This window comes from Pollicipes pollicipes, unplaced genomic scaffold, assembly GCF_011947565.3.
Source record: "Pollicipes pollicipes isolate AB1234 unplaced genomic scaffold, Ppol_2.1 Scaffold_3447;HRSCAF=4054_pilon_pilon_pilon, whole genome shotgun sequence".
Classification (NCBI taxonomy): domain Eukaryota; kingdom Metazoa; phylum Arthropoda; class Thecostraca; order Pollicipedomorpha; family Pollicipedidae; genus Pollicipes; species Pollicipes pollicipes.
The window spans coordinates 29,166,721-29,308,742 of NW_023596297.1; the positions used below are offsets into that span (position 1 = coordinate 29,166,721).

The following is a 142,022-nucleotide window of genomic DNA, read 5'->3' on the forward strand; positions in this document are numbered from 1 at the left end:
GGGTTTGGGAATGAATTGATTTGCTTTCGTATACATCATACATCTTCCATGGACTTCTTCACGGTCACTGGTTACTGACCTAAAACGATCTAGGTTAACATTTTGTTTTAAGAACACACTGCCAAGCGTGATTTTTGATGTTTATTCAAATGCAAAAATCAAAGCAGTCTTGTATGATTTTACTCACCATGACCTTCGAAATGTCACTCAAGGTCACTGACTTAAATGGGCACCGGTGATCCTTGGATGAGAAGAAGTGTCTAGGCTCAGGATGGTTGCATGGAATGTCTGAGCGCGTTTTGAACACTAATTTGGAGTCTGACCCTGTTTGACTTTATTTTACCCGAAAGTCGTTATCTAGGAACCTTAAATTTTGACACAATTGAGTTCGCGTGCAGGATAATACATCCTGTGAAGTTGGTGCCTCTACCTCTTTTAGTCTTCGAGATCTTAGGCGGTCAAATTGACCCCCAACCGAGCGAATGGTACTCTAACGGCCAAACGGGCGCGTGTTAAAGCCCAATGTCGTTTACTATCGCTAATGAGAAGCGGCACAAACGTTTTCGTTTCGCATTTCTGGCTCAATTGGGGGTCAGACAGACGTTACATATTTGGGACGTTACTGTAACATCGCATAACCAGGAGGAAGAAAGATTTTGCCCAGTGTAACCAGTGCGTAACCAGAAGGGTCAAAAACGCTAAGAATAGCGCGACGTTATTTGTAGATGGCGACAGCGGCAAACCTCCATGTTTGTATTCATTTAATCTATTAACAACATTCAACACAAATATTTCCACAAACGATTCAATGGGCGGCTGCTTAAAGCATGAATCGGACAACCAACGCCCAGGTAAGGGTTATGAAATACCATTGAGCTTACGATGAGACTTAAAGCCATTTGTTTCTAAATAACGCCCATATAATGTATGTCGAGCTTTAAAAACATCGAGAACTCGAGTCACAAACATATCACAAGCTTTATATCAAGTGGCATGGAGGGGCACAATTTTCCGCAGATTTAGAGGATTTGATATGAGCAAGAAAGCCCTTAAGCTTCTAGTTTCCGACGTTATCAGTCGCCTTGTCCTATTCCGAAAGTATGTCAGAGTAAGTAAGATCACCCAAGGATTCAGTCAAAGCTTTTTGATTGATGGGTATCTGTGATCAGCAACCACGCCATGCAGCGCTCGTTGCGTGAGACTGGACGATGCCATCCGATCGCGAATATTAGCTTTGTCAACGGCATAATTTTGCAGCAAAAGCTTACCGTGCCGCAATGCCCGGCGCGTCCCGTCGTATCCTTCCTTCCATCGCATACAGATGAGGTGGGCTGAATTCTGACGAGCTCCTCAGGAATATTGCAAGACAGAAATCATAAATCGGAACATAAAGTTTCGGGAAAAACACTTACCTGAAAACAAAGATACATTTCCATTGAGACAGCTGTTGCCATGGTTACAAGCATCAACAAAGGAATGGCTACCAAACTCAGCCATAGAGCGGCGCAAGTGGCGCACGTGCCAAATACCGCGAAGACGAACAACCCGGATAGATGGGGCTCGATGTGGTAGGGGGCTGGTGCGTGTTCAAGGAGCTGTTGTAGTTGGTGGCAACCGTTAGATAGCCTTGGTGGCAACTAAGGTACCCGCGTTACCGTCAGCAAAAGTTTTTTTGTAGCGCATGGTAAGGCGAAGTTTTACTGAAGAAATTGTTTGTGTGGCGTGAAGGACACAGACGGAACCTAGGCATACTGTCTGCCGGACCGTGAGGTTTCTGCCTGCTGGACACATTGAATCTCCATCTGCGAAATCGATTTTGTTGGGTTACGGAGCCTATTTTTGGGGTCCTTACATTGCAGAGGAAAGCAGTATAAGACTGTTCCTGCCAGGCACAAGGGAAGATGAGTGGACCAGGTAGCCAGGTGGTTACCCCAAAAGCATCAACTGGTTCAGGGATAGATTTGGATGCTTCCCACTCCTATCAGATCAGGCCCAAGTTTGAGAACAAGTTCCGCCCTCAGGCGGTGAAGGAACAGATAAGGATAACCATGAACGAGGAACTTGGAGGGAAGACTTATGGGGAAGCAGAGGCCCAAGTTTGGATCAAGAACATATCAGACCAGCTTAGAACAAAAATGAAGGAGATGGGGTTTGAAAGGTACAAGATTGTTGTCCAAAGCGTCATCGGTGAACAGCATGGTGAAGGTGTTAAGATGGGAGTCCGGTGCTTGTGGGATTCAGACACAGACAGTTATGCTTCTGATGTGTTCATTAATGAGTCCATGTTCTGTGTTACAGCTGTCTATGGGGTGTACTACTACTAACCATTGATGGCAGGACACTGGATGTGCACCAGTTTTGCCACATTGTTTTGGCTGCCAGTCATTGCACTAAGATGAGGCCCTAAGTCTTAAAACCTTACCTGTGAATTTGTCTGGCCCATGGAAGATTTGAACTTTTCAATATGCTGTATGTGTGATTTGAAGTGTATTTAAATTGTTCTGGCTATTGGCATAGCTGTTCAGAGAGCCCTGTGCATGTTTGCATTGTTTCAAGTGCAAACGCCTGCACCGTTTGCAATATTGGCATGTGTTGTTCTTTCAGTCATTATGTGCACATCATATGATCTCATTTGTGCTGCCTACCAGCTTTTTTTATCACCTTCAATTTAATTATGGTTGATTGGATAAGCATGTAATACATGGTTGCAAATAATCTGGCAGATGTGATGAACATTGTGTTAGCGGTTGTATTGGGCAGTTTGAGGCTTTCACTTCACAACAGGCCAGCAGTACCTAATGTTACTGCTCAGGAGTGTAGTTTCCTATTCAGTTGGAGGGAGGCTTCAGCCCCCCATATTGGGCTTCAGCCCCTCCCTCAACTTTGATAGAAAAGCTGGCAAACATGGGGAAAAACTTGTATGTTGGTAAATTTTGGGGATAGGATCCATAATTGTGGTTCAGCACCTTAACTCACCTTGTGGAACTGCCAGTTACTGCTGCAGTGAGTCTGCATTACCGACATAGATCTATTGGTCTTCAGGCAGTGCTTCAGGCTGCATTATGCAGAAAAGGCTGCCAACTAGCAGCATGTCCAGAGACTAACATGAGCACATTCATTGTCATGTTAGACATGGTTGGTAGACATGATTGTCCATGTACCATTCTGGCAAGGGTGAGTGAATGCACTGGATCCCTTTAAAATGGATTGTTTCCATCCTGCAGTCAAAAGATAGCTTATGCCTTTATTTTCAGCAGTCTTATTGGAGCACTACCATCGGTCATGAAATATGTTGTTCTGGAGACTAAGACTAGCGCTGATGCTATAGCACAAACCACTACACCACAATTAATTGAAGATTGAGTTATGCATTCTTTGCAATCATAACAGTACATATCTGCAACATGGTAGTACAACTATATTTTGGTATGACAGATGCTATAAGTGAGCTGATTCCGTGATCATCTGATAGATGATTACATGGCTTCAGCGACAGAAAGTACGCGGCCGCAGCACCTCGCAATATGGAACGCTATTTGTTGCGCGTGGAGCCATTTCCAGGAAAAAATCTGCTTCCTCTGGTCCCTATCCCATGTAATCCGCATAGTTCTGGAAGTGTATCGGTTTTAATGTCAAGTGCGTGGTTCTCCAAGACGAGCCCCAGCAGGGATGGCGCCACTGTGCCAGCTCAGCGGACCGATGCCAGCATATCGACGCCATAGGGGTGGTGAATTCCAAGGTCATTGGAGACGTGCCCGGCGCTGTCCGGCGTTATCAAACGCCGCACGAGTTCGGTGCTGCATTCGCCCCGTCAAGCTTAAAAGAGATGATGTGCGTATTGACAATGCTTTCACGCGTTGATTACTCTGCGAATGGTTAACCGCAACGGAGCACACGGACTGTTGAGATGAGGCTCATCGATGTTTTACTCCCTCGCCGCCTTGTTTTGCCTGTCAATATGCTGCGCTGTTCAGTGTGATGAGCAGCCGGATGGCGCAGCGGGCGGGGCCGGCCGTTCCCAAGAGCCTCCGCAGAGCCAAGCGTCTCCGCCACGGGGTATCCCGCCAGGCAGCGCCGCCCGCTCCCGGCGAAAAGCCAGCGGTCCGTCACGCGACGGCCGCCGCTGGAGCGGACGCGTCTCTTTCACTCGGCACGCCCGCTCGTCCGGAGCACGGCGCGCCGGCGCCGTGCCGTGTCGCACACCACCGGCCCCGTAATGAGCATTGTTTATTCCTTCCTCCGACGGACCTACGGTTCACCGGGCGCCCGACACAGCGCTGGGAGACTCCGCTCGGCCGCCGGGACATCCCGGCGGCGCCGGCGCCCCGCAGGTCTCACAGACGCGGGCGCGCTCTGTCATCGCAGGCCCTCACAACTACGAGCACTCTCATACCCGCACATCACACGCGCCATGGATACGCTGAACATCGACCAACGAAGACAGATATGTCCCACGAGCGGGAACGCGACCGGGACACCGTACGAGACAATACAGTACCGCGCGTTTCACGCAATCACGCCGCGACAGCACCACGTAGAAAAGCCGACGACAGGAAGATTGATGCCGGCGAGCGGGGGCGCGTCCGGCGTCGGTCGATCCGCCACGCGGAAGCATTCGCAAAAGGCAGCGCAACGATCGAGTCAACTCCCTGCAAGGGTTCCACGCCGGGGATATGTTCGACAGCGCGTCGTCGGAGGCATTCGTCGCATGATAAATACGCAGATCTGTCCTTGAAATTCGACAGGCATAATCGTTGCCCTCTATTCGACACAACAACGTTCTAGTTTGTGAAAGATATTGTCTTCCATGCACACAACATGGTGCCAGCGCAACGAACGACAAGCCAGCTGGCGAACAGGGACGTCCGTCCCCAGATGCCGTGAATGCCATCAGCGACGGCCCGCCCGACCCCAACCCCGGCCAGTATCACAGGCGCGGCGGCGGCGGCGGCGCTCACAGCTCGGTGCCCATCCACGAGACGATCTGCAGCTTGACCTTGTGGCGGGCCTGCTTGAGCAGGCTGACGGCCTCGGCGTGCCGCACGCCCTCCAGCGTGTGGCCGTCCACGGCCAACAGCCGGTCACCGCAGCGCAGCTTCCCTGCGGGTGCCACAGACACGGCCCGTCAGGCAGACGGTGGCGCCGCCGGCGGACGGCGCCAGCACCAGGCGGCGGCGGACCGAGCGGGCAGGCATCAATTTCATAAAACACGAAGAAGCGGACTAAACCCACCAGTCAGCAACAGAACACAGCAGCTGAACAGTACCTCGCTATTTTAGACCTGGCTCGTACAGCGCGCCTGGGGCGGGACAATCACGTATCTTGTGACCTATCCAATGATGATATCTGGCAACTGACGGTTTGCCTTGCAGCATAGGTCAGAGAGCAAAGATTTCCACCAGAAAGCCATTGTGAACGCTCGCCCCAATTCAAGATCAAAGCGCTGTTCTCAATCCCGGGCGAAACGCAGCGAAACTTTAATTTGATTTCAACAATTACACGGCTTCTGCAGGCAGGAAATCTCCGGCGGCCGCTCAAAGGCGTGCGGCCGCCAAAAATACGACAGGCACAAATCCGCTGCCGCGTTACCAGCGCGGCCCGCGCCGGACCGGGCATGCAGCCTACCCCAGCGGCACGGCCGCCCCGCACCAGTCCATCACCGCCCCTTCAGCCGGCGCGGCTCGAGCTCGCTGCGGGGGCCGCTCGGTATTCGCGCGGCGCGCGCCCGCCGCTGAGTTATTTCCCACCGGCCGCCACCAACTCACCGTCAAGCGCGGCCGGCGAGTTCTGCACCACGAACAGCACGTGGATGGGATCGCGCGTGCCGCCGTCGCAGCCGCCCACGATGCTGAAGCCCAGCGAGCCGGTGGCGCTGCGCGACAGCTCGATGCCGCGCGGGTAGCACAAGCACCTGCAAACGGGCACGGCGTCGCTCAGAGAGGCAGCGCCACACGGCACTGCACGCTCACTCACTCGCAAGGCGTATTCCGTCAGCTGCTCGTTGCACCTGGGATGACTATACCTCCCTATCTATCGGAGTACATTCCGCCCCCTCCCGCCCGCCACCTGTCGACGCGCATGACATTTCGCCGCCGGCAGACTGCTGAGCCGCCGCTCGGCTCCTCCCTCGCCGGGAGTTCGCCTCCGGCCGACGGCGCCACAGCGTCCCAGGCGGCCGGCCGCCGTCTCCACCCCATCTGCCGGCAGCCAACACCTCCCCCGGGCGGGCGAGCGCCGCTCAGACGGCGCCGGCACGTGCCCGTCCCCCGGGCGCCATCCGTTCGGCACGTCGCGTCTGGCCAACGTCGCGGCAGCTATGGCACCCGTACTGGACCGGACGCCGCCGTCGGCACCGCGTCGTCGCGTACACGGCGTCCGTTTTACCGGTAAGTGCGTTCGGATGTAGCCGCCGGCTGGCCGTCCGTTCCGGCGGACAGCTCTGGGGCCGTCAGGCGCACCGGTGGCGCGTGCGAACGCCACAGAGGAAACACACCTCGGGAGCGAAACGCGCGTGCCGCCGAACACCAACCACGGACCGACGAGCAGCACTGCGCGCTTGGCAGAGGACCCACACACGGGCCGCGTCCCCTGACGGCAGCACGCCCCGCACAGGCTCGTTAAACAGCACACTTATGCGGCGCACGCCGGCCGTCTGGCAGCCGATGCTGAAGCTGCGCCGGCTGGCCGCTCACCTGGGCAGCGTCTGCCAGTAGATCCAGCTGGGGATGAACTTGGCCGGGCCGCGCGATGTCTCGGGCCCCTCCAGGATGCTGAGCGTGACGCCCGGCAGCTCGGCCGTCGACTTGAGCGCGGCCACCGCCTGCGCGTGCGTCAGCCCCACCAGACTGCGTCCGTTCACCGACAGCAGGATATCGCCCTTCTGCGGGCACGGGGCGCGGATGTCAGGCAGCGCAGGCCGCCGGGCACGTGCGGCAGGTCAAGGGCAGAGGGGCGCGGCCGCCGGGCAGCGGGACAAATGTGATCAGCGTCCAGCAGTCGGTACAACCAACCAGCAGGCGCGGAACACCGGCTATAGGCTAGAGGAGCATCGCCCCTCGGCGGAGCGTCCCATCCTCAGTCCTCAGGTATTCGTCCTCAGTCTCTCCCAAGCCACCCGGCTGTAGCTCACAAGCCGACCCGACGCCCCGACTCCGCAGACGCGGAGGCGCCGCCGGTTCGTGCGGCTGCCTCCTCAGCCGCCGCCGTCCGACCAACACTGCGCAGCCGGCGGTCGGTCAGACACCGAGCCGCGGCGAGACGCCGCCGCCATCGGCGTCATCCTCGGCCGGCTGGCGCCATTGATCGCCGCCGCCGCGCCGCACTCGCAGTCGCTAATTGTGGTCGGGGCGGGGCGGCACAGCGCTGGTGGCGCCAGTTCATCACGGCGGAAGCTGGCACCGCCTGCAACGGCGCGCGCCCGAGCGGCGGCGGAGGCGACGGCCCCGGCGCGTCACACCGCGCTGCATCCCGGGGTGCCCGCGAGACGCGAGCACCGGCCGGCGCGCCTCGCCGACGCCCACCGATCGCCGGTCCAAGCACACCGGATCGTGGCCTCACGGCGACTAGTTCGCCGCTCACGGCGGCTGTTTCGTGGAACGGAGACGTCCCTCGACACACACAAGCACACAAACACACAAACACGCGGGCAATACGTCGGGACAAACCGCGGGCGCGGCGCACGGCAGGGGAGGACCACCCGGCGCCGGAGCCCGCCCCCACCACGTACCTTGATCTGCTTCGACTTCCCGACGGGGCCCTGGTGGTTGATGTTGGCAATGTAGATGGGCGTGTCGCCCTCGTTGCAGTGGATGCCGCCGCCGATGCGCAAGCCCAGGCTCTCTTTGGCGACCTGCGGCGAAGGACGGCAGCGGTGAGTCGCTGGGGGACGCGCGGCGTCGCGCGGCGTCACGTGACCGCACGGCACGGTCCAGTCCGGACGCGCCAGCCCCCCCCCCCTTCCCCCCTCCCCTCCCACCGGACGTCCGGCCGCGCTCTCCACCGGCTCGCGGGCCCGGCGGCCGTCCTTGGTCCGGCGGCGGCCGCCGACCAGACCGAGTTACCCGCGGCGGCGCACGCCCCGCGATAGGGGCACGACAATGGCGGTATTATACGGCCACTCTGTATTCATGGCCGCCCATCGTGGCCCGATGCCGGACTGATGGGACAGGAGGCTGGCCGCTTCTTATGCCGCGGCGCACATCGTGGCCCGATGCCGGACTGCTGGGACAGGAGGCCGGCCGCTTCTTATGCCGCGGCGCCCATTGTGACCCGATGCCGGACTGATGGGACAGGAGGCCGGCCGCTTCTTATGCCGCGGCGCCCATCGTGGCCCGATGCCGGACTGATGGGACAGGAGGCCGGCCGCTTCTTATGCCGCGGCGCCCATCGTGGCCCGATGCCGGACTGATGGGACAGGAGGCCGGCCGCTTCTTATGCCGCGGCGCCCATTGTGACCCGATGCCGGACTGATGAGACAGGAGGCCGGCCGCTTCTTATCCCGCGCCAGCCAGAACAACGGCATGTCGGCGCATGCCCCCGAGCCGCGGAGCCGGCTCGGTCGACGCGGGGTGTGTCTAGATTGTGAGCCCGTGCGCCGCGCGGAAGCGCGGCAAATAATGACGGCATGTCAGTCATGTGCACGTCCTCGTCTTCACACGTCCAAATGCCGGCGACTGGACGCTGATGGTCGGGGCTGATAATGAATGAAAGGCAAACGTTCAGCTGTGGTCGAAACGCAATAAAACACCGAACGTATGGAAGTACGCATCGCGTGTTACATTGCTCTGATTTCCCGGATGGACGAACACAATGTGCAACAATCAGAGGAAATGCCCTTACGAGGAAATGCTAGTTGCCATTTTCCACCCACTTTTACCGATGTCTAGCGCGGATCCCGTTTGACTGCCGGCATTTGCTGCAAGGGCGGCGGGTGACGTGAGAGAGCAAGCCATCCATCCTGCACTTGCTCTATCACACTCAATGGCTCTCTTCGGTTGAAAGGTGACATTAATAAAGCGTGCCCTCCGCTCCGTACGATGAAAACAAGTGATCACCCCACAAGGCATTGGTATGGGCGATGCGCTGCAGTACTGTCCTTGTAAGTCACTACAACGGTACGTAGATGAAAAAGTGGGCCTGCAGCTGATAAAAGCTTGCGTTTACTTTCTATTTTTGGCGAGATACCTCCAGATCTCATTTCGATAACGCGGCAAATGGAAAGCTGGCATGTGCAAGCGTTTTCCTGCGCCCTGTACACAAAATTGGAAAGTGTCATTCCGTCCCAAATGTCTTTTTACCCGAGCACTGGTTTACGAAAAAGTGCGTCTCGCAAGACTCGTTTCCCAGCACGCTTCAAAATGACTGCGAAAGAACAAACAAGATCACACGGGACACTTGTACTCGAGTGTCACCCAACCAGCAATAAACCAGCCCGCAACTGTAGACCGTAGCCGGCAGGCTTCCTTTTCAATTTTCGACGAATCGCAACAAAGGCTTGTGTCTCGAGACCAGGGACCAACAAAGAGCCAAGTGACGGGTGCGCCGCAGGGGCTGAACGGAGAAAAGTGTTGCCCAGAGCGCACAGACAAGCTCTTATACCCCAGCCAATACGTGTTCGGTTTCAGAGGTTGCGAGAGCATTAGCCACGTGGCGTCCGGTGCCCAGGTCGGGCCAAGCAGCGCGGCAGCTTCCGTCGAGCTGGGAGGGGTCCACACTGCAGCTGGTCTGACCAGGGCGTCCCACGCGGCCGGATCGTGACCCCTCACATGCCGCTAACCAGGTCAGCCCTTTGCCCCGAATTCCATTAGCAAATGTCTCTGGCGCCGGATCTCCGAAAGAAATAGCGTATTTAACATATTGCACCCCAAACTGTATGATGCTGAACAATGTGCAGATCGGAAGAGCTGCACGACCACCCGGCCGCACATCATCACCCGAAGTCGCTGCTTTATCGCGGCAAATACGCTATACAAAGCTGGGGGAGTACAGAACAAACACGGCCTTTCATTCGCGCGAATACAAACAGGGCCATCCGGCCTCCCAGGTGAGCTGCCCAGGTTATGCCTCAGGAACGGTGTCTGCTGCAAATGGGACGAGACGGCCCCAGCTGACCGGTGAGACTGAGACCGATGTGACTGAGACTGACGAGACGGACCGGTGGAACTGAGACCGGTGTGACTGAGACTGACGGGACGGACCAGTGGGACTGAGACCGGCGTGACTGAGACTGACGGGACGGACCGGTGTGACTGAGACTGGTGTGACTGAGACTTATAGGACGGGCCGGTGGGAATAAGACCGGCGTGACTGAGACTGACGAGACTGGTGCGACTGAGACCGACAGGACGAACCGGTGGGACTAAGACCGGCGTGACTGAGACTGACGAGACGGACCGGTGGGACCGAGAACGACGAGACGGACCGGTGGAACTGAGACAGGTGTGACTGAGAACGACGAGACGGACCGGTGGGAATGAGGGGGCGGCCCGCAGTCAGAGCCGTTATCTTGCCGGCCGGTCTTGACTGGTCTCCCGTCCCACACTTTTCGCGGCTGCATTGGCCCTTTCCGCGACATTTCACGCGCGCCTTCTCCTCTTAACCATAACGTAATCCAGACAATCTCATCGACAACAACACCGACACAAAAGTCTCGAGGCACAATGACGCACGAGTCCCTACAAGCGAAGAGAGCTCAGGAACTGCTTGCGGACCGCACGGGCGCCGCGACGCATTTGAACCATGATAGCGTCACTTCTCTGTCTCCGGCCCGCTTTACACCATAGCACACCATACCGACAGTACTGAGCTGTCGGAACGGCACAAGGCAGCACCAACACCATCGAATCCATCAGCAAGCTCATTAACATAACCCGTGGCGCATCGATTTACGACCTGGCAGGCCTCATGATTTCAGTTGCTTGGATAATTAAACTGACAGTTCTGGTTCACGTTCAAACATCGGAGTCGACAATTATAGCCATCACCGTCGGAGTCCTCTCGCAAATAACATCAAAGTGGGAGAGCTCTCGTCAGTCACAGCGACAACAAATTACGCAATGTCACGACCCAGCGGGATGACTGAAAGGACGCCCGACAAGTCCAAATGGCGCTACAGCGACCACACCCATGCAAACACTTCCCAGCGGGACCGTAACACTGCGGCGCCATCAACTACGCCCCTGCAGCGGAAAGGTCGATCCGCGGATTACGAACAAATTGTGGACCGGCACGAACTACACGGTGAAGTTTGCGCTGCGCCAGCAGTAACTCAGATTAAAACAAAACTGGCCCGTCGGACGCTGGCGGCGGCGCCGCTCGGGCTCGGGCTCGGAACCACGCGCGGCGGGCACCGGCGTCCCCCGGTCTGAGTCCGCCCTCCGGTCTGCCAACGCCGCCATCGCCCCAGCCAGTGCGTGGATCAGCCGACCGAGAGCTGAGCCTCCTCCTCCCCCCCCCCCCCCCCTCCCACACACACACCCGGGATACCGACCGTGCCACGCGTTCGCCGAGGCCGCCGTTCGCTGGAGCGCGAGCGGCCGCCGCTCCCTCCAGCGGCTCACCTTGGCGATGGTGACCGTCTTCTGCTGCAGCACGTCGCCCTCGATGCGCAGGCTGCGGCGCAGCTCTTTGCCGCGGCGCCGGTGCTCGCCCGGCTTGGCCGGCAGCGGCGGCGCCGGCGGCGGCGGGTCCGGCGCCGACAGGTGGTCCATCGACTCGCCGCGCGCCTGCCGACAGATGGCGCGGTCCGGCTGGTCGCGGCCGGCCGCCGGCGCCGCCGCCGCCGCCGGCCCCGGCTGCGACAGTCGCTCCGGCGCCGACTTGGTGCGCGCGTGCGCCACGGCCAGGCCCGGCTCGCTGCGGAAGAGGCCGTCCACGGCGTCGTCGCCGCTCGGCGGCGGCGGCGACCGCGACACCACCAGGCTGACGGTCGAGTTGTTCTGGGGACGGACGGACGCCGGTGTCAGGGCGAGAGCCAGCGGCACGGTGATGTCGCATACACGTGTGTGGCGCCTGGCCGAAGGTCGACTGGTAACGGAAACGGCCACGTCGGAGTCGGATGGAGAGCCCGGGATGAGATGGGGAAACGGCGCAGTACCATCATGCCGATAGTGGAGTTGCTCTGTGAAATCACTGGACGAGGAGGGCGGCACGGACAAAGGCGCCGGTCAGCCTGCACCTATGCTCCAAACACGCTCTAACCGCCGTCGGAAGCTCAGCACGACAGCTGAGCCAACTCACGTTACGCCATTCGCCGACGGCACCCAACAGCGACTTGTCTACAGCGGGTGGCACCAGCCCGCCCCCAGCCAGCGTCTCAAAACGCTCCCTCCAAACTGAACTGATCACGGCTGTCCGGATGCATGGCTCCGCCACCCGGCGACAATGCCGGGGATGCAAGGCCAGCGGGCGACCGGCGTCGGCACATCGCCGGACTGGTGTCGGGAGACGCTGGCCGGGGCGTCGGCACATCGCCGGACTGGCGTCGGGAGACGCCGGCCGGGGCGTCGGCACATCGCCGGACTGGTGTCGGGAGACGCCGGCCGGGGCGTCGGCACATCGCCGGACTGGCGTCGGGAGACGCCGGCCGGGGCGTCGGCACATCCCTGGACTGGTGTCGGGAGACGCCGGCCGGGGCGTCGGCACATCGCCGGACTGGTGTCGGGAGACGCCGGCCGAGGCCGCATCGCGTCCCCTGTCGGCGCCGCCGACACCGAGCCCCCGGGCCGCGACTCGCCGCCGCACACAAAGGGCGGACGACGGAAGTTTTCTCATCAGGCGCCGCCAGGATCTCGACCGGGATCTGCGTCGGCATCTGCGATACCGGCCACCCGCGCCGCGTCCGTCCGGGCGGCGAGACGACGGAGACCGTGCACCGGTCAGGTGAGGTCAGGTGAGGTCAGGTGAGGTCAGGTGAAGTCAGGTGAGGCTGGATCCGGCCGGACCCGACCCCGCCGAACCAGGGGACCACACCAGAGAATGGCGCAGGTCACGCCAGACACGTCCACGCTGACAGGCGCCCGCCCGACCGCGCCGCCGTCGGAAATAGCCGAGGCCGGACGGGACGCGCCAGGTCGGCTGAAGCTCTCCGTGTCCAGCGGCGGCACGCCCGCCCCAGCGGAGAGCTCGCCCGCCGGGGCGGGGCGCAGAGGGCGCCGCTCGTCAGACGCCGTCATCCCGTCGCGACCGGCGCGATGACCGGCGGTGCCCAGCGGGCATGGCCGACGTTCCAGCTCTCATGCGCCACTGCCAGGCGAGAAGCCTCTCGGCAATGTCCGCAACGGGCCACCCACAGCGGGCGGCGGTCCCGCCTGTTGAGTGCTACCGCTCCGACACCTCGTGCTTGGGGATATGGTCAGACAAGGTCGACAAACACGCCAGTCGGGTGGTGTGACTTTTGCTTTCGTGGTCGTATAATTGCCAATTAGCGTCGGCGGTGCAGAGCAGAGTTTCGCGCGGCCTAATTAAGAAATGATGAAGGCAGAACCAAGGCGACACACGATTTCTGAGAACTCTCGCAACACCCGGTGAACGATGTTGACACAACCATGTGACAGCACAAAGCTACTCGAGCACGGCGAGAGCATGATAAAGAGCGCTACCGTCACTTTTTGGCTCCATAAAACAGGAGTCATGGACTCTGTCAGGTGATCCAGTACCCACTCCCCAGTGAGACACCTGCTTGGCTACCGAGCGACCCCCCCCCCCCCCCCCCCCCAACAAGAGCGCGACCCAGTGAGACTGCACGTTCCCCAACATATAACGGTACAGACGAGCTGCCGGTGCCACTCCGGGCCGCCAGCTGTCAGCATCGACCGCGCGTGCCGTCAGTGACGGCAGCCGGCCAGACGGGGCCCAGACACCGCCGCCGCGCCCGGCGCTGAGGCGACCGCGGTGCAGGTACTCGCGTGGGGGCGCCACCGGTGCCGGCGCCCACGCCACGCCGTCTGCCGGCCGCGTGCGGCGGCCCCCGACGCCGGCGCGGCGACGATGGTGTCGAGGTTCGCGGATGCCGGCCGCCGGGGAGGAACCATCCAGCCACCTGGCGTGACACGAGAGCGGGGAGGCCCCACGCCGTCTGCCGGCCGCGTGCGGCGGCCCCCGACGCCGGCGCGGCGACGGTGGTGTCAAGGTTCGCGGGCGCCGGCCGCCGGGGAGGAACCACCCGGCCACCTGGCGCGACACCAGAGCGGGGAGGCCCCACGCCGTCTGCCGGCCGCGGGCGGGCGCCGCAACGAAGTCTGCGGTCGCGGACGGTGCCGTCCCCGGCCGGCCGAGCGGGCCGCTCCGGGAGAGCCGCCGCCGGTATGCGCGGGATCGATGGCGAGCTGACTCACAGGTGGGGTCGTCACCCGGCCGCCACGCCGCCGGACGTTCCCAGGAAACGCGCCGCGCGACCGACCACAACAGGCCGGCGCCCACGGACGGCCCGGCAGCCGCCGTGGGGCAGCCGCCGGGGCCGGCCGGTCAGACCGGGCTCGGGTGCGCCAGTGGAGCGCTCGGGGAGTGGCCCGCTCCGGGCCGGCCTCCCGCGGCCGCCAGCACGGCTTCTGTGTCAACTTAGGGCCTACAAAGCCGACGCCATCACTCACCGGTCCAATTAATCCGCAATCACGGACGTCACAGTCGCTCTGGCTCTAGCCGGCTGCTTAAGCCAGTCTCTGCTGCTTGGCCGGTTCAGTCGTATATCTTGCTAAGTCAGTCAGAAGCACGCCTCTCCCCTCCCTACCCAACCCCGTCTGCCGGAACAGGAGCCACCTACGGTTCCATCTTCCGCGCCGTCCCTCCCGCCGCGGTCCGCGACTCCGGCCAGCCAGGCCGGCGTCTCCGCCGGCAACGGTACAAAGCACGGCCACCCGCGGCCGCGGCACCACACGCCCACGGGCAGCATGCCCAGTAGCCGACAGCGCCGTGTCAGCAGCACCTCCGAGAACGGCCCCGCCACGGCCATTAGGCCGCCACTGAGGAGGCGGACAGCTCCGGACTCGCTGGCGATCCTCCAGCGGCCAGCGCGCCCGGCGCTGCATGTGTCGGACCGGCGCCGGTACGGCGAGGTGGAGATCACGTATCCTCACGCCGCGGGGACGAGACCGGACGCTGGCGGCGGGCGGCAGTGAACGCCGCCGCCGACTGGCTCTAACTCGACAGCCGCAGCCGCAGCGCTACTCTTGGTCACCTTCCGGATCGCCTCTGACGCTCCCGACAAGGGCGGCAGCGGCGCGCCGGCGGCGGACGTCCAGTCCGTGAGAGGCGCGCCGCTCCCATCCTCGCCAGCGCCGACACACACACACACACACTACCGTCGCACGCCGAGCGTCGCGACTGGCACCGGTGTGACGGAGGGCCTCTCCGCGCAGCCGGCGCCGTCGCCCACAGCAGCGGCGACAGCGCCTTATCGCCGCCACTGCCGCCGTCGCCCGACCGCCGTCGCCTGTTTACGGGCCGGGCGTAACAGCCTTTCCGCGCACCGGCGACGTCCCTGATGACGAGAAAACGTCCGCCGACGACTCATAACGGCGCGTAATGACCCATTTTCGCGCGCGCGCCCCCCGGGAGTCGGCGGGACGTCCGCGGATGATTTACGAGGGCGGCGACGGCCCGCGCGCGCGGCGCGGCGGCGGACGCCGTCGGCGCGCCACCCGCCAGCCACAACCGACGCCGGACACATCTCGCTAATACCGACGGGCGCACTCGCGCCGACCTGACCGGCGCCCGGGGAGCCGCCGACAGCGGCCGCGCCATCCCGCCAGCGGTCACCGGCTGAAGGGAGGGAGAGGGGGGGGGGGGGGGATGGCGGCGGGCGGCGCACGGACCGCGGGCGCGGAGACGGGCCGCGGCGCACCTGTATGAGCTCGCAGGCCAGCTGCAGTCGGCCGTGACGCACGTCGCGGCCGTTGATGTAGAGGATGCGGTCGTCGCGGCGCAGGCGGGCGTCTTGCGAGGCGGCCGAGCCGCCGATCACCTCGGCCACGTGCACGCCGTCGCCGGCCGGGCCGCAGCGGCGCGACACCAGCTTGATGCCCAGCGTCTGGCCGGGCGCCTTCTCCAGCGTCACCGTGTGCAGCTCCGGATCTGAGGGCGACAGCACACTCCGCGTCAGGCAGCCGCTGGCGCGCGGCACCGGTCGCCGCACCGACACTGCGGACGGCAGGACGGCAGCACGGCCCGTCAGCTGACGCACACGGACCCAGGCTCTGCAGCAGGGCGTATCCACATGTGCGAGTGGTCGGTGGGCTGGCCGTCACCAACTGAAAATCTTGTTAAGAACGTGTTTATCTCACGTCCTGTGTTAAGAAGTGTTTTTAAGGTCCTCTAGCGTGTCAGACGACGAACGCGGCGTGGGTACTTGAAAGGGGAGGGGAGGGGAGGGGAGGGGGAGGGGAGGAGAGGAGAGGGGAGAGAGGAGAGAGAAGAGAAGACGAGAGGAGAAGAGAGGAGAGGAGAGGAGAGGAGAGGAGAGGAGATACGAGACGAGACGAGACGAGACGAGACGAGACGAGACGAGAAAGAGGAGAGGAGAGAGAGAAGAGAGAGGAGAGGAGGGGAGAGGAGACAAGAGGGCAGGAGATGAGAGGAGAGGGGAGGGCAGGAGAGGAGAGACGAGATGAGTGGTGAGGAGAAACGAGACGAGATGAGTGATAAGGAGAAACGAGACAAGACGAGATGAGACGAGAGACCAGGACGGCAGACAGGAAACTAAATATACGTGTTTCCCTCCGGACCGCGCACACCAATAAGCACTCTGCTCGTATGACGCGCACGATAACAATAATTACAGAAGTGTCCATTACACCACACCGCCAGCTGCTGCGCTCATCACCAACAGCAATCGGCGCCGGCGCGCGTGCTGTTTTCCACGCCCGCGCCGCGGCCCTGCTCATTACGACGCCTCTCGTTCACGCGCGCCCGCGGCTGGGGGCGCCGCCGACCGCTCTCTCCCCGAGCCGCTATTGCTCGCCGCTATCATCGACCCCGTGATGACCCCGGCGGGCTTCCGGACGCGCTGTTGGCCGAAAAAAACACGCACAGAGATTCCGGCGACAGCGACCACGCCAGGTCAGCCAGCGCCGACCTGGGCCGTTCCGGCGCTGGCAACGGTTCATTTCGGCCGGTCCCATCGAGCCCGGACGCCTTTTCCAGGTGGCCGGGGTCAGCCGAGGCGGCGGCATGCATTCCAGGACACAAACCGCTGCCACAGATCGTTTGCGTGTCGCGGAAGAAGGAAATTAATTAAGGTATTTAATTACAGAGACTACTAATGGCGCCCAGAAGAGCCGTGGATTTCATCCCAGTTCAAGCCTCAGACTGAAATGATGCAATTAATCTCGTGCAAATTGAATGCTGATGGAAGCATAAATAAAACGCCTTTTCTATGCCTATGTTCATTTTGCAAAGCCTAGTTTAAACGTTCTGATATGATCATAGCTCTACGATGGCCAAGCAACAGCCGTACTGAGGAACTTGCCACAAAAAGGTACTTAATGCACCTGTTCCGAGGAAGACAGTACTTCCCACAACATAAGTAAGGCCTTCAGGTCCTGATTTTTCGGCATTATAAGTTGGAAGTTCTTATGCTGGGTGAACGACCTTCAATATGCCGGGAGATACTGGTTGAACGACGACGTTGCAGTGCTAAATAAATACAAATAGCATACTCAACAAGCAATTTGATGTAACAGAAATCAACACAACCGTTATTTAGCATTGCAATGTCGTTTACCAAACACCGTATGGCGTACTCCAGCATGCATAGTTCGTAATCCCTCCATGCAGTCAACCATGATCGGTGGAAGCCAAAACTGGTGTCACCCCTATATCCCGATATGCGGCCATTTGCAGCCTGTCACGGCGTGTTGAGTGCCCACCGACAGCCCCGACAATCTCACGCGCGCGTGCACCCTCGCCACGCAGCGTATCGACCCAGTCACGTCCGTTGCTGCCGCAGCCGCCGCGCCGCCCAGCCGTCGGACCGGTGCGCTGGCCGCCGGCTCGGGCCCGCCCCGTCTGAGGCCGGGGTCGCCAAACGGCGCACGAGGCGGCTGACTGCGTCCCGGCACCGCCAGATAACGGGCAGCCGACGGCAGGAGCGGAAGAGCCGGAGAGTGGGCAGCGGAATTAGAAGATTGCAAAGGGAAAGCCAGAAGGGAGATGCGGACAAATGAAGCGCATTAACTAATTAGAAACGAAATGAACCGTCGAAGCAAAACTAGGATGCCGGATGACGCCTGTTGATTCGCTAACGCTAAATGAACAAGAACGAATCTATTGCAGCCAAAATGCATTGCTGCCGCTAACTTTTCCAAGCACGAGCGCGATCGACAAGCCGCAACTTCGTCCAGAAAAACGCTTACGAAATCGAAATTCGCGCGCAAAGCAACGCCCAGGAACAACACCAACACTACAAATTATTAGTGTTGCAAGTGGCCACTACTTTTTGCTTCTAAGCTTTGAGCCTTACGACTACTGACGTCAGCGCGATAGATAAAGGAGCGGAATGAACGCGGCACAAACAAATAGTATAAGATTGTCAAATCCAGCAAAGTATCCGCAGCAAGTGGCAGAGTACGAGCGCGCGGCGCGAGAGGGAGAGCGGGGGAGAGAGAGAGAGAGAGAGAGAGAGAGAGAGAGAGAGAGAGAGGAGCAGAGAGAGAGAGAGAGAGAGAGAGAGAGAGAGAGAGAGAGAGAGAGAGAGAGAGAGGAGAGAGAGAGAGAGAGTGAGAGAGAGAGAGAGAGGAGAGGAGAGAGAGAGAGAGAGAGGAGAGAGAGAGAGAGAGAGAGAGAGAGAGAGAGAGAGAGAGAGAGAGAGAGAGAGAGAGAGAGAGAGAGAGAGAGAGAGAGAGAGAGAGAGAGAGAGAGAGAGAGAGAGAGAGAGAGAGAGAGAGAGAGAGAGAGAGAGAGAGCGGAGAGAGAGAAGAGAGAGAGAGAGAGAGAGAGAGAGAGAGAGAGAGAGAGAGAGAGAGAGAGAGGAGAGAGAGAGAGAGAGAGAGAGAGAGAGAGAGAGAGAGAGAGAGAGAGAGAGAGAGAGAGAGAAGAAGAAAGAAGAAAGACAGCCAGAAAAAAGACAGCCAGAAAGAAAGACAAGCCAGAAAGAAAGACAGCCAGAAAGAAAGACAGCCAGAAAGAAAGACAGCCAGAAAGAAAGACAGCCAGAAAGAAAGACAGCCAGAAAGAAAGACAGCCAGAAAGAAAGACACCAGAAGAAAAGACAGCAGAAAGAGCAGCAAAAGAAAGACAGAAAGAAGACACAAGAAAGACCGCCAGAAAAAAGACGGAAAGAATAGCCAGAAAGAAAACAGCAGAAAGAAAGGCCAGAAAGAAAGACAGCCAGAAAGAAAGAAGCCTAGAAAGAAAGACAGAAAAAGACAGCAGGAAAGAGCAGAAAAGAAAAGAAAGAAGCACAGAAAGAAGACCAGAAAGACAGACAGAAAGACGACAGAAGCGGAAGAAGACGGAAACGAAAGAAAGAAGACGAAAAAAGGAAGACGGAAAGAAGACGGAAAGAAAGGCAGAAAGACAGGAAGCGAGAAAGAAAGAGACCCAGATAAGGGTAAGGCCAACGACCGTCGCCACAGCAGAGCGTGTCGATGCTCTCCGTCTCGCCGTCAGCTTGTGGGCGGCAGCTTCCCGAAGCTGTCAGTGGAGGCCCCCGTCTCTGCCGCCTCAAACGTCGCCGACTGATGACCGTCCTTGGTCCGACCTGTCCTTGGTCCACCCCTGTCCTTGTCCTCCCCCAAATGATATCGTCCTTGGTCTGACCTTCCCCCCTTCCCGCCGAGCAGCATTCCTCAGCGCAAACCGTAAATCAAAGCGGAACCAGGCGGCTGCGCCGGCCTGAGCTCGTCTCGCGGGCCCGACTCTGGCAGGCTGCCGGCGCCGCCAGAGCCCGTCACGGCCGCGAGCGGCGGCGGCGGCGCTCGCCCCACAGAAAAGTGGTCAGCCGTCAGCGCACGGGCCGACCGGGGCGTCCAGCAGGATAGAGTCCCGCTGCAGGCGGGTTACGTGAGCGCCATCCTGACCAGCAGCGCCGACGGCGACGGCAGGCGTGTCAGGCGCTGCAGCGGTTGCTAGCCCAGTTCGCCCCGCTGTGCGGAAACCTGAGCTGGGATCCAGAGGACAACACAGAAGTTTGCATGGGAAAGTTATGCAAGGCGCCAGCTGGGACGTTTTCGCAACAAAGCGCCGCTGCCGCCAGGTCATGAGCGGACAGGCCGCTTACATAACACACGTCCATCGATCCTCTGATCAATGCTGACAAAAGCGATTCTGTCCAACATGTGCACTCCTGGACCAGCCGGTAAATGCGCCATGCAATACAAAGACCGCGCGGTTCATTTCCAAACGCTGCCGGCAGACGCGGCACATGCCGGGGCATGCCTCTGGCTGGCGCCGTCAGCGCGGTGCGTCCCCTCCGGCGGCACGTACTGTCCATCAGCGCGGTGCGCCCCTTCCGGAGGCACGTACTGTCCGTCAGCGCGGTGTGCCCCCTCCGGCGGCACGTACTGTCCATCAGCGCGGTGCGTCCCCTCCGGAGGCACGTACTGTCCGTCAGCGCGGTGTGCCCCCCCCCCCCCCCCCCCCAGAGGCACGTTCTGTCCATCAGCGCGGTGCGTCCCCTCCGGAGGCACGTGCTGACCCATCAGCGCGGTGTGCCCCCTCCAGAGGCATGTACTGTCCGTCAGCGCGGTGCGTCCCCTCCGGAGGCACGTACCGTCAGAGGGCGGCGGCGGGTCGATCTTCTCGCGGTACACGCCCAGCTGTAGCACGGGCGTCTGCACCTTCAGGGCCTGGCAGATCTGAAACACCAGCAGGCCGGCTCCGTCATGCGGGAGCTCCGGGCAGCGGCCGGCACCGGCGCCGGCGCCAGGGTTATAGTCAATACACCTGGCAACAGATGCGCTCAGTGCGGCAAACACAGATCGCGTTGCACCTCAGCGTTCAATTAGTCTATGCTATCAAGGATCAACTATTACAGCTCCGGATGCACTGTCGTCTCCCTCGATACGCGCCGTCGCCGTCGCTCTACAGGAAAGCGAGCAGGCATACCCCCACCACCCAGCCCCCAGAGCTCATTACATCATGGCAACGGCCAGGCGGGACAGGGTCGGGCGTCCCCCGGCGCCTCCTTCCGGTTCCGGCGTGTTCGGCCCGGGCACGCGCGCGCCGCCGGGCGGCCCGCTGACATTTCGTGAGGCGACCGGCCGTCGGCCATTTGCCTAATGCACACCTCTGACGGAGGCCCGGCTCGGCAGCGAGCGCGCGGCGGCTGCGGACGGTTCTGATCACAGAGCCGTGAGCGCGCGGCGGCTGCAGACGGCTCTGATCACAGAGCTGTGAGCGCGTGGTGGCTTCAAACGGCTCTGATCACAGGGCCGTGAGCGCGTGGTGGCTTCAAACGGCTCTGATCACAGGGCCGTGAGCGCGCAGTAGCTTTAGACGGCTCTGATCACAGGGCCGTGAGCGCGTGGTGGCTTCAAACGGCTCTGATCACGGGGCCGTGAGCGCGCATTAGCTTTAGACGGCTCTGGTCATAGGGCCGTGAGCGCCACTGCACCGTCATAGTTTGAGCCATTCCTGCATATAATGCAGCGAATAAATCATTTCGTGCACGTATCCGCGACAACGCACATACAACCATCAGAGACTTAATACTAAATCAGACAATTTCATATCATATTCATTTCCTATGTATTTCCGAACACACCGAACTTCTCCACAATGCGTGCATCCACTAATAAATTCGGAAATTCCGTCAACACCCAATGCTTGCGGGTACCGGACGATTCGTGCCTGGCCGAGCTTGTTTGCAGCCTTCACAGTCAGACCGCAATGATGCCACTGCGAAGCCTCTCATTTCTACACTGCTTAAGCACTCCAGTGGGCCCCACTTGGCCCACGCTCCTGGTTTCGTCCACGGTAGCTTATAAAAAGATTGGTCTTATCTTGTGGTTAGTGTCTTGTGGTCAGTGTGTGCTTAGTATTCGTGACCATTGTAACCATTCACGACGGGAAAATCGCATGCATGCTGTCATTATCAGGAGAAATGGCCGTGACACTAATGATGACGATGGCATAAACAACAGCCAGTTGTTACGTAACAGAACGTGCCCGTCAATTTTCTGTGAATTTAACGAAGACAAATAATCCATTTAATTGGCACGAGACGCAAGTCATCATACATGCAACTCTGTGATGCTAGTAAGGGGTCGCTATGCTGGATACGTCTACAGTGAAGCCGGCAGAGAATTGTTGGCGAACTGGTAATAATGAGGCCTTGGACTTAAGATGAGAGCAAATTCCAGTGGGGCTTACTTTCGGCGTCGGCCGCTAATGAAGTCCGAAATTCCTGCATCCTTCTGCCTTCCATCAAAAACCCCAGTTTTACCAGGGATTTTCACAAATAATCCCACATCTCACCGCAGAAATGGACGTAAAATCGGATCCTGAGATTGGTAACACGTGCAGGCGGCGGACTTTACTACACCAACACCGCGGGCCAAACGCAGCCCTGAACACAGGCCTTTACTAGCCCGGCACGCGCGTCCCCCAATCGCATCACCCGACCGACAGTGACAGCGCGTGGCAACCCGCGCGCTCGGTGATGGCCACGGCCCGTCCCGCCGGCTTCCGCTGCGACACCGCACCGGCCGGCCGGCCCCGCGCGGGGCCGGCCGGCGCGTCTCGGGTGAGGCTCCTCTGCGCCGGCGGTGGGGCGCCGCCGCCGGACTGGCTCTCCCCCATCCAGTCACCGGCGGGCGGCCCGTGAGTCAGCGGCCGCCGCCGACCCACCACGGCGGACGGTGTGACCGGTCTCAAGCCTGCCGCCGTTGAGCAGCCCGCAAAAAATGCCCCGCTGTCGATCACAGAGCCAAGCCGTTTCTACGAAGCCGCGGTCGTTAACTCGCGCCAGGTGCACGCCAAGCCCACACAGTGCATGGTTTCATGCACGGTATGGAGTTAAATCCCAATAATTTGATCCATAATTTTCGCATTAGTTTTAGAAAATTATCCATAACTTTCCAACGTTCTTGGTTAACTGTGATACCGTTTCATGATTGCATGCAACTAGGATACCACTAACACGTGAAGGTAGCCTCCACCACCTGCGTCACTCAAACAGACAAGAGCACAATCTGAGCGGACAATTGCCACATCGATCGAGCTCCAGTAAAGCTGACAGCCTCCTCTCTCGCTGCCACAAAATACGGACCCGAAGACCCCACCCGCTGAGCACTCTCCAGCGAAAGCGATGAAAGAGCCAAGGTAGACGAAGAGTGACGCATGCCGAAACCCTCGCCGTCCGTGTCTCACGCCTACGGAGACACACTGGACCTCTCCACCACAGGACCTTCTGCTTCCGCCGAGCAGAATGAAGACATATCTCTCCCAGGCGCGGACCAACTTTACTCATTTCTACGAACTTCTTTCAAACAAAAACGTGGCAACGCCTCCGGGAGCCCGCACGCCGGCAACTTATGTGCGTTCCGCATGAACCAACCGAGCGCGCGAAAACTTCCCAGAAGCGCGTCGATACTCGTATGTCCTTGGTCCGCCACCGTCTCTACACCCAAGACGCTCCAACGCTCCCACCGAGTGCACATGAAGGTAGGGTTGGCCTGTAAGCTAACGAGGCAAACCTTGCCATCCAAGCTATCTGAATACGCCTAGATAGTGACATTTTCGCACCGGCACAAACAAAGCTGAAATCTTCCACAAAGTCAGGGAGCATGACACCACCACTAACGGCTTCGGATATTTTCCAGGGTACACAATGCACAGAATGCTGATATCTGTGCCCGCCGCCAGACGGCTACGTTCACATACCATCGACGTTCACAACCAGTTTGTTCGTAGAGGCGTCATACGGTGCCATGAATGCCGTAAGCTGTTCTCCGCGGTATCGTCTGAGGCCTGCAGCCGTCAGTGAGGTCACCGCCGACAGGTAAGCTGACATAGCAATGGGCACCTACGACGCTTTACGCCTTACGGTTAATGCCAAGTGATTTACACTCCACCTTGCGGACGGCTTAGCTCCGTCTACGAAGCGTCCGTCCGTGACCGTTTGCGGAAAATTACAGGATCGCACCTAGCCAGTGGCCTACAGTTTTGTTCTCTTATGATGTTCCGTCGGGGAGGTGCAGTGCTGCATCATCTCCTTTAGGCGTTTAATGTGACGTCATGCCCCCCTTCCCCCCAACACACTTCCGAAGCCATAGCAATGTTCTCTTATAATAGAATGACGGTATATAGCGATATACGGTTTTGCTATGATACACCAGCGAACCTGGGAGCCAATCCGGCTAATTTCAAACACGCCATGCACACGCTGCGGGCGCCTTTGAAGCAAAGCATGCCTGAATAAACAGAGCTTGTTTTAAACACACCGAATAATAGTTGCAGCTTGAGTTATATGAAATATTATAAACTATACATACATATATACATATATATATATATATATATATATATATATATGTCTACATAAAAAACGAGAGGCAAACAGCATTTAAACGTCCCCACAGCGGAGAACACTTCAAAGTTACCAGAGCTCCGAGCGTGATGTACGACGCCGGAGGTCGGTTATTACCATTTTGTGGGAGACGTTCGTCATGTCGACGCCGGAGGTCGGTTATTACCATTTTGTGGGAGACGTTCGTCATGTCGACGCCGGAGGTCGGTTGTTACCATTTTGTGGGAGACGTTCGTCATATCGAAGCCGGAGGTCGGTTATTACCATTCTGTGGGAAGCGTTCGTCATGTCGACGCCGGAGGTCGGTTATTACCATTTTGTGGGAGGCGTTCGTCATGTCGACACCGTTGACCTCGACGATCTGATCTCCCGGCTGGAGCCGACCGTCCTGGGCCACCAGGCTGTCGGGGAACACCTCCTGGATGACCACGCAGCGCTGCCAAAGAAAGCCCCCGGGTCAACAGAGCGTGGCAGTCTGTCGACTTCGCAGCGCTCGTCAGTGGTACGACACTCACGCCTGGACACGGCATCCACACACACACACACGGGTCAACGGCACTGCCGTCGCGTGGTATCGAGTCGTCGTCGTCGTCGAGTCGCGAGCCAAACGAGCCTGGTACCGGCATTAAGGTCAACGGTCACGCGTGACGTCACTGGCCACAAGACGCGCTAACGCGTGACGTCATTCGTCACAAGGCGCGCTCCAGGCCAGTGGACGCCTCGGCGAGCAATGATGCGCGTCGACTGAAGCCGTCCGCGCAGAGACTGCACAGTCCAGCCCATTGTCGCCGGACGGTGGGCATGCTGTGAGGACCACCGCTTACGGACACCTGCTGTCGACGATGGCAACAGGAAGCGTGCGTACATCTTACCTGCATACATACACATACATACACATGCATAAATACATGCACACATGCGTGCACAGACGCACGCAGCTATGGACTTCAAAGTTATCGATATGTCCATCGGAGTTTGCAATATGCTGCAGTATATGCATTATTCCATACAAATGCTAAATGGTGGACTGCGTGACGCTTTATGGTGACTTGGCGTGCGTGCAGCTGGCATTTGCACTTGACGCGATTGGCGCACTTCTTACCGACAAATTGCGATCGCCAGTTCCACGTTTAACTGATGTGCTGACTTGCTATGAGGTGCGCATCATGTTTAAGTGTTTTATTAATATTTACCCACGCGACGTTCGGAAAATCAACCCGGTAAGACAGTGCATGTTCAGGAACGACAAGCCAGAACGCTTTCAGCCCGCTGGGCGCTGAGCATCATAACATCGAACAAAAAACACGGACGCAGGCAGGACCTGAACAACGCACAGCGGGCAACAAACGGAGACGTCTCTGATTTCGGCGCAATCGCTTGTAGTTATTACGGCAAAGACCGTTGTCCCGCACGCTCTCCCCGAAGTGGGTCGGAATTCAGCAGCCCGAAGCCTACCACACGCCATGGCATTGTGTTCCGCACCCAAATGCCGTTCCAACTTCCACCACGGCAGGAGGCAGCTTACCAGCATCACAATGCGTCGTCGAGAGAGCCACGCAGACTCCGAAGTCTTTCATCGGAGCGAGACCTCTCAAATGGCAGCATCTCGTAACCGTTAGGGCGCTTTGCAAGCCGCCCGCATACCATTATACTTTATGCGGCGAGGGTACGCATATTTCAGTGAAACCCCAGCGAAGTCATATGAACTGCAGCACACAGCTGATAGCGGCCTGTCCAGACTCCCGTCACGTTCCGGGAACACAAGAGTGCGCGTGCAGTCCGCTCGCGTGCTGAGCACACCGGCCGGTTAGCAGAACACAGGTTTGGCAGCTGACCGCAGGACTCATGTAAAAAAGCCGGCGTGCGACTGCCGTATTTCACGAACATGCGGCTCCTTCTCCGCCATGGTCATGACATAAATCAAAAACATGAAAAATGCATCGTAACCGCTGGATATGAAAAATGGCGCCGATTTCGAGTACGTCTGATGTCCAGACTGAACGGCCGTCAGCCTTCGCTTAGAGGAGCCGCACGTCCTGCAGCTACGCGCCAAACCCGCTTCAAAAAACAGGTCCGCCGATAAGTTTTAAATTATTCGGGAAAACGCAGTCCCACATGTCAATCATGGAACGCACGGTCTCCCGCGTGGTCACGGACACATTAATCAATACCACAAATCGAACACTGCGTGGGCTGGGTCGGACCATGTCCCGCCATCGTTTGGACCAGCTTGTGACAATCACAGTCGCCCGACGGGAAAACCGGACCGGACGGGCCGACAATAACCCGCGCACATGTCCGGCTCCGCTCAAATAGCGGCACACTTCAATCGGCTTCAAATGGGTCAGCGTTAGATTGATCCACACGCCTCCACGAGCAAGAGCGGCGCATTTGGCAGAGTCAATGCCAGACAAACACGCTGACCAATGACGGGATTATCCGGGCCCAATTTCTCAAACAAGCTTCAACAGCGAAATGCTGCGCCCTGATTTGGATGAAACAATGCACCAAGCGACTTGCATGCCTAGTTTTGAGTTCAGGGTGTGTGCGAAGTATAGCCTTCTGCGCATACCCCGAATCCATCGCGAAAGTTGTGCCGTCCAGCTGAATGGACAATTTCGCGCCAGTCCTTTCGGCAGACTGCGGAGGGTTTTACGCAACGCGAAATGCTGCTACGCGCCAGCTCCGGCACAGGGTAGACCGTCCTTGGCCAGTTCTAACATTTCACGAGTACGGTCACCGACACATTTTTGGGATTTAATGGGCAGAAAGCCGACGCGTAAATTAATTTCAAACTTGAGGAACGTCGAAAAATAGATTTCAAGGAGCGAACGAGCACTTCTGCGATCAAACATGCGAGACGATCGATCCCGTGTGCCTCATTGAACTTCAAAGGGACAAGTCCGGAAGCGTGCGCCTGCAAGGTAGATATACGAGAGCGTCGCGTACATCAGACGCGTAAATACTGATCCCATTTGCCCACTTCCGAGCCCAGTTCTCTCCGCGGCGGATGCATTCATTCGCATGCCACGCCCTTCCCGAGTTCATTTCCGGCACCCGCTCGTGCAGGACGGCAGTCCACCTCAGCTTCGTCCCATTCATCGGCTGGTACCCCCTCCGCCCCCCCCCCCCCCTCACGGCGTTGTCGGTGCTGGTTCCGCCGACTCAACTGGCGTCCGTCGGGGTGCCGAGCTCGTGTCCGGCTCCGGCCGGCCGCCGACGGCTCCGCCGCGTCGGCACGGCCGACCGAGGCGGCGAGCGCGGCGGGCCAGTCTACGGCGACAGGCGGCCGGCGGAGGGCGCCGGCGCCGCGGCCGCACCCTCGGACGCATCCACGGGACGGCGCGGCAGCCCCGCCGCCTCGGCACCGCGCGCCGCACGACTCCACGGGCCGCTGCGACGCGCGCGTGTCCGGCAGCGCCCTGTCCGGAAGCCGCCGGCGGCGGGCGGCCGGCGGCGGCTGCCGTGCTGCGGCGCGGCTGGTCACCGTCAAGCAGTCTCGGTGCTGGGGCGGCGGCCCGCCGCGTGACCGGCCGGCGCGTGCGATGCCGTCCGGGCTCTGCCGCCTACTGCCGGGCGGCCCACACGCGATCTGTGGCGCCGCAGCCGCCCGCCGCCACGCGCAGCACGGCCAGATCGTTGTCACCTGTCGCCGCTCCGATAGGGCCGCGCGATAGGCGGCCGGTGGCGGCCGCACGGCGCCGCGCCGTCCCCATTATACAGCGACCACTCTCACTTGGCCGGCATCTCGGGATCGGCAGAGCTGTAGCGACGGCTGCGCGGCCGCCCGACAAAGTGGCCATCCGGGTGCTGTGACAATTCTGCCCAGCGGCCATGCCGTCACCTGTTCGGCAGCTCGGCCTGCCTTATGACTCGTCCAATCACAATGCACCCAGGCCTTTCGGTTTTTTTCTTTTGTGAGGCGGACACGCCCGCCTCCAAGCTGACGTCGCGTGAGCAGTAGCACCCGTTCGTGCTCCATTGTCTATTGATCTGTCCGCTGTTGGAGACGATGAGGCATTTCCAGACTCCGCCTTGGACACAAGATGACAGCCATGCCAAGAAGTTGCATGTTTGCCCGTGGACAGGCCGCTTTTTTAACAAGAAGTGCCCACTCACCCCGCCGACGAACGACAGCTTTCGGCAACGACAAAATAACAACTCCGGAAGTTCGCGATCAACGACAGGGAAAGAGCGGAGCGTATGCATAAGAAGCCAGCCCACATCCATTGACCCCCACCAAGGCTGATACTTTAAAACAAGAAGCGGCCTTGTCGTGGCTGTGCACTGGGGTTGGCGCACGTGCTCCGGCGTATAGTCCGTCATCATCTGTTTTTATCGGGGAGGACGGGGTCTGGGCCAGCTTTAACCTTAAAAAGCTGATACATCGTGGCTTTATTTTATGCGTTCCCAAGAACGACGGACCCTTTCTGCTCACATCGGGTGTTTTGGACAATGTGGCAACATACACGTCCGCTATCACGTAGTGTGTCCCAACCTACCGCGAGGCGTCTTACTGGTTTCGTCCCAAACTCCTGCGAGGCGTTTCACTGGTTGTAATGTCACAGATGTACAAAGTAAGAGGGCACTTTTGCTTCCTTGCTTTCCGGACCATCTTCACCTGGTCAGTGTGCGTTGTAGGAGTTCCTATGAAGCCCATCCAGTGCCAATCTGTGTTTTCGTCTTTATAAATTACAAAAAGGAGAAAACGGGGCATTTATGCTGCGCTTCGTATGCAGCTGCGCCCAAAACCACAAGTGTGACCACCGAGAAAGAAATATGGCCTTCTTGACAGGTGACTGCTGTTTGCTGCATTATCCCATGGGTTTCACATTCCTGCAATCTACCCGCACTTATGCATGCAAAGCCAACAACAACAAGTCTGGGAATGATCGGTGCAAGGCTCATTCGCTTAAGACGGACACAAACATGCGAGCTTTCACGGGCCCTTTTTACAAACACGAAGATATGCAATCCTATATCAGCCAATAGAAACCTAACAACGAAATGCACACGGGACCAATGCAGGACCAATGAGGTCGTTCCAGACATGAACCTATGGGTAAAAGTCATCAACGGAAGTGAGCCGTAGCATAGCAACGACATGTTTACTGTTCCGTACCGACGAACATTGAAATTTTCCCTCTGCACTGAACAAGTATTAACGTGAATTTCTCCGGTATTCAATATCTTCCTGTGTCGCCGAGTCCGTTGTCATATGCTATCGAAACGTCGGTGGATTCTAGCGAACCCCAGAAATTCACAACGCAGACAAATCTGAGGTGCCGAGGTGGAGCAGCACGGGAAATTCAACAAATATATCTGACCCGTTGGTCACCTGACCCACAAAAGCAGCCGTTAAAACTATTAAGGGTATTTTCTTTCAAAGCGCACCTGTCGCCATTTATTTCAGGACGATTTGAAAAACACAAACTTCTGTAAATTGATGCAAGCGGTACGAAGTCGTACACCGATGATCCCAATAACCATGTACATCGGTAGCAATTTACTCGTATCTACACGCGCGGGGATAAAATGACACCCTCCGTGTTTTTGTTTTTTTTGCAGCTGCGCCCAAAACCGTTCGTGAGTCTGAGACGTGGCGACTCACAATACAATATGTCGCGTAAGCTATCGAAAATTGACCTCCCTTCATCCTTCAGACGCGACTATAAGAATGGTTTTCGGGAGGCATGTCAGGGCACATCATGGGCTGTTAAAGGTGGGTGTGTCTTGAACGGTCGCTCGCGCAGAATTCAAAACATGCACGGCATGAAAAAAGGACTAAAGTATCTTACGCGACGAATAACGTCATCACCCACGTGACGGAGGTCCATTCACGGTTCTTGCCTGAGATTAGTTAAGATTATCGACCTCCGTTTGATATTTTCTGATACAGCTGTTAGGTCCCGAGATAGCAGGGGCTTAAAACTGATCATGTATGCGATTGCGGTCAACCAAATGCCTCCGTCGGCTCCGGGTTAACAACGTTCATCATTATAGAGTGCCTCAGAGAAAGGAGCGCAGCGGCAGTTATCAGCCGCGGCATTGTTAAGAGCCGAGCCGCGTCGACCAAGGTTCGTTTGGGCAGACGAGATGTCGTCAAGGGTCGCGCGCTGACAAAGGCGTCCTCCAGCCGACGCACACTGAAACCCAGCCAGGCAGACCGAGCGGAAACCCAGTCAGGCAGACCGAGTGGCGCGAACGGGAGGCGAAGGCGAAGGCAGGGCAGGGCAGGCAGGCAGGGCAGGGCAGGGCAGGGCAGGGCAGGGCAGGGCAGGGCAGGCAGGGCAGGGCAGGGCAGGCAGGGCAGACAGGACAGGGCAGGACAGGACAGGACAGGGCAGGACAGGCAGGGCATGACAGGCAGGGCAGGGCAAGGCAGGGCAGGGCAGGGTAATAGGCCTCCGAAGCTGGGCACATTCCGCTGAGGTTCCGTCCAGCTGCTGTTACAGTGAATGGACAAATGCCGTCACTCGGGTCGGAAATACACCAGCCAAAGCGCGTTGGATTGTTTCACGCCAGGGCACGGCAGGGCAGGACAGGACCGGGCATGGGCAGGCAAGGGCAGAGCAGGGCAGGGCAGGGCAGGGCAGGCAGGGCAGGACAGGCAGGACAGGACAGGACAGGACAGGGCAGGGCACAGACAGGACAGGACAGGCAGGGCAGGGCAGGGCAGGGCCAGGGCAGGCAGGCAATAAGCCTCCGAAGCTGGGCACATTCCGCTGAGGTTCCGTCCAGCTGCTTTTACAGTGAATGGACAGATGCCGTCACTCGGGTCGGAAAATACAGCCAAAGCGCGTTGGATTGTTTCACGCCGCACGAAACAGCGACGGTCGTCGAAGTTGGTGCCTGCCGCGCCGGATGCCGCATAAGTTTTCTCAGACATACATGGCACAGTTGTGGGCACAACAGACATGTCAACGTGACGAGCAGTTTTTACACGGGTCCGGCTGCAAGCGGACATTTTTGGCTGGTCTGCGCTACCATGAGGGGTGTCGCAGCAAGGCTAGCGCCTGTCCAAAAAAGACGGGCGTCACTGGAAAACCAGACCACACCACATCCGTGGTGGGCTCGGCCACCTTGGACGGCCAAGGCGGCCCACCAGGCAGGCAGACTGACAAACGGGTTAACAAACGGATTAACAAACGGTTTGACAAGCGGACTGACAAACGGACTGATACGCGGACAGACAGACAGATACACAGATCGACACATCAACAGACAGACAGACAGACCGGCGGACCGACCGACAGACAGACAGACAGACAGACAGACAGACAGACAGACAGACAGACAGACAGACAGACAGACAGACAGACAGACAGACAGACAGACAGACAGACAGACAGAGACAGACAGACAGACAGACAGACAGACAGACAGACAGACAGACAGACAGACAGACAGACAGACAGACAGACAGACAGACAGACGGACAGACAAACACAGACAGAAAGACACAGACAGACAGACAGACAGACACAGACAGACAGACAGGCGGACGCCTCACCAGCGGTGTGTCGGCGCCGCCCACGATCGTCATGCCGAGACTGGTGGCCGTGCGCGGGATCTCGATGTGGCTGATCTCGCCCTCGATGATCGGCAGCCGCGTGATGCCTGCAACAGAGCGCCGACGGCGTCAGCCCGACAGCATCGTCCCGAGGAATGGAGCGCGACGGGCGGCAGGTGCGGCCACAGGGCGACAGACGAGAACGGTATGCTCGGGGAGAGGGAGACGGACGAGAACAGTACGCTCGGGGAGAGGGAGCCAGACGAGAACGGTAAGCTCGGGGAGAGGGAGACAGACGAGAACGGTAAGCTCGGGGAGAGGGAGACAGACGAGAACGGTAAGCTCGGCGAGAGGAAGACAGACGAGAACGGTGCGCTCGAACTGGCTGCATCATTCGAGACTCACAATGACTCACAAGAATCACCTCACCACAGGGCGATATCACAGAGATCACTCAAAACTTCTCGGAAAATGATTAACCTGTGAAGACTGAACCTCTGTGTAGATGAGGAAATGCATGAAAAGGACTGAACACGGCGCTTAGCCATTTTCACGCAAGCAGAAAGCAGTGATTAAGGGGAACCACGCTGGTTGTTGGTGCGATCGGCGAAGAACGATGATAATGGAACCCAGGGTGCCCCTGGTCATCAGCAACGAAAGAATAAATCAAAATTAACTCGATCTGTAATTTAAATCACTTCACTCATTTCCCTCGAACTTTAAAAACCAGATTCCCAAAGTTCAAGAACATCAGGATGATGAAGTTCATGAAACATTCTCACCGGGCCTGAGTGCATCAAGAAGTTAGCAGTAAAGGAAACTTTCCGGAAATATTACAGCGTAACAGCAGCCCTGGCACGACAATCACATGCACGCCTCACAAGCAGCCTGGGGGAACCAGGAGTCGTCCCCTCCAAAACGGGCAGCATCGAATTCGACCGTAAAGGAACGGAGGGCGGGGGCACTCGTACGTCATCAACTCCCGATGGCCGCATAACCCAGTGCTCGCACCCACGCTTCACAGACAGGTGCGATCTCTCCAGCCGTGAGACTGGCGCACCGCGCGACACCCCGCCCTCCTGCTCTCTCGGCGACCAGTTCCCGGCACGGCCGTCCAGGTCTGCCGAGCCCACGCGGTCCCGTGAGCCGGGCGCCGGCAGCGGAGCGAGGACGGCCGGGGGACGGCCCGGCCGAGCGGCGGCGCCGGCCGGGTCGGCGACCTGGCGTCACGTGGGCGCGCCCACCCGGCCGGCCGGACCGGTCTGCAGCCACTGCAGTGGCCGGCCGGCGGAAGGTCGTGCGCCGGCCCGCGGTGGCGCCGCAGGCTGCGGACCGGGCCGAGTCCGGCGGCCCGACGGGCCGGCGCCAACGACCAATCAACGCGTGCAGCAGGGGTCCCTCATCCAGCGAAGGAAGCCGCAGCGATCCCCTCGCGCCTGGTCATTTCCGGGCCGCTCGCCGGTCGAAGTGGAGATTCCCAGTTCCCACGCCTACGTCGACGTAACATCGCGATCGTCCCCTCACCAACTCGAGTCGAGCTTCCCACACCCTCGCCTTAGACCATTTAAACCCCGGTCTCAACCCACTGCCGCTCCGCACAGGCCTCGCTAGGGACGGCAAGAGTGGTTTGTAGATCGATTGCTCAATGGATATAACACGGCGCTCAATGGACCCTACACTGTAGCTACGCGACGTGCGCGACACAATGTCGTGAGCTCATGCAGCCACAGCCGCTCGGTGTGACATTAAGCTACCGCGGTGGGTCAGGCGCATAACTCATCACCCCGCCACGCTGCCGCCGGACTCACGACGCCGGAAAGTCCTCCAATCCGCTCCTCAAATAGTCATCAGGCCGGCTCACCGCTGCACTCCGGCGGCCTCGCCGGCTGGGCGGGCCGCTCCCGACCCGGCCATCAGACGGACACGTGTCGTCCGACTCCGGACGCGCCGCCCCGGGAGCCGCCGTTCGCCGCGCGCGCGTCGGCCGCAAGCGGCGTCAGCGACGGCCGTGCGGCTGGCGCCAGGTCGGAGCGCATTTGTCGCCGCGGCGGGACAGACTCGGCCACGTCCGAGCCGCGACACGCCACGACCGCGCCGTCACGCGCGGACGAGCGCTGACCGATGAGAGCGCTGCCGGCGCCGCTCCGACGCACAGGGCCGTCGCTGGCGGCCGCCGACAAGCGACAGGCGCCGCGCGAGGGCCCCTCCGGAGCGGACTTGACGCCACCAGAGGCCGGCCTCGCCCCGGAGCCTGCGGCGGCCGCTCCGGCCGTCCGGCAGGACTACGCCGGCCGCATTACCCGGTGGCCGGCGGCCGGCGGCCGCTAATGCCGCGGCCGCAGCACAACACGACCGCGCCGGGCCCGCGCCGCCGAATTAACGACGGAATAAAGTTTATACTGGCGGAATATGCAAATGAGAGCGCCAGTGCGCGGCGTCGGCGGTCGTGAGACGCCCCGGGCGGAATCCAGCCCGCGTCGTTGTCGTCGTCGTCGTCGGCGGCGGCGGCGGCGGTAGCGGCGGAGAGCGAGAGCGTGCGTCCCGCTGGCGCAGAAGGGTGTGGCGACCGGCGCGACCACGGCAGGCCGGTCACCCGGGGGCGAACGGCACAGACGGCAGCGCGGCCGGCCGACGCGCAACAGGTGTCACTTCATGCTGTCGCAGCACCACGTCACAACGTCCGTCTGGCGTCCACGCCAAACAGGGTGCTGTGAGGACCACATCGACGCTTCCGGCTTGGGGCCGGCCCCGAAACGTGCTATTACACAACACACCTAACCGCGATCCCCGCGCCATGATGATCCCCGCGATCCCATAAGCCAACAAACATGCCGACCGGCACCGGCACACTGAAGCGCGCCGCAGCTGGCCATCGGTCTTCCCGGGGCGGCAGACAGAATGTCCGCCACGGAAACCCCTGTCGCGAAGCGGCGTCGCTACGACTTCATGCCCGAGTGCATGCAAGTGACGCCTGATGTATCCCGCACACGGCCGGCCGGCCGACCGGATAGGCGCGCGTCCGTCCTGTCCTGGCGTTAATCCGCCGGGGCCGGCCGATTTGCCGACAGCCACGTGCAGCCCCTGAACCCGGCAGCGTGTGCATATCCGCTGGTGGGAAGTCTCGCCACAGCTTCCCGGGCCCCGGCGCCCGTCAAGGCTAGGGGGCGATGCACCCCGCCTACGGCGGCTTAACGGACACCCCGGCCAAGGGCGGCCGATGGCTGCGCCGGCCGGCGGACCAGCAGCGCTGACCGCAGCATCCATCACGCGGGTGCAATTGGCACCAGCGGCCTGCAGTGGCAGCGATCGATAACGCCGGCCCCGGTTGGCACCGGCGCACCAAATCGCAAGCCTTCACGTGTGCGACGAAACGCGGACCGTGCGGCCTTCTTAAAAGCTTTGTGAATGACCAGCGAGACTCCTGTCGCCCTGTGCACCAGGCAGTGCCCCAACCAAACCACTAACGCGCGCCTGCTCGCACAGCCTGCGTAGCGCACACTCGTCTCAGGCGTCCGGGTGGGCCGTCCCTCCAGGCGGCCGCGATGCGTCCGGCCATCGTCCGGCCTGCACCCGTCAAATCGGACAGGAAAACTCACGCCACGCTCCGAACAAAGCCAAGTCAAGTCAGCCAGCCCGCACGGTAAGCCGGTAATGCCATTCCAAAATCGCCAACCGCTAATGCCGCATCGATTGCAGCGTGTGCGAAACGCTTGGCGAAAACAACGGAAAAGTTTTGCCGGCTTCCCAGAAGATCCGGACCGGAAAATTACACCTTCAGCCGAAAAAAAATATTCAACCTGGAAGATGGTTCAGCGGGAACGGATCATTAAGTTCAGTTGGAACCAAACAGTTCTACGAATAAGCTTCATAGCCGCTGGTATGCGGATGGTGCAAGCGTGTTTTTGGCTCAACACACCTTAAGCAAATCACATACCAAAACGACGTTCGGGACAAACAATGTTTACGGCATGTCGCTCCTTGGCAGCTTAACACGGTCACATCGCAGACACCGCTGCATCATCAATCAATGTGAAGAAAACAATCGCGACATCGCTACTCGCAATGTAGAATGACGCAGTAAATAAGCTTGTCGATGCATCCTGCCGGTTGGAGGTGTCTCAGCCTGGCTGGACGCAGCCCCGCGCTGCACCAAAACACACCACCAAAACCAGGCCGGTGGACAGGCTGCTCATCGGCGGAGCGCCGGTGTCGTGCGTCACGCTGGCGTCAGAGGCGAGCTAGGCCGGCGGCCCGGCGACGCGGCCCGCCCTCGCGGCCGGGGGCATCAGCTCTGAGCGGGTCAGGTCTGGTCGGGGGCGCCCGCGCCTTCACAGGTGACAGCCGGGGCACGTGTCGGCGGTGAAACACCGCTCACAATGCAGGGTTCTCTTTGTCAGAACGCATTCCACAATGTGTCCATTTCCAGGACAGCCTTGCCAGTGGGTTCATACAACTAATTAAAACCACTGCACGTCATCACTAGCTGAATCAAAAAATGACTGTATTGCAGACGAACGGGCGTAGGTGTAACTGTCTGGTCGTATTTTTTACTGACTGGAAATCAAGGCCGCCACAGCCGGCCTGGCGGGTTGCCTCAGATGGCGCAAGCGCGCGTCACCGGCTGAACTCAGTCAACCGGCCCCACATTATCGCTGACGTCACACTTATACCCGGCCGGTGGGAGGGGTGCCACCAATGGCGACGGATCAGGCCTACGTGTCACGCCCTGACCCGACACCAGGCACCGGGGGAGGGGGCGTGAGCATCGCCGCGGGCGGTGACGGGGATCGGAGGAGACGCGGCCGTGGCGAGCGCCGTACCCCGCGCTCCCGGGATCCCGCCGGTCCATCCAACAGTCCGTGCGTGTTACCGTCGGACCGGCGCCCGACCACTTAGCCAGGCTACGTTTTTGTACGACTCACTTCGGATGGGGTTGCATGCGTCATGAATAGGCACAATTAAGTGCCTTTTATGGGATACACATGGTCGGCCACTTAGCATGAGTGCTTATTTTGCACCTAAAACATAACTGGCGTGCACCGGTGCCATCCGCATCGTTTTTGCTTCTATTTAAAACACCAACACACTGTACTGAGTCAGTGCGAAGTACTTCTTTTCGGCGCTGTTAACGATATCCATCGGACTTCAGGAAAACTCAGATGCGATGCACATATGCCACGTTACGTGGTTAAAAATGTCTTGAAAAGGGTAATTCAATGCAAAGAGCCGTCTAATGAAAGCCGGCCACTTGTCCCAAGCAGGCACTTCCAAGCAACAGTCACATCCGCCTAACGACGTAACGGAGCACTTCGTGCCGCCCAATGACGGCACCGCTTTGGTCGGGGCGCCGCCACATGAGCCCGGGCGGCAGACACAGCGCCGAATTAGCCGGGCGCGACCCTGATCTCTCCTGCGGCCCCGGGCAGCCGCACACCACCGAGCTCGGCACCGTCAACACAATGCCGGAGCGCGCACTCAATCCCACCGGAGCCCATTACCGTCGGCTCGACCGAATGAGACCCGACCAAACACACCGGCCCACTCGGCCGCTGCCGCGCCGTTTGCCCGGCTCTGACCGGGGCGCGCCGGCCGGACCGCCGCCGGTACAGTGCGCCGGCGATCGGCGGCGGCGCGCGGCCGGTATTGGGTCGCCGGGCGGCGACACGAGCAGGCCGTCTCACCGGGCGTGCCGTAACGGGCGACATTCAGCGGGCCGAGCGGCGCGCTCAACGAAGACGGGTCTGCCGAGCCCGCCGCCCGCCGCCGCCCGGCGCCGGCGGCGGCGCTCGGCCCCGCGCCCGAGCCGGCGCGCTCCGTCTGACGGCACCGGGCCGGCCGCCGTGCCCCCAATCAGAGCGCCGTCTCCGTCAGCCGGCGCCGGCCCGTCAGCGGCGGCCCGGCGGGCTCGGCGGGCTCGCCGCTCACGTCTCCGGCCGACCCGCGGGGCGCTCGGCCGCCGCTGCCGGGTCGCGGCCGCCCGAGGGCGCGGCCGGCGGCGGCCCGACGGCCGAGACGGCCGGCCTGGTGCCGACATCAGCCGCGCCGCCGCCCTCCGATCTGATCACACCCGGCGCGGCGGCACGACGGCACGCGCCAGACGAACCCGCCGCCTTTTCTGGCTGATTAGTTTGTCCGCTGAACGTTTTTACCTGATTAATTTGGCCGATGAGCGTTTTTGCTGATTAATTTGATGGGGAGCGTTTGGGTGGGAGCGCGACGGCGGCACGTTACGCAGTGTCGCCGCGCAGCACGCGCTGGATTAGCGTCAGGCACGGCAGGCGGCGTTCATGGCGGCCGGTACACGGATGGCGTGAATTACGCCAACCAGGAGGCCGTTGACTGACGGCGTGAAGCACGTTCACATAACCATTAGCGGATTGGCGTGGCACACACGAGGTCACTCAAGGTTACCTGAAAGTATTATGTCTAAAACACGAGCGTGCTGCGTTCGCTTTTCCGTGTGACGGGCTGCTGCCGTTCCCTCCCCCGCCCCCTCCGTTTTAGTGAAAATTGCACTTATTGGATTGCATGATCGCTAGAGTCCTCCACGAACAAAACATGCGTGACGGGGACGCGGCGACCTCCGTTCGCTAGCGGAAATAGCTCAAAATAGAGATCAACATCCTCAATGGGCAAAAAATGCCGTCCAACCAGAGATGGACCAGTAATACCGGAAATACAACAACAATTTTGACACTTTTCAGTGAAAAACGAAAAGAACAAAAAATGCTGAAGCAACTGTTCTGTTCCCGAGCGGAAGCGCAGGTCCAGCGAACCTCGCTCCAGCTGCGAGCGGAATTCTGAACTTGAGCGGCCCGGCCCGGCTGGTCATCACGCTTCCTAGAAGCTAGCATCTCTGCAAACACTACTTGCAAGTTCATGGAGCTTTCGGCCACAGGAACAGCAATTTCATACGAGCTGTGCCGTACATATAAATTAGTAGCCATTGCGCTGCATAACTGCTAGCATGCAAGCAGCTTGATCAGTCAGACATTCTCTGAAACAATGAAGTATTACCGGAGCTTTATTCCCCCATACAGCTTGCACGGAAATGATAAAGCCTCCCACCAGTGAAAATATTGCAGACCATGGGTCAGAACCACCGTGCGCTGATCTCGACGACTCAGCCTTGCAGTAATAACCGATACCCAAAGCGGCCCAATGGAAGCGCTCACTGAAAGGATGGCGCCCGATCTCTTCCCAATGCCGATCATAAAATCAGTTTGACAGATGTCGTCAATAGATTAAAGAAGCTGCCAATAAGATAACCAGGTCATCTCAATCAGCATATACTAAGGAAGGATGAAAATGAGGAGGAGGATTTTACAGAAGTGAAGCTGCGGAAGTTGGGTCTGATTATGGAAGCCGGCTTTGAGCCAGCTTTTGAGACCGTTTCATGGCAACATTTCAGAGCAATGAACAGTGTTTTCGGCGAAATCTGTTCACCTGGATCTAGGAATACGAAGGTAATCCGGTTTCTGGTTGCATGTTTAATCAAGCTCGCTAACTACTTGACAATCAAGAAGCAAAGCTAAATACACTGTCTGATATTTCAACTGGCACGAACGTAGGAGGCCGTAAAGCCAAAATACTACTGACCTCACCTTGTTTGAGATGGTTCTGATTGTTCACTCAGCAGAGCCGTACCGGTGCCCATTCCATCATGGAAGCAAACTTAGAGAGAAAGCCACCACGGCGCAAGAATCGCTTTGCACGACGGAAAACCGAGGCATCACGTCATCGGAAAGAAAAACGGTGATTAAGATTTTGCTATCGTTGAAATATGTAAAGACTAGCGCACATTTCTATGGTCTCCCTCATTCCTCCTCCAGTGTGCATAAAGGGAGTTGAAAAAAATGGTTACATATCTTTGGTTTAACAAGCCAGACCCACTTACAGGAAAAAAACAGCCCACTACAGTGTATCTCATGGCCAACATGTGACTCATTTAACAGCCTATACAGACTATTCGACCCTGTCATGGTTAAAACGTTTTTAAAACGTTTGTCAAACTCACGAAGACGTTTGGGAGGAAGTTTGCGGGCGAGGAAGTAACATTACCCGCCCGGTGTAGCTGAACGTACCAGTCACAGCTCGCTGTCGGGTCTCTAAGCCATCCGACGCAGACGCGCGCCAGCAACGGACCGGCCAGCGGCCCACGTCGCCCTGTCACAAACCCGTCTCCAATGCGTGACGCTGGGCCCAGCTGAGAGAGATTGGGCCACAGAAATGACACGATGTGGGCACACGGCCACCATTACATGTATATGGGCTGCATATGGACTGCTACAAAGTCATGGTATACACTATTCACACGGCCATTCCGTTCATTATTGCATTACTCCTGGCGCATAATTTTCCTTGTCAGAAATGGTTATCACAACAATCGTTCATACCAGTCTATCGTCATAGATGGCTTGGTCGGGATTTTCACTGAGTCGCCGTGACTAACAAATCCTGGGGCTCACGCCGGTTGAAAAATTGGCAAACTGAAGACGATAACTAACTGAAATTGAAACACCATACCACATACACGGCAGGTGACCCACTTTGCCATAATGATGCATGCAGCATGCTGCACTCCCAGTTCCGAACTGTCTCGATTCTCCAAATCAGAGCCATCTTTGCTAAGCCCCTGGACCTGTAGGCTGGGAGTGGCGTCACTCCGCGGCTATCCTCGGAGGTAAAATGCGCCGGCCATAAACGTGATGCCTGATGGGGCGGTGGCTATAACAATGACGTTAATGGATATTTTCGGTCTGGGCACTTTCTGCGCTCATGACCCCTTGAGTTGGCACATCAAGAATATGTGGTAAAAATACGTATCCAGCGGACATTCATGCATGACACTTGTAAACCTTATCCATACTGGAGCGAAATGCCCGGTAAGTTGACTCACCCACACTAACAAAACTGTTTCCCGACAGCCTCGTGCTTCGGGCAGTCTCGCTTTAAGCGTCCTTCACGCCAGCGTCACGCAGCCCCACGCCCCTCACGCCAGCGTCACGCAGCACGAGCAGCCACTGCGTGGCTATAAGAATGACGTCAATGGATATCTTCGGTCTGAGCACTTTTTGTGCTTATAACTTTTTGAGTTTGAATATCGGGATGGGACAGAATAAATTCCACCAGCATAATTCTAAACGTCAGCCGCCGGCCCATTAAATAACTTTTCCAATCGCAAGCGCTTTGATGGGACCACCACCTACCTTAGCAATCTAACCCTGAAGGCGACACCGGCGATACCAGCACTGAACGCTTCTCAGAACTTCTACGCCGACCGCGGCTCTCCCCAAAACACAACAGTTGCACAACAAAAGACGCCGGGCCCGTTCCCACCTGACCGCAGAACAAACACGGTCGCGCCTCGACTCGAGAACTGTTCTCCGGGGAGGCTGGGGGTGCGGGTCGGGCCGCGCTAACCCAGCCGGCTCGGCGGCCGGCCACGTTGCCCCAGCCGGCTCGACGGCCGGCCACACAACCCCAGCCGGCTCGGCGGCCGGCCACACTACCCCAGCCGGCTCGTTGCTGCCACAGAGGGGACAAGCTGGCTGTGAGCGGGATGGAACACAGCCAGAGCTAACGCCGGGACGGGACAGAGCCGGAGCTGACGCCTCGACGGGACAGAGCCGGAGCTGACGCCAGGACGAGACAGAGCGGGAGCTGACGCCAGGACGGGACAGAGCGGGAGCTGACGCCAGGACGGGACAGAAAGCGGAGAAGGGCCGGCCTCCAGGCAGGACTCTGGCACGCCGGCCCTCCACTGGGACCAGTTCTACGGCTGGTAGTAACCGACTTTCAAATGGTTCTGGGAAAGGGATAACGAGGCGAACAGACATCAAGGTTTAGAAATTTCCGGGCCCACGAAGGGCCTTTCTCTTCTTTTTTCTGATATAATAAGAGAAGAAATGGGAACTCGACACATTCTAACTGTTTTAATGTTCTTCTCTCCTTTGTCCGATATAAGAACAGAAATTGGAACTCGTTACATTCGAGCTGTTTTAATGTTTTTATAATCGAATTATGGGATACACCCAGCCCCAGGCCCGCGGTACTTGACCAGGCATTGGGCCTGGCTTGGTTGGTGCGATATCACTGCCGGGCGATACCGCACATTCCCGCCCGGGGCTGGATAATTCAATTAATCTCACATGACTATTTTAAAGAAAGCACCGACAACCGCTGGGTCCTTGGTGCTCGGTTTGATCACGTATACAGAGCTCTGGTTGGGTCCGAAAAGCAAGGTTCAAAAAAGCAGCTGGAAATTTATTGAATCCCGGCCCAAGGGAGGAACGATATTTCCCACACGTGCCAGTGCGGCGGAATCAAATAAACCAATAACGGAGAAGGCATGTTGTGAGAAGATAGCACAACGTTGTCAGACGGAGGAACAACATGTTTTACGCATGCTTTAGAGCATCGACGCTAAACCCTGAGACCAGAACCCGGCACGCTCGTAATACTGTGGTATAAAGCGCCCGTCAATTTAATGCCTGGTTTTTCTCATGTAGCCGTACAATTGTGTATGAGTGTGAAAAAAACGCCAAGCCATCCCAACCAGGAGAAAAGGAAAATATAAACTTATAGACCAGATGTGACAGAAGCTTTCACGGACCATCTCAACCAAGCGGAACGAGCCTCCAGACCATCCCAACCATAAGGAACGAGCCTCCAGACCATCCCTATCAGACGGGACGAACCCCCAGACCATCCCATCCAGACGGGACGAACCTCCAGACCATCCCAATCATACGGGACGAGCCTCCAGACCGTCCCAACCAGAAGGGACGAGCCTCCAGACCAACCTCACCAGGCGCGAGAAGGTCCGCTGATACCCCACCGTACAGATCGGGCACGTGCTATGGAGACGACACCGACAAGCCTGAGCGAGGAGTGTACCGACGGCTGGGACCGAGGCGGTGGCCGCGCCGCGGCCGACAGACCTCTGCCCGACTCTGGCGGACCGACGCACTGACCCAGGGAGCGGAGCGGGGGGGGGGGGGGGTCAGCCGGCCACGGAGCTCACCCGTGTCACCAGAGCCGCCGGGTCAGTCGGACCGACACGGAAACCGTCAGCGGCCCTCTCGGCTGGGGAGCGCGCCACACGGCTCCGCCACCAGGGCGGCCACCCGCACCACCCAAACGGACCAGGTCACACCAAGTCAGGCCAGATCAGGCCAGACCAGGTCAGGTCAGGTCGCGTCCAGTCGTGCCCGGTCGCAGGCACTGAATCCGCACCATGTCCACATTTCCACGGTAGAACGCTCTGGGCAGCGGCACGACGGGTGGAAAGGCCCGGGACCCGCCACCCCAGCCGTGCAAACGCCGGCCGAGGGGGAGGGGCGCCCCGGATGGAGACCGGCCGCCCAGCTGACCGGAGCGCGGCCGAGGGGAGCGGGCCGGGCCGCCGCCCAGCCGCGACGGGCGCCAGGTGCAGCGCTGGGGAGACTGCAGAGCAGAAGAGCACGGGGCAGGCCCTGACGCCCAGCGGCGGTGCTGGTGGCAACGGACCAGGAAGGGGCGGGACGGCGAGTGGACGGCCGCGGCACGCCGAGCCCTCAGCCGGGAGCGGGAGAGGGAGAGGAGTCACTCGCTCCGCTGTCCGGGACTGGTCGCCGTCCGAGATCTGACGGCTGGGTGGCACCGCACAACGCAGCGACGGCTGGCGGAAGACACGCGGCAACGTTCAGCAGTCAAGAACAGGCCCCCCCACCCCCGCCTGTCTGATATGCCTCGAGGTCAACCGCGATCTTTAAAATTAGAAAACGACAAGCTACTTGATTTCTGCAACAACCACATCGAAAAAAGGCAGGAGAGTGTTGAGGCTACGCTGCTGGTCTGGATTCCATGCTTTTCTTTTTAGGGGTGAGGGACCTGGTTCAGTTCACCTCAAAACTTTCCTGAATTGCCCGCATAACCCAACTGAAACCCTGGCGTTTTTGCTGTCGCCGTCACACCCCATACAAGCTCCTGCCATGCTGCCGTCACATTCGTGTCGTGCACGACCGATTGCGCCGACGTATTTGGACCTATGGCAATATCCTTCCAGGCGCAATCGATACCATGCAACAACCGATGGTCCGTAAAGGGCAAGTAACTCCAAGAACAGGATACCACAATGTTAGTCAGAGGCCCGCGCCCATGGCCGAAAGTCAAAAGTACTCAGCTCACCCTAAATCCGCCAGATTCCGCTAACCATCGCGCCATAATCGGCAAGAGTCACACTGTGATAACCTATTCGCCCTCGCAATCAGTCACGAATGATCGGAGAAAACGTGACAGCATTTAAGTATACCATCATGAAAATGTAACAAACGACGCGATTGCTTGAACCGGTACCAGACAAAGGCATGCCTTCCAGCGCCTGGACTTAACAACCCACTTTGCAGGCGGCAGAGTGGCGGAAGGGTGCATGACCAGAGGATCATGACATCGGCAATCTGGGGTCATAATTCCAGGATAGTGGCCTGATTGTCCGTAATCAACACGTTAATTCTACGAGATGATATAAGGAGCGAAATGCATCATCAGGAGGTCCGGAAAGACGGTGGCGAACGGCAGACACGCCCGAGTCACCTGCCACCGAAAACTGGCCCACGGGAAACTCAGTGACCGAAAGGGATATTCCTAAGACAGTCCACACTCGACGAGGTCGAGCGGTCGAGGTCGGCACACGATCCAGGTCTCGTCCAGGCAAGTCCCAGCGACGACACCAGCACGCGACAACAGCGGCCACAGCCGGCCGACGGCGGTCCGCTGCCGGCCGCGCTACTGACCATCGCTGATGACGTTGACCGTCGTCTTGGGCGGCACCCACAGCAGGTTCCAGGTGATGCGCGTCTCGTTCCACGGGATGGTGTGCGGCCATGTCAGCTGGCACGTCATGGCTGGACGACGACGACGGCGGCGGCGGCGTGCGGCGGCACCAGCTCGTCAGCGCCGACTGCCGTCGCGCCGCCGCACGCGCCGGGCCGGTCCACGGCCGCCGCCACTGCCACCTGGCGGCCGGCCGGCCAGGCACGCCACGCGGCGCGGACGGCCCGCCGGCCCGGGGCCTCGGTCCACACCTCGCCGTCACCGACGCCGGCAGTGCAAGCCGTCGTCGCCGGCCGGGCGATTGTGCCGGACGAATCGATAAGTAAACAGGGGGCGCCGGCGTGCCGCCGTTGCCGCTGCTGCTGCCGCCGCCGCCGTCGCCGGACAGCGCAGCCGGAAATTGCCCGCTTGCTGCTGCGACGGCTGAGTTATGAACGCACCGCACGCGCGGCCGTCGCCGGCGGCACGCCGTGCAGAGGGGCGCGGGCGGCCACTCGCGCCCAGCACGCAGGCGGGAAGACGAGTCCCGGCGCTGTCGACCGCCGGGAGCGCCGGCGCCTCCGGCGAGGACACGTTCGGCGCCCCCGGCTCGAGACGACAGCTGGGTCACGGCAGGAGCGAGCGGAGACGTCACGGCCGGAGCGGCCTGCCGCCGCGCGCTCGTGCGCCTATCTGCGACACCTGGACCGTGGACGCGTCACCTGCACATATCGGCCGAGTATCAGCCGGACGGGTCTGAGCACAGGCTGCTGGTGCAGCGCGTAACGCGGGCGGTGTCGGGGCCAGCGCGCTGTTCGACGAACGGCGGCAGCCGTCACGCTTTTCGCGTTTCCGGGAACAGGGCGACCGCCATGATGAGGCCAATCGGGGGACACGGCGGCACCCGGCGATGGGAGCATTCGGCCGGGTCAGTTGGCACCGAGGTTTCCATGTCAACGCTACCTGTCCGTGCGTGCGCACGACAGCAGCCGTAAATTTGGTGCTATGCAAACGTTCGCCGAATGCATGTTCATGGTAATTGAGGCATGCCGCCAAAGTTGAACGGGAACTGTGTAAATCACGCTTCCAAATCCGGCGGATGCTGATATTGCACACCCGCGTGAAATGTGGGTCATTTATGACCTCCGCATGGCAGGAAATCAACTCGCAGCCATGAACACGTAAAATTGTAAAATCCGCGACAGATGCTCCTGCAGCACGCCGCCTCACTCGCCCCCTCCCCCCCCCCCCCCCCCGCCCCATCATCCACCCGCACTGGTGTTAGGCAAGCAGAAGATATGGCATTCGCAGCTTCGATGTATACGGAATGTCCATAATTGGACGCATCAAGCATCTTCGCGCCAAGCCGCGGCACGTGCGCATCCAGTACCAAGCCTCAAACGGAACCCCGTCCGGAATGCCACGGCAATTTCCCAAAAACCGGGCGAAAACAAGAGCTAATCTCGCATCTCGCCGCACTGGGCCCTTCCGCGAATCCGCCCCGATTCGCTGATAAGGTCCGGATTTATGTTGTTAACTAAAGCCGAGTGCGCGATAACGGCGACGGAGATCGCCCTCTCAATGCCCGTCCGACAGGCGCTTAAGCTCCAGATCTGACCCAACACGCCAGGGAGCGGACCTGACTAGCGCCGTACTTTCCCAGCCCGGCAGCGCGCTTCCGAGTTCCGACTCCCGAGGGCCGCCGGGCAGCACGGGCGCCCGGCCACGGCGGGTACCGCACCCCAGGCGGCCACCCCGGCCCTCGTTATAGTCCGGTCGCGTTCGTGCCAGCCGGACTCAGCAATGCAGCAGCGTTGCCGGGCGGAGTGATTTACGGTCGAGTTCGGCATTGTTTTCACTGATCTGAACAGCGATACTGCACGGAAGGCACTACTAACGAGCTACTGCGTTGGAGGAAACCTCGGACAGCTACACTGGCTGGCTGTTTCCGCTAGTACAAGGACTCCTACTTGTCCATTTAACGCTGAAGGCATCAGAACGACATCGCACATACATGATGGCATGACAACAATTGAAGACGAAACATCATTACAAAAACATTGAGCTGACGTGCGAAATAATGAATGAGAGACGTCGTATCACAACACGTTCAATGGCAAAGCGGCACCGGCGTGTCTAGATGTGACCTTTTGTTCATTTTCAAGTGGAAATATTGGGAGTGAGTTCTAAAGAAAATGTCTGGAACATGCCAGTGGTGTACCACGAGTGTAACTTTTAAGGACATCACGGATGTCAGGAATTTATCAATGTAAACACTGCTCGTGTGGATAGAACGTCCTTGAGAAATGTCTTACACACTACTCACAAATTCAAAATGAAGAGCGTTTGTGTAGAGCCATTGTGTCCACAGAAAACTACCATCCCCCGAGCGGTGTGAGTTCCAGTCGCCTCAGGCTCTGACTACATGCCCCTGGTTGGGATGCCCTGCGGCGAATGGCAGCCGCCGGGTCAGAGTCCGAAGTCCAAGGCCAAAGGTCGAGAGACGTCAGGGGCGGGGTCATCGCCCACGTAACAAGCAATACTTTGAGAATGCGCTGACCCCACAAATCCATCCCATCAGAAAGTACGGACAAGTATAAAACAACGAGCGCCATTTAGAGCCGACGGTGACCCCAGAATCCATCCAATCAAAACGCACCAACGGAACATCCAATCAAAACGCACAAGCGGAACATCCAATCAAAACGCACCAACGGAAAACACTAAGCGCCGCGCCAGCACAGCTGTTTTGTAAACGTAACGCAGCCTCACGGAGATCGCGAAAGGCCCGGGTCGGCACCTGACCAGCGGCAGCACTGGCTCCTCGGCCGGCCACGCAGCCTTACGGAGATCGCGAAAGGCCCGAGTCGGCACCTGACCAGCAGCAGCACTGGCTCCTCAGCCGGCCACGCAGCCTTACGGAGATCGCGAAAGGCCCGAGTCGGCACCTGACCAGCGGCAGCATTGGCTCCTTGGCCGGCCGCCGACCTAATGCACGCACCCGGGCGGCAATACATCAAACGTAACGCAGCCTTACGGAGATCGCGAAAGGCCCGGGTCGGCACCTGACCAGCAGCAGCACTGGCTCCTCGGCCGGCCGCCGACCTAATGCACGCACCCGGGCGGCAATACATCAAACGTAATGCAGCCTTACGGAGATCGCGAAAGGCCCGAGTCGGCGCCTGACCAGCAGCAGCACTGGCTCCTCGGCCGGCCGCTGACCTAATTCACGCACCCGGGCGGCAATACATCAAAGTCAGGCAGCATCAGGCGCGCATCAGCTCGGAGCCACGTATCCGCCCAGGCCGACAGCCGTCGAGACGCTGCCGGCGCCGCGGACGGCACCGCAGGCGGCCGTCGCACGGGGGCCGCGAGCCACCGCTTCGGCGCCGCCCCCGGGCAGACGCTGTCGTGGGACGCAACTTCTCTGGGCAGTGACCGCCTCGGGCGCCAGCTTCGCGGAAGCGCCGCGCTGGACGGCGCCCCAAACTTGGCCCGCAAGGGCTGGTAAAGGTTTGAGCTGGCGCTGCGAACGCCGGAGATCGATCCGCCGAGTTTGAATGGCCGGGTGAGAATGTCACTTCACGGGTGCAACATTCGACGTGACGATTTAGGAACGGGCGCCGTGAAGCCCACGACGCTCCCTGCAGCGTGGGTGGATGCACACCAGCAGTACTGAGGGGAGCAGCAGGAGACGCAACATGATGTTCCGATAATTTTACTCTGAAACGTCACTAAATTATGCTCCCGGCAGCATCTGTTCGGCTCCAGGCGATCCACAACCACGGAGATTAGCCGCTGTTGGGCTTCTTGCGTAGCTCACTACGCCGTGACACCTTACGGCAGCCTACAGTGCTGCCATATTCCGTAGTACGCTGATGGTGTACTTTGACTCGACAGCTCACCACGTCGCGACACCTTACGGCAGCCTACAGTGCTGCCATACTCTGTAGTACGCTGATGGTGTACTCGGCCTGGACAGCTCACCACGTCGTGACACCTTACGGCAGCCTACAGTGTTGTCATATTCCGTAGTACGCTGATGGTGTACTCGGACTCGACAGCTCACCACGTCGTGACACCTTACGGCAGCCTACAGTGCTGTCATATTCCGTAGTACGCTGATGGTGTACTCGGACTCGACAGCTCACCACGTCGTGACACCTTACGGCAGCCTACAGTGCTGTCATATTCCGTAGTACGCTGATGGTGTACTCGGACTCGACAGCGCTCACGCATAAGCGAGCAACAGAATTGTTAAAGGCAAAGAGGTAGTGTCTGAAAGACAGATATGCATAAAAATACGCTATTTTTTAAAGATTGAATTCAAAATCCCGCTATCGGCCAAGTTCCTTTCCCAGCCCTGCAACCACTTTTTCCAGCTGTGTCCAGCTGACGAAAGCTAACTGAAATGCTACAGGTAACCGAATTTCGTCATAGAATCCAGGTATCTTCATTGCCAACAGCAGAGCCCGAAGGCGAGCGAAAACGTTTTTCACATTTAATAGCTTGGTGTCGTAGCCGTACCCTGCTGGTTTACGACTCACGACCGCCCATTACGCATTTTACGACACCTTCGACCAAATGAGGTCGCCGGCACTAGCCGCAAAAGTGGTGGCTCGAAAATGATTTAGCGGCGTGCCGCCATCACCTCTCGGCAGCCGCGCGGCGTACCAGGCCAGCCCGACCCGCCGGCCCGTCGTCTGGCATTCGTCGGCACCCGCGTGGCGCCGATGCCTCGCCAGTCGGGACCGGCGCCGCGCCTCGGGCGACGGCGGGTCAGCGCCGGGCTAAGGAACGCGCGAGTCCGTGGCCCGGGCGCGTGGTAGGACGGGAACGTCAGAGCGGCAGTTCGGGCCGGCCCGGCGCCAGCGGCCGCGAGCCGCCAGCCGGCGCGAGACTGACGGTGGGTCGGCCGCCCGCTGACCTCCAGCGGCCGACGCCGCCCCGGCGAAGCCCCGCCGCGGGCACCGTCACGGCCGAGGCAGGCGCTCCCCACCCGGCCCGCCGCCACGGCGAGCGGGCAGCCGCCCCGCGGCGGCGGCGGCGGCGGCGGCGGGCCGGCCGGGTCGCCGCCTCCCCTCACCTCACACGTTTCTCTTCGGCCCACGCCCGAGCAGCGGCTGGGCGCACCTGGGGCGGCCGGGGCGGCCGGCGCGTGCCCTGCCTGGCGATGGGCGCCGGCCTGCCGCCGGCGCACCACTAACGACCGCCGGCCGGCCACCGGTCCGGCCCGGCGCGAAGTCCGCGTCGGCCGCGGCGCCGGTGTCGGACGCAGCCTGCGGCAGGCCGGCGCCCCGCGGCCGGCCCGACGCCGGGTCACGTCCGGCCCGGTAAGCCGAGCACGTGCGAGGGCTCGGTTGGACGCCGGCCGGCAGCCGGCGCGTCGCGGGGTATGCATTTTGGGTATCTCGCAAGATTTCTGGCCTGGATGGCTGGTTAAAAAGTTGGCCTGGATAACGCGGTGATTATCGCTTTCAAACCAGTCAGAAAAATGTGTCCACAATACAGCCGGTACATACTGAACTGCTCATAACTATGGAGATTATCGCTTTCAAACCAATTAGAAAAATGTGTCCACTAGTACAGCCGGTACATACTGAACTGCTCATAACTATTGACCTTTCTTTGATCATTAATGTTTTACTTAAGTTGATTGCAAAAGTTCCAAACAGCAAACAGCAGTCAATAGGTGAATTCATCCACTCACTGTACATTAACACCACATCTTAAGCACCAGTGTACTGTGTCCCAGCCCCGAGTTCATGCTGATCAATATACTCATGCGTACTTCAAGGACTACTCATATCGGAAGCACTTTGGTTCATCAGTGAGCTGTGCATGTGTGGAAAAGGCTAGATTGTGGATTGGTGCCCGTGGCATTGAGGTGTTTTGCTGGTGTTGTGTATGGTAGCTTGATGTTTAAATAATACATGTTAGAAATTTGTGTATGTGCTCAACATAAAATGTACCTTTCTAAATGAGGGTATGAGCTCTGAATACGCCTTCGTAGGCGTGGAAATCCAGTTGCACACTTTTTAACACGCGTCCTCCATTTTTCATCTCGCTAATCTTATTCTCACCAGCCTTCAGCCTTTGAGCGGATGTGTCCCAGACGGCCGACGCTCCGCTGACGTCTCTGTCGCGTCTCCCCGCACGACCGGAGCGGCCGACAATGCATAATGAGCCCGTCCCGGCTCGGCTGAACCTGGCGGGCGCGCGGGCGGGCGCGGTCGACCCGCGTGGAATGTGACGGCAGCGACATGGCTGAAATGAAGTCGCAGCCTAAGCACATGCCTCTCTGCGGTCGGCGTCGCCGCCGCTGCTCCGCTGACGACTGGGTGCTGCGCTGGGCAGCGGCAGCCCCCCCCCCCCCGCGCCTCCGTGACACGCCACCAGGTCAGCGGACGGTCGATGCTCCACTAGGCCGGGCGCACGGCTTCACACCAGCCCTGCCAGCCTCCGGCTCACTGCTCTGGCGGCGGCGGCCCGGTGCGATACCGCCGGGGCTCTCCCGCCGGCGGCACGTCGGCGGCCCGGCCGGGGCCCTGACGCACAGCACGCCGCCGTCCTGCACGGTCGTGCAGCGGAGAGGGGCGGGGCCGCCGCAGCCGCCGGCCAAGCCCGGCTAATTTGCGCTGATGACGGGTCGTCACTGATTTACACCGGCGGCCGCCCTAGCCGCACGAATTATCGGCTATCAAACGCGAATCAAGCCGCGCCGCGTCCGCCGACCGACGCCAGTAATGCCGCCGGTAAATAACGATTAGCCTGTGAAACTGACCAAAAATATTACCGCGCTGTTAGGGCTGCCAGCGGCGGCCTTCGACATGAGAAGTTGCTATGGTTTACGGTGAGCATTCACCGGCAGCGGACGGCGCCGCGACATGGAAAAGCGCGATATCAAACCCAGGCGTCCGGGGCATGAGGAACGGACGGCAGGCCCGGCAGCCCAAGACGGCTGGCAGGCCGGTGACGGACCGGTGCCGGGCCGCAGCCTGCCGGGGCCGTAAACTCGCCGAGCGGGACAATGCGGTGCGTCCGATGTCTTCGGATGCAATCAGCGTCCCGCGGGGATATACGAGCTGCGGCCGGGGTCATCATTTAGCTCGGCCGGCCGGCAGCGGGCCGGGACTGGACGGCCGCCCGTGCTCACACCCCGCTGCCCCGGCCGGCTGTTCAGCTCACCTCCGGGGCCGGCGGCCCGTCCCCACCAGCCGGCCAGCACACAAAGGATCAGCAGTAAATAATAAACATTACCGCGCGGAATGTGGCCCGTTCAATGCTGTGTCTACGTGCTTCTCATCTCGCGCCAAGACTAATGGTCGCAGACAGGAGGATGAGAGTCGCCGCTACAAAATAAACAAACGCTCGAAGAGGGCGGCGAATCTTAATGTATTTGACTTGGCATCGGACCCCGTCCCGTCGCCGGCCCGTACACACTGAGCCGATCACAGCGAAAAGGCGGTGAACACCCGGGGCTGGGTATAGCGTATTATACACCAAAGAATGGCTCTCTCGCACCGGACACCGTCAGGGTCCATGCAAAATTACACAAACTGGAGAAAAGACCAGCAGGACTTGTCACCAAACAGCAAGGCCAAGACTCGCAGATGTGTTCTAAACGGGGTGCGCGCTGTGCCATGGAACGTTTTCAAATTAACCCTGCATTCACCTTGTCCTACGTTGTGATCTTTTCACAACCTCTCCGGCTGTTTCCCTTAGTTCCAAGTTAGCAGACCTAGACTCGCATTTGTTGTTGCAGGCCGCGCCCCCGGGCGCCTTTTTGCGCCGTACACACGCACTCGTTGAGCGTTTGTAGACCGTAGTGATTATCTGCCGTTCTGAACATTCCTAAGTGTTCCACGTTGTCTGCAGTAAAGCTGCCACGCTAGTCAATGATCAGGTGCTTCTGACTCGTTTTTACAAAAGTTGGTGTTCTCTCTTCTTGGGTTCGGCGCTATGCGCCAGTCTAATGACTTCATGTTTCCAGGAATGACCTTTGCACCAGCGTTACAATGCCAGGCGAAGCTTACGTTCTGCCGCATGTGTACATCCTTTTGTCTTGTTAGTAGCATTCCTTCTGCATCCCCATTTCCTCTTTTTGCAATTCCTTCCTACTTTGCATAGTAGCCGAGCCCTCGATACGTAAGACGGAAGGACCAGCGACGGGTCAGCCGGCCGGGGGTGTCGTCTGAGCGCACAGGCCGCGCCGGAAGGGCCGCTGCGGGTCAGCCGGCCGGGGGTGTCGTCTGAGCGCACAGGCCGCGCCGGAAGGGCCGCTGTGGGTCAGCCGGCCGGGGGCGTCGTCTGAGCGCACAGGCCGCGCCGGAAAAGCCGCTGCGGGTCAGCCGGCCGGGGGTGTCGTCTGAGCGCACAGGCCGCGCCGGAAGGGCCGCTGCGGGTCAGCCGGCCGGGGGCGTCGTCTGAGCGCACAGGCCGCGCCGGAAGGGCCGCTGTGGGTCAGCCGGCCGGGGGTGTCGTCTGAGCGCACAGGCCGCGCCGGAAGGGCCGCTGCGGGTTAGCCGGCCGGGGGCGTCGTCTGAGCGCACAGGCCGCGCCGGAAGGGCCGCTGCGGGTCAGCCGGCCGGGGGCGTCGTCTGAGCGCACAGGCCGCGCCGGAAGGGCCGCTGTGGGTCAGCCGGCCGGGGGTGTCGTCTGAGCGCACAGGCCGCGCCGGAAGGGCCGCTGTGGGTCAGCCGGCCGGGCAAGGCGTCTGAGCGCACGGGCCGCGCCGGGAGCCGCCGCGGGCCTGGTCGAAACCAAGATCATCAGTGCGAGACGCCCTGGCCGTGACACGGGGTGTGGCCGGGATAACTGCACCCCACACCCCGTTGCAACACTTCATTATCTGCAGCGTGCCAACGGACCGAAGAGTTCAGCTGTGACCCAGCACGACGAAGGACACGACAGCCCATACACGTACCGCAGCACCTGCCATGGCACCTCCCACAGCACCGCCAGCGGGACAAACCAGCGCTGCTGCCTCAGGGCAGTCCCGCCAAGACCCGAACCGCAGACGATTGCTTCCCAAACAATGGGTACAAGTACTGCACAGGAGTTGCAGACACTTCTGATGTCTTTGACAACTTGGGAGCTGATATCCTATAGTCTCGGAAGGACTAGGCATGGATGGGGCAGATATCGTGCTTAATAATACCATTAATACCTAAAACGAAAACATCACAACCACATCGCACATATGTATTGGAGATGATCTACCACGCCCTATCCGCTTCCATCGGAAATGAAGAATTCTGCCTAATATTTCCATGTCACGCCACGACAACACGAGACAAAAAGGAAACTGAAAAAACAGTATTGATGTGATGAATGGTGATCTGCATTATATCCTGCACCGCCATCTTTGGGGCCAGCATGTTCACAGCCGTGCCTGAGCAACTGACGAGTGCTTGGTTAGTCCAACATGACATCTGCGAGGAAGGAAAACAGCTGACTGCGCCGCTGGCTGCTCATTCTGACAGCTGGCTCGTAGTCGGCCCGGACAATAGTAGCCAATACTATCGCTCAGCCACGACACACAAATTTGGAGCCAGTGGGTCCAAGCGCATGACTGGCCAACACTGCCGGATGTGTCGCACGTTAGTCATTCAGCTCAATGTTGAACACTTCAGTGGCCCGAGCACCAACTACGCTGCAAGCCGCGCTGGCGGTGAATGATGAGATCGACAGTCGTGCCTCCACTTTGCACAATCCAAAATAGCATCATTATCACCAGGTACCGATGACGGTTATTAGGATTACCGACAGCCCATAAACTGACGTGATTAGCCAATTACTACAGATGTGGACTCAACACGTAATTATTCACAAGCCGTAAATTCCATTCAGCATACACAAATGCGCACGCACGCACGCATGCACGCACGCACGCACGCACGCACGCACGCACGCACGCACCCACATACGCAAGCACGCGCTCACGCACGCACGACTTTTACGGCCAAAATCGGCGAGTGAACGGTTGGAACCGAGCAACACATCCAACCAAGGACCAGCCCAAGGGCCAAGGACGCACAGGCCGGCCCGGCGACGACCTCGTACCCGTCCGACTACCGTCACGAGCTGCAAGTGGTCATCGGTGTTCCATGAATTCCATCCCGCCCAGCCTGGCACGGGCCTGGACCGCGGCCGCGACCGACAGCACGCCGCCGCCTGATTACCATGGCCATCTCGGCACGGCGCTGGGCCCGCCGAGCGTGCCCGTGCCCTATCCGAGCCTGTTCGACACGGCGACACGCCTGATACCGCACCGCCCGCCTCACGTCCCGGCCAGGGCGACGCGCTCCCAGAGCCGCCGCCGCCGCCGCGAGTACATCTGCCGGGCTGTCGGCGCTGATGACACTGACGAGCTCCGTGACCTGCACGCTCCTCGAGCGCCGGGCCGCGGGCTAGGCGGTGGACGCCGGCCGACCCCACTGCAGGGGAAGTGGTTCCGCCTCGGACCCCCCGAGCATGATGTAGTTCATTACCGTCCCGTCTCGATAGCGGCAGAATGCCGTTCCGAGTCGACGTCCGACAGCAAGACTCGATCAGGGAATCATTTTCGTGGAGAGGATTTCAATTGAAATCGTTGAAAGCACACGACCCAATCTATGGACAAGACTTGAAGGCACACAGGTTTGCGCAACGAGACGCATTACCCAGTGTTCAATAGAAGAGCAGTATTGGGGCTTTCGGGCGTGTTCAATCGATGACGATGATGATCATTTGGGTTTCGGGGCGCGCCGACTGCGTTGGTCAAATGGCGCATAACACCGTGCATCGGATGCGAGTGCGAGCGGCCAGGACGCAACAGGCTATTAGCTGATGATGATGTTCTCTTCAGCTGGTCCAAATCATCCAGTGGCTACAACACTGAACAAGCGTCACTCGGTGCCCACTCCCTCTTCTCCGAGTTTCTTAAAGATCTGCCTAGTGTCTGGCTCCACCACTCACGACTCCTGCTTCTTACTTGTCAAAGAACTTGTAAAACCCGATTGCCTCGCTCCGTCGTGTCAAATTTAGAAGCGACTCTGACATTATTCCAAATCAGGAGGCAGCCTGGCCGCTGGTACCATTCTTCACCATCGTACGCATCTGGCAGAAACACACGCTCCCACTACCCGGTGCGGAAGTCGAGCCCGCATCCCTCGACCGCGCGACAGACGCCTCGAGCGGTGGGCCCGGTGGGGGTGCACCGCCGGCGGCGCGGTGGGTCGGCCCGGTGGGGGTGCACCGCCGGCGGCGCGGTAGATCGGCCCGGTGGGGGTGCACCACCGGCGGCGCGGTAGATCGGCCCGGTGGGGTGCACCGCAGGAGGCGCGGTGGGTCGGCCCGGTGGGGGTGCACCGCCGGCGGCGCGGTGGATCGGCCCGGTGGGGGTGCACCGCCGGCGGCGCGGTGGGTCGGCCCGGTGGGGGTGCACCGCCGGCGACGCGGTAGATCGGCCCGGTGGGGGTGCACCGCCGGCGGCGCGGTGGGTCGGCCTGGTGGGGGTGCACTGTCGGCGGCGCGGTGGATCGGCCCGGTGGGGGTGCACCGCCGTCGGCGCGGTGTCTCGGGCCACGCCACACTCACCGTTGTTCCTGTACTCGCAGTCGGCTTGGTGTTTGTGCACGGCCTTCTGCGGGCCGCGCACCTGGCAGCCGTGCGCCGCGTATCGACACGCGATGAAGTTGCCCTGGCACCTGCGGGGCGAACACGCCGCCACTGTCATCTCTGGTTGGCCACACCCGCGCGCGGGATGTGCGACACAGGGGGAGACACCGTCGAAACAGCTACGAGCAAAGGCAGCGCAGGAAAACTGGCCTTTCGTAGAGCCATAACGCAAGCTTATACTGGCAGAACGTTACTCATGTTGTAGTTCAGACCTCTGACATTGCGGACGCAAATGTAAATCAGAATCTCCGCAAGCTGCCATTCCTCCGCAGCCGCAGATTACAGACACAGGTATGTAATCACCACACGGTTGCAATTCCCGGCTGAAACCGCACCAATCCGGGACATATTGCCCCACTGAGAGTTGCCCGGCCGACAGGTCAGTCATGACGTCACACCGGCGGCGAGCGCCGCCGCGGCTTCGGCGGCCCTGACCGCCGACGAGGACCGCCGGACGGTGCGCCGAATAACACGCTGGGCTGGTCGTACACCAATCGAATCAATCATTACAGATGTGCTGCACTGAACGCAATTGGAGGCCGCCAGCGCCAGATATTGAGGTCGACTGATGTCGTGCCCGACAGGCTGAAAGAGATCGCTTACCCTCGCGGGCTGCATTGCCAAGCCGGACGCGGTCGCACGAGCCGAGCACGTGCGGCAAAACGCGAATTTCCACTGAACCTGACTGGGACGGGACCGTAGAGCAGCGCTGGGAAGGCGCGTGCGCCCCAGAGCACAACACAGGTCCGACCTCACCAGGCGGGCGAGGTGGATCGACGCCAAAGGTCACCCCGCACGCAGCCAGCCGCCCTGAGAGACGACGCCCCAGTGCCGGCCGGCTCCCATTCCTTCCGATCGAGACGGCCGTTCCGAGTGCCCCCCCCCCCCCCCCCCTGGCGCTGAGCGACCCGGCTGAACGTCCAGCGGCGGCCGTCGGCCAGCGGAAAGCGCCGGGTTCCCGGGGTCGTCAGGGGTCCCCGGGTCCCAGGGGTCGTCAGGTTGGCCGGCGGCGACGGCGGCAGCGGCTCCGCTCCTGTCTCACGAGCGGCGCGTCGCCGGCGATCAAACTCCAGGAGATCGACTGGTGGCCGGCGCTGACATCGGGACGTCTCTCAGCGGGGAGCCCCGTCCGGCCTGAGCACGCGTCGCCCGGCAGCCCGCTTCCAGACCCTGGCAACAGTAGCGCGGGCCGTCCTGCAGCCGTCTCTGGCGGCCCGCACCGCCCGGCCGTCCGCGCTGGAGCTCCGTCGGCGGCTGCACGTGCCGCTCACAGGCCGGCGCGGCAGCATCTCGGCCTGATACGGGCCCGAGCACCGTTCCCCCGGCGCCCGTCCGGCCAGCCATCGTGATTGTAACGAGCGGCGTCGACCGAAATACGCCACAGGCCGCCGGCCGCCTCCTCGGCAGCGGCGGCAGCGGCAGCGGCAGCGGCGTCACTCACCGGTTCTTCAGGTGGTCCTCCAGGTCGCCCCTGGCATAGGCCACCTCCTTGCACAGGTCCGCGTTGGGACACTTCACCAGCAGCTTCTCCAAAATTCTGAAACACGCGCACGCGGTAGCATGTCAGCAGCGGAGACGCGCGGTATCGACACAGCCGGGATATCCTCGACCGCCGCCGACACCAAACAAATCCAATTTCAGGAGTGGCGTTCCGCTGTTGGGTTCACAACGACGTAGGGTATCACAACAGACGAAATATCGGACGATGCACGACAATCGCCACCATTTCACAACCAACCGGAGAGGAAAGAAAATAGGCGCCGAACGAATAAAAAAATACTACCGAGGCGGTTGAAAGGGTTAAAGTTTAAGTTGCCAATTACGAGGCAAGGGAATCTATCAATGCGGCGCCCAATGGATCAAGCAGGATTACTCATGTTACTTGCTTTAAATGATGCCAGGCCATTTCGTTGACAAATTACGCGGAACAACAGCTGACAACGCCTATTACTTTGCATTATGTAGGCACTGATGAAGATGGACGATTCACGACCGGCCTGTGATGACGGCACTGCAAGGACCTGACAACTTGGGCGCCAGGCCCGAGCCGCCTGCAAGTCAGATCATCACACCCGAAGGCGAGCGATGATCCCACGCCAGTCCAGCTCACGCAGCTACCGGCACTGCCATCTGTCACAGGGGCCAGCCGTCCAGGCCGGGTGCGGCCGAGGCACCACCAAGGTCCGAGTATTTGTCAGTCCATAGCCGTCCCAGAAGCTCAGCTGGTGGCCGAGTGCCGGATATCTAACCACCCGTGGCGGACATATGTGACTACTGTTTGGCAGACTTAAACCGCTGTGGTCGACATGTGCATTCGCGTCTCAGAGAACGCGCTCAAGCGACCGGTCATAGCGACCCAACTGCTATCGGCCAAACGGGTTCGGCTGGCGCAAATGCCCGTCGTGTCACGCTATCGCAGCGCGCATTAAACGTCAGCAAAAGTCGTTCGTTAAAATGGCATTCCTCTTCTGGGCTGGTGGGGCTGGAGCCTTTGAAGTGCCCCAATCTCAATGCCATCCCAGCAAAAAGGGAATCTATCAAGGTTATGTGAATCAAAAAGTGGCAGCATGTTATTTTTGGTGGCCGTCCTGCGCCCGTGACGCATCCACAGCGGCAGCCAGGCCCAAACCACCGACCCCATCCGCTCATAGACCCTAGTGCACGACGGGCGACTTGTAACGACTCGAGCCTCCGATGTCTATGAGCGGGCAGGGGTCGGCCCCGCCGGTCCCCCACGGCAGTGCAACAGGTGCATCCACCAGCCTGCCAGACCGCAATCAAACCAACCCGGCGCTCGCGCGCACCGCCGGGCCACCAAACTTGACGCCAAGTCCGGCGGCAGCCATGGCTGACGCGCCTTGTTGGACAAACTCGGCCGCACGGGCGGCACGTGGCGCACCGGCGCCGGTCCGGTCCGCCGGGCCCCACCCCGGCGCCGCTGGAGCGGGCCGACGGCGCGCGGCGCCTGTCGGGATGCCTTCGCGCCGCGGCCGGGACCGGCTCTCCGGGAATTGGCCGAGTAAACAGAGGCGTCCGTCGAGGCCGACGCACGCCGACTGAATGGCGATGGCCGGCCGAAAAACACGGCCGTCGGCCGGCGCCAGCTGGGGCGCACCGGCAGCCGACACGGAGCGGCGCGGCGGGCGGCGGTCGCACGCTGCCTAACAGCCTGCTCGTCACGCTCTGCAAAGCCCCGAGCTGAGAAGGAGGATGTCGATGTGGTAACAACGCGCTCGCCGCGGCTGCAGAGTGAGCAGCGCGCACGAACGGAGGATTCAGTTTCAGGTGTCCTCCGACCTCCCCCAGCACAACCGGGCGGCACAAATGCAACCTGCGCGGCTTCCCCTACCTCGTGGAGCCCACCGCCCAGCGCCTAGCCGAGCTCGGCCGATCGTGTCTTCGCGCCAGCTCCGACGGCGCCTCCCCAGCACGTCTCAGCGGCCCGGGGCGGCGCCGTCCCGTCCGGAGTCACGTGACAGAGCCGCGTCGCCGCCGGCCGTCACGTCCGACACCTCATCACCGAACGTCGGTCGGCGAGGTCGGTCGGCCAGCCCCAGCAGGCCACAAATCACCGACCGGCGATAATAAGCTGATCGTCTCCGGCGGCGGCAACTCGAGCCGGGCCGCGGCCGCAGCCGGGGCCCGGGCCGATGCCGGCGCCCGGCGGCGGCAGCCCGAGCCGGGACCGGAGCCGGCACCGGCCCGGCGCTGGTCACTAGCAGCGACGGCGTCACGACAGCTGACTCACGACTACGCAGCGCGGCTACGACTCCGGCTCTCGTCGCACGCAGTCAGGCTGCGAGACGGGCCCGCTCCGCACGGTCCCGTCCCCCGCTCTCGCTCTCCGGCGGGCGCCCGCCGGGCAGCGGCGGACTGCAGCTTGAGCGGCCCCTGACGCGCCGCCGGACCACACGGCAGGGACGGCGGGACACACCGAGTTTGACGTGCAGGGGCTCGTGCCTGATCGGGCGCTGATGGCACGCCACAGCCGCCGAGCCGCGCTGCCCCATCGCAGCCATCGATACGGCCGACCGCCAGCAAAGCGCCGCGCAGCACGATGCACAGACATAAACGGCCACCGACAACGCCGCTGCCAGCGCGCACTGGGCGGAAACCTGTCACATGCCTGCACGCAACCATTGGTAGTCCCTAGGCGTGACACCGCGACACTACGACGGTCGCGAAGAACGAGCGCCGGCGTCAAAGCACTACTTGAGCCGAGCCGGGACGGACAGCGGACCCGTGCGCTCCCTTTGAGCGGGACACGGCGGCCGACGGCGGCCGACGCCTGTCGACGGCCGCCGCGACACCGGAGCACGGTTGGCTTATTAGAGCGGGCGGCGACGACCAGCCTACCAATGAGGCAGCTCGCGGCGAGGCGGCCGCCGTCGCTGGCGGCGACACGTCGCCAGCCGGCCGGCGCTGTGGCGGGGCGCCGCCGGGCCGGGGACGGCCTGCGCTGCCGGGGTTAGGTGGACCGCCAAAAGCGCAGCCCTGGCGTGAAGCAAATGCGCACGCACGTCGCGTCGGCGGCCGCACAATGAACAGATAGCGCCGGCAATGGGTACAGCATTGACACGCATGGATGTTTGGACATCGATCAAACCGACAGGCAGCGTGCGTGCCAATGTAAAAAGTGAAAACCCATGATGGGTGATTGATTTTTCGGGTCTTTTCGACAGCTATGGTTATGCAGCTCATGACAGTCAATTCAGAACGTGTGTCCATGTGGTCACCGCAGTTAGTTAGTCCAACAGCAGTTAGTTCCAACAAATATAAGCTTTTGGCCGAAATAAATAAAGATGTCGCCACACCAAAACACCACAAAAATCGTTAGCATAGTCCGACTTTACATATATATATATATATATATATATATATATATATAATTTTAAAGACAGGGGCTATACGCCCAGGAACATGCTCGAGATACGCGTGATACTAGCAGATCTATAACCTATTAGGCCCCTTTCTTCTCCTTATGCCACGCCGGGCTTGTTCGGGTGCTTAGGGGTGGGGCAAAAAGCAAACATCTGTGAAACGCATCCAACGACATCTCATACTTGTAAGTGCCACGACAAATAGAGACGCATTAAACTGAGTGCAGTATTCGTCGCCGCAGCTTACAATAGCATCCAAAGCATTGCGCGTAGTCACACCATAAAGACATATCCCGCTCTGAAAACATGACATCCCGCTCTGGAGGCATGGCATATCCCGCTCCGGAGACACGATATATCCCGCTCGGACCTGTCATCGTCGATCCAAAATGCCAACGCGCCGATCCGCCTCCGAAGGCGCCGCCCTATCCACAGTCAACCGAGGTGTGCCGCCCCGCCCCTCCACCCTCCCTAAAAAACACGGCGAACCGCCGGACAATGACGCACACGTGGAGCGGCGCCGAGTGCTGCCCCGAGCGCGTCACCAGCAGGCTTTAGCTGGACGCATTCGTGTCCGCGTTCGCGTGGCTGGCGCCTTCGGCTCCGGAGCGGGGAGCCTGGGTTCGAAGCACCGCTGTGCCAGAGGCGTTTGAGCGCTGCCTCTCCAGTCGCTGGCACCCTTCAAAATCGTGCGACATGTGTCGCGGCCCCTTCTCTAAGCAAACAATGAATAGAATAAAACGCGTCTGAACAGACTGCCACCAGCGGGCGGCCCGCTGGCTGGTTGTACGCTCCATGTCTGAGTGTTTGCCTGGACGAATCCCGTTATAAAAAAACACGTATGGCGCCGACACCGCAGACAATATCGGGCTGCTTCCGGCGATGAGTTATGTAAAAGGATTTCTGCGTGGCAGAAAGTCCTGTGGTAACAAGTAATGCTTACATGGGTCTGCAATTGGAACGATGGGCCCATCAGGGTGTACATGTGCGCGTCGTTACTCTGCGGTGTTCCATTTTGGAAGCCTCCTTGAAAGCAACTGCCAGCTGAAAATTCGCTTGGCCTTTGAGGACGCAAAGCCGCCTGAGCTGCACAGGGTCCCGGCTGTTATGGTGGATGTGTGCACAGGGCCGCGCGCAATGTCCTGTTTCAATCCAGCTCACTAAAACGTTCCATTATTCCTTCTCCCCGTTTCCGCTCAACCCAAGTCCAGTGTGCTCAGTCGAACGTGTCACGTGCGAGGCAAACTCAGCGCGGGACGTTCTCCAGCTTAGTTTATGACAATATGCAGCTGCGCCGAACACCATCTGCGATCGTTATGATGTCCACAGCTGCGGTCTCCCTCGCACATCTATCCGACAATTTCCTCACATGAAAGGCCATTTCTGACGAAATCTCCGCCGCAAAAACACATCCAGAACAAATCCTTGGCGAATCGCCTGTGAAATTGGGATGGGTAAGAGCACGTGCGGTCCAGCTGAGGACCGCACGCTCCTGGATGGTGCGGACGCGTTCAGTGATGATGTTTGGGTTTGGCGGCGATTCGACCGCAGCGGTTATTTTGCGCCATTAACCATGTTAATTGCTAATCATGTGTCCCGCCCATCCGTGGCGTACCCACTAGGTACACAGACACAGTCATCAACACAACACAGAGTCAAGGGCCATCAAACAAGCGTGAAAATGACTCTAAAACCGATGTCATGCATAGACGTTTCAGCGAATTTGACGTCAACGACAGGGTTCGTCAGGGTGACGTCAACAATGAGGGAACGCTGGGACAGTCTGCGCCGCGTGCTGCAGCCAAAGCATCTCTGACGCTCAACAGTGCGCTGGCGACACTGAACCCGCGCGTGGGCAACTGACAGCGGGTGGTCACAACGCGGAGTCGTGGGGCTTGACCTCCTGATACCAATACACCATATGTTTCATTGGTATGGCCGGTGCGAAGACGACACGGAAGAGCCTTTTCGCTTTGTATGTTTCAGAAGCGTGTCCAAAAGGCGCAAGTCGTGCAAAATGAACGGTAGCAACACGCAGAGTGCAGGGTAAGTACGCCAGGGTGCTTTCAACCAGGGTCGTGCGGCGTCAAAAGAGGCCGTAAGGGTGAACAAATAATCGTGAGCTCAATGTCGTTTACAAATGCAATAACTGCTCTCATGTCGATAGTAGGGTCCTCGCCTACGAGTGAACGCAAGGACAATCTACGTTGCATATGACGGCCGAAGTGACGATACCTCTCGCTGGCGAAGTGAGGGCAATGCACGAGGACATGAGCAAAGAACAGCGCGTGATAATAGCGAACATATTTCGGTGCTTGCTCTGCCGAGATGAGGAAACCATGTGCGTCCCGTTCGTGTGACCTATGCAGATGCGGCGCAGATTAAATTTCTCTTTTCTATTGTCGTGTTGAGAGGGATTGCCACTCGCCTAGGTTTGACTTGATCACTCTAAGTTTGCTTGGCGCAATTCCATGGTCGCCAGTGATATTCCGATCTCATGCGTTTGGCCAGTCTAACTTTGAGCAAGCTGACAGCACCTGCTTGGAGCCAGAGAACGCACGCCACACCACGTCCTCGTCCCCGTGCGACAGCCACGACCCGGAGCGGTCGGCCGGCGGCGGCTGCGCCCTTGACGTCAGGCGGCGGCCGGCCAGACATAGGGCCCGGCAGCGTCCTAGAACTGCCGACTTTGGGTGTGAAGCAACACCCTATGAGGAGGGATTTTTCACTCTTTTTCCCCTTATTCGATGTGAATTTTTCACTCTTATGTAATATTGTCCAGTCGCACATGCCAAACCCATATTTCCCTTTCTGAGTCTCTCAGATGTCATTCAAAACCAAGCTCACTTGAAACCATCAAGCATAAACAAGGCTCCACAGAACCTGGACACCTATGGCTATGTCCTGCCTCACCTACATCTGGATCATGTATATGTATGCACAGAGCAAGGGCGCCAGGTACCCTCAAGCCCAAGAGCCCCAGCGACTTCAGTCGCTTGCATGTGTCAAGTTTGGTTTGTTTACAAAATGCATCACAATCGGCAGCTGTGTGCCAAAGGCAAGGTTTTCACGCATCCACAACATTTTTGGTCTCACCACCACACCACGAAAGCAGAGTCTGGTGCAAACACCAGCAAAGCTTGGTAGATAATTTTACTCCACGTATTTCTTTTACGCGAAGAAACTTGACCACTAAATTGCATCACTCCCGAAATGCAGGAATGAACAATCAAGAAATGTTTCCTTAATAAAATTCACGAGATGAATATCACCGCTTCAGCGCTCATGTTCACAGATTTTAAGTCAAATCAGCGGATTACAAAAATTTTGCCAAAAAGTTATCAGTCTTTATAGTTAGTTAGTTACTTTTGTTTGTCTTGGTATCATACGAGTGTGATATCACTATATTATTCTTTCCTTTTCGATTGCCCTTAAAGATACCATCTGTTGCTTAAAATGTTGACCAATTTCTCTGCAAAATGCTCCATCTGCAAAATTGCACGTATTTTATACAGAAATCGTATTAATTCGCCAGCCGCCCAAAATATGTTTAATACGCACCCATGCGTGAACAGTTTACGGGGAATCAAGAAACAGCTTGAAGCACGAAACTTGTTTTTACCTCCATTTTTGCCCTGTTAAACCTCCAGTAAGCCTTTACCACGCTGTCTGACCAGGCTACGTTATGCTGCCATACATGGCTTTGGGACAGACCTGACGCAGCTAATACAGAAGTGTCTGATGGCGAGATTCTGTGCTCAGGAACTGCTTATCATGCACACCTCTTACTTGTGCCGCATTTTTATCTCGTAGGTTGGTGGACATGATTGATATTTATATTTAGGGGTGGGTGGGATGACCTTGTCAGCAAGCCATGCGAATGGTACCGACTTTTTGTTTAGGGGGCGGGGGTAGCAGGAAGAAGTGTACCTCTATAAAGCCAGTAGGTCTCCTGTGGAGCAAGTAATAGCCTACCTTACCTGCTTTCAACACATGATTTGTACCCAGAGTCAGCCATTTTCTGTTTTAATATTTCCAGCGTTGTCATAGGACAAATTATGATGCCACAAGGCATATAACTGGCTTATTTAGTTCCATGTTCTCGATTTTTTGCCTCAAACTTCTTGAAGTGGTCCATCATGGTTGTTTTAACCAGATGCTGTCCATAGTTGACATGGTTTGCTGACTGGCAAATGACTGTACAGTATAAATGCACTATATTTTTAACACAGGGATACTCTAAGCAGCATAGCAAATATAATATGAGGTAAATATCAGTATGCTGCAAGAAGTCAGACCATCCCATTCAAAATATAAAGCCAATATCTCCAACTTTGTCATTAAATATGAATGGACAAACCTAAATAGATGCTTTTGCTGCAGCTGAAAAGACAAGCAGAAACACTGGTATAGTCATCTAAAAGTTATGCTATTTTGGAGAACAGATTGTTTTGTGGAGCATACTCAATATTGCCCTTCACATAGGTTAACCATGCACTCAGAATTCGTTGTTCAGAGTGATTCGAAGTGTTTTTATTTGTGTGTTGTTAACTTTGCCTGGTGTCACAAGCTGACACAAATGAACTGAATTAAAATGGAAGTTGAAACCAGCCAAAGATGATCTCTATCATGTTTTTATCACAAGTGCTGCTATCAACAGATAGGTGAGGTGAGTTGAAATGATGTTCAACATGTGGGCTACTCTAAGTTAGGTTAAGTTGGTAAATTACATGGCAAGTGGAAATAAAAATTGTCCAAGAATCAGTGACTCCCAAATGATGCCGTGGTACAAACAGGTTAAACGGGATGAGATGAAGTAAGGCCTCGTCAGGTTAGGCATATTTGGCTACTTTCGGGGAAAGAGTGCTTTATGCTTGTTGAATTTTCTGTTGTTGGTTTGTTGTTGAATTGCTTTGCTTTGCTTTGTGTTGAGAAATGTTATGGAAGGGAAGTGCAAAGTGCAGCATCAAATGGTTGGTGTAAGATAGTTTTTATGTTCATTATACTGTTATGAAATCATTATGCTTTACTTCATTCTGTTTCACTTTAATGGCCTGATATCTTAAAAAAATAGTTTTGTAAGGTTTATGATATTGCGTCCATGCCCACTTGAAATGTATATCTTTGTTCGCTGAAGCATCTCTCACTAGCCCATAAGTTCCATCTTTTGATAATTTAATTTTTCACTCTCGCACGGTCTATTCTGAAGGAATTTTTCACTCCCACCCTAGTTCAAAAGCGATTCGAGCTCACTGGGGTCCGGACAGCGAGCGCATCGCCCCCGACACGCGCCGCCGTCCCGTACTAGCGGCGGCCACGTTACAGCCGAGACGAGGACGCCCTCTGTGCACTGGCCGCCGTCCGCCGCCGCGGGCTACCACGGGCTACCGCGGGCTACCGCGGGCTACCACGGGCTACCGCGGGCTACCACGGGCTACCGCGGGCTACCACGGGCGGCCGCGGGCGGCCGTGGGCGGCCGCGGCCGCCGCAGCATGTGTCCAATCGGCCGCAGCCGCCGCCGGAGCGCGGTGCGGACACGCGGCCGGTCGCCGCGGCCGCTGACGACGACTGGGGCTCGCGGACGGCGAACTACCTCACCATCGCACCGCCGACACTTGCAACTTTAAGAGAGCGCCGGAGCGGACCAGGAGTTATTTGCGGAACGCGTGGAGGTGGCGTGATGGGATCCGTCTGCCACATTGCAGGTGGTGCGACGATGGCAAACATACTGAAGAAGCCCTCACAGCGACGAGGGCGGCGACTGGCTACTCACTTCTGCAGCACGAGCGGGGAGGAGCGGCACGCTTGCGTGGTGAGCGCCGCTCGGCAGATGGGGCAGTTCTGGTGCGAGTTCAGGTACGGCACCAGGCAGGCGCCGCAGAACGTATGGCCGCAGGGCGTGTCCAGCGACCTGTGGCGGTGGGCACAGCGTCAGGGGCTGGGCCCGAGGGACCCGACCCGACCCGACCCGACTCGACCCGACCCGACCCCAGGCACACATCAAGCGTTGTATTTTGATGCCTATTTAATGCACGCCTAACGGGGTCTTTGGCGACCAGCGAGCGAGATTGGGTCCTCCAACACCCCACACAATACAGGCAGTGACTCGGGGAGAGCCAGAGGCACCGACCTGACCCAGGTCACATACACCGACGCCGCCACCCGCCCGTTGAGACGTTAGTACAAGCGGTCACAGGACGGCAAGACCGCACTTCACGTGTCGAACGACACGGGAGCCAGAGACACGTCAGCTCACCGCGCCCAGTACCCGAGCCGACCACATCACGCGGGCTCACCGGCCCTGTGCCACTCATCCTATCAGCGTAGGTACTTCTCATGGGTAGGTGGCTCGACCACGTAGGTGATCCGACCTCGACGGATCGCCGCAAAACCCCTTTCGACACGCCTCGCACGTTCCCCGAGCCCATCCAACGCGTCACAGTCACGGCCGCGGGTACCGGAGGTGGCGCCGAGGGGTGGCGCGGGCGGGGGGGGGGGGGGAGCAGCACTTACCCGACCAGCGGCTGCAGACAGATGTGACACGTCAGGTCCTCGTCCACCTCCTCCACGTAGTCGTACACATGCGGCTCGTGGCGCGCGTGGTGCTGGCCGCACGTGCGGCACGGCCGGCCCCAGCTGCGACTCAGCGTATCCATGGCGAGCGGTCACGCTCTCATGCGCACGCGCACACCATTCACTCGGCAGTCAGCACCTGCGAACGGCAGCGGCAGCACCGGTCAGGCCACCGGCCGCCAACGCTCCACATGCGGCATGGCGGAATCCACAGGCCGCCAACACTCCACATGCGGCATGGCGGAATCCACAGGCCGCCAACGCTCCACATGCGGCACGGCGGAATCCACAGGCCGCCAACACTCCGCATGCGGCATGGCGGAATCCACAGGCCACCAAAACTCCACGTGAGGCATGGCGGAGTCCACAGGCCGCCCACGCTCCACATAGGGCGTGGCGGTGTCACGAGACGTCCCCTCGAGGGACGTCTACTGGCTCCCAAATCTTTAACTTCGTTTAAACGATTTGATTTGACTCCTAACGCGGCACGCGATTTCGGGAGTAAGAGACAAGCCCCAGGACGTACGCGGCTCGGAGAGCGCAGCTCCACTTAAGCCCATAGCCCAGGAACGAACGCAGTGTTGCCGCCATCGATAGCACAGGGCGCTGTTCGTGCCCTCAAACATGCTTCAAGCGAACTTGCACACGATAGCGACAACCGACAATTGGTCATCTGAATTACAGCATGGAGGTGAAAACCAAGATCATACCGTAACCACATAGAAGTAAGCAAGAACCCCTTGAGCTTCTGATTGTTCGTCTTTCTGAAGAGCGTCAGTGATAACAATCAGACGAGTGTGGCTAGTGGATATGGACAATGAACACGACTGAAAACATGAGTTCTTTCACAATATATGCCAACAAATGTTTCATAACTGCTCTTAAACCGCCGCCTCCTGGTATACTGAACGTCAAACCGAACATCACCGTAAGTGTTCAAAAAGACAGAAAAGTTAACATTCGAAACGTAATTGGGAACCTCGACGCAACATATCCCCTCCAAAAGTCGCAAGTCCAGCAGCGCAAATATGCAAGCATACCACTTCCGTGCCCAATGGAGCAGCTGAACCCACGCGTACTGAGCATTTCAGTTATAATTGTATGTCTTCATCACGCAACCAAAAAACCACGCACCGTCCTCCATTCCATATTTTTGCACGAACTTAATATAAATATTGATTTGGTGTGCTGAGTGCGCTTAACACGTTCATAAGCATCCTAAACGCACAACCGCGAAACGCGCAACGCAATGCAACGTAACAAACAAACAAAGCGGAAACATATGCGAGCAACTCCCTCCTTATGGCAAGAGACTACCTTCTCACATGAAGTTTTACACTTCCCAGGGTCTACACCTTATACGCTCCCCGTACCGGAGTCTATTGGGGCTACAATGAGACGTCGACAACGCAACGGAGAGAGCGGAGCCTTGTTTATATTCTCAAGAGTGCACCGACAACCAGCCCCAGCCAAGGGCACTGAAGCCAGCGGATGCCTGCAGCGCCACCTGCCTCCAGATCGCCCAGGTGGCGCCAGCCGCCGCGTGCGGCCGGCGGCGCGCCGTGCCGCGCCAGGGCTCCGGTGTGCGGCAGAGGCGGCGCGGTGCTGGGCCGTGACCGCCAGCCGTGGGTCGCCTCAGCCGGCGGCGGCGCGGCATCATGGTCGGAGGTCACGGCGGTAGAGTAGGTCACCTCAGCCGGCGGTGGTGCGGCTCTTTCAGCCCAATCCCGGCTGCCGTGCCGGAGCGCATATCGTGTATCACCAGGCGGAAAGAGCACTCGGGTAACGAGCGAGACTGAATGAAATCTGCCCCCAGTAACTGAGGAACAACACATGAAATCCCGGATCAAAAGTCATGAAACGTCCAATTTAGGTGATTGAACGGGAAACGTGTTGAACTAGTGTATTCAGACCATGCTCACAATACGTCCGAAATCATGTGCATGCTCCTGTCTGAAAATTAGCATGTAAGGCATAGCGCGTGCCTCCACGAGGCCGTCTGCATGCAGCGGAAAAGATTCCTCGCCGTCGAATGGTCTCAATCCATTCCACTGCATTCCTTACGCTGCTTTCAGTAGGGCGCAAAAGAAAATATGAGACTGTCCGAAGGCCGGCGTGGTGGAAATACGGCGCCATGAACCTTCACAGACAAAACATACCCCATGCCAAAACCAACGCACAGCTAAGTGTCCCTAAATATGCAACAAATCAACAGAGCACCGAGTTGATAACAGCAACGGCAATAATTCCAGAGAATACCAACTACGAATTACGACGGAGAAAGTAAAATATACAGAACTTAGTCACATGCACATGCACGTGGTGTTTGCAAAAATATGTTATCGTGATGTTGTTTCCACAATTGAACCGCTTTCTTTTCCACGTATCCAGCGCTCGCCATTGATATGCAACTTGACACCAACACTGGCATTCACATCAATCCACACCTCCCTTTAGGGAGGTTCATTATCCGGGACTTGCAGGATAATAAATGGGCCGTGTCGCCGATATGACTAGCTCCGCGGGCGAGCATTTATGAGTCCGATGCGCACCAGCTGACAGACCGCTGTGCAGCGGCTCGTGGGCGCGAACGCCCCGCAACAGTCGCCGCGCCCCAGAATCCCACAACTAACGAGCTCTGGCAGGGCGCCGCCCACGTCAGAGCGCTCGAACGGGACGCCTTCCTGACGCTCTCTCGGGAGGGTGTCAGGCGTTCACAGCTTAGCCAGCCGGCGTTCTGCACGGCGCCGGCCGACCGCGCCGCGGGCCGGGCCCGATCAATCCCCGGCCGGTGGCGACCTTGACCGGGCAGGTCGGCCGGCTCGTCCCGCGGCGGCGCAAGACAATCAGCGGCCGCTCAGCCGGCCGAGATCGGACCGGCCGTGCCAGGAGAGGTCGGCCGGCGCGTGGCGTCCGTGGCAGGAGAGGTCGGCCGGCGCCCGGCGTCCCGCGGGACCGGCCGCCGGCCGGCAGACGGCGGGAGCTGGGATCCGATCGACAAGCGGCCAGAGCTGGGATCCGATCGACAAGCGGCGAAAGCTGGGATCCGGTTGACAGATGGCGGGAGGTGGGATCCAGTTGACAGGCGACGGGAGCTTAGATCCGGCCGAAAAGCGACGGGAGCTTGGGTCCAGCCGACAGGCGGCGGAGCTGGGATCCGATAGACAGGCGACAGGAGCTGGGATCCAGCCAACAGGCGGCGGGAGATGGGATACAGCCGACAGGTGGCGGGAGCTGGGATCCGGCTGACAGGCGGCGGGAGCTGGGATCTAGCCAACAGGCGGCGGGAACTGGGATACAGCCGACGGGCGGCGGGGGCTGGGATCCGGCTGACAGGCGGCAGGAGCTGGGATACAGCCGACAGGCGGCGGGAGCTGGGATCTGGCCGACAGGCGACGGGAGCTTGGATGCGGTCGACAGGCGACAGAAGCTGGGATCCAGTCGACAGGTGACGGGAGCTTGGATCCGGTCGACAGGCGACAGGAGCTGGGATCCAGTTGACAGGCGACGGGAGCTTGGATCGGGTCAAAAAGCGACGGGAGCTTGGATTTGGCCGAAAAGCGGCAGGACCTGGGATCCCATAGACAGGCGACAGGAGCTGGGATCCAGTCGACAGGCGGCGGGAGCTGGGATCTAGCCGACAGGCGGCGGAGCTGGGATCCGGTTGACAGGCGGCGGGAGCTGGGATCCGCCTCTGACAGGCGGCGGGAGCTGGGATACAGCCGACAGGCGGCGGAAGCTGGGAAAGCGCGTCGCTGACACAGCGCCATGACACCGCTTGTCGTCCGTGGGGCGTCCAGTCGAGACCATAGATGGAGAAACGACGGAGACATTCCGACGCTTAGTTTATGGCAAGGCATGACGATGACTCGTAAAATTCAGGACCCCACTTGATCGCAGAAAACCGGCATTTTAATCCTTACCACCGTCATGCCAATCATCCGAGCTGCGGCTTATATGGCAGCTTGACCTTGATCTCTACATGAATGCAGACAAGGCACGTAGCGGCGGCCTCGTAACCACCCGTCGCCAGGTTTGCACTGAGGGCTCTTGACAGGTGCTGTCTCTGCCGCTAAACGCGATGATGGGCAGATCAAGATTCAAGGAGACCTTCTAGAAGCAACCAAAAAATATCAACAACTTCCAGCTGACGGACATGCCGGGGACATTGAAATATCAGACCTTTTCAGGGTGAATGATACCTTAAACGTTACATGAGCTGTATGGACAGACCAACTCCTGCTTGACCGGCTCACCATGCACGCTACTGGATTCCGAATGGCAGTGATAAGCACCTGTTTCTGTTGACCCAGCACCACCGAAATTCGGCAAGGACTCACCGGCAGCGTGGTCCGCTCTGTTGGTGCCGGCTCGCCAAGCCCGACTACACCTGGCGTCTCCGCGGCAACACCGAGCCCTTCCGCCAGTCGGTGAGCCGGTCAGTCAGTCAGCCAGTCGCCGGCAGGGACACCCCGCCCGTCCACAGGATCACTCCGCGGCGGGGATCGCCCGAGGAGGAGCTGCGCAGTCTCTCCCCGGCACACACACTCACACCACACGGCCGGTCCCGGTGCCGACGCCGTCTGAGGCCCGCCGCCGGCCGGCACCGCTGCAGCCGTCTCCAGACACGCCGGCCGTGAACAAGTCGGCACAGGCGGCGGCCGGCCGGATGTGCCCGGGCCGGCGCGACCGGCTCGGAATGTACGGCCGTGCGGCCGGCCCGTCGCCGTCTGCACGGCCTCCCTCCCCCTCGCGGCCGCTCGTCGCCGGCCGCTGATGGCAGACGCGGCGGCCTTAATCCAGCGCTGCCGCGGCCGCGGCCGGGCGGCCCCGCCCGGGAGTCGCCGACCAACTCATCTGACTCATGCTCCGACTCTGACTCAGACTAAGAGTCAGTGCCGCCGCGGGCTCGGACGGGCAGGGCTCAGTGAAAACGCCACCGCTCCGGCACAGTCAGCCTCACGACGGTGAAGAACCCCGCACATAGGGCACCTCTGCAGGGCGGCCCAACCCTTTCCCACAAATTAACCTGTCGTGATTCAATCCAATAAGCACAGACGCCGCTGAGAGGGGGCCCGTTCGCCTCAAGGCAGCCTTCGGCATTTCCCGTGACCCGCCGTGGTACGGACTAATGACCAGTAATTGGAAAAGGTAAAACATCACGTCTTTCACTGATGATTCCGATCGAAAATTCATGTTCCATCATGTGCTTCGAGCACGATCCAACATGAACCGTAGCCGGCGAGGCTCGACTCAGACCGGTTTGCAGGGGCCGCTACCTGCCGGCACACCCGTGCGGGGCTCCATGCCGCGCGGCGCCACGACACGGCCGCTCGCGACACGAGTGGTTCACTCACGCGATGAGCCCGTCTAGCTCCCCCTCTCCCTCGCCGGTTGGCTGCGGCGGCGCACTGTCAGCAGGGCCGGGCCCGAGCTGACACGGCTGACCCCAGCCATCACATGCCGGCCGCGCCGAACAAAGGGTAACGGTTGTCGGGCCGCCGCCGCCGCCGCCGTCGGCCGTCGGCGAGCAGGCCGCCGCCTCAGCCGGCAGGCGCGTCAGCTGTCGCCCCCGCCTGCCACCTGCATAACACCGCGCCCGCTGCCAGCCGACCGACAAATAATTACAGGCGACCGCCAAGCAACGCGGAAACACGTATACAAGGGATAACAGATCAAGCAAACAGGCGAAGGAAAAATACACCGGCGTTCGTGGGAGCGTTCGGAAGCTTGGCGATCAAGAACTCGAGTTGAAGCAAACGGGTCAAGAATTGATTCACGGTTGGGCCAAGCAAATGGGTGAAAGACAAATATACCGGCTTTAGCTGAAGCATTCGAGCTTGGTGATTATGAACTCACGTCAAACAAAAGCGTCGAGAAATGTCGTTACAAATAATCGGTTTCATGAGGAAATTATATGCGACACTGGAATCGGCCCAGATGCCGCCATCGAGTTGGAAAGATACGAAATGATATGTGATAGATAACGCATCACGATAAACGTCACTTCCACAACAATCAAGACGACTTTGTGGCGCCTCAAAGACCATGGCTGTCACCTACCACCCGGCAGGCGTGAAGGCGTCCCCTTGCCACCAGGGAACCACGCCGTCTGCACTAAGCTGCGGGTAAGAACAATAGCTTTCTCGTCCAGTCCGTGAGCTCGACGCCTGACCAGATCTCAAGAGCCCTTGACGGCTCAGACAGGGCCCGGGTGTGAAATGGCCCAGGGAGCCCACCGACAATGCGGTATCCACGCCACCACCTGAGCCATGGAAGAGTGGCACGCGGCCATCGCACGCCAGAAGCGGCGGCCGGACGGGCACCTCCGCTCCTCGGCTGGCACGCCGGTACAGCCGGCGGCCGCGGCCGCGCCGGCAGGTCAGGGCCAGGAGGCCCCGCCGCGCCCCTGGACGGACGGCGGCCGGCGCGCTGTTTATATTCCTCCCCGATCATTCTGCGCAGCGCCAAATTCACCTGTCCGGGCCGGCGCCGGGTAAACAGTGGCGCCGGCGGGCGGCCGCTGCCGGCAAGCCCGCCGGCCCGGCGGCGGCCGCAGGCGGCAGCGACGACGGCGTGCGTGACCCCGACGTGGCTCACTCGGCGACCACTCGTCAGCCAGTCGGCCTGCCCGGTATTTGTGGACCATTGGCGGATGCCGATCGCGTGATGCAACGTGTTGCTGCTGGCAGCAGCTGCCATCGGCCCGCTGACATGGAGGGCCCGGCGTGTCCGGGGTCCCGGGGCGTCGCACCGAAGAATGGCGGCGTCCTTGTGGAACCCGGACCGGCACACAGGGCACGGCGGCGTCCCCGTGGGACCCGGGCCGGCACGCTCCACCGGGGTCGTCGTCACACGCGGCGTGCCAAGACACCGCGTTTAAAGACATTTACTTTTTGAATCCACCAAAGCCTAGAGAACCGGCACGTTCGGGATACCGTGCGCCGCATGGTCCTCTCCGGCAGTGTCACCTGCGTGGACGGATACAGGTTCGTCGCCGCGCGGCCAGCCCCGTTGGTGGACCAGCGGGTCAACGCCGGGAGTCACGCGTGACTGTTGTTTACATCACCTGCGTCAGTCGACGCCCTGAGACACCGGCGCTGAGTGTTAACACGTCACCCGCGCCCAGGATATGCCGCAGGGTGCGCCGCGCGCTGCCGGCCAGGTGACTGGCTGGGCGACCATTCGACCAATCACTGCGACCCATCACCCGAACCCACCATCGTGTCAGCGCAGGCGTGATCAACGAAGACCACTCTGCGCTGGAGGCTCCGAACATCGGTGGATGCTCTCCACAAGATGCACTGACGTCGGCTGTCGAAACAAATGATGCCCTGAGAGCATACGAAAACTTTGTGGGAGTTCCGACCATTATGCTTTTCGCACCTAGTTGCTGACACGATCCATATTCTAATGCTTCCGATCGAATACGATATCTGGCACAACACAACCATGGCCTAGCGAACGGAGGGGCCGGGCCACGTATCGCTCCCTCGCCTTTCAAACACCACCTGCCACGGTAATCTTCGCTGATGGCTGCGTACAAGTTCACACCCCACTTTGCTTACTTAACGCAGAGTTGAACAACCTTTTCCCTCTCTTGGCGGACGGCGATTGAAGGAAACACGAGTTCTAAATACACACGGCACCTGACAGCAAACATACCAGTCGCTTTGATCGGATCAGATCGACTGATCTACACGAAATCTTTGTATGTCAACGCAATTGGGAGCCAAGCAGCGCAATTTGAGTGCAGCGTGACCCCAATAAAGTGGAACGATCGGCGCCTGATGGGTCATGGTCCTACGAAGCCCATTCAATACACTCATGAGCACAGGACTACGTCACACAAATATGGCCGACTCCGCGAGATTGGACAACATGCCGCCTCGATCACCTGCACCAACATCCGGACAATTCTCATAAACCACCGTCGCGCCTTCGTGCTCCTGCTTCACGCGCCGCGTGGCTATGCATACGCAGCCGGAGGCAACAAAAAGCGGCCGTCACCCTTCTTCGGTGAGAGAAAAGGCCGGTCCGACCCGCTCCTGCCGCGATCAGACCGGTGGGTGGCATTCCGGAGACGGCGCGCGAGCCGGCCGTCGCCGGTCCGGCCGGTCCCCGGCCGCGGAGGCGGCGGCCGAGGCGGCGGGGGCGGCGACAGCACGGCTGGAATGCGGCCCGCCGGCCGACCGGCCGCCACCCACTCTGCCGAGCCCACGGCCGCACGCCCACGCCACGGCGGCCAGCCGGAAAGATGGCCGATAGCGCTAATTGGCGGCGCCCGAGGCGGCCCCAGGTCGGTGGCGAGGCCGCCGGGCAGGACAATGAGACGCCGGGCGGGGGCAGGGCGGGCGGCTACCGCAGGCTGCAGCAGAACAGCGCGGAGGCGGCGCGGCCCGTGTGACAACGCAGCGGACGAAAACTGACCACGAGGTATGCGACCGGAGAGCCAACGAAGGAAATAGTGAGAAAAGGCGGAATACGGAACACGAACGATGAGGACATGATAATAATTTGGATCTTGAAGTTAGATGATATTGCCATTTTGCGCTCACGACAAGCGTTCGGCTCCTGAGGCATTCAGATGGCAGAAAACAGTACCTCCTAAACAGCCTCAAAAAGCTGATTCATCGAAAGCAAGACATGCCACACCTCTTTACATGCATCCATGACTGGATACCGTGGTGTGCGTTGTCGTACACCTGCGACGGCGACGCGGCCTACCTTCGCCGCATGTAGCGTGCGTGACACAATGCAGCAGGTGGTGGGCGGGGACCTCTGTCAGTCGCCGAATAGCTGACGGCGACAGGCCATTATCACCAGTAGCTGCGGTGTGCAGGGCGTGTCGCTGCCCCCAGCGGCAAGCTGCACGCCGCCCAATGCCCCTCCCCCCCCCCCTTCCCCCCCCCAAGCCGGCATGTGTCGAGCTCGGCAGCGGCGATGGGGGCGCCCGCATGCGGCCCACGCAGGTCACCCGTCACGTGGCAGGGTTGCCAACTCGATGATGCGCCGACGCGGACGATAGTGCCATCGCGCGTGATGTGTCGTGACGGAGGGGTCAGCCTACTCAAGACCTCTTATCGACGCGCCCTGGCCAATCCGTGGCATTCCCCAACCCGACTGTGTAGCGGCCTTTGCGTCCGTGTCCACATCACGCCGTCATTCCGTCGCCCATCTGCCGACGAAACAGCCGCGAGTGCCGCCTGTCCGCGAGCCATCCACGGCGCGTCGGCTGCCAGCGGCGCCGGCCGTCCATTAGCACGGGGCGCGTGGCGCCCGCCGGCGACGTCGCCACAGGTAACACCAACACGGCGCAGCGCTGCGACAACAAACGAGGAGGCGGGCGGCTTGCTTGCCGCCGCCTGTGGCAGGCACGCCGCCTCAGCCGGGCCGGGCGGCCGGCTTGGACGACCGCTCGGGCGGCGCGTCTGGGCGCCTCATGGGCCGCTTCTGTCGCCGGGCGGCGCGGCAGCCGGCGAAAAAACTGATTCCACGGCCGCGGCGGACCCGACCGCCAAATCAAACAGCGATTGACGGACGCCCTGTGCAGTGCAGCGTCCAGAAAATACAGCCGGCGAGCGGCGCCGTCCCGGGGATGGCGCGCCACGCCGTCACGGGACGCCTCTGCACGCCGCAGGAGGTCACGGAGCGTGGCGCAGGACGCGACACGATGCAGCAGGCTCGATAATGACAGCGCACGGCGGCCGCCCATGCCCCACGGAGTTGACGGCGCTGCAGGCAAAGCACACGATTCTGCGGCGTGTCAGATGACAGCGCAGGTCATCAGGAGGGCGCCAAGGCTGCTGGTTGACGTTGCGGGACTACTGGGGCACCCTGTGCCGACCGGGCGAGGGCATGACCGCATTGTGCAAGGTGAAGGGGCTTTACCGAGCCCGTACCGTGGCCGAAGCCCAACGGCCACCCGGCAACGCCAACGTTCAAGAAACAATGGATCTGGAGGTCGGCTCGAAGGGCGTTTTTGGCTCCCAACTTCGCTGCGGAAGTCACGAGATCGTGACGAAACTCTAGTCGGAGTCCGTGCCAACTTTGTTTACAGTCCACCAACCGTGGAGGCGAACAAAAAGCCAGCAGACGAGCAATGTAGTGAACAAAGAAACATTCCGCCATTCAGCTCATTTTATCGTAATGCATGGACGTAATCGCTGGCTCGATATGCATGCAAGCTTAAAACGTAGCAGATGAAAGTGGCAAATAATTTGAAATTAACACAAAAAAATGGTGCCAAACACTAACAAAACGCCTGCAAGTTTGAAATGCAGCCTTGCTGAGCGCCGGCTGTACCAGTTTAACGTCATCGATTAGGGCAGAAATAATGATGGCGAGGTCCTAATCACAACAATGAATTATTCAGCCGGCTTACGCAGCGAAAATAACGCTTCACACCAGAAAAATATTTCGAAAATTAGGTCATGACTTGCTGACGAGGCTCAGCTGCCATTCAAGGGGGTATCAGGGGCAGTCAGAGGCTCACAAATACCACGGTAGCCAAAAGTTTGAATGACGAAATGGACGTGAAACGCCCGAAACAACAAAACATGTCTTACACGTCTGTAATGGATGCTGACGTACTCACAACGGGTCGAATACTCACAGACGGCAAATTAGCTTTGATCACCATTCCAAGGCCGGGGGTTTAGACACGCTGCAACTTTGCCGCCGCAAGTTACAGACAGATGACCTCCCACTTCCGCCCTCCGTCCCGCAACTGGACCGTCGAGTCTGGCAGCACCGAAGCCCGGCCAGAGCAGCTTAGCGGCCACTGCAGGCCCATCTCGCGTCTCGCGTCACACGCCGCCACCAGCCGACGGAGGCTGTGGAGCGACGGTGGCAGGACCACCGACAGCGTCGCGCCCCACTGCCCAGCACGGCCCGGCCCGGCCCGGGGTCAGACCCGGGTCCCACGGGCCGACGGCGCTTTGAACGGCCTGTCCCGTGACCTGACCCCCGGTCCCGGCCGGAGGGCGGAGAGCAGTGTCGGCAGTAGTGCTGCCGGTGCCCCTGCAGCGGGCCGCTCGGATAGCAAGGGGAGGCCGCCCCTGCCCTCGGACCGGTGGCGCTGTGCTCACAGCGGGCCCGGACCGGCGCCGCCGTGCTTACAGTGGACTCAGACTGGCGGCACTGTGCTTACAACGGACCCCGACCGGCAGCGCCGTGTTCACAGCGGGCCCAGATTGGCCGCGCCGTGCTCCCACCCGCTCCTGAACGGCCGACCCGTGCTGGCTCTATCGTCAATGTTTGGAAACGAGGCTCCTCCGTGTGACCGGCAGCGGGATAACAGTCAAATGCTGGAAACGGCTTTGATATCTTGCCCAGAATCGCCACATCGAGGCAGCCAATGCCGTCAAAGGGGTCAAGATCGTTTATTTGGGGATATTGGCATAGTCCGACAGGAGGGCGGATGAAGTCAGACAAGACGACGACAGCGATTCTTCTGCTTCCATGACATTGTTTTCATTCTCTGATAAAGGGCGGCATGGAACATGAGTCTGCGCCCAAAATATATTTGGATAGCCATCAAGCCATTAGAAGCACAAATTACAGTTCCTCTCAATAAAGTGGAGTAGTTTCATACCGTAACTTATGCTTACTGATACCCGCATAATTATCTAAGATTACGGAGTCGACATGTCGCTAGCTTCAGCGTAGCAATTACATCTTTAATTCAAGGCCACAGTGGCATTTACAAAAGGAGTCACTCCGCAAGTGCTGGCACATCCCGCGCGCAACATTCGGATCAAGCACCTCCAGCAGCTATCAGATCCTGGCCGCCAGATGTTCCTTGGCCCACCAGGGTTCAGTTCCGTAATTAATATGTGTATGGTGCGCTTACGAGAACAGATGCAGATAGATAGATACGCATACAGTTGATGGACGGATAAACACGCGCAAATATAAATATCGACATAAACTGGATAGATCCGTACATACGTGTGCGTTAACTCAACGGCACAAATACCGTGCGTGTTTCGAGGATTGGAATCTCAGCTGATTTAGATGTCCTGCCCACCTGCCCACATGACGCCACAGATAGAAGTAGCACAGGACGCAGCCGGGCCAACACAACACACCCTTACTCACCTAAATCCGGCCCAGATTGGCATCGCGCGATGTTTGATGTATCTGTCTGACGCAACCCCCCCTCCCCCCTTCTCCGCTCCGTCCTACACCCGTTTCCCATAATAGCGGGCCAGCTGATCCCAGCTGACCTGGCCCACCGTTACTGGGGCGGGCTTTGTTTTCTCGCATATCTGGCATCAAAACTGCAGTCACGTTTCTGCCAGCCCTGCAGAAATCACGGTTTGTGGAGAGCTCTGAACCAAAAATCTAGAGCGCTCTGCACAGACGACACCGACACCGAATTCAAAACGACAGTAGAATGGTTCACAAATGAACATCAACTACCTCTGTCCTGTCTCATATGTCGCATTACTTTGAACTGCCCACTTGCTTAACTTATGTCAGCAAACCCTCTTAGTTCTCACAATCATATGCAGTCTTCTATCGCGCGCATCTGGAGTTTTGGAAGCCAGCGTCGTAACTTTGAGGTTCAATCTCTTTGCTATTCCGGCGTGATCATTTCAATCATCTCTGGAGAGCCCTTCGATTATTTTCAATTACATTCCGGCTTTGTTTCGAGAAATCGACTGTCGCCCGCCCTATTCATAGCAGTGTGTGTAGTCCACCTACGGATTGCTTCAGCAGGAAGTGCTGAACTTTACAGCTATTCCTCCCCTAAATTCGTAGAATCGAGTGACCGTACGTAGTGCGTCTCTTCCGTACGTTCCTTAATATGCTCATTGTTTAGAAAGCATGATGACAGGATATTCCCACGTCTGTGGGTTATAAGAGGGAATACGGCGCACGTAGTAACGCACCCTTTTACGGAGAGCTACCGACTGCAGTAGCCATATTAGCGCTCAGAGACTTTGACGCAACCGGGGCTCAAACCTGACAACCACTCTCCCCCCCCCCCCCCCCCGCCCCCATGGGAGCCGACGGCACCAACACCTAGGCCGTTACGCCACGATATATATGTAGTACCACGTTTGACTTGGTGTGAAAACAAAAGGCAAAATTATTTTCACTTGTAACAAATGTGATGAACTTTCTTTTAAATGGACCCTGAAATGGTATCACGGATGGATAATTGTCCATTTTTTTTTATTATATCTGGATATTTTTTATAAAATCTGGACAATTATCATATATATTATATGATAATTGTCCAGATTTTCGTCCTCGTCCGGTGTGCTATTACACATGGCAAGTTCCAACCAGTCCGCCAACCGTGGTCGATTCGAAAGATTACGAGTTGAGTGCTCTACCACTGAGCCAACCGTGGTGTCCTTCCCAACCGTGGTGTCCGTGGCGTCCTACTTCAGCCCAGTGGTAGAGCGCTGGACTGGTAACACCCCGGTTCGAATTTCAGCAACGAAATGAAAAAAATCAGATTGTGACGCGTACATGGCCGAAGTCCGAACAGCATCAAACCCTTCTCCGGACTCATTAACGCTTGACGATGGCCGGAGAATTAATCGACTGAAACATTACCATTACTAGCATAACAGGCGAGGCGATAGTTCGATTAATTACTCCATCCGTGACGCTAACACCTCACGTCAACAATGCCGTAAAACTCTTTTGTCTCTTACTTTACGGGACAACCGTCTTCGCGAGAACGAACACCCGTTCTGGAAATTCATAGGACGATACACAAAAAACGATCATATAGAACTGCTCATTTGAAAGCTGCAGAAGGCTTCTGGTTATAATTTGAAGTGACCGAGCATAACAGGTGCATGACATCAAACTGGGGGCCATTATAACTTGAGAGCACAGAATTTGCACTTCAATCAGTTCCACTCCAACTTCAATTTTCAATTTTCACTCCAATTTTACTTTGACCCGCCTCGATCACGACTGATTAAACGTGCCTTGAAAAGCTGAAGGCTCCCCGGAGTGCCGTGAACCACATGCACGGCTGAGAGACGGCGATGACCACGCGGACAAGGACGTGCAACACATGTAATGGCCTGTGCACTGACACGGTTGACATCACTCCTGAGATCCTACACGACCAGACGGGTTGGCAGCCAACAGCTGGCAAGCCCATGGGGCAATGGCAAAGCGCGTGGACTGCATAACTAACCGGTCATGATCAGACGACACCATGCATGAGCGGGGATCCGGGTGACACCTGGCCGTCGGTGCCTGGGATTTGTTATTGAACCTCACGCGACAGGACAGGACGGAACACGTCCACGTTCAACGTGCAGGAGTGGAGGACCATCTAGCGCTGGTCCCGCAGGCCGGCGTCAGGTGAGTAGATGGACAGAACCGCCTAGATGGAGCGACAGAAGCACCTGGACAGAAGCAATCACAAACCAGCACAATACTTCGGAAGTAGACCAAACGGCACGCACTCTGTACCCGGATTCTCTAGCCTGCGAGACTCCAAACCGCAAGCATTCCACACGACCACAGAAGCCCGCGTCAAGGCTGAACGAGGCAGCGTCTGGACGGCACCAGTAGCCTGCCGCGCTCCTCAGAAGCGGGCCAAACAGCCAGTCAGCCAGCCGGCCACAGGAAGCGTGCCTGAGACGGTGCCGTTAGTGCGGAGCTGGCGTCGGCAGCGGGCGTGCCGCGCCCGGTACGTACTCGCTCCTCACACGTCCGCAGCCACGCTCGCGGAATGGCGCCAGGCCGTCACGGCCGGGCGCCGTCAGTAGATGATGTTGTACATGACGTAGAGGAACAGGAGGAAGGCCACCAGAATGCCGTAGGTGCCCAGCAGCTCCCGGCTCTCCATGTCCGTTTCCAGGTGGTCGCCGGCCTTCCTGTCCGCCATGGTGGGAGGCTCGCGGGCGGCGGCACTGGCGCGCGATGCGAGGGGCACTGCCGAGCACCGTCTCGGCCCGCTGCCGTGCGCAGCGCGGGCGGGGTGCCTCTGCGCCGGCGCCTCCAGCGGCACCGCCTTGGCAGGCGCTGCCGGCCCGCGGCAGCCGGGTATTTACATCTGGGCCGCCATCGAGACCGGCCGTGTTTGATTTGAAAGCAAACAGGCGCTCATCAGGTCGATCGGTGGCCGACAGCCAGGTGGTGCGAACTTCCGAGGGGGCCGGCCCCCGCGGGACGGCCAGGTGCCGCCCCAGCCAGGTCACCGGCGGCGGCCGGTGCGCGGCGCCGCCAGCACCGGCTGCCACACAGGAGACGGCTTTGAAGCCTCCGCCGCGACACCGCCAGCTCCCGTCAGCGCATGGCTTGAACTATGAAGTTATGCAAAGTTGGCATGTCATAATGGCACCAGCAGAGTCATGTGGTGCCCAAGAACAAAACGTCACAAGAGGAATGCTCTGTGCGATGCAAAATATACAAGCATTTGTAATTCTATTCTGAGGGCCTGTCTCTCAACCATGATAACGATGCTTTCCAAGTGCAAGACAAACATTCCTGGAAAAACTCGGTCATAAAATCACAGAATATGCATTCTTGGAAAATCAAGAGGAAAACTTTATGCCAAATACAAAGCCTGAATCCCTGAAAGACACATCAAGCGGCAACAAGAGCACATGCCATATACCCTTACCATCTATACCACCTCTGCATCAACAAACTTATCAGTGCATTAACTGCAGCATGGTTTCCATGCAGTAACTCTGGCAGCTTCTCCACACACTAAACTCAATACATGTCATCTGAGGGGGCAGTGTTCACTGAGACCACACACATGCATTCCCCCATATGACCAACATAGCCATCACCATGATAACAACAGCATGAACATTTCAGGAAAATGCTGATGTTACCCAATAATTAGGTGAAAACAAGGTTCTGATCTCTATCAAATGGCATCCATCCAAACTGGGTGGGTGAATGAATTAAAGCAATGATGAACAATATCGAACTGGGCCCACCAAAAGTCTTTAGTAATGACATTCAGATCAGCTTGAAAAACTTCAAAAGTATGCATAAAACTGGTATTCTTGAAGACTTGACCTTCCTTTAAATTTGTCTCAAGCTTCATGCCTATTACATTATGTATTAAAGTTGAATGCATCAATGTAGTTTTGTTATTGTGCAGGCAACTAGAGTATGTTGCTGTGGTGTTTATTTCATAGCAAACAGTTGTAATCACAATTGTTTGCTCTGGATTATTCCAAAGAAAATCAGCACCATTCTGAAACTGCATTCACAAAATCTGGGCCTAATTGACATATGATAATTAAAAGGCTGAAATTACAACTTGTGAAAACCCATCATAGGACTGCCAGCACACATATTTTCACCATGAATGTTGGAGGTAGAGAGAGGAGCATAAGTCAATGGTGATTGTATTACTCTACAAAGCATAAGCTTAAAACTGAAGGTTACCCTTATATAATATGATGGGTTACTCTTTAGGATTACCAAAAGCTGTGTTGTGTAAATGTATTCCCCTGATTAATTGGCTTGTTTCTTTTTTGAAGGGGTTTACCAATTGCATTGCATGATTCCTGCATGGTTTTGGAGTTACTAATGGGTGACTGGGGGCAAGTACCACTTGGTGCAACCTCTCTGCTGATGGCACTTCCATTAAAGCAACACATTAAAAAGCAGCATTGTGAAATACTCCAAAGTGCAAAGTGGGGCTTCAGTGTGCTTTGATGGCTGGCAAAAATTTGTTCATGACTTCCCATGACATGCTGTGGTCTTGAACCTGATTTTCAGGATCAGAATCTTGCATTTGTGTGCTGGCTAGAAAAGAAAATGTAGGATAAAAAATAACAAAATAGGTTTGAAGTCTTAAATGACTCATGTTGACCAGTTAATGCCAATCTAACTCATGATGGCCATTTAATACCTACTGCAATGAAAACATAAAAAATTGCATGAACAATCAAACAAAGCAATAAAATAGCTACTCTTCTTCCTTTCAGCATTACAACAAATATTGACCCAGTATAGATAACTTCACCAGGTAGCTTGCTCCATTGATCTACTATCCTGTTGCCCTTACTAGCATCATAAGCTAGTCCTGCTACATTTACTTCTCATCTTTTCTTATATACTCCTATCACCTTTGTGTTATAGGACAACCTGCACACCATGGGAAATTTTGACAAGATCTTGTTGGGCTTTAGTTCGGGCAGTTCATCACAATCTTGGAGCAGAAATTAATGAAGTTAACTATTGAGGGCATCATGTGCTCTATGATCAATTATACCCTAAAATTACTTACATCACAGGTGACCAAATCTGATGGTAAATCATGTTGTTGGGATACTCTAGATTAACAAAATCTGCCTCCATGGGGGCAACTTACTATCCTATATGGGAGAGGATTCTGACTGTCCCAAGCATCCTGTAGGCATGTGTGCCATGGCTTGCAGACTCACTAGCATGCAGTTGGTTGGTAAAACCTCATCCCACCCCCAAACTAAGAGATTTAATAATGCAAAAACAATGGGGGCATACCTCATGGGCTTAATATATTTACTCACATCCCACTTTTTCAACAAATAAAAATGGCTCAACAAGTTATAGATCCAAGCCCAAATATAATTGGGCACCAATAGGTCCTTGATATTTGGTATGCAAGCATGAAGCTTAGTTGAGTTTTCCACAGCTTAGTAATAAATATGTGATGATGACTTGACACTGAGGGTTAAGTAACCAAACATGAGGTGGCAATAAATAGTCCTGACGATCCATGTGGACTACTGTACTCTGTAGCTTAAGGATAATTCACCATGGAAGACAAAGCTGGAATTTCCTTCACATCCTGTGCAGGCTGCATCAGGGAACATAATAACACTTCCTTCAACTCAAGATCCAGCCTAGAACAAAGCGCTTACTCACGTTGGTTGACGGCACTCCGCGGAGCTGGGCACACCCGGCGCACCCGGCGAAATCGACGCAAGACAATGCGCTGTCTGAGCTGCTTTGTGAATGCAACGGCTATCCCCAGATCCCTTGGTGACCAGCAGACTACAATATATTTGGCTCCAGACGCAAATGTGGGTATGCATGCGCCACCCTTAGTTCCGATCTCACTGCGATACACAGCTATACCCCCGTAACCACATCGCACCCCACTCGCGGCAATGGCGGCGCTATTCTTCGTAAATAAAGTTATCCCCTCAGGCAGCTTGAACAGCTGTTGTAAAACGTGTACGGTAAATGTCATGGTGTATACGTCTTAAAGTTTGCGGGGTTAGCATACCATCCAATTTCTGGCATCATATGAACTTACGATCGCTGATACACTACCCTTTTTCGTGCCCCTTCCCCGTGGCAGTGGCCATCACGCTGCTTTGATGGTGTGGTCGTTAGTCGTCAGTTTGGACCCGGTAGAGCAAAAGTTTGGAGTGCCCACATCATTCATTGCCCCCATAGTTGAAAACATGTGTTAAATGCCTCGGCCGGGTCGAAAAGCTGTGTTTTTGTGCTGTTGTTTTGTGTTTGTGACGCAATGCAGAACGAGGCGGATGTGCAACGCAAGCTCGAGAGGCCCGAAAAAACAAAACCTCTAGTTTTGAAGATCTCATTGGGTTACCAATACGCACACGTGTAACCATTTCTTCTAGATTTAATACAGACAGCTACGACTTTCAACAGTCATGTTTAGTCTAAGGTTGAACGTTGAGTTCGTTCTCGCAGAGCTCCCTGTAACGCGTAAATAGGTGGCGCTAGTGTACCCACCGACGTATGGCCTAGAGGGCGTTGTAACATGTCCCCAACGCTTACACGTGAGCAGCATGGGTGGGACCTGTGGTCACCGCCACCACGGGTGGCGATTTGCAGTGCTTTGTGAGGGCCCTAACCCCCCCCCCCCTTCCCATGTTGAGTTGGGGCCCAATGTTGGCCTTGGTCTTCCAACATTGCTTACTGGAAATTTTACAGCAGCTTTTGGATAGAGTTCACCATCACAAAGAACATTTGATTTGATCCTTCCGCGTAGTGACCTCGCCATGGAGGGTGCAGCGAGGTAACTTAACCCGCGACCTCAAAGTTATTCCTTCAAATGAGGGGTGGCTCTAGCTATTGATGGTCAACTATTTCATATTTGACCTTTGTCGTCTGTCAAGCGTAAGCACAGTCACTTCTTTCAAAGCAACTTGAACGTGGCACCTTGACATTGGTCCGTCCCGATAGATCAGTTGGTAAGGGCGCCTGCATTCCCATCCAACCACCCTACGTGAGGACAGTTCGGGTCACTTCAGGCGCGCACTGGTTGTCCTTGACAGGTAGGTATGGCCCGAAGCCGGCGGTACTGGCCGCTCTAAACTGGTCGGGTGACGTCAGAGGGCAAGATGGACCACGCAGAGCATTGCGGGACGTCAACTTTCGACACCAAATTCAACCGTTGGCCTGGAATTGCGCGATTGGATGGTAGGGGTCAGGGCTCACACAGCAAGTATTGCTTGCCGCGAGCTCTGATCCCAGAAGTCCATCAATGTAAAAAGGTTGGACTTAATGTTAAATTTGCGGAGGCGTTACGTCGTCAGTTCAGATTAAAGGTCCACAGCTACAAAATGAGAAACAAAACAGAACATTGTTTTGCTGGGACGGACTTAAAACCGGATTCCTTGCCAAACATAATTATTTATTCACTCCGATCCCACCATCGGTTCAAGGGGCACAATCTGCCTCGGGCCTTATCTAAACAGCACGAAACGACCTCTGCCGTGACATGCGATTACATGACTCTTGGCCGTCCTGTAACCAGGCTGACGCAATCTGTCAAGCCAAGGGCGAAATGGCGCTCTTTGACGAGCCACATGCAACTCATTCTGGAAAGCGAATCCACCACCACCACGCGTTTCGGCACATCACGAATGTGGTCAGCATAACATCAGCGCTCTACCGAAGTTGGGTTTCGGCAACGACGACTGGTGTGTCTGTGCAACAATGCGCGTTGTGTTTGCGAGCATTTTACGCGCTGCAGCCGACGGGTTCGTGGAAAGGCGATGTCTGTAAACTGCCTTTTTACAAACTGTTTTTGCGAAAAGTTATCCTCCGTCACCCGAAAGCAGGCACGCGTAATTAATATCGGATGAATGCATGAAACCGTGAATGGGATCAGCTGTATTGCTTTTGACATACCCTTGCACTTATCGAGACAATATTATGGCAAAGTCTGAGCTTTATCTGGAATGCCGTGGTCAATGTGTTTTAAAATGTGTAGTGGCGTTCTTTGACCATTTTAGGGATTTCACTAATTTTGGTTTAATTCAAACTTCTAGACTGCAAGGCAGAAGTGCATCACTGCGTTTAGCAGAAAATGATGTTATCTAATAATAAACACTCATGCATTTAAGTCAAACTTATTTTGTAGGCGGATCTATTATCACTTTGTAATGCCGAGAAGAAATAGACAACTGGATACTACAACGGATTGCATAAGACGACATGCCTCCATCTAACGGACATTTACGCGCGCCTGAGGCACATAAAAACAAGCTAGATATAAATAGGCAAGCGGCGGTCCTTTTAATAGCACATGCATTTTTACGCTACAGGCACAACAAACTCACTCACACCGTTGTTTCACAGCATATTTTTGTACATCTAATCGAAGAAATTTGCTCTAAGTCTCAATCCTGTACAAGCAATGGAATTGTCAATGAAAAGTCAATGAAAGTGAATGAAATTGTTGATGACATGACATAAAGATGAGCTGAAAAATGTGGCACGTCCCCAAATTCAGACCAAATTTGTTTAGTGTCGCTCGCGCGTCACACAAAAATGGGACTTGCATACAGCAACAGTGTTTACATGTGGAGCTCTGTGACCTAGGCCCAAGCACAACAAAGAAAATTGGAGCAGCCTGTGTCATTTGGGCGAATGGCTCGGCCCAAAACCCGGTAGCTGAATCCGTTAAAGTAGTCAGATGCGTACCGCCACATAGAAAGGCATATTGTCGTATAAAGCAGTGCGCCCACCACCACTCGAACACCCCTTCACTCGTCATAAAAGTTGTCTTTGCTCTCGCCGTTAGTTAAAGAGGATTTTCAACATTTGCAGGGGTTTCAAACTGAAATGTCTATCGTGAAGATCAATTCGTGCAGTTCACAGCCCTGCCCTTCTTAAGACCAAAAGCCGCACAATATCTGAGTTACACGACCACGGAGATGTGCAGGCTTTTTGGCGGAGACCATTTTAAAGGTCACCTAGGCATCCATGACGCCATAATAATTTCATTGAAATCTTGACATTCCATTAGCCATGCGATGATCAAGGCTAAAAAATATATCAGTTCCGAGCTGTTCATATCTAGCATCCGTGAGCACGGTTTCTAGATTTAACGGCCTTCAAATGGCTCTCAACCAATATTGTGCAAGGTATGTTAACGCAATGAAGCAATGACGTGTTGAGGGGCATATTTTTCTAAACCGAGAAACTGTATTGTCTTCACGGGGTTTTCCACTGAAATGTATATCAATAGTTATAAGTGAGTCCATTTCATGATATCTGACGCTTGCTTTAATATCTTCAAATGCGAAACACTTCCTTTAAAGATATTTTTTTAAATTCTTATTTCAGTTCAAAGCCCCATGCAAACGTGAAACACTCCCTTTAAACACGTTGCAGCTGAGCGCATAAACGACGTAATAAACTTAACATGCCTAGTGTCATAAGCCACCCAAACGTTTGAGAGTTCACACTAAGAGCGCTAGACTACGAGTATAATAATCACGAGTACGGGAAAGTTATTCATGGCTTACCCCGCTGCCGTGCCCGGCAACCAAAAACACGTGCCACCGGCCACCACTGCCATAGAAGCGAGCCTTCGGCGTCCGAACGCGGCCTCTTGAGGAACGCCTTGACTTTCCGATCAGAAAGGGCACGTGCCTCTAGTGTCACTGCCTTCCTCCCCCTCCCCGTCTTCTGGATCCGCCCCTGTATGATAACTATGCTGTTTTAATTAAGGGCTTCATTATACGTAACACAAAATTTAAGAATACTAGTCCCCTTTCATCATCATCAGGTGAGTCAATCAGTTGTTGAGAAAACATAGGGGTAAGTCGCCGGGCCCTTGGTTCGCCCCTGACCATTTACAAAAATTGACACCTCTGACGGTCACAGTTCCCGCCACATGAAAGAACCTTCCCCCCGCGAGGTGAAAGAACCGCTCCCCACCACGCGAAGAACCGCTCCCCGCCACGTGAAAGAACCGCTCCCCGCCACGGAAAAGAACCTCTCCCCGCCACGAAAAAAAAACCTCTCTCCACCACGGAAAAGAACCTTACCCCGCCACGGAAAAAACCTCTCCCCACCACGGAAAAGAACCTCTCCCGACCACGGAAAAGAACCTTCCCCCGCCACGGAAAAAACCTCTCCCCACCACGGAAAAGAACCTCTCCCCGCCACGCAAAAGAACCTCTCCCCGCCACGGAAAAGAACCTCTCCCCGCCACGCGAAAAGAGCCTCTCCCGCCACGCGAAGAACCGGTCCCCGCCACAGTGAAAGAACCTTTCACCGCCACATCAAAGAGCCTAAGAACCTCGCCCCGCCACGTAAAAAACCTCTCCCCGCCACGGAAAAGAACCTCTCCCCGCCACGCGAAAGAACCTCTCCCCGCCACGCGAAAGAACGATGGAGCGCACAACAGACTGCGAAAAGGGACCGAAGAATGGCGGCGAACTACGGGACGCTCTTCGGCTGCGGCTTCTGGCGCGGCAGCCGGTGAGCTGGTCGACCACGATGTCGGACTAAGCCGCGAAAGCCATTCAGCCGCAGAAATGTTTGTCCAGCAACTGTTGCGCACGTGTGGTCCACGATAGTGGAGAGTATGCAGGTCGACATGTTGATTTGGCAGCTTGAGATTGCAATCGACTTGCATAATTCGCTCAGAATTGGCTATGAACTTGACATGCGCAGCTTCCGCAAGCAGGCATAATTATCCACAAGTCGATCTGGCAGCACGCAACGCTACAGTGCGGCCTTCGAGAAAATGCTTCTCCAGTGAACATTTATTGCTTGATTGAATTGGTTGTGTGGAAGTTCGGTTCGTGACAGTCCCCATAAAAACATGCTAAACGAAGGATTACCGCTGATCGATGTTGGACGTTATTCATTGGGCCGGAAACTGATGACAGACTGTGATTAGTTAACTGTGAAGCGATGTGAAGCGAAGCGAAGCGAAGCGAAGCGAGTGTAATGACAGACGGTGACGTGGATTGTGATTCGCAGTTAAAGAGAGTGTTCACATTTGCGGATATTGAAGAAAGCATCATATCATCATCATAAAGATGTGATGAAGTGGGCCCAATTTTTTAGTATTGTTACGCTTATAAGTGGAAAGGACCACTCTAGACAATACAATTTCTTCTTTTTTAGTAAATATGCTTCTTAATATGCCATTGTCTCAGTGCGGCATTGTACCTTGCACAGCATTGATTGAGAGTAAATTTATGTCTGAACCGTGCTCACAAACGCCATATAGGAATTATATTTTATTGTCCTCGATTGCCACACGGTCAATGGGATGGTAGGATTTGAATGACGTCGTTATGACGTCATGGATGCTCGGTGACTTTGAAATAGTCTGCCAAAATAGTTTGTACATCTTCGTGGGTGTGAAGCTCAGAAACTAGAGGGTTTAAGGTCTTTAGAAGGACAGGTGTGAACTATACCGAATGATCTCTTAAGTGGCTGTTTCAGTTCAAACTCCTATACCATGTGGAAAACTCCCTGACTACTGAGTAATCATGCTGGAATGGTGCGCATGTGTTTTCACGTGCCCATGCTGGTCGGCTCCACAGCTCATCCACTGTGGCTGTTTCGCCGTGCATAAAGCAACTTCAGATGTGATTGGCACAATGTCTGTCTGAATGTGTCTGAGGTACTTTACTCCCACGCCTCAGCAAGACAGGGCGTAATCTGTCGCGTCAAACGCAGCTTCCACAGTAAGGCGCGGGCAGCATAGTCTTATCAATCGCCGGTCCCAGTCTGCGACCCTAAAAACGGAACTGTCAAGAACTGTCGAGTGCTCCTCCACAATGTGCCGAGGTCCGACAAGGTCATTACGAATGACTTGCCGTATCTGTGCGAGCGTGACACTTAATGACGTCAAGAGGCGACCCAAGGCAGCAAAAACTTTTTGACGCTATCGTTGCCATCACCAGGAAAAAGCGGTTTGGAAAGCATGTTTAGTGCCTTGGATACAGAAAAAGTATTACGTGACATCGACCTCGAACTTACTAATGCGGAAACCGTCTAAGTCTCACGCGAGCAGGCACAAACCAAGTGATTTCGAATGCGTTGACCCTGATGTGACTGCGTTCAAGATAAAGCCGTGCTTTGTGGATTATTTTGTGCATCCCTCGAAATTGAAGATCCCGGTGCTGCATGCAGCGAGGCCTCCACTCACGATAATTGTACATGGCTGGTGTCTGGGTAAACATGTGTTACCCTCAAAAACTACATCAATTTGCCAAGCAAATAATCGTAGGTGTTTGAAGGGGGAGTAGCTTTCAACCGCAAAGTACCAACTTCCAAGGCACCGCATTCATGCATGTTAAATGTGTGGCCAATGCACAGTATTTTTATTTCATAAAGCTCAGTGAAAATAGCTATTTATGACACAGCCTGACCCTGAGTCCCGCCAGCTGTTCAACATCAGCACACAAAAGCAGCTCGACTAGAGGCCTGCGTATCACGCGCCGGGGTCCCCCGTAGCCGGGGGACCTGATTCTGACCGACCCGTCCGTCCTGACAACAGCTAGAGCACACAGGTACAGCTTACGCACGCTTGTGTCCGGGCCTCCAAACGCTCTCATAGAGTGCAGGCCCGCAAACGACGAAGTAATCTGACCTCCGCAGACAGTACTGGCCTACCGTCTTCGGTTCCCTAAGCTGAGATAATTCACTTGCCTATTGTCTCTCACAGATAACTGGCTGCTGTGGTGCGCACAGGCCCTACTCTGTTTCAAGTTCTGCAAGTTTGTCGGATTGCAGCTTGTACAGTTCGCCTATGCCAGCCTGGTCAGCTTCTCTTCCTCCAGTTGTGTCCGTTTTCCCTCCGTCACTTCAGCCTGTATTCCCTGCTCCGACTGTACCCGCTTGGCGGTCGGCTGTTTGGACTGTGGCCGGCCGGTGTCCGCTCCGTCGGGCTGCCCGTACCGGTCCACGACACCGGTGACCATGATCAGCAGCACCACCAGGCCGCCGGACGCCATGCAGGCCCCAATGGCGAAGTACTGGGCGCCGTAGTCGCCCGTGCCGTCCGCGATCGCTCCTGAATGGGAGGGGCGCCTGGGTCAGCGGCCGGCGGCCGGCGCGGGGTCAGGGGTCATGAGGACGAACCAAGGTCACGCCAGTCAGCGGGTGTCAGACGGAAGTGGACCGGTGGACCGGCCGCGTCACAGGGTCACGTGAAGTGCTGTAAGGCAGGAGAAATCCAAACAGCTCGGAAGAGTGACTTGATATGGTCAGAACCGCACGAGTAAGTAACACATGAATCAGCGAGAGCGAGATATTTGAACAGAAGCCGCCACCAGACAGAAAGAGTTATTCATATCAGTGGAGCATGCCACGATACAACAATCAGTGAAACACGTGGCAAGCGCGGAGACGTCAGGGGATCGCCACACACGAGTGGGCATATCGTCGAAGCAGGTGACTGAGTTGCGCGGTCAAAGTGCAGCACCAAGGAACCGGTCACGTGGTCTCAACGGCACGCCCGAGTGACAAAGGAGGAAATCTGAGAGCCTCATCAGATTGTAAAGATAAGCACTGCCCACCCATGCCAGGTAAGAAGATAAAGGTGCGCTGTGTGTCGACACCAACTGCATGTAAGCTGCATTTTTGTTTGCGGACCTTGTTATACCAGGCACGCATAATCGGCGCAGACAAAAAAAAAAACTCACCGAATATGGGTGGCATGACAAGCGTCGACAGCCCGTGAAACATCTTAAGGAGGCCGAAGGAGACGGCGATCTTCTCGATACCGTGGTGGTCGGCCATCACCGGGGCCGTGTTGATGAACCACGCACCCATGCCGATGGTGCACACCAGGAACATGGCGAGGATGGAGCCGTAGCCGCGGCAGAACGGCAGCACCAGCACCGCCCCGCCGGCCAGCAGCTGGCTGAAACAGGCAACAGGGGGTGCTGGGGACGGGATCAGGGGGATGGAGACGACCGGTTTCGGTCATGCGGTGATGGCGATGTTTCGAAACGGTCAGGTGTGCCCTTGCATGCAGTGCCGGGATGAGTCGCGCTTCCAGCCCAGGTGACAAGTGCGATTCCAGACCTTCGCATTGGCGTCGCCGCACTGGTCAGCATTGGCCCAGTGCTCAACCGCTGCACGCGCCACCAGAACGAACGTCTGTGATAAACGGATCATGCTATTCGAATTTGAAGATAGGGTGTAGCAATGCTACCCACACCCAGAACAAAAAGAGCAAACAAATCGGGTGAACGCGCATGACTTCGTTGTTAGTCCGTATGTTTATGTAGCATGAGCTTGAACGGGAATGTCTTCCCATAGCCTCCTGGTGTATCTCCTGACTCCCATAACATGTCTGAAAAGCAGCATAACTCATCAAAGCGACGCAAAAGCGGTGTATGCTTACTTTAAACGCGCGTAACCACCAAGGCACAAGTGAAAACGTCCGCGGTGCAACAACGCCCCCTCGGCCCCTTACCTCGCGGCTAGCGCGTACTGGCGTCGCACAAAGCCCTTGTCGAGAAGCCAGCCAAAGCCAAGCCTGCTGGCCAGGTCGACGGCCGACACGATGCTGAGGATTTCTGCTGTCTCGCGGGGCGTGAGGCCGCGCGTCACGCCGAACACGGGCAGCTGCAGCACCGCGTACGGCGAGCCGGCCGCCATGAGGAAGACCGACAGCGCCACCAGCATGAAGAGCGGGTTGCTCAGCAGCGGCAGGTCCAGCCAGAGGCGCAGGCGGCGCAGCAGGCCGGGCGCGCAGCCGCCACCGCCGGCCAGCCGCCGTGCCTGATCCTGCGGCGGCACGTCGGCGTTGGCGGTGATGTCGGCCGTGCTCAGCAGGAGCGAGGAGGTGCGCCGGCGCGCCGGCACCTTCAGCAGCACCGGCACGGGTCGGCCGAGCCGATCAGCGTGCGTCACCTCCACCAGCCGTGGCCGGCCGTCGACACCGCCGCTCTGCGTCGCCCCCACCGCACCCACACCCAGTCCGGCCCGGCTTGCGGCCGGGTCGGCGACACAGCCGACTTCCGGGGCCGTCAGCGGCGCGCCGTCGGCGCCCTCGAGCCGGCGCCGCCGGCGGCGGGCGCGCCGCAGGAGGCGCTCCTGCTGCGCGATCGGCCGGTACAGGGCGGCGCCGGCCACCGCGTGCAGGCAAATGGCGCCGATCACCAGCAGCGTGCCGCGCAGGCCGAACTGCTCCAGCAGGAGCTGCAGCAGCGGCGGCATGACGAAGCTGCCCGCGGAGTTGCCGGCCATCACGAGCCCGTTCACCAGTGAACGTCGCGTCGGGAAGTAGTGCGTGGCGATCAGGATGCTGGGAGTGGTGATGAAGCCGCAGCCGATGCCTGCGGCCGAGGTGGGCGCCGCGTGAGAGACGGGTGCGCCGCCCGCGCCAGGCACCACCGATGCGGTGCGGCGTTCCGTGAGATGGTGGCGCGGGAGCGAGCAAACAAACAGTGCGGGGTCCCGTGAGATGGTGCAGGAGCGAGCAAACAAAGGGAGTGGAACCCGTGAGATGGTGGTGCAGGAACGAACAAACAAACAACGCAGCGTTCCGTGAGATATTGATGTAGGAACGAACGAACAAAGGGAGCGGTAGCCCGTGAGATGGTGATGCAGGAAAGGCCCCACAAAGAGTGCGGCTACCCCTGAAGTGGTAGTGCAGGAACGGGCTAACAAAGAGCGCATAATAAAACATGTGTTTGGCGTCACATCTATGACTGTACGCACAGAATGTTAAAACTTGGACAAGAAGTTCAGTGGGCTGGATAAAAGGTACCCATTTCGCACCAAATCACTTAACTTCAAGTGCAACGTGCATTATAAGCATGGACTATGGATTGCATATCAGATTTCTACCTTACTGTGAGCGTTCAATGGGAATAACCAGGAATTGACGGCGAGGTCGTTGGATTGACACGTGTGTGGTAACCACGCCGATATCTGCCATGCCACGCATGCGTGAGATTCCCTTTCAAGAACAATGTAGACAAACGAGGTTTCTAAGGCAAGCACGCCATATACGTCACTTTCATGAGAACGAACTTGAAAATCTTTTTTTTACTAATTGTTTAACCTGACTACTTATGGCTGAATTTGGCGTTCACTCAGTATGTCCCATGATGCACCATAGCAGAATGCAACGCGCAATACATGTCGCCACATCGCCCGTCGTCTCCATCACAACGCCCCGTCACCTCCTCCGCCACATCGCCCTCTTCGCCTCCACCACATCACCCCGTCGCCTCCACCATGTCGCCCCGTCGCCTCCATCATATCGATCCGTAGCCTCCATTACATCACCCCGTCGTCTCCTCCCTCACATCACCCCGTCGCCTCCACCACATCACCCCGTCGCCTCCACCACATCACCCCGTCGCCTCCACCACATCGCCCCGTCGCCTCCACCACATCACCCCGTCGCCTCCATCATATCGCCCCGTCGCCTCCACCACATCGACCCGTCGCCTCCACCACATCGACCCGTCGCCTTCACTACATCGATCCGTCGCTTCCACCATAACGCCCCGTTGCCTCCGCCACACCACCCCGTCGCCTGAACCGCACCGGCTCGTACCCGATACGACCGGCCTCGCGGCGCCCGGGGGACGGCTGGCTCACCCACAAGCAGGCCGATGGTGAAGCAGAGCTGGAGGATGCTGGTGGCCAGCGAGCTGAGGCAGAAGCCGACGAAGCAAAGGAGGCCACCGAACGTGGCGCATTGCCGGCAGGTGAACCTCTGGCAGAGGGCCCCGACCAGCGGTGCTGTGGGCGACGGGTCAAGTCAAGCCATTTTATTCAGGGTATTTCAACAAGTGGCTCAGTGTTTTATTTCAGTCACATCACATAGCACAAAAGTAAAATACAACCCCACACGAACAACCTAAAGACTGATGAGCCAAAAAGTAAAACGCAACCTCATAAAAGCACAGTGTGGTGTAGCGTTGCTCAGAACGATCGAGTTTGTTGCGAAGTCATGCCCCGTTTGAGAGCCACGGTCTGCCGACAGCGGCGAGACAGGGTGAGTCGGCCAGTTTTCCGTGCCGGACGCCTTTCCTGTCCGTCACAGCTGAGAGACGCACTTCCTATCGGAAAACATGTCCCTGATAAAGCGATCATTCCAGTGGATTGGAGCATCGGTTCGGTTCGATACTGCGTGTTGTCAACATGGACGAGTACGCATTCCGTTTTGTTACCTTTTCATATATGAACTTTGGGCTCATGAACTCCCACCACATTTTCATACTTGAATACTCATTTATTATCGCTAGTGCTGTGCTAGAAGAGGGCCGTCTAGTCCCTCATTTTCTTAAAAAAAGCTAATTCACCATAATTCGTTCAAGTCCTTCAGATAAGTATGAAAGCCAGTGAACTCCAGGTCTTTCGGCATTATCTGTTCAGAGCCCGAATGTTGACAGTTCACTGGCTCAGTTAGCACTGGCAGGACCGTAGACCTCTCCTGACAGAAATATAAAATCAGCGCTCATTTTCCATTGGACAACACGGTGAGATAACTCACAAATCACTCACAAATCATCAGGCTGGTGGTGAGTAACATTCCTGTGACCACCGCCGTCTCGGAGGCACTGACGTTGAACATCTCTATTATCCGTAGGTTTATGAGTCCGAACGACTTGACTGTGCCCACGATGCACATGTTTGTCAGGAAGGCGCCGAGCACTACCAGCCAGCCGTGCCCGCCGTCCACCACCACCGGGTCCTCCAGCCCCTTTGACTCTTCTTGGCCATCGGGCATCTCCTGCCCTTCGCGCTTCTCCTGCTCCTCGGACTCCTCCTGTCCCTCGGCCTCGTCGTGCTCTTCGGACTCCACCTGCTCCTCGGGCTCCTCCTGTCCTTTGAGCTCCTCTTGTCCCTCGGCCTCCTCCTGCTCTATGGACGCCTCCTGTCCCTCGGCCTCCTCCTGCCCTTCGGGTTCTTCGTGCTTCTCGGACTCCTGCCCCATAGGCTCCTCCTGTCCCTCGGCCTCCTCCTGTCCCTCTGGCTTCTCCTGCCACAAGTCCAGCCGCAGGTGGTGCGGAAGCAGGCCATCGCCGGCCGGCCGTTCGTGCTCCGGCACGGCTCCGACCGGTGACGGGGACGGCCCGTGGCACGAACCGGGCGCCGGCAGCGAGGCGCGCCGGGACTCGCCGCAGTCCTGTGTCACCATTGTCACACCGCGGACGATGCTGGCGCCCGCCTCACTGGTGGAGGGTCGGTGTCTTCGGCCTTGGTGCCTCGGCGAGGTCGGGAGCGTTGGCGCGCCGCCAGCGGGTCGTCCGGTGTCGCCGCGTCGAAAGGTCTCCTCCACTCGCCGTTCGCTATCTCTCCCACGAGTCTCGCCGGTGGGCGGGGCGGTGCGGACGCCTATCAGACTTTATGGTGGCGTGATCAGCTGGTCAGCTGTGCACCACCGTAGCACGCGTATGCTGGGTACGCGCGAATCTCAGTCAATGGCCGGCGTGGCGGCACTCCAGGGCACTGACGACACAGGCAGGCGGGTGACGTGTGCAGCACACGCCAGGGCCGTCAGCTGTTTGCTCCGGTACCATTTTGCTGCAAACACGCAACGGTTGCGGTGGCATTTGATGGCAGGGCCGTAGATCCACAGAATGAATTGGGAGGGGGGGGGGGGGCGGGCTGAATGGTGAAAAATGACCCAATTTGCTCCAAAATAGGCCAAGGAACAGGTTTTTCCCCAGTTCGCTAGATTTGCCCCACTTTCTTCCCAAAGTTGGGGGCGGGACCCCAAGTTGAGGGTGGGGCTGAATCATCCAACTGAATAGGAAATTACATCCCTGTTTGATGGAGTTCACAGGGTATCTTTCCACTGTCTTTCAAGTGGGTCACGTGTCCGCGGCGGGGCTGGTGTAATCTGCATGTGACGTCAGGGAGCTCTCGAGCTTTCGGGACTGATGAAATTGCATGAATGGTATGCGGCTGGCGGATGGCCGAGATGGAAAAATATGTGACCCTTATGCTTTACGGCAATCACGCGACTTCACAGTCGAGCCACGCAGTCATCAAAGGGCCCAGGAAACGACTCGCTCAAAAATTAGTGGATGAAACACAAGAGAGAGAGGGAGAGAGAGAGAGAGAGAGAGAGAAGAGAGAGAAGAGAGAGAGAGAGAGAAGAGAGAGAGAGAAGAGATAGAGAGAGAGAGAGAGAGAGAGAAGAGAGAGAGAGAGATAGAAGAGAGAGAGAGAGAGAGAGAAAGGAGAGAGAGAGAGAGAGAGAGAGAGAGAGAAGAGAGAGAGAGAGAGAGAGAGAGAGAGAGGAGAGAGAGAGAGAGAGAGAGAGAGAGAGAGAGAGAGAGAGAGAGAGAGAAGAGAGAGAGAGAGAGAGAGAGAGAGGAGAGAGAGAGAGAGAGAGAGAGAGAGAAGAGAGAGGAGAGAGAAGAGAGAGAGAGAGAGAAGAGAGAGAGAGAGAAGAGAGAGAGAGAGAGAGAGAGGAGAGAGAGAGAGTAGAGAGAGAGAGGAGAGAGAGAGAGAGAGAGAGAGAGAGAGAGAGAGAGAGAGAGAGAGAGAGAGAGAGAGAGAAAGTGGTATGTCCCTATGTTGGAACATTGGTGAAATGCTTTTCAGGTGTGTTTCGTCCGGCAATACCATCCGACCGTGCAATCTGCGTTCGTCATTCAGAATGTAAACGAAAGGAAATGCACAGCATCTCCTGTCTCTCGGAGCTGCAGGCTCTGAACAACAGCATCAGATGAAGCTTCAAAAGCTGACGCTAACTTCGCGCAATGAGCCTTCACTCGCACAAGGCAAAGTTCCTCCCTCCGGTGCCGTCTTTCAGGACAGCGGTGTGATGTCCCATCCGCGCCAAAAGCTTGGCGAAATCGATGACGTTCTTGAAGCACATGAGGAGCTTGCACGTTCTAACATGGGATATAGCGCCCAACGTAGTAGGCGAATTCGAGGCCCAAAAATTCGTCGTTCGAAATGTCTAGTAATTTGAAGGCATTGTGCATAGCACGCATTGGCCATCCAGAGCGAAATATTCTGGGCATGTCCCCTAAATGCTGGGAAGGGAGACCATCTTTTAACGCTTTTGCAATTTTAAACGCTCAACACCTTCCAAAATTTTATTAAATATGTTAGTCTGCTGCAAACTAAGGTCGGCAAAAGAGTAAAAGAAAACCACTAGCTGTAACTTAGGAACATACTTGATGTTCCTATAAATGGTTTGTCGTGTATCTATCCGGAAGTACTTCAGTTGCTTCTGAAAACATAGGCCAATTTTTCTTATGAACTACAGTTTCCTTCCAAGCATATAATTACACGCCAAGTGGCCAGCCGGGAGTTAGTTTGAAGCGGGCACACGCGCTCAGTGCGGTCTTGCCGAAAATAGAGGGGAGGATTATAGCGAGGGGAGGCAGGCGTGTGGATTGGAATAGGAAAAGAATGCAATACGATGCTTAAGAATATGATGAAGAACAGATCACTTTTCAGATCTACTTATATGGTGAGCTCAATGGTCTCGTGCCAGGGTCACAAACACAGAGCAAAGTTCATTTTTAAAAGTTAGTAAAGACAAAATTTTAGTACGAGGTTCTTATATAGTCATAAGCAAACAACATCAATTAGTGGTCATTCAGATTATGATATGCAAGTCCAGCATGTAGTCGAAGGGAAGTTGGACATTGATCTGTGATGGTATTTCTGGAGTGGTAGGCAGGGGCGCAGCCAGAGCCTTGGCAAGGGGAAGCACAGGGTTTGCAAATGGCCTCCTGACAGTAAAAGGGCGTCCAAAAATTAGATATTATATATATGCGTATATATATATATATATATATCGGGATATTTTGGCAGAATTCTTTCCTTGATACATCTTTGATTAAAAATAACTGCTGACTCAGCATTGACGAGCTTTTTGATGCATCGTTCTAGTTTCCGGGCCTTTGACATTGGTGCATTTTACAACATTTTTTCGTTTGCGACAGGAACACGACATGACATTGACACGACAACAACTGACAGACAGCACTGACATTTTACGGACGTGCAGTGACAGAAGACGCCTTCAAATTTGGGAAAGCATATTTATTAACGAACTCTCTCCGGCCTTAAGCAGACAGACAAATTCTTGCAGAACTCTTGAACTACTAGGTGGTGGGCGGTGAGCACTTCTGGTGTGATTGTGGCAATAGTGTTCCCATTGTGTTTTTGTGGTGTTCCCATTATGACTGTTTCTTACATGTGTGAAAATGAAAATAGGATTCCGTCTTACTTCAATTAGTTATGCTTCATTTATGTTCTCCGTACCAAAAGATGTTTTCCAACAGTAGTGCACAATTTTTCATCCTTTAAAACTCAAAACTTATTTCTTGTGCAATTTAGTCTTCTTCGACGATGAGATAGGATCTCGAAACTTTAGAATGGAAGGAGTGATGAATATATGAGTAATTTTGTGCGAACCATCTTTAATCTAAGCGATGACGCCAAGTCAAAGGCCCGGAAACTAAAACGATGCATCAAAAAGCTCGTCAATGCTGAGTCAGCAGTTATTTTTAGTCATATATATATACATATATATGTACTACACATTGTTCCTTGTGTTATTGGAATATAGGCCAGACGCCATCGCGAGATCAATTCTGCATGTAGTTTATAGCAAATCAACCGAAAAAATCATATGTTAAATGACTGCACGAAATAAATCGTCGGTGCTCCCCATTTTGCAATGGTCCAGTGGACTCTTTAAATCGATAGAGCTCAGAAACTTTGTCAGAACTTAGATCTGGGCTGTATAGAGATATTAACACGCTCCCGGGTGGCCAGTTGGATACCCTTCGCTCGGGTGGGGGTCCATTTGACCCGGCTGAAATCTCAAGAACTAAGAGAGCTTTAGGCACCAAATTCACAGGATGTGTTCACCTGTACGTGAACTCACTTAGGTGAAAGCTTAAGATTCCTAAGTTATGATCTTCGAGTCAAGTAAGGTCAAACATGGTCAAAGATCAGGTTGGTTTCCAAAAGGCCCCTGGAACCTAGAAAAGTATTGTGAGCGAAAGGTTACATGCTCACCTAGGGTCAGTGGTCTCGTTTGACCTTTTGAAGGTCATGGTGACCGAAATCATGCAAGACTACTTTGAGTTTTGCATTTGGATAAGCGACATAGATTACGCTGGCAGTATGTTTCTAAAAACAAAATATTGACCTAGGTCATTTAGGTCAGTGACCCATTCTGACATTTAAGAAGTCTATGGAAGGTGTATGCGATTCCTATTATCAATAAGTTCGACATGAGCACCAGAAACTACCTCATACGGCAAGCCCTAGAGCAATAAAGCAGATTGATTTTGACCTTGGTCTGACCTGTATAACTGACCTTAGATTAATGTAACCTGTTCATGCCATTGTTGTATTGCCTAAAAAGCATCTCAGGGATGCATGGCTTCGTTTAACACTCCGTTGTTGGTTCATATTAAACGATTCCCTGGAAATCGCCTTCGCTGAAACCATGGCCTGATTTCGACCCGTCATATTTCAGCGACCTTATAAGGTACATTTAGATATTTCATGCCAAACAATTTGCTATTTAATTGCCTACAGCTATGCACAATCTGGTGCGGCTACGTCGCGCTGTTCGGAAACCATTCCGGAAAAACTGTGTAGGGGTCAATTTGATCCCCCACCCGAGCGCGTGTTAGAGATTCCGTGAATGTAGATTGAAGATCAAAATGGGTCAGCAGTTTGCATGAACATGACCAAGCCATGTTTCTCTGGGCATGTTCAACATTCAGTGAATCTATTAGTGGTGCAAATTATGTAACGTAGTTCTGAGCTTGTACGCTCGCATGCCTCACCAGCAAAAACCTCGGCGCCAGGCACTGCAGTCTCCATAGGCCACCCAGTGTCGGCCCAGCGCCTATTAGTCTACGGTATACAGGTGGACGGAAATGATCACTCAATGGTCAATGATCGGAATGATCTAAGAAGTAGCTATTGAGCGCTTTTGGACACTAAATCGTAAAATAAGAGATATTCTGAACGTATATTTTACCTGTGCGGTTTTTAGATTAATGACAATAACGTACCGGTCTCTACATCATCGCGAAGTGGTGCTGGAATCTGATGGTGGCATTGGAGAAGTAAAAGCAAAATCTCTATTTTTCCTGTTGCTGTGACTGTTAATCTGTCCAGAGGACAGCCTCAAAGTTGTAAAAAATTCGCTTGGTGTAATCTTTGAATCGTACCAGTTAATTTTGAAAGACATTCAGAAAAAAACGTTATTTTACGAGGTCATCGTTGCGCGCTCGGCGCCCGTCCCCTGGCGTTGCTTGCAGTGGCCGACGCCGTTTGGTTTTACGCAGACCCCGAGATTACGGGAGTGTCATCGGGCTTAATGACGCACTCAGCTGCTTGGGCTACATGGCGCCGCCGGCCTCTCACCCTGGCGGGAAGGTCGAGAGGGCGGGAAGGGCGGGCACTGTGGGGAAACGAAAGCCGTACCTGTAGTTTCCCAGACGCGCTGTGATTAACGCAGGCGCGTTAACCACTACGCTATCGGCACCCGGCTTACAGGCTCAAACCTTTCGATGGCATTTGTTTCACCAGGCGATTTGCAAAAGAATGAACGCTATCAGGCAAACACGGGATGGCTTTGCGCCTTTTGAACTTGTTTCGACCTTCTCCATTCAACACCAGTGAGACCTCATGTTTCCGGTTACTGGGCCCCCCTTGCGTAGAACATTACGGGGCACATTTTTTCTCCCGGCGAAGGGCTGAAGAGCCACTCTGTTCCATGGCGGTGTGTCCTTTGGCCGTCATTCTGGCCACACGGGGTGGCACCCCCTGGCTAATGCTGATGCTCTTAGGCAAAATTATATCACATCAGTCCGTTCCCTGACGCGGGAGGCTTTCCGACCCGCACAGTTGACACCGGATCGACGCATGAAGCGTCATTAACGCAACAACATCCCTGCTCGCCGCAGGTAGTCAAATAATTGGCACATAGACTCCAGTTAGGCCTAACGGGCCCATGCTGGCAATGGGTTGGAGGGCCCACCGTTTGGTACTGAGGGTCCTGACTGGCGCAAGGACTCCCATATTGCCGCAATGTAAGCACTCATCATAAGTTCTCATGCTTTCTTCAATTGTTGGGGAGCCCCGACCAACGTGAAAAAACCCTTCGTCATTCGGGCTGCCGTCCCCGTCCCAGTTGAGCAAATCTTCCCTTGACCGATTCGAGACCCGCTGTTGACACAGAATGCCCTATTACTGCACGATACGGGGGCTCCAACCGATGTAAACCGCGGGGCTGGCCCTGTTCCTGCTTGGAAAATAGGCCATCAGAGTTCAAACAAAAATGGAACCGTCTGGTCGTTGTCCGTGATCTCTGGTCGAAATAGAGGAACGTTCCGCCTCCGGGTCCCTATCGGTGTAAGAGATCATCTTACTGACATTTGAGATCACGGCCCCATGGGCGAAGGTCCTTAATGCGATCTACAGCCAGCCCTTCAGACCCTTCAATCAACCCATCGGGCCCTTGATCTTTGGTCTCGAGACCCTTCGGCCCCCCTTTGCGGTTCCCTCAAACACCTCCCCGACTCGTGGCCACTTGCCGTCACGAGACCCCTGTTAGGCACTGTGGTCCTTAACCGCCACAGGAGCCCCTCGTAAGACCCCTGTTAGGCACTGTGGTCCTTAACCGCCACAGGAGCCCCTCATTGTGTCAGGGACCCCAAACATCGCATATCACGAGCCCCGGCCTCGTTCCTGTTTGGGAAATGGGTCTCAAGGGCTCAGACAGACAAAGAGCCGACTGTTCGGTGCTCGTGGTCTCTGACCGACTCAGACATCCGCACTGTTTCAGGGGTAGCTTCAACCGGTGCAAGAGGACCGCTCACTGATATTTCAGATCACGACCCTACGGGTCACGATTCTTTATGTGGCCTACAGCCAGTCCTTCGGGCCCTTATGCCCTCCAACCGGGCCTTTAATCGCCAGTTCCGGTGGGCAGCCCAGGCCTTTTTTTGGACCTCATCGAACACTGTCCTTGGTCGCCTCGAGACCCCCTTGCTAGCCCCGACCAATGATAGGACGCTGTGGGCCGCTGACACATACAGGGACACCGACCAGTGTAAATCGCTGGCCCAGGCCTTGTAGCTGATTGGTGTGGTGTTCGTGCTCGGGTTTAGTGACGTCACGTGTGGGCAGCCCATCCTGCCGTTCGATATGCCGATTACGGCAAGCTTGTCCGTGAGGTGTGGATGCGCCAAGCTGGCGCGGTGCGGACGTGTCCGGAGAGGAATACATCGTTTGATTGGTTTAATCGTGTATGGCAACGAACCATTGACTTGACATGGCGCGGCCGGTAGGTAGGTGATATAATGTGAATGTCATGTTTTGCATATTTTGCCTCAAGTACCTCTCGGCACAAGTACGGCATTGAAGTCAGGCCAGTAGTCAAAGCCGAATGAGTATGAAGTCTGTTTGAAGTCTGAAGAATGAGTATGAAGGCACATGAAAAGTACGCCGTACCGATCAGGTATTCAGTAGTCTAGAGGACAGCTCGTCGGGCTCTCATGCGGCGGGACCGGGTTCAGGGACTGGCGGATATGATCGCTTTGACATGATGGCGGATGGGAGCGATTTTGCCGATGCTATAGCGAGCCTCACTAATCTGTTGAAAGACCAAGTTGAAGTCGCTTACCAGCGCGAACAACGGACGGCTGACGTTGTGACTCAGGCTTTGCAGGGCAGACAAGGAGGCGAGCCCGCAGACGACGCCGTCGCCAAGACTTCACAAGCCACGACCAGCAGACTTCGCCTTCCGCCGTCAGCCACCCCAGCACCGCGGCTAGCCACCTCCGCTAGCCTGAGAGAGTTCTCGACCTGGCGAGAGAAGCACAAAGGTTACCGTCTTCTCGCAGGCCTCGACTCCCTCCCCATCAAAGAGCAACGATCAGCGCTACTGGCACTCCTCGACGATGAATGGACGCGAGTCGTGCGCTATTCTCTGGACGTGAGCGACACCATTAAAGTAGACGACCTGCTGGACAAGACGAAAAAGCACCTCAGGAACCAAAGGAGCGTCATCCTCGACAGGAAGGAATTATACACAAGACCGCAAGCAGATGGAGAGCCGTTCGGCGACTACTTGATGGCGATAAAGGAACTGGCGGAATTCTGCGACTTCTGTGCCCACTGTATGGACGACAGACTCAGGGACAGTATCGTAACCGGCATCCGGTGTGAAAAAACGCTGCGACTTCTTCATCGCTGACGCTGCAGAAGGCAATCTGTCGACTCGACTGACATCTGTCGAGCGCGTGAAAACGCGCTACGGAACAGCGAAGCGCTCCGCGGGAGCCACACTGGCCCCGTGTCCGCCTACCGCCGTGGCCGGAGCCGCGACAGCGGAGGCAGACGGGACAGCCCAGACAGCCGACAAAGACGGGACAGCCCAGACAATCGTGGAAGACCATCCAGCATGGAAAAACGACGCCAGCTACAGACGAGGCGACAACTACAGGCGAGACGACAACTACAGGCGAGACGACAGCTACAGGCGAGACGACGGCTACAGACGAGACAACCGGTCGCATAGCCGCGAGAGGCGATGCGGCTACTGTGCCGGACCATGGCACCCCAAGGAGCAGCTGGCCTCTTGTCCAGCCAGAAACACGACGTGTGGTGCCTGTGGCATCAAAGGACACTACACATTAGTCTGCAAGCGGGCCAGACGGAGCAAAACGTGGTCAGACTACGGAGAACGACAGACGTCCGACAACCTTCATGTGAACGACGTGCGCGTTCAAGGTGTGACCGCGAAGAAGACGCCGCAAGTGTCTCTCCTGGTCAGCCATCAGAGAGGTGAGGGATCACTCCTGTGGACACCAGACACTGGTGCCGAAGTCTCCGTCATCGGCACCAAAGAAGCAGAGCGGATCGGCATAGACTCCTCGCAGCTGACACAGCCGGACGACAGTCCCCTGGCCGCTAGAGGGCATCAGTTGGAGTGTACCGGCACGTTCCAGTGCAAGTTGACCATGGGACGACGCCAGACGTCGACCACCGTGACAGTTGTGACAGGCCTAGACGCGGCCCTCCTGTCATGGCATGATTCCATCGCCGTTGGCATCATCTCGCCTGACTTCCCGAGACAGATCTACGGTGTCACAGGAACAACGACGGAACAGACTGCTGCTGAAGAGACGACCTCTACACCCGTGACGACTCAGGACGTTCAAGCGGCAGAAGTCAGCCCGCCCCTTCCAAGATGGTTACCAGACGACGGGGACCCGACGGCAGCCCAGAAGGACCAGCACCTGGACACGCTGAAGAAGGCGCTCCCGAGAGTGTTCAGCACCCAGCCACCGCTGGGGGAGATGTCAGGTGGTCCAATGCGGATCGATCTACGGTCAGACGCTCGTCCGTATGCTGAGACAGCCGCCAGACACATCCCGCATGCATGGAGAGACGACATCAAGCATCAGCTGGACGATCTGATCGCGCAAGACGTCATCACGCCTGTGGCACACCCGGCTGAATGGTGTCACCCGATGGTCCCAGTGCCGAAGCCGCCCACGGACCGAAATCACGGCAAGACCTCTGCGCGCATGTGCGTGGATCTGACCAGACTCAATCTCTACGTTCGACGTGGAGCGCACGCAGTCACCACGCCTCACGATGTTGTCACCGGAATCGAGCGAGGGAGCCGGTACTTCACGAAGCTGGACGCGAAGTCAGGATACTTTCCAGATCCCGATTGCAGAGGAAGACCAGGACCTGACGTGTTTTATAACACCCTGGGGACACCACAAGTTCAAACGCGCCGTCATGGGCCTCTGCACGTCCGGGGACGAGTATGGACGGCGTGGAGACGCAGCACTGGCGGGCCTGCCGAAGACGAACAAGGTGGTCGACGACATCCTGGCCTACGATGACGACTACTCGATCCACCTTCCGCACGTCACCCAGATTCTTCAGCGATGCGACAGCCATGGCATCACCCTGAACCCGGCGAAGGTGACGCTCACCGCTCAGACGCTGGGCTTCTGCGGCTACGTCATCAGTCCTGACGGCTACACAGCAGACCAGCGCAAGGTGCGGGCTATCGCTGACTTCCCCGTTCCAGAGAACCTCACAGACATAAGGAGCTTCATGGGACTGGTCAACCAGCTCGGAGTGTTCTCGACGGACACAGCCAGGACAGCCGAGCCTCTATGCAACCTGCTGAGGCCCCGGGACCAGTGGACATGGACATCGGTACACCAGGCAGCGTTCGAAGCCGTCAAAGCAACGCTCGTCACCCCTCCCGTTCTGGCCTACTCCGACTCGTCACTGGCAACCGCAGTCCAACAGACGCATCACGACTCCGAGGCCTGGGCTACGCGCTGCTACAGCGTCACGGCCAGGAGTGGAAGCTGGTCCAGTGTGGCTCCAGATTCTTGTCTGAGGTCGAGTCACGCTACGCTGTCGTGGAGCTCGGGATGCTGGCGGTGACCTGGGCCGTGCGCAAGTGCCACATCTATCTGGCTGGAATGGTAGAGTTCAGCCTCGTCGCCGACCACAGACCTCTGGTGCCCATCCTCGGCACCAAGTCTCTGGCGGAGATAGAAAACTCCAGGCTCCAACGACTACGAGAGAAGCTCATGGCATACACCTTCACAGCCGCCTGGAAAGCTGGAAAGACTCATCAGCTCCCAGACGCGCTGTCAAGGTCACCCGTCGATCAGCCGAGTCCTGAAGATCAGGAAGCTGAACACGACGTGACGTACCAGACGCGCAGTGTCCTTCTGACACGCCTCACCGACGGCGGCGAAGACGAAGCGGGATCTGCACCGTTCCAGGACGCTCTGCTGGAGCAGGTCAAAGAAGCTGCCAGCGCGGACGAGGCGTACCAGAAGGTGGCGGAGACCATCATGCAAGGATTTCCCGACCACATGGCAGACCTCGCCAGTCTGGTTCATCCCTACTGGAACGTCCGAGAGCGCCTATCCATCGACGACGGCCTTCTTGCCTGCAGAGCACGGCTCGTCATCCCGCACAGCCTACGACGTGAAGTGCTCGAACGCCTTCATAACAGTCACCAAGGCGTCGACAGGGCAAAGCGGTGCACCAGACAGTCGGTGTACTGGCCTAACATCGACCAGGACGTCCACAATTTCGTGACATCATATCGCCACCGTCATGAGAGACTGCCCAGCCTGCAGAAGGAGCCACTCATGACCGACCCCAAGCCAACGAGAGTCTTCCAGTCCGAGTCGGCGGACTTCTTCCACCACGCAGGAAAGACGTTCCCCGTGTACGCCGACAGACTCTCCGGTTGGCCCATCGTCGTCTCCTGCAACAGAGAAGCGACGTCCCGGACCCTCGTCGCGACGGAGGACGGAGGACGGAGGACCACAGTTCAAGGCGCACCACACCAGGGACTTCCTCGTGCGCTGGGAGGTCGGACACGTGCTGTCAAGTCCACACCACCCCCAGTCGAATGGCCACGCGGAATCAGCAGTCAAGCTGGTCAAACGACTCCTGCAGAAGACGTCTGTGGCCGGCAACACGGACTCCGATGAGTTCGCCCGATGCATCCTGGAGATCCGGAACACGCCCCGGGTGGACGGACGCTCACCGGCCCACATCCTCTGCGGGCATCCAGTTCGGTCGGCAGTCCCCATGCAACATCGCACCTTCGACAAAGCCTGCAGAAGGCTGCGGAGGACTGCGACCGGAAGGGGGAGGATGTGATGAGAGCTACGAGTACAGCCTACGACAAAGGAGCAAAGCCACTGCACCCGATGCGAATCGGCACGAAAGTGAGCGAGCGGGACAAGGAGACAGGACTCTGGGACAGAATGGGAGAAGTCGAGGCCATCGGGAGAATGAGGGATTACCTGGTAAAGTTCCCCAGCGGTCGCACCATGTGCAGGAACCGGCGGTTCATTCGTATGTACCGGCCCGTTTACGCCACGCAGGGCGATCCGGCCCTCGAACGCAGTGACGTCGCACCAAGACTAGCTCCAAAGAAGGTGCGATTTGCGGACCAACCCAGGATGGTAGCGCCGCGTCGAGGCAACCGTCAGCGGAGGGCACCGGAGAGGCTGGAGGTCGACCCGAAGGTCAAGACCTACCGATCGACCCGGGGAGGTGGGGTGTTCGTGCTCGGGTTTAGTGACGTCACGTGTGGGCAGCCCATCCTGCCGTTCGATATGCCGATTACGGCAACCTTGTCTGTGAGGTGTGAATGCGCCAAGTTGGCGCGGTGTGCACGTGTCTGGAGCGGAATTCATCGTTCCATTGGTTTAATCGTGTGTGCCAACGAACCAAGGATTTGACCATTGGGAAGTGGGTCCCCAGGCCCATACCGACACGGAGCCGACTATGTGGTATGGTGGTACCTGACCGACATGTAGGCTCATATCGACTCAGGCGGTCCGCGGTCGCCCCAAGGGATCCTTGGCCGTTATTTGAGGGTCCGTTTTCGCAGGCCGGGGCTCCTGAATAAGACTCCGACCTGCACTTCATACCCTTAGGCGCTCCAATTGCACCCTTGATCGTCGGACCGGGGAGCCCTCTAGGCTCCTCGTGCCTCCTCGAGCACTGCCTCTGTCCGACTCGGGGTCGTTTGACAACACGGGACCCGCGTTAAGCGCTGTGGAGCCCAGAGCAATGTAAATCGATGGCTCCTGTTTTGTCCCTGCTTGGGAGATGGGCCCTCCGGGCCCATGCCGCCACGGAGCCGGCTGTGCGGTACTGATGGTGTCTGACCGAAATATAGGCCCTTATCACATTTTTGGGCCCCCGATCAGTGCGCGGCCCTCTGGCTGGCATTGAAGTGTCCGGGCCTGCGAGCCCGGGCCCCTGGACGGGACCTCCGGCCGACCGTTCAGGCCTTTCGGGTCCTCAAATCGGGCTCTTAATCGTAGGTTCCGGGGGGCCCTTGGGGCCCCTCGGAGCCTAAGGGTGGGAGCACGTGTCCCCTGCGCGCCCTCCCCCTGCCTGCGCTACTGACGGTAGGAGAAAGAGGCTGTACATGAATTACCTCACGCATAGGGGAGAGGTTGATCAAGCGAAACGGAGGCGTGACAAGGGGGAGGGGAGGCTTTGTACAGCGTGACGTTCCGCTCAGGTATCGTTGTAAGCCAAGCCAAAATGGTAGAAATAAATTCCTCTCTTAAAGCCGGATGCTGTTAGCTTTCTCTTACTTTAAGCAAACATGGCCTTTTTTGTTTCGTATTTTTAACTCACTTTGGGTCGAAAAACGTGTTACTTCTACTTTTTGGGACGGTGCGCTTAGCACGGCTTCACGGGGGATGGGTCTGTCCAATGTAGCTAGTCCATAACCATGGAAAGGAGGGTGGAAATGGCCAAACTAGCGTACCGTAGGCTGCGAAACCCAATCATACTGTCTCACGCTCTAAACTGAATCCCATGCATACTACCATCGGAAAGTTGGTGAACGGTCGGAATAACTCAGTTGGGATCGGAACAAATTGCCTGCTGCCTACGAAGCCTTCAAAAATGAAATGAGTTAGACCTTGTTTAACTATCTCTGGTTATCTACGTGCAGCCAGGAAGAACCTGTGTGTGGTTTGGAATCGCTCCGCTCAAGGTTAATAAAGCACTACCGGTTAAAACTGCGATTTTCTTTGAAACCACTAAACAAGCACGTAGGAACGATGCAACGCTACGCATCCAAAACAGTGATGGAGCGTCACTGTTCAGTCACTCATCCAGACGGCGGTCCGTTACTAGGCCCTGGGCAGCGGTGCGGCGAGGCAAAGCAGTTTTTCGTCGTCGCTTCACGCTCGGCGGCGCAGCATCCAGCCGGCGGGTGAGTTCAACGACCGTCGGCCCGCCGGCCGGCCGGCCGGCCGCGAACACCAACCGGCCGGGAGGGCACCGACTCGGCGGCGGGCGGCCGGGCCTCGCCAGAAGCGCCGCAGGTCAGACGGGCCAGCGGCGAGTGCCAGCCGCACCGGGCGCTCCACTGCCGCTCAGTCGGCGCCGCTCCGCCGCTGAGCCGGCGCGACCCGTGCGTCGCTGTGCCACGCGTCTGCCGCCTGCGGGCCGTGGACCGGTCCGGGCGCGTCAGTGAACCGCGCTGGTGGTCTGGAGGCGGAGCCGGCGGGACTCCAGCGTCACCGAGCCCGGCCGTGGGACGAAAGCACGGTCTCCGTATGAGCTCTCCGCAGCCAGCCGCGGCGCAACAGGCCGCCATGGCGCCGCCTCGTCGGTCGCGACTCTCTTCTGTGTTCGTCGGTGGTGTGTTCTCCACGGGTGTGCTGCTCTGGACGCTCACCAACCGCCTGGAGATGCCTGTCAGCGGTGAGAACACGGCTCAGTGGCGTTGTTTGCAGCAGTGTGGCATATCTTTTTAATAAATCATTAGGAATTACGTAGCATTCCCCAAAACGCTCTGATTACAAAACATATTGCTGGAGGGTTTTGTCACTAACTGTGTTCCAATATGTTCTAACGTGTCCATAATTTAAAGTTTGTCTTCACCTACCTTAAGATATGTGACGGCAAACCTAGGTCATTCGCATGTGAAACATTGCAATCAGGGACGCTATACGTTCGTTTTGGAAGTGTATATGACTATAACGTTCATATTGCGCGTACGCTATCAATAACGAGAGTTTCCGTTGCGCTTTCCCTCAGGGGCTCCAGGATTTCGACATATTCAGCACTCAAAACAATCGAATACGGGCTGTGAGTGCCTGCTTGACCTGCACTGCCCACGCTACAACTTTGACTACCCGCAGGAGAAGGAAACTTACTGCAAGATATATCGCTTTCCTCTTCGGTAAATAACACACGACGGGGCGCCTTCCGTCGTAGCCAGCGTCAATGATAGCTGAATGATCCAGCACCTAAATGGCCGGAAGGGACCTACAGCATGATTTTCAAACGTTAAAAGCTTCGCATGAGAAACCGCAGTTACACAGGGGCCTGATCAGCTTTGCGCGACATGTGACCCGCGGGCCGCGGCTGTGACCGGCAGGAGCACCCAGAGCTGTCTGAAGTGGCGAGACCACCAGTTCGGCAGATCTACGCACATCGTGTTGCTGGGCGACCTACGGCTGCTGTACCTGTACCGCTACATCCGGGACGAGCTGATGAGCGAGTCGGAGCGGGTGGAGGGTCCCGCCTACTGCAGGTGGGCTCCGCGTGGTGCCGCCGACTACTGGGCAGGCGGACCTCCTTCAGAGCGCCACGTGAGCACAAATCCGCGGATCGGTACCTGCTATATTGACTCCGTGTGTGCAGTGCACTCCCCGTAACGTTTGCCACAAACGGTGACGGGTGGCCGCGTCTGCGTCCAGGTCAGTGCACAAGAACTGGACACACCCCTACCTGCAGGAGGCTGCGGCGGCCGTCCAGCCCCCCGAGCCCTGCAGGCACTTGGCCATGAACCGCCTCGCCAAACTGGTCAGTTGAATCCACTTCACCGTGGGAAGACGGTTAGCTCGAAAACTGCGAGTGTTCACCGTGTGCTTAGTATGCTTATGATGCATTTAGCAGTCCGCGGTGTCTCAGCAAACATGCAGCTCTCCGTCAGCTGTCTGAGCAATGCTCGCGTTCGCCTGTTCGCGAAGTCCACGAGCATCAAGTTTCCCTCGTGTTAAGTCGCACGGTACCAGATAACGGTCGCGTGTTTCACACGCGATTCGCGCTCCAACTGCGACGCCCCGGGTGAGCGCAGGCAGTCTTCTTTCGCAATTTGTAATGCACCGCAGACTCATGTGAAATGCCAGACATCCCTTGGGCTACGCAAAATATGTGTCCCCCTGACCAGCCTGGGAATTCCGTGTCCGACGCATCCGCGGCTGATGGCTCTGTGTGCCGGCAGGAGTATCTGTGGACGGCCGACAGTCTCTGGCCGGACATCCTGCAGCGACTGATCGACCGCTGTCGCCTCGGCGTGTGCCCGTCCGTACTGGTGGTCTCCTCCAGGCTGGATCTGGCTCTGAGGTAACGCAGGGCTCCAGTGGATCTGGCTCTGAGGTAACGCAGGGCTCCAGTGGATCTGGCTCTGAGGTAACGCAGGACTCCAGCGGATCTGGCTCTGAGGTAACGCAGGACTCCAGTGGATCTGGCTCTGAGGTAACGCAGGGCTCCAGTGGATCTGGCTCTGAGGTAACGCAGGGCTCCAGTGGATCTGGCTCTGAGGTAACGCAGGGCTCCAGTGGATATGGTTCTGAGGTAACGCAGGGCTCCAGCGGATCTGGCTCTGAGGTAACGCAGGGCTCCAGTGGATATGGTTCTGAGGTAACGCAGGGCTGCAGTGGATCTGGTTCTGAAGTAACGCAGGGCTGTAGTGAATATGGTTCTGAGGTACCGTACTTCTCCAGTGGATCTGGCCCTAAGGTAACGTAGGGCTCCAGTAGATATGGTTCTGAGGTAAAGCAGGACTCGAGTGGATATGGTTCTGGGGTAACGCAGGGCTCCAGTTGATCTGGCGTTGAGGTAGCGCAGGGCTCCAGTGGATATGGTTCTGAGGCAACGCAGGGCTCCAGTGGATATGGTTCTGAGGTAACGCAGGGCTCCAGTGGATATGGTTCTGAGGCAACGCAGGGCTCCAGTGGATCTGGCTCTGAGGTAACGCAGGACTCCAGTGGATCTGGCTCTGAGGTAACGCAGGGCTCCAGTGGGGACGAATCGCAGAGACGCAGAGGACGAATCGTAAGCTAACATTGCATTACTTCGTACACAAAGCATGCACTGCTTGCTACACCGCCAAATAGATAATAGCTGCGCCTTGCTCTCTGATGAACAAAAATTCTAGTGAAGCCATAGGCCACATCACGGATGGAGAGTGCTGAGAACTGCTTATTTGTGATGCTGCTTGAACAAGCATCTTTTGTGGGCAATTTAAAAATTATGGTCCATGTCCATATAATGTTTGTGTGGCCCGGGCCACACCTGTCATGCCGCGCTTTTACCCATGAGCCGCACACAGTCAGTCTAATTGTCGCCATTTTGCCACTTCTTCTGCTGCCACTTTTGCCATGTTGCCAGCTTCGTTGCCATTTGAACATTTAATCCGGGTTTGGAGCCGACTGGCCTACAACTGGAAACAGTCATGTAGGTACCACGGCTCACCCGTTCCAAAAGAAGTCTTTAACCACATCAGGAGCAAAAAATAAATGCCTGCGTCGATAAGTTTTTCCAGGGCTGTAAAAGCGATAGATATTACCAGATAGGTTATTGTTGGGATATTACCCGACGTGTCCTTTATCACCGTACTATCAAAAGTTCTGATCAGCTGGTGACTTCCTGTTTCTTATGCCCGTGACTGGCATGTTGCTTGACGGTGTAAGGCTTTTGGCCCAACCGTTTTGTAGGTGATGGACCCGAGGCCCATGATGATTTGTGTACGTCGTACGGCATGCAATATTATCATAAAACGTACATAAAAAGTCAACCAGTGACATGTTGGGGGAGAGAGTAGTACGTCGGGAATGCAAAGGTAAGAATTTAAGAAATGCTTTACCATTCAGCACGCAACCTCTGAAAAAATCCGAAGACTTTAATTCGTCCCCGGTGTCTTTCCCTTGGCCGAACATCACACAGATCCTTCAGAACAACGGCTAATTGATGACCGTATCTCTCGCTCGGGGATAGTTTGTCGCATGACACGACATCGGCTCTTCTCTCCAGGGATCACGAGGACAAGAGAGAATTATCAATGTCAGCGGTATCTGAGCACGTTCGTCGCGTGCGTCCGCTTTTGGAGCTCCTCCGCTCGTACGGCGTTCCACGTCTGGTGGAAACTGCATGAGAACCTGCTGGATATGGGCCTCGAACGAAGATGTCCCCCAATTCAACGAGATCATCCAGCAGCACAACCTCAAGTTGATCGGAGCTTTGTAAGTGAGCGGCTGCCTTCGATCAAAGTTACATGTGAGGTCGACAATGGGTAACGCATATCGTCTGAGATTTGAATGAAGGGTAGTATTATTGGTAGTCTGTGGCTGGACCCTTATATTTTTGCCACCTAGTTTTGTGCTGGTAGGATTAAAAACCAATAGGTGTAATTTTTTGCCAAAATCATGGTGGGAAATTGTGTAGTATTTTGATAAACAAGGACCACTGTCTAAAAACCTAAAAGTGTTGTGATGAGGTTGACGTGGTGCAAATGTCTGCTGTTCGGAGTTTTCCCAAACATACGTTGCGTTTTTTCTTCGACTCCAATCTTCAAAATAATAGTTCCTGGCTGGGCCTGTGATTCCGGTTAAAGAGAGCTGCGATTAAATGGAGGTTGAAATAATTACATTTGCATGCTATATGTGGGGGGTGTGGGTGTGTGGGTGTAGATGTGGGCGTGGGCGTAGGTGTGAGCGTGGGTTTGGGTGTGGGTGTGTTTATATTGTGTGCAGTACAAGTGTAGCGCGGTGTGAAGCATGTGTAGCCTAAACAGAGGACATATTTTTGTCATGAGTAATGTGTCGACGAAATACGTCGCCTTCTGTCGATGATCGCTGCACACTCCACAGTAAGCCTAGACAACGTTCGGCTGCCGTTGACACGGGGACACTGTCTGACCACGGCCAGGTCTGACGCCCTCTCACCCCGCAGGTCGCGGTCGACCATCCCCGTGTGGTCCTCGACGGGCGCCGTCGGCTGGATGCACCACCACACGTGCGAGGCACGCAGGGGCGTCAATGCCTCCGTGTCGCCCGACTTCCGCTGCCACGAGCCCTACTACCTGGGCAACTGGGCGCAGAAGCAGTACCTGGACACGATGCTCAACTTCCTGTGCGGTCGCGTCCACCCCATGGCGCAGAACCCGTGCTGCGTCGGCTGGTCCTGAGAGACGCGCCCGAAGGGGGAGGGGGGTGAAGGCGGCGGAGGTGGTCCCCTCGGCCCGGAGGCCGTGGGCCACCGGCCCCGGTGGTGACCTCGCGAGCTGCTGCACCCCGTCAGCCGGGTCGCATGTGATGAGGGGACTGCAGCTGGGCGAAGGAGTCCACGAGCCGCGCCTGCAGTGCCTCGAAATATGAATATTGTGAGGTGATCAAGAATCGCTATTGTGGCTCAGGGCCGGTGGTGCATCAGCTGATCGCGAAAGGCCTGTATCTGAGCGATCTAGGGCCGGGCATGTGTTGTGGAATCGGTGGAGAATTAAACTGATGACGTTATCGCAAACGGGACAAGGGAGATTATTACGCTCTGGTAACATCAGACTTCGTTTTGCTTCGTCATCAGCCGTGTTGTTTCCACGAATATCGGTATGTCCGGGTATGCAGAGAAATATTACGGAGTTTGTTGGGGAAGGAAGCAGAGCGTTCGACGTATACCGTTCATAATTGAATGACATGAATTGCGAAGCGTGCCGAGAGCTTGTACCGAGGAATGAGAGTCAGTGCATATGACTGCCCTTTGTATGTTACCTTGTTTGTTGTGGAGCAGGCATGCAAGTTGTTGTTATTTCATTTTTTGACACAGTGTTGTAATTTAACAGGCGAGTTGATTTATGATAATTATAATTACGCAGGCGGCCCCCGTGCGGCCATCGCGTTGGGAGCCTTCAATAAATATAAACGTGTACTGATCATGTTCTTTGAACTCAGCGAAGAGTGCATGCACTTCGGCTTCCGATACGTCTAGTTTTTTTTTGCGTTTAAACGGAAAAATTACGTTCCGCATAGAGCCACCCTAAAAAAGTCGTGAGCTGGGAGTCGGGCTGCAGAAAATGTGCGGGAGATTAAGCGCTCACTGAGCTCGAATAACGCAGGTGCTGATGGTTGGACACTGAAATTCCACGTTGGTAAGTGGCCGTGTATCCGTATTTGAAACGGGGTAAAGGCTTAACGAAAGGCCCCCAAATCGATGGACCCCATATTTCAGCGAGGTCATTTATTCGGTCGTAAAATCAGTGACTGGCCGCCATTGTATTTCAATGAATTACCGTGCCGCCCCAACACTCAGCTCAGCTGCACTGGGGGGTTAGATTAAGGGTTCAAGCCGCTTCGGTGCTCGTTATTCGCCCCTGACTTAGAAAGCCTGCGGCCGGGTTCATGGCCGCCCACGATCAACAGATTGGACTGAGCCGAGCATCACGACACGTTAAGCTTCTGACACAAAACTCGCCGTTTAACTGGAACTTGATAATCGGGTGGGTCGGTCAACCGGGGTTCACAGTGCAAGGCAATGCTTAGAGTAGGCTATGTCTTAAAAGAATCCATCCAATTCAGACACATTTTTATGTTCTATTTATGTATAAAAAATACCCGAACGGTATGTATCGGTGGCTTTGGCCTCAGACTATCTATATGCGAACCACTGCTTGCTTTTTGTACCCAGAACCGGCAACTCAATAGCGTAATTCCAGTTAAACGGATGATTTTGCCTGCGGTCATTTATCAACGCGAGACCAATCGGACGGACTCTTTCACGTCGCGCGAGGCTACGAAACGGCTGCCCCGTGCCAGGCTGACTATGATCACCAGCCAGAGGACCATAAGAAAAGCGATTGTTGTTTTATTCCAGGACTCTAACCCAGCGCCACCGGATCCAAATGAGCCATGTTTTTCTGGGGCGCGGAATCGGCCATTGCGGTATGTAAGTAAATATTTGGAGAGGTGCTCCGAGCTAATTATTGCAAACCTTAAATGCATTTAGATCTAGCGTCGCCACTGCTGCATTAACGGCGCTATGATAACAAAGCATCTCTTAAGGTCGAGAAGGAAACAGAAAACAGAACACACGATAAAGTAACCTCCTGGCGTTTACCAACCGTCAAAGCTCACAATGTACGATTAAAGGACGTTCACTTACATCGAGAGCGTCTATTGACACTCGTCAGCTGTACCATGGCGATACGGCTACATTGGTTTACGCCATCGCTATCTGGCGTTTCCAATACACCTTCAGAAACATTCCACGAGCCTCGCCATGACACTTTATAAACTTAATTTCCGAGCGGGCACGCCCGTAGATGCTGAGCAACAACCACGAACAAGTTTCGCTGCCAGTCGGGTATGGGGAGAAACACCGAAGAAACCGCGCTATGCCGTGACGCCGGTGACGTTGCCACACTCCTGTCGCCCAAACGCCGAGATTCGCTTATCGGGGTGCCTGCGGACGAGCCGCAGAATCTGATCAGGCTTAAGCGTAAAGACGCGTGCCTGGCGGACGTGGAGCAGCATCAGGTGAGACAACCGCTTCTGACACACCGTCGCACGAAGACATGTTTTTACCAACCTCAAGGCGGAGAATAAGCGTCGACAGTTTTGCTGAGGCTGCCGACACAGGCACGGTCATAATAAGGCGACACAGACGCACCACTTCACGCAGCATCCACTTGACGACCGCTCCCTTTGACTCGAGCACCAGCCACAGATCGGCAAGTCTTTATGTCTGGCGTCATTAGACCGGCGCTGGGAACCGCTTTCAGCTGCGCTGAGAGCAGCTCCGGGTCGACATCGGGTGCGACAGGCCTGCGCTCCGCAGCCAGCAGCTCCAGAGACCCATGAGCGCCCAGTGACTCTCGAAGCTCGTCTGTCGTATTAGCCCGATCTCTGATGAGGATGTCTCTCAGCATCTGCAGACGTTTCAGCCCAGGCCGATCGAAGCGACGCTGCAGCTCGACGGCTGTCAGGTCCACTGCCTCGTCGTACTGGCGACGGAGGGAGGTCCGGCCGTCAAACTCCGTGTCGCCCACAGCATCTGCGCACTGCTCCAGACGTTCCGGTGGCCTGGTCAGCTTTGGGGCTGCTGGAGAGTCGACATGAGCCTTTGCTGTCATTGCACAGTCATTACAGTCATTACGGCTGCCATGGAAGGCCTCTGCAGCTGTCTGGAGAAAAGTTCACAGGGTGAAAAAGCTGGATGCACAGGACAGTACAGATCCGACGCCAAACCACCGCAGCTGAGTCAGGATCCCTCTCATCTTGCTCCGTGCATCTGGATGCCCTCCTCTGCCCTTGGGCAGGTCCTTGAATATCTCAACAACCGCATCAAAGTTGTCCAAGAAGGTTTGGAATGCGCTCACACCTCACAGTACATCGTGGCGGGCACAAAGCCAAAAGTTTCTGTGGATCGCGTGCTCTGGCTTCACCGACACCGCCCTCTCCGTTATCCCCGCCCGGATGTGCTCCTCGAACATGTTCTTGTCCTTCGTAGTGTTTAGACATGTGATAAGTTCCTCACCAGATTCATTGTTTCGGTCACCAGCGGCACTTCTTTTGCTAGGTCCAGCACATGGTTGGGACATTGCACGAGGATGGATTTGGACTGCTTCTGGAAAAGCTTTGCCTGCACTCCAGACACTCTGCTCGACATATTGCTGGCACCATCAAAGCAATGGCCTTTCAAAAGCGGAAGGAAAGAGAAGTGTAAGGAGGGAGAAGGAAAGTGGAATGAAAAAAGTCAAGAGACGAAAAGACCAGAGGGGTAAAAAGTTCAAAGGTATAAAGTCCGGCAAGCAGCCCACAAGGCACTTCCCAGTGTTCATTATGATACGCTCATTACCATGGGCACAGCTTGAAACTCTGCGTGCTGATGATTTAACAGTTGTTTGCCTTCTAGTATCATTTGAGCACACCTTCTGGTGCATTCAACGTCGATAACTTGGCGAAGGAACTATGAGCTCATCATGCCGAACACGGGGTCCAGCCAACATTCCCAAATGGGATCCACATGGGCTAAACGTGGAGCAACTGGGTTAATGTGGGCATGGGCTACAGGTGGGCTTTTAACTGGGCTCAAGCTGGGTCCCACATTGAGCGCTCTTATTATGATTTTCGCATGCACCAGAAATGTTCGTACCTTGTACTACGTTCTGCTCATTTAACACGGGCTGCAGGTGGGATAGTCTTTGTGCTCTATGTCGCACCCAGATGGATCGGTCGCACCCATATGCTGACATCTTTTACATTCGGGTATTAATTTTTGTACTTCGGTCTACTTGGTTGGATATTTTGTGGCCATGTACAGACTAGTTTGGAACAAGGGTGAGCGGCATAGCCTCAGATCCAAACGGGCCGCAGGTGGGCAAACTGACCACATGCCAGCAAGCGATGCAGGCGGGCTGGTGCCTGGGCCCCATCTGGAGTCCAGATCGGCTGCCCATAGGCTATCATCTCGACCAGGTGCGTAGCTAATTTCGTGCCGTGTGCGTCCTGGTTGGGTTTTACCATGTCATGTACAAAAAAAGAGGGGTAGCTGGCGCGGATCTCGTCCGCATGGGCTGAGTGTGGGCAAGCATAGCTCACGTCAACATTTGTCGACTCACTGTCATGTTATTTGAGGTGGACTCGATCCACAAAGCCCTTCCCCAATCAGGGCGTATCCGGATGGGGAGGCCACGGTGCCATGACCCCCTTGGGCCCCGAATGGACCCATTGGCTCCGAGGAGCCCATAGCACCGGCCGAATAGGTGCAGTTTTTTAACACAAACCGCAGCCAAACTGGGTATCTCTGGACTTTCAGGCGACCAAGAATAGTTGGAAACTATAAAGTGTATTCTTCGCTGATTGAAAAAGTACTATTTGGGGGGAATTTTGGGGCTCATTACACTGCCCAGAGACATTACGCTGTTGGTTACCTGGCCCTATATGTCCACTTGCCGGGTCAATCTGATCGCTAAGGAGCTTTCCACGGTACCCTTGATCTCTTTGCATTTTCTCATTGGGCCCAATGTGCTGTTAAGACCCTATCTGTCCCCATGCCTGAGCACTGTTGATCGATCAGGTTTTCCTCCAGGCATTCTTCCCATTCGCCCGAAAGGCTCTATACACGTTTTCCGGGGACCCTATACGCCAGGGCACACTTAGTTGCTCAAGGGCCCTTCATGAAAGTATCGGGTTCTTTCTACTTGCTTGGAGAGCCCTGTGCTGTTGCTAGGGCTCCTATAAGGTAAGGCTCGGAGACACTCGATGCTCAAGGGCCCTCTACTTTGATCGAGGGCTTTCTTCCTTTGGTTTCATTTGCGGAGGACTCTTCACTCCTATCGAGGCTAATGTTGTTAACCAGCCCGTGCACTCTTGATCGCGCAGGGGAATTAATTTATGGTCTTGGATAAATACCATTTGCTCGGAGGGTCCTGTGCTGTGGCCGGGGCCTTCTACGTCAGCCTGCCGGGGCACTACCGATCGTTTAGGGGCCCACCACGTTGGTCTTGGGTTGTTTTTGCTTGCTCTGAGGACCCTATGCTTGTTGACGGGAGCCGCTTTGCTGGCCTCCTGCGGCACCCATGATCGCTCATGTTCCGTCCCTACTGGTCTTGGTGCTTTCGTCTTAGAGCAGCAGCCGAATATGCGCTGATGAATTTGTACGCGCAATTGCCGAACGTAACTTTACGTGCCGTCGGCGTCGTATGTGTCATTTCCATTGGCTATTGAGTGTGTTACACTGACTATACTGGCGCATCACGTTCTCAACATATTTTGAACGCTAGGATATGTTGCAGCCTTTTGAAACAAAGGAAAAATTCTACATTAGTTATCAACCATCAGCTGATTACATCGCACAGCCGGGTGGCCGTAAGTACATGAACTAGGCATTAGGTCCATGCCTGGTTTTGATGGTTGTTAGCAACCAGCTCAAGTTTATTTTGGCTGTTGTTCCGAAACACTCAGCCTTAAAATTACAGCGTTCAAAATGATCTGTAGAAATTGAGTGAACTTTGTTCGTATGCATGCGTGGCACACCTTGCTTTATAAGGCTGTGTACAGTCAGATGGGTTTCCGTATTTGTTAGACAAATGAATAAGCAAATGCTTATATATGTATGTATATATATATATATATATATATATATATATATATATATATATGTGTGTGTGTGTGTGTGTGTGTGTGTGTGTGTGTGTGTGTGTGTGTGTGTGTGTGTGTGTGTGTGTGTGTGTGTGTGTGTGTGTGTGTGTGTGTGTGTGTGTGTGTGTGTGTGTGTGTGTGTGTGTGTGTGTGTGTGTGTGTGTGTGTGTGTGTGTGTGTGTGTGTGTGTGTGTGTGTGTGTGTGTGTGTGTGTGTGTGTGCCTTTGTGTGTGCATGCGTGTGTTACATAAGACTTGCCTTAAAACGTAATGACCGAAATGCAAGGATATTTTTCTGAGGGGGACCCCAAACTCCACGGGGGCCCACAATGTTGCGTGCCCCCCCCCCCCCTTGGAAAAATCCTGGATCCGCCCCTGCCCCCAATAACGCGATTGTTTCCTCGCCCATGCTTAGTCACATCGTCCCAGCCCCGGCGTCCTGGTTGTTGTACCTGCGACAGGCGGCCGGGGGGTGTTTGGCCCGTTACGGAACGCGGCTCGGGAAGGGTGGCTGCATTCCCCAGACAGGCTGGTCAGAAGGGAGGACGGGTCCCGGAAGTGTTCACGCTGGCGTGCTGGGTGCATCGATCAGTGTACGTTGAGCGATATTATTTCCGCTTCGTGCAAGTTGTGCTCTCGTATGGCAGGATTCCTTTTAATTGATTTGGTGTGCTTGATACGACTGGTGTACTCGTAGGGCGATGCCGTGCCCTGCAGGGACACGTGCATTCATGTTGAATGGAGGGCAAAAATCCCTCCAGTATTGTGCATGCTTTACCAGCTAGTGGTGTGGCGAGACCCTACCCTAGTCAAGTGAACCTTAATCAAGTGAGGTCGGTTCCCGCCATTTTGTAGAACGCCACATGATACTTATTATGCGTGGGCAAGAAATCTCCCCCCCCCCCTCGACCCCCAGTGAAATATATTAAACGAGGCTCCAGACCTGCATGGCTTCTTACATTATCAACACATTTGCGACATCTCGTCGCTTGTTTCTCCTGATGTGTTTGCAATACGCGAGCGATGTGCTATGGACGTTTTCAGTTCACGTTACCTTTTTAGTGTTTTTTTTTTCTTGGCAGGATGAGATTCACTGTTGCGAGCTTCGGGGGGGGGGGGGGAGGGATGGGCATCAACTCCAGCTCTCGGTTAGCTGGAGAAATGCTCTGCTGTTGATCTTCTTGGCTGCTGCTGAGAAACGCAACTGCTGTGCCCTGGGGTACCGCTCTTGGCAGCCCGGAAGCATTATATCTGTTAACAAGCTGGCGCAACAATGAGAAGCTTCTGATAAAGACAACTGGTGCTGTTCCAGAATAATCTTGTTTGGGAGGGCAGGCATTGTTCCACATGGGGTCGTGCGGTTCAGCTGGCACTTCAAGTAGAATTCCGCCAAAGTTGAGAGTGAAAATAGTCCTTGTCACGATTATTGGCAGTTCAACGAGACGAACATGGCGAAAAAAGCCCAGTACCGTCTGTGTCATTTCTCTGAACACTGTCACGGACAGTATCAGCCGACCAAGCTTTGGAATCGCGATACAAGAAAGAAATGGCTGCATCCTTTTGGAAACTAGGGCTGACCATGTTCGCCCGGGGTTTGCTGATTTGTTATTTGTTTCAGACATTTCTAGCAAGTGATTCTATTCATCATTGACAACAGCTTTTGTTGCCATTAGCCACAGGCCATTCAATACAGGGGCAATTAGCAAGTGCCTAAAGCGACTCAAAGTCACCCTTTCATGACAGACTGTGCCGGAAAGAAGCCGCTCTAAAAAACAATTTGTCGAAAGCAATATGGCATTCCCCTGTAGATAACTGGCAGTTAGCATGCTCCAGTTTGTCTAATAAAGACAGTGGTAAGCTCGTTAGCATGGTCTTGCCAAAATAAAACACGACGCTACACTTCTTTCTCATAGAATATTAACATTTCGCTGGATTACCCCCATAAGTGGCACTATCGATAGTCTGACGTTGTTGTTATTTGTGACGTTGTTATTATTGTGACCACAGCAATACAACCTCAAGTCGGCTTTCATGCAAGCACTCCATGTACAAGTACTCAGAGAGAGTGCATGTGCGTGCAGCGATTGCATATTCCAAAGTTTATCTCCGCCACATCCCGGCGAGCCGAGTCGCTGCCATGGATTCGGGCAAAATTGAGAATATTTACCCCGGATATGTCTCTCAAATAAGCCGTGACATCAAAATATCGGCTGCTGATTTTCTTAAAATCGCATCTCTGCATTACTATTCGACATAGCTGCTTTCATTGATATCGACTTCGGTGAATGGCTCAACATAAAATCAGTTCTTGCGGTATCAAAAAACTGTGTACGTGAATAATCATGTTAGGACGGGAGAGGTCTACTGAATCTCGATTTCAGGGGCCTTCTTAAAATACCGGGCTACATGTCTCCCGCAACAAACGAAAAGGTACCAGAAAATGGCTGCGAGAGAGACTGCGGCGCAACCCATGCTACAACGCGCGACGGCACGTTAGCCCGTTGAATTTTAGTGTTTCGATCGGGCTGAGACAGAAAGTGTACGTTTTGGAAATCTATTTGTTGGCGTTTTGAAGATAGGTTATGTCATTTCCCTTGTTCCATCCCCCCTCCCCTCCTTTCCTCCCCAACTCATTTCGCGAAACTACGTCCCAGGCCGAAAAACTAGAGGTGGGTGTTTTTGCCACGCCAAAAATAAACACAAAAACACAATGTGAGTGTTTTTGAAGTTTTATAATGGTTCATCAAATATCCAGGTTCACTGCCGACACAGTCACACAGCACACACTGTTAGCTGTTCTGCGGCCGCCTTGCGTATACCGTTCCCCGTTGCGAAACAGTTGAAGCATGTACTTTGGCGTCGCATTAAGGTCCTTATGTGGCAGATTTAACAGCAGTCCACCTGAGATTTTGTCTGGTCCCGTCCTGCCTGGTCAGACAGTATCATGCTCACATGCCCTGATCCCCTGCTTCGTACGGTTTCGTCCGGTTTTGTTTGGTTCCGTCTGGTCGCGTCTGGACTCGTTCTGTCTCGTCTGTTTCCTGTCGACCAGCTCCGGGGCGTCTCAAGCTGTCTGATCATGTCCGGGTAAGCGTGGTCTCGTTCTGTGCCACCCGATCCCGTCCCATTATGATCCCATCTGGCCTCATCTGGCTCCATACGACCCGGTCGCAGCTTTCCGTTCTTCGTCCGTTCCCTTCTGGTGGGATTGCTGCCTGCACGGTCCCGCTCACTCCCGTCCCGTCCCATCCAGTCCCATTCAGTCTTATCTGTTTCCACCCGTGACGGCAGACTAATCCATCAATCATGCCGGGGTGTATGAGCCTGATGAACTTCCTGCTTCTAATATTTCCGACTACAAGTATTTCTACCTATTCGAATTAACCCTTAGCGTTCTCACTTTTCTCCTATTCGACATTATCCCCTGCCGACTTCCATCCCTTTCGAATCTTTGTCCCTCGATTTTTGTCCCCTTTCCACTTTTTCCCATTCGACTTTTGACTCTAACGACATTTATTCCCATCGACTTTTTGTCGTGCTATCTCTTCCTTTCGGCTTTTTGTCTGGGAACCTTACATGTAGCGTCCGCCGTTGGTGATCATTCGCCATCGTTGGGGGCCGTCAACGGAAGTAAATTAGCAAGCGCATTCGCAGTGGAGGACGGGATTTAATTTGTTATGATATTTTATGTTTTGTGGTGATGCAATGGCAATTGCTAGCAAGTGAATCATTTAATACATCCTTCGTATTTCTTGAGACGCGTCTGGCGCATAATAAAAGCACGTAAGACCAAGGCCCGTTGCACGGCAAAAGTCGAAAGCTCACAGAAATTTGCTTGCGGATACTCTTCTTTGATATTTTCGCGGGTTTCTTGTGCACGGATACAAGCAGTGGCGCGAAACACACGAAGATCGGCGAATGTTTTCGTTCTGAGCTCGGGGCATGTCCTTCTCCAGGACAAGGCGAGGAGAACCGTAGGGCATTAAGGAGACCAGGAGACCCACGGTTCTTCAGGGGAACGAAGCCCCGTGTTGTGAACGATTGGGAGAGGACGTTGGTGTTGAGCGTGGTGAGTGCTCACTATCAGCGTTTCCGGGGATTTTTGTTCAATATTTTGGGGAGGTGGCCGCATTATGAAATGACAGGAAATAAAGGCGAACTGGGAATTAATTTATTGTGTGAGGAGGTGTATAACACAACACACATACACACACACCTGTCCAGATATAAATTATGTTGTGCATGCAACAGTTCATTTATTTATGTATGTTTGTAAGCTTCTTTCCCATTTTAACATAAGGGTGCCTTGCATGCGCAGTAAGGATGCCTAGCACACGGTTGGATAAAACAAATGATTTTACATGTCGCTGTAGGCTCACTTCTGTTTTTAGGTGTATCTGGGGCTTTCATTGGCTATTGACACATCTAAAATGGTGACAATTGTCTAGAAAGTGTTTAAGTACATTTGTACAGAGAGCTGTGGTACAGAATATGTAGAGTTACTGTTCATAAAAACAGCTTAAGTTCAGATTTTATTGGGCACTTTTTGATTTCATCAAATTTAAAGTTGGCATGTTCCAGGGCACTGTAAAATGTGACCGTTTTTCTCTAGCCATCTGTGTTGCCGAGCTTAAATGCTGCTGAAGTGTGATCAAAAGATCAAAATACTGTCATGCTTTGCTTGCTGGCTATTGAGCCTCCTGTAGAAATTTCCAAGGTAAGTACAGCATTAAGAAATAATTGTTAACAAGAAGAGAGAGTAAGCGAATGATGTGTCCAGTTGTATGCCACTGTGTGTGCACATGTGTTGGTTGTGGCATGTATGAACATGATGACTGCAGCTGATTTTATCATATTATCAACATACTCCTCTGTTTTGTATGATCAGACATGGGTGGATTAGCTAATAACAGGGTTGCACAGACATATGCCTTTGGTGCATACTTTCTTGCCCACCAAGTCAGTTTAGCTGAGTTGATAAAAAGTCATACTGCACTCTGACCAAGTTCCATGATTCATGAGCCCACTACCATTCATATTTTTGGAGTCAAAATATCATGCCTTATAATAGAGCTTGCATAAGGTGCATGCCATTAAATGTGTTGCTCATTGGCTAGTCCCTGTTCCACTAGCCGGGCATCCACTTTTCCAAAGCACTTGTAATTACAATATGCTATTCAGATAAAACAAAGCTGCTTGAAACACAGTCATTTCTTGACATTCCAATATTTGTAACCTTACTGATGTTTGTTTTCAGATATCACCTACCAGTCCTTGCAGCATGGAAGAAGACAGTAAGGATGACATGAATGGTTTGCTCATTGTTTTCATCAAGTATTTGTCCTGCATGTTTTAATTGCATTGATTTGATGATGATAAACACATTGATAGATTATTCAGGTATTGTGTGCTCCACAAATGCTATCAATGGAACAAGCTGTGAATGAAGGCTCCAGAAATATTATGACACATCTTTTTTTTCTCTTAGTCTTTTCTTCTCTATTTGTTTCCTTCTGCCATTATTTTTTATGTGGGTACTGCTGTTTTACTTTTCATTTGATAAGATCAATTCCTTTCAGCTCTAGCTCTGGAGGATCTTGCTGCTCTCCTAGATGAAGATGATGATGAGTTGTTTGCTTTGGTTAATGGTGATACTGGAGATGCCAGTCAGGATGGCGGATCCCACAAGGATGTGACCAGCGAACCTGACAAGGCAGAAAAGCAAGATCTGCAAGATAAATTTGAAGGGAAAAATTTCCATGTCACTGGAAAGACATTTGATCTTGATGATAGCCTACGGAAGCAAGCTAAGAAATGTGTATTGGACGCGGTGGCAGCGTCTCCCACATCCGCGTCAACCTCGTCACGACATAGTTCCAGCCAGCTCAGCAGTCTCGATGTGTCAGATGCAGCGTTGCAGAGGGTTGAGTCCGATCTGACACTCTCTGATGACGAGGCACGGGCCGATGAGGCGGCAGCGGCAGTGGACGAAGACGACCCAACCGAGACCGAGATCCAAGCTCTCGAGGCCAAGCTGGCCATGCTGAAGGAGAGGAAGCACGCCAAATCCGCGCCCAAAAGTCTCCAGGATGTCGTCAGCAAGATCAAGAAACCAGCCTCGCCGAACAAGTCCAAGTTCCTCGATACCACGGGCCTGGTGGCGGCGCGCGTGGTGCGCGACGTGCCGTCCTCCTCGGCGGAGGCCGGCGCGCGGGAGGAGCGTCTGCGCGCCATGCTGCGCCGGCCCCAGAGCCACGTGCACGGCGGCGACACCGACTCCAGCGAGGACGAGGACAACCGCACGCCGTTCGAGACCAAGTACAACGACTTCGGGCGCCAGGTGAAGCGTCTGGCGCACGGCGCCGCCATCAGCTCGGCGCGCGACCGCCTCCAGGAGCGCGCCGAGCACGCGAACCGGGCCACCAAGCGCGAGATGCGGCCGAAGGTGGCGGCCCGCCGCGCCGATGGCGGCCGGCCGGCGGCGCCCGAGCAGCCGCACGAGGAAGTCATGCTGGATTCGTTCGCCCGCATGAGCGTCATGTGAGTGCGCCTGTGACGTCGTCATGCGTGGCCGTGTTTGTTCATTGGCGTCGCCGGCTGCGGCAAAGACGTTTAATGCCAACTATGTTTTTTGTGCACGTATTATGGCATGTCGACGTAATTGTGTCGAGCTCCGCACTTGACATGTTTCAAAACACTTCCTGTATCGGCTCGCTCCGTCCTCATGTGCACTAAATGCGTGAATGTCCGAGTGTGGATGCTGCGCGGTGAACGGCGCCACGTGTGACGGCCGCGCCCATGTGCCGCAGCAACCCACGGCTCTCGCAGGCCGAGCTGCGCGACTGCATGCAGGACAAGCAGCTGATCCGGATCAGCCAGCTGGGGAGTCACGTCCGTGGGGAGGGTATACCCGGTGACTGGGTCACCATCGGCGTCATCGCGCGCAAGTCCGAGCCGCGCACCTCACAGAAGGTCAGTGCGGGGTGTGGAGGGAGCCGGCTCTGGGCGCGTCGCGGGCTGCGGGTGCGGCGAAGCGGGCTCGGGCCGGTTGTACGGGTGTGCGCCTCAGCTGGCAGACGTCGTCAGGCTGTGTCACTGCTGATTTAACCATCACGGGCCCGCCCGGTGTACGGCAAGTCGGACAGGATCGAGGAAATGAACACCCATGTGGTCCCGGCCGTAGCTGCAGAGCTACTTTTAAGAGCTGGGCGGCGCTGGTGGACCGGACAGCCGGCGACGCGACCCTGAGACTGTGCCGCCGCCTGAGGTTGCCGGCCCTGTGACCGGCTGGCCGGCTCGTCCTCAGGGCTCGACCTACTCCTCCTGGACGCTGACCGACCTCATCGACTGCCAGAAGCCGGCCAAGGTGATGCTGTTCGGGGACGCCCACGGCGGCCTCTGGAAGACCTCCGTCGGCACCGTGGTCGCGCTGGCCGGCTGCAAGGTCATGAAGGAAAAGTAGGTGGACGGAGGGACTGGCTTTGGCGGGTAGGACGTCTTTGGGATGGAGTGACGCTGGGTTAGAGAAGGTGGTGGTTCAGCGAAGTCAGTCGGCTGTGTTTTGGAGGGACTAGATTTGATTGTGTTGACATTGCAGTTTACAGTTCATTGCAGACTCTTTAGTGCGTCGTCCCTCTTGCTATTGGTTACTTTTGATCTTTTTGCTTTTGATAATGCAAACGCACATCTTACGTGAATTCCAGTATGACAATGCCGCATAAACATTACAGTACATTGTGTGTTGTATTTTGTTCTCTGATGCAAATCTTACCAGGTCAGAATGTCGACACAGGTTACTTTCGGAAACACAGAGCGTCCGTGACGCCATCCGGGCTGAAGAATTGTGGTTGTGACCCGGCTGATGACCCGGTTGCAGAGAAATGGACGGATCAGGGATAACTCTGTCCGTGAACTCCGCCAAACACTGCATAATGCTGGGCACTTCACCCGATCTGGATTTCTGCAAGGCCAAGTGAGCATTACTGACTGATTGGCAGTCACCTAATGTTCCTGTATGTGGCGTCGACTCAGTTTGGGCAATCCTCTCTGTAATGTTCTTTGCCTCCCAAGGTGCAGGAGAACACTTGCCCTCGCTACCTTGCGGGTCATTCACTCTCACGACAAAATTTAGCCGACCTCCGATATGACCTCCCTACCGGGCAACCGTTTGCCGTGCTGCGAAACAGCCCAGTTGTATCCACTCAGCCGAACATCGAGGTTGTTTTGAGCGCTGATGGCTCCTCAGTCGGCGCCGTCTTCGCCGCATGCGAGTACTACGTGACGGCGTGACGTCACCGCCTCTGCAGGTGTAAGAACGGCCGGATCTGCCTGAGCTTCATCAACAAGCGCCACTGCCCCGTCTGCGTGTTCCACATGAACGCCGAGTATAAGAAGACGGGCGCCAAGCGGGGCGAGCTGCAGGTGAGAGTCGTCTCCGGACTGGGGGGGGGGGGGGGGGAGGGGGCGTCGGACCGCCGGACCGCCGGGCGTCCCCTGGCGTGATCGTCCCTGTGTGGTGGCAGTCATGCTTGTTTTTGTGACTGTTTCACCTTGCGTCAAATCGGTGGCATCGATGCCATTGAGTCTGGTGGCTCTTGGCTCCGGCTGCTTTAACCACGCGAGTCGTTCCGCGGCCATGTCGGGAACGTTGGCTGTTACCACAGCGTTTTTTCAAGCCCGCTCCTGTGACAATCCATGGGTTATTCACCATAGCCCTCCCCTGCGCTTTGTAAACGCACAGAACGGAGCTGATGGTGAGGCACGTCCCGATCCCCTCCACGCACACAGCAGCCACATCAGCCAGTGTACCACCGACGTGTTCAGGGTCGTGCCCGGCGCGCATCGTGACAGTGGCTCTCGTGTCGTGACAGTTAAGGGTCTGCGCCCGATGTGCCCGTGACGTAGCGCAGCGTCGGGCCGCCGCAGGGTATGTCGAGTGGGCGCCGCGCCGGCCGATGAAGAGTCAGCTGGGCGGCGGGGCGCTGCTGCACGAGGGTCAGCTTGCGGCCGCCTCGTCGGCCAGACACTCGGAGACGGCCGCCCAGCGGCCCCTGCGCGACCGGCAGCGGCTCGGCAGCCTGCGCCTGCAGAAACAGGTCAGCCGCCGCCGCCAGGCGTCGCCGGCACGGGAGCTGCCCGTGGACTACGAGTCCCATGGCTACGCCTGTGGGGAGTCGATTGGTTTTGTTTTCCAAGTTGATTTGCTATTGACCGCCTTAAAAAATGCCTGAGGCGCGTTGTTCGTATGAACTCAAAACTGCTTTTGCTTCTTTGTTTTGACCGGCATTCCAGCAATTACCGACGCCACCCGCGGGGCATGCCTGGTCGCTGGTGTCATGCCCACGCTGTGCCTGCAGTGCGAGGAGAGCCTGACAGCGAAGAAGAAGCAGTTGAGCTCGCTGGGTCTGAAGCACATCTCTCAGGCGGAGGCCCGGGCCATCGCGACCGTGGCCGAGGACAGCGTGGAGATGTGAGTACGGGCTCTGCACAGCCGCTGCACGTCACACCAGCCGAGTTCGCTTCTCGTGCACAAGACTTGCCAGAAACTGCAGTGATGTTGTTGGTATGTTTCTCTTATTCCTGCCACGCGTTTGGATCCTCTGGCTCGTCCACTTCCTCTCCCCTCTGCGGAGGGGGCGGCAGGGACCGACCTATCCACTACCTGCGGAAGGCGTAGCAGAACAGTCTTGACCTGTCCGCCGCCAGAGGTGAGATGCTGCTGAAGCCTTGCGCCGGCGCGCGCAACCTGCTGAAGCACCTCACGGCCGATGCGTCGGCTGCGAGTTCCTCGGACCTCAGCGACGAGCGGCGGCCGGCGGCGGCGCCGCCCGCCGCACCATCCGCATTGCTGCGGGCTGAGGCGCGCCGCCAGGCCGACCAGCGTCCGCCGGCGCCGCGGTTGGCGCGCCACGTGCCGCCTGGGCACCAGGTGGAGCTGGACGACGGCCGGCCCGGCGCCACCGCCGCCGCGCTCAACAAGGTGAGGATGGGCGTGAGCCGCCCTGCCTCGGCAGCTGGGTCGGGTCATGCAAGCCTGCTGTGGGCTATAGGGGTTGTGTAATTCTGCCGACCGGATCTGGTTGGCTGGTGTGCTGTGTTGTTCAGTCCAGACGGATTGCTGTTCATTGAGGGCAATTTGGGCGAAGCCTTTCAGTTTGTGCTTTGCAATCTCCACATCACTGGAAGTCAGTTAGTCAGCGCTTGATTGGAAGATCACCTCCCCAGTCTTCTTTTCAGTCCACTTCTGTCGCGATGCTGACTAATCTTGAGACCAGCTCCGCATGTACATGGTCGGGCGCCGTCACCGCCCGCCCGTCGCTGGGCCGACCGCCGCCGCTCTGACCCGGGACCCTCCCCTCCTCCCAGGCCAGGGCCGTGGCCCTGCTCCGACAGTCGGGCGGCGTGAAGAAGGCGAACCCGAACGCTGTCCGCGCCCGAGCCAGCGGGCAGAGCCGGCAGGCCGTGCTGGAGCGCGTGGCGCGCCGGGTCGACGAGAACACTCCGGGTGGGTGCGAGGCGCCGGTGCTCGGTGCTCGGTGCTCGGTCGGCGCTCGACTCAGCGCCTCGGTGCTCGCTCGGCTCGGCACCGGCCTGGCCGCGCGGTCAGCACGTGTTTGGGCCGATTGTGTGTCGATGTTGGGTGATAATGTGTCTGCCTTCGTGAGTAGATTATCTGTCGCCAGGCACCTGCAGCAGTGCACTGTTAACGTACAGCAGCACGGTAAGGCAAAGTTTGGTTGTACGGTACTACTGCTGGAACAAATGCCGTACCGCAGTTCGGTATTTTCCATCGGCCACGTTTTCTCGGTGCATTTGAGCGATTTGGTTGAATGTAGCTTCGCCATTCCGGCTAACATATTTACTCCTGGCAACACTGCCGGTCACCACTTACATGACATCAGCTGTTTCTGCATTCCAACAGATATAAATAGGTTCTAAATTGTCAGCGCCGACACCTCCACACAAATGGCTTGGCTGACCCACGTTCGGTGTTTTCATCCGTCCCGCGCCGGTGTTGACGGTACCGTTCCCTGCAGCGGACGCGACCGAGGTGCCCGCCCCGCCGGCGAAGCGGCCGCGGCTGGTGGACGAGCCGCGCTTCCGGGCCGTGCTCGAGGCGCGCTCGTCGCACGCGGCCGCGCTCGAAGCCGAACTCTCCGAGGGCCAGGAGCATTACTTCCAGGCGCTCGAGAAGAAGGAGCTGATCGAGAATAAGATGCTTAGCACGTGGGAGGTGAAGACCAAGGCCGTCTACTGTCGGAAGGTGGGCACGCGCCGCCGGTCGGCCGACACGGGCGGCGGGACTGTTCTCCCGTCCCTGTCAAGTCTGCACTCATGTGACAAATGTGATTTGCTTAGTCCGAGCCGTGTGTGAAGCTTCTTGTCTCGAACTGACCACCACACCATCCGACTTTGGGACCCATCTTGTCCATTGGCAGTGCTGATGTGCCCCTTCCGTCTACGCTAGCACATTTTCCAGTAGTTTGCAAAGTACAGAAGCCGAGTTGGACTTGTGCTCTGGTCCAATGCGCTGCGTTGCGCCCGTCAGCGTTGCTTTCCGTTCGGCCGTGCCCTTGTTCAAAGCAGCATTGCCACCGCACTCCTGAACGCGTTAGCACAACGGCTTTCCATATCACATGAAAGCACTGAACAGGATAGCATTCATCGTGTGGCCATGATACGCGAGTGTTCTTCTCAGCACGACATTGACCAGTAAGTGGTGTTGGGTCCCATTGCAGTGCAAGTACCGGGCGCTGTCCGCGTCTGACCTGTGCAAGTCTGAGGGCCACGGCACGGTGCTCGTGGACGCCGTCAAGCGGTTCTTCAGCTGCAAGAACTGCAAGAGCCGCACCATCAGCCTGGACAAGCTGCCTCAGCTGCCCTGCAAGAACTGCGGCCAGGAGACATGGGTCAAGGCGCCCATGGGCAAGGTCAGGGCAGGCGTATGCTGCTCCGTGGTGTCCCGCGAGCGTGCGCATCGTCTGCCTGTATGGTTGTGATGTACCTCACCGCACTGGATCCGCACCTTGCTTTTACGGCGTGATGCGTAGCCGCTGTGAACGCTCCTACACGTGCGACTGACATTTCGTTTATTGCGATGCCGTCCGGACGTTGGGCAAGCAGCTCGGCACTGCTGATCGGATTATAATTATGAGCGTGAGCACGCCAGGCGGGGGGGGGGGGGGATAAGTATACTTCACCTGATGTTCAGGCTGGACGTCAGGTGTGCCCGGAGTGGGCGCGGGCTGGTGGGCCGTTCAGTCCTGCACATCCCCGCCGTTGCCCCGTCAACGCAGTGCGAGCCGGACGCCTCGGCGTTCGGGGCCGCGCCTCGCCGACGCCTGACCCGACCGCGCCGCGTTCCAGGAGCGGAGCGGGCCGAAGCTGGACAGCGAGATCCTCTCCATCCGCGGCAACGAGGCGGCCTTCATGCACAGCCACGTGCCGGAGCGCAACATCAACCTGGAGTTCTGAGACGGCCGCCGCTCGGGTACACAGTGTATTCACCCACGCCACGTACCGACATCATCCATGCTACAAATGGAGGGCCCGGCACACGCGCCGACGGTGTGATAATGTGGTGTGTCCGCGCCCCTGTCCCCCGGCGTCCGCCGCCACGGCCGGCGGCGCCACACCCTGATATGGGCCTTGTTACGGGACGCGTCGCCCTGCGGTCCGGGCATTTTATTGTACAGGCCGCCGGTGTCTGTCGCAACGCCAATAAACGGGAAGGACGGACGCCCGGCGTCTCGCGGGCTTCGAAAGCCTCTGGAACGGGTAGCGGCTGTGAGATGCACATACTGAAGCGAAACAGCAGACACCGGAGACGGTCACTCCCCGTGCGTGACGTCCGTCGAGCTGCACCGCGGCCGCTGGACGGCAAGACAGCTGATCGCGGGCGGTGGTTTCCAAAAGCCCCGAAAGCTCCCGTACAGAACAGAAAACCCTCGCCCAGTCGAGTATGCGAGACGGTGTCACAGGGCACGTGGTCTCCGCAGCACGACATGCTGAGGAGTTGGATCGGCAGGTAACCCCCGGCTCTCGCACAAGCATGTCCCAGCGCGCGGGAAAGGCGCGACACCTAGCCAGCCCTGGATGGAATGTCTTTATCGGTGCCGACCCTCGCTTCCTCCACACGGTCGTCCATCGCGCGAATTCAAAACCGCACTCAGGCCGAACCAAAGCTCCCAGCGGCCGACCCACCGCGCTGCTCCCAAAGCGTCCCAAGTCACACGCAGGACACGAAAACAAGTGGCTTCGTCGTGAACAACACTAACAAAACAGTATCACCAGCGCCGGGACCGCCGGGCCTGCGCACTGCCGCTCGCCGCACCAGGGAGCCACGGGCCTCGCAGGGGGACCGTCAGCCGCGGGGGCCGCCGGACTGGCAGCGCGACGACCCCTCCTCACAGCACGCCGCGCTCTGGATCCGGGGGCGCTCCGGCAGGCGACGCTCCGGGGCGCAGCTCCGGCGGCGGGCCGGGCCGGGCCGGCTACGAGCGGCCGTTGTGCGCGGCGGCGGCGGCGGGCGGCGGCCGCAGCAGGTCGGCGTACTGCAGCAGGGCGTCGTGCAGCGGCCGGCCCACCTGGTCCGAGGCCAGCAGCGTGCAGCTGACCAGCGGCGGGTACAGGCCCACCAGCTGCTGCCAGGTCATCTCGTCCACTGCCCGACGGCCGGCACGGGTCAGAACGGGCCGCGACCCGCGGTGGGGAACGACTGGGGCCGGCCGCATCTGTCTCATCACGGGTTAGCATAGCCCACCGCACAGACGCGATAAAATCTCTCGCCGCTGTGCTGTCAATGACGGGTAACAAATCCGCGTTCCATTCCACCGTACGAACCCGTGCATGCTGCGGTCATGACAGCGGTCACGGAGTCGTGTGCGTGTGCCGGGAGCGAGGAGTCCGTCTGGCTCACCTGTGTTCGGGTCCACCTTCTTCAGGGAGGAGATGAGTGAGGTGATGGCTCTCAGCACAAACGATATCTCGGCCATGCGGTGCCTGGGAAAGCAATCACTGCAGAGCGTCAGCGACAGCTATCGGCGCCCGGGGGGTAACACAGCCGGCACGATGCCGAATACCTGACCGCTACAAGGGAATACCTCTGAAAGCAACTGCCCTGACAGCGCCGTTGCAGCACCATGGCACGATGCAGCAACGATGGACGATGAATGATGGTGCGTGCTCAGCACGTGTTGTTGAGTACTGAACACGCAAACCACCGCGAACTAGTCTTTTCGGTCGCGCACAAACATCCTGAGAGTCAGCTCCTCCGAGGCTCGGACACTGACACTCGAACGGCAGCAGGAGCGGAATGTGACCCCGCCCTGACCCGGCACCCCTCACCTGGGCAGCGGGCACTTTCCAGCCAGCTTGCCGTCGTCCACGAAGCCGACGAGCACCTCGCGGAAGCGGTGCACGAGCGCCGCGACCGCTAGTTGTGAGGTGACGCCGCCGTCGGCCGAGGCGCGCGCCGCCGCCGCCGGGCCCGGCTGCAGCGAGAACTGCAGCAGCGTCTCGAAGCACGCGTTGGCCAGGTCCTCGCGCAGCCGCGCCGTGCCGTTCTCTGCTGAGAGGAAGGGGAGGGGGGTCAAAGAAGTGGACGCACAGAGCAAGACGTAAGCGATCACACGGGAGACGATCCCTGGACATGCTGGGAGCGCACACCGGACTGAAAGCGTGGCCAGACAGCCAACACGCGAGACAAAACGCACTGTTCTAGGGAAGCAATGCCCAAATGGCCACCATGGCTCTTTTGCATCCTGCAAAGAGATTTATCATAGCATACCTTGGAAAATTCATTAACTACTAACTCCACTTGACATTTTGCATCAGCATATCACAAACGCGCCAAAGACTGTTGCCAACTTTCGAACATCCGCACGTGTTTATTTATTTATACCGGTTTCCTTTTAGAGGCACCAGTCAGCACCGCCCGCCCCCGCGCCACGGCGGCCACTGACCGAGACTCTCGTGCTCCGCCGAGTGGAGCGAGCCCTTGTTGAGCAGCACCATGACCGACACAAGGAACTGGCCGGGCACGACGGCCGCGTGCGGCAGCACGTCCTCGCGGATGAGCCGCACCACCTCGCAGTCCAGCGCCTCGTCCGCCTGCTGCTCCTCCGGCGTCAGGCTGGACGGCGGCTCGCTGCCGGCACCGCAGGCGGGAGACGGGTCACCGGCCGCCGGGCTCGCCCGCGCCGGCCGCTGGGGCCGCTCGCAGAGGCGCCACCGACAGGTGTAATCGCGATACAGGCGGTTGACATGTGCACGAGCAATCGATGCGCACGCAAGCTGGTAGGTGACTTGCGGCGCTCCTCCCCTTCCCTCTTCCCCGAACACCGGTCGCTCTGCCACCGAGCCCAATGCCAGACGGAGGACAGTTACATATAGCCGGTACCACCAGTCCGTCATATGCTGGCTGTATTCCAGAAAGGTGAGCCGCCATATCTAGCAGACACAAACAGAGCCAGTCGCCACAACTCTAACGCCATCATAAACAAACAAACGAGCCCAGCGGCCCGGCCCACTGGAGGCAGCGGAGGTGGCTGACCTCTGTGAGAAGAGGAACGCCTCCAGACAGGCGGCCAGCCGAGGCCAGACGTTCTGGCTGTGCTGGCGGTACTGGCGCGCCGTCACCAGGCCCTCCTTCAGCACGTCCAGCAGGCAGCCGACGGCGAGCCGCCAGGTGGTCGGCGCCGGGCAGGCGTACTTCAGCGACAGCGGCAGCTCCAGCGTCTGCGGGCGCCCGCTCAGGCGTCGGTCTCGGCCGGCGCAGGGACAACTCCCCGGCGCGGCGCAGGGGGAGGGGGTGGCGTGAAGGTCGGCGGTTCAATCCTCCAACTCAGCATGTTTCGTGGACATCCGCGGAACAGCTGATGTGAACTACTGCCATAAACTGGCGAGCATTTGAACACGTCGGTAAACCGTCCAAAAGTATATAATTCACACCACAGTAACGAGAGGGCGCTACTCGATTTGCAGTCGTCCCTGTCTCAAAGGTCGTTTCCTAACCCCTCTGGAGGCGGCGATGACCCCGGCTGACCCCGCAGCGCCTGCCCCGCTCCCGCCCCCACGCCTCACCTGGATGATCTTCTCCAGCACGTGCGTCTCGATGACGTCGGTGCGGCGCGCCGTGGCGCGGTACAGGGCGGTGGCGCGGCGCATGGTGGCCTCGGCGAACGGCACGTAGTTCATCGCCACCCAGTCGGTCGTCTGTGGACGGCGGCGGTCGTCGGCGTCAGGCAACACCACAAGCCAGCTCAGGCGGCTCGGCCCGTCGGCGGCAGCCGTGGCGCGTGGTGGCCGGCGATCCCATCCAACAGCACGCGTGGTGTACGGCACAGCGCGAGACGTCGCCACACTGCCGAGCCGGACCCAGCAGACCGCAGCGGTCGCATGGGCCCACGCGGCTCCCACACGCGTGAAACGTAGAGAGAGGACCGCTACTGGAGCGGGGCCGCTGACTCGCGAGCGCCGGCGGGCCGGCGACGGTACCTTGCTCCTGACGAGGCCGGCCGGCCGCGTGGCCACGTCGCCGTAGGAGGGCGCCCGGCAGCCGTACCGGGAGAAGGTCAGCAGCTGGTCGAACAGCGCCGGTACCAGCTGGCCTACTGGCTCCGCGCCCGACAGCGCCCCCCTGCGACGCACACAGCGGCGGCAGATCGGTCAGCAAAACTATTGCTGAACTTGGCCAAGTAGATAATCGGCGCATTTATTCAATCAGATCACAAGAACGTAACTCCTGTTTAGTTGTACCAGAACATGTAACAAGAGCGACGAATTGTTATACAGTACAGCTGCAGGGCACAGCAGCTTCGAGTCCCAAATTTGCTATTCGCCTCGTGTTCCGATCAAATTCCGCCGGCCCCGCCCGGCCGTCCCCGTTCCTGCTCCATCGCCGCGGCCGCCGCCGGCGCCGTCCTCACCTGCTCCACAGTGTCGAGGCAGGCGAGCACGGCCTCCTGCAGCTTAGTGAGCACCACCTCGGTCAGCGACGGCAGGATGAAGGGCGACGCCTCGCCGTGCACCGGCACGGCCACTGCTCGCTCCAGGATGGCGCACAACGTGGCCAGGTCCTCTGAGTGGAACCTGCGGCCGCCGTCAGCCGGCGCCGTCAGCTGGCGCCGTCAGCCGGCGCGGGCTAATCGCCGGGCTCGCTCTTAGGTTAAGACACAGGTATCTCTGTTATGCAAACCCAACGGCACCGTCCGGCAGTTCGGACTGGCACGTGCATGAAGAATGGTTGGTAAGCACTTACGGAGACATGTCACATCACTGTGAGTGCGCATAGTGCAACACTATAGAAGACCGTAAAGATACCCAAATAATTCGTACACTGTTCAACTCACATCGTCTCGACGCCTTGAATTCGTCACGCTGCCCCGAACACCCCAAGGGAAACAAGGCAGAGTCGCTGACCTGGACTTGATATGCTGAAACATGCCGGGGAAGATCTGCACGAGCGCCGTCAGGAACGGCTGGGACGGCACGAACACGTCGGAGGCGGGGCCGCCGGGAGGGGGCGGCTCGGTCACGCCACTGCCAATGCTGTGCCACACCTGAGGTCACGGGCAGCCGGGTCAACAGCGGGCTGGCGGCAACGCAACTCTTGATGCGGATCATACCGCCACAAGGCGGCCAGAGGCGTCGCCTGAGGCCGCCCTGATACAAACTGGAACCAGGAACGACTGGCAGCAGTCCGTGACGTGTTCGGGTTGTCGAAAACACTTACTGGCGCATTGCTTCAGCTAGTGTTTTCGCCATGCTAATAGGTCTGCGAAAGCCAATCACATTGCAAGAGTTCCGAGCAGTTTCAAGCATTTTCCCAATCCATGAACAATTCGTTATTTGACTTACAAAAGCGCTTGCGTGTACAACTAACTGTTCAGAGCTGCACGAAATCACGGACGTCCACGATCGGGTTCTCTACGAATTTCAAACTAGCGTGTGGTGTTAACTTTCGAAGCAGTGACTACCATCGGCCTTTTTCACGTGCATCCTAGTGAAAGGACATGTTTAAATCTGTCAAAACCTATGAACGACAAACGAAAGAAAGCAGTGGCCATATTCTAGAAGCTGTGACTTACAGCCGCCGCCAACCAGCCCCTAATCCCCAGCAGCAAGAGATCAGCACCACACCTCGCTCCGTGCCGGCCGAGCCCGGCGAGCGGACGGCGCACGTACCCGCCAGGCGGCGCTCCAGTTGACCTGGGCCTCATCCTCCTGCAGGAGCGCCACGTCCGCGGCGTCCGCGCCCGCCTTGCTCGACGACATAATCTCCTGGAAGGACTTAAGCGCGGCCAGCGACACCTGGCGACACCACGAACACGATATGTCACAGTTCGCACGACAAAAGGGGAACACCAAGAAGACTATGAGGCGGTTGGTTGTTGGTGTAAATCATGTCGGGAATGTGGGAAATCTAATTACCATGATCATTAAAACCGTTCATTTTTGTCCTGCTTGCAACAACCAAGTTTAAAAAGCACAAGATCGCATCGAAGAAAACATGGTGGAATAATCTCCCTTGCAATGAGTTTCTGAGCGTCGCGCGACACAAAGTAAATAACAGCCTTGTATGTGATTCCACGGCGGCCTGTCCCGTGACGCCGAAGGAAAGTGCTGTTGGCTCTCCGATCAACATCGCACGTCTGTCACGAAGCTCTCGATTGGAGAGCTCCGTGAGGACACGTACACGAGCGTGACCGACCGGACCACTTCATCACCAAGTGGTGTTGAAGGGTTTATGTACGCGGAGTTATCTTTGCAGCGATCGCTTAACACGGTGACTGATCGTAAAAGCTGGGAGGGGAAACGGCTTAATCGAGTGTCCTATTCAGCCAGCCAGTGCCAATGAAAGGGATGGTCGATAAAAGCGACAGATGACAACACATGGGGTAATCCTCACACAATAGCCACACCATTCAAATCGCCGCACATCTCATATACATTCCGACAGCTTGTCATCGCCTAAACAACCCCCAAACAGATATAGCTTATTACATCAATGGCAGTTCTGTATCACTCATGCATTTCCTCTGAGTTTTATCAGCTCGAGACAGGAGGGTCACGTACAAGGAGCAGAGCTGACGAGCATTCGAGGACCAATAAAATGTGAAGTGTCGTTGGATGACTCAAGGGTTTACTACCTCCGTCGGGAGGAAGTGCCGGGGGCGGAGGGTCGACTGTCGGTGTGATGTTCTTCCTTGTTGCCCTCACCTCGTTGTTCTCGTTGAGCGCCGCGTTCT

General features: G+C 56.8%; 5 protein-coding genes across 5 annotated transcripts in view; 2 read left to right on the forward strand and 3 right to left on the reverse strand.

Moving 5' to 3' along the window:
• Window positions 1-4,183: 4,183 nt before the first annotated feature.
• LOC119092103 (ligand of Numb protein X 2) lies at window positions 4,184-82,823 on the reverse strand. Its single transcript, XM_037215077.1, has 14 exons — window positions 82,569-82,823; window positions 67,827-68,025; window positions 67,087-67,224; window positions 57,874-57,969; window positions 56,352-56,461; window positions 31,977-32,083; window positions 24,777-24,899; window positions 20,705-20,789; window positions 15,839-16,068; window positions 11,559-11,936; window positions 7,727-7,849; window positions 6,693-6,880; window positions 5,766-5,911; window positions 4,184-5,100 (listed from the first exon to the last, which is right to left on the reverse strand). The coding sequence occupies exons 2-14, from the start codon at window positions 67,967-67,969 to the stop codon at window positions 4,955-4,957; spliced, it is 2,013 nt and encodes a 670-aa protein (XP_037070972.1). The 5' UTR covers window positions 67,970-68,025; window positions 82,569-82,823; the 3' UTR covers window positions 4,184-4,954.
• Window positions 82,824-92,425: 9,602 nt separating this feature from the next.
• On the reverse strand, window positions 92,426-98,320 carry LOC119092400 (monocarboxylate transporter 13). Its single transcript, XM_037215362.1, has 6 exons — window positions 97,593-98,320; window positions 96,684-96,827; window positions 95,152-95,407; window positions 94,543-94,767; window positions 93,764-93,984; window positions 92,426-93,132 (listed from the first exon to the last, which is right to left on the reverse strand). The coding sequence occupies exons 1-6, from the start codon at window positions 98,227-98,229 to the stop codon at window positions 92,867-92,869; spliced, it is 1,749 nt and encodes a 582-aa protein (XP_037071257.1). The 5' UTR covers window positions 98,230-98,320; the 3' UTR covers window positions 92,426-92,866.
• Window positions 98,321-112,020: 13,700 nt separating this feature from the next.
• Window positions 112,021-117,568, forward strand: LOC119091862 (uncharacterized). Its single transcript, XM_037214766.1, has 7 exons — window positions 112,021-112,334; window positions 112,671-112,815; window positions 113,014-113,169; window positions 113,336-113,441; window positions 113,863-113,984; window positions 115,674-115,882; window positions 116,592-117,568. Exons 1-6 carry the CDS (start codon window positions 112,187-112,189, stop codon window positions 115,792-115,794), a joined length of 798 nt encoding a protein of 265 aa, XP_037070661.1. The 5' UTR covers window positions 112,021-112,186; the 3' UTR covers window positions 115,795-115,882; window positions 116,592-117,568.
• A 9,153-nt stretch (window positions 117,569-126,721) lies between these two features.
• LOC119092401 (protein MCM10 homolog) lies at window positions 126,722-135,385 on the forward strand. Its single transcript, XM_037215364.1, has 15 exons — window positions 126,722-126,841; window positions 128,030-128,066; window positions 128,352-129,112; window positions 129,167-129,312; window positions 129,582-129,744; window positions 130,079-130,230; window positions 130,649-130,744; window positions 131,079-131,193; window positions 132,129-132,241; window positions 132,478-132,550; window positions 132,701-132,751; window positions 133,138-133,276; window positions 133,809-134,035; window positions 134,511-134,702; window positions 135,139-135,385. Exons 2-15 carry the CDS (start codon window positions 128,054-128,056, stop codon window positions 135,244-135,246), a joined length of 2,349 nt encoding a protein of 782 aa, XP_037071259.1. The 5' UTR covers window positions 126,722-126,841; window positions 128,030-128,053; the 3' UTR covers window positions 135,247-135,385.
• An 880-nt stretch (window positions 135,386-136,265) lies between these two features.
• LOC119092402 (protein MON2 homolog) overlaps window positions 136,266-142,022 on the reverse strand; it is a 23,073-nt gene continuing 17,316 nt past the window's right edge. Inside the window, 11 exon segments of the mRNA XM_037215365.1 lie at window positions 136,266-136,435; window positions 136,691-136,773; window positions 137,119-137,338; window positions 137,736-137,920; window positions 138,326-138,510; window positions 138,856-138,987; window positions 139,270-139,410; window positions 139,701-139,863; window positions 140,194-140,333; window positions 140,959-141,084; window positions 141,994-142,022. The exon segment at window positions 141,994-142,022 is cut by the window's right edge and continues 106 nt beyond it. Coding sequence (XP_037071260.1) covers window positions 136,266-136,435; window positions 136,691-136,773; window positions 137,119-137,338; window positions 137,736-137,920; window positions 138,326-138,510; window positions 138,856-138,987; window positions 139,270-139,410; window positions 139,701-139,863; window positions 140,194-140,333; window positions 140,959-141,084; window positions 141,994-142,022 — 1,574 coding nt within the window.

Bases quoted from the DNA above. Each gene is read 5' to 3' on its own strand.
- LOC119092103 (XM_037215077.1), bottom strand. From the start codon at position 67,969: ATGGATACGCTGAGTCGCAGCTGGGGCCGGCCGTGCCGCACGTGCGGC. The intron at 57,970-67,086 runs GTGAGTAGCCAG...CGCGTGTTTCAG, and splicing joins TCCCCGCTCGTGCTGCAGAA to AATTTTGGAGAAGCTGCTGG. The intron at 20,790-24,776 runs GTAATAACCGAC...CTGGTGTTTCAG, and splicing joins CGAACGCCTCCCACAAAATG to ATCTGCCAGGCCCTGAAGGT.
- LOC119092400 (XM_037215362.1), bottom strand. From the start codon at position 98,229: ATGGTGACACAGGACTGCGGCGAGTCCCGGCGCGCCTCGCTGCCGGCG. The intron at 94,768-95,151 runs GCGCGCCCGCCG...GCCGCTGCTGAG, and splicing joins CAGCAGGAGCGCCTCCTGCG to CAACCCGCTCTTCATGCTGG. The intron at 93,133-93,763 runs GTGAGTTTTTTT...CCTCCCATTCAG, and splicing joins TGTCATGCCACCCATATTCG to GAGCGATCGCGGACGGCACG.
- LOC119091862 (XM_037214766.1), top strand. From the start codon at position 112,187: ATGAGCTCTCCGCAGCCAGCCGCGGCGCAACAGGCCGCCATGGCGCCG. The intron at 112,816-113,013 runs GTAAATAACACA...TGTGACCGGCAG, and splicing joins ATATATCGCTTTCCTCTTCG to GAGCACCCAGAGCTGTCTGA. The intron at 113,442-113,862 runs GTCAGTTGAATC...GTGTGCCGGCAG, and splicing joins TGAACCGCCTCGCCAAACTG to GAGTATCTGTGGACGGCCGA.
- LOC119092401 (XM_037215364.1), top strand. The intron at 132,752-133,137 runs GTGAGGATGGGC...CCCTCCTCCCAG, and splicing joins CCGCCGCCGCGCTCAACAAG to GCCAGGGCCGTGGCCCTGCT. The intron at 134,036-134,510 runs GTGGGCACGCGC...GTCCCATTGCAG, and splicing joins AGGCCGTCTACTGTCGGAAG to TGCAAGTACCGGGCGCTGTC.